The sequence below is a fragment of the Strix uralensis genome, chromosome 29, assembly GCF_047716275.1.
Source record: "Strix uralensis isolate ZFMK-TIS-50842 chromosome 29, bStrUra1, whole genome shotgun sequence".
In the NCBI taxonomy this organism is placed as follows: Eukaryota; Metazoa; Chordata; class Aves; order Strigiformes; family Strigidae; genus Strix; species Strix uralensis.
In genome coordinates this window covers 2,862,336-3,004,874 of record NC_134000.1, presented here as the reverse complement: position 1 = coordinate 3,004,874, position 142,539 = coordinate 2,862,336, and the positions used below count along the sequence as shown (strand labels likewise).

Sequence of the window (142,539 nt, the reverse complement as noted above, 5' to 3'; positions counted from 1 at the left end):
TCCTGTTCGGGTTACGAGCTGAACAGGCCAGTTTTTTCGTGGGATCCCCCTGTGCTGCCGCCCAGGCCTAACGCTCTTACGCATTTACCTCAGGCCAGGCAGAGGGATCAGCCCAAACGCATGGCTCTGGGGCACACATCCTGTGCTGCCAGGGCCAGCTGCAGACTCCTCACTGCTGCCCCCCAGCACCACCTCTCGAGAGGGGGAACACTCCCCCCCACTGAGATGGCAAAGATATTTTCAGCGCTGTCCCATGTGAGCAGAGGATCGCTCTGTGGGAGTGACGGCAGAAGCCCTTGGGCTGGGTTTGGCTGGCCACACACCCCTGTCCTCCGCTCCCACAGCTCAGCAGCCCTCATGACTCCTCGCTTCCCTGCCGCAGGGCTGCGGCTACGAGGCCACTTCCAGCCCTTTCCACCCTCACTCAGGACCCCCATCCCCGCTCTCCCTCTTCTGCCATCTCAACGCGCACAGCTAAACCCTTCACCATCCTCAAAGCCTGGGGTGTGGGTGGGTGGTGTTTATTTATCTTTTGGTTCATAATCTCTCTGAACTGTTCACCCTCCTGTGTTCCCCCACCCCCGCTCCCCTTCCCGAGGAGCTGCGTGCGCACCCCGGGAGGGGCTCCCCTCAGGCCCCCCACCCGCAGAGGTTAACACAACATGGCGGGGCTCTGCTTAATCGCGCCTCGTGTCACAGCTCCCCTGAGTCAGGCATCTCTCCTGGCCTCTGCGAGCTTTGCATCTGTGGCAGCCTTCCCTTATTGAAGGGGACGTATAGACCAATTAGCTGTTATACAATAGCTCTGGATGACCAGGCAATGGGACCAAGGGCACTTGCTCACATTAATAGAGTCTGGAATTGATTTAACTGCAGGCAGAAAAAGTTAATTCAAGCTTTACTATCTCTCTGGTATCTCCTCAGACAAAACAGGACAGGTTTTTTTTTAGTGCCCGTATTGAATGAAGCCATATACATCAATACACACCGGTAAAAGCCCTCATCACAGAAGACTGTGACTCTGAAATGACAAAAATGTGTATTTTCCCTTGTGTTTAGCCCATCCGTACAAGAAAAAGCCCTTGCTTTCAGAAAAAAAAGTGCTCAGCATAGGAGGCACTTTTCCACAAATAAGGAGTTTATGAATGTAAGGAGTAGGCCCAGGAGCAAGAGGTAGCACAGAAGAAGTTTGGTTCTGGAGAAGCAAAGGCTGAAGAGCACGTGAGCGCATCTGTGGCCACCGAAATGTGTAGCCCAAAGAGGTCGGGGGCAGTCACATGCCCTAGGAAGAACAGAGCCAGGCATAACAAGTCTCAGCTGAAGAGGAGGAGAATGCTACCTGCCTGGAAGAGGAGGGAAGGTCCACAGGGAGCCACCGGTTGGGCCCAGGGCACAACTGGGACATGCCAGCCCAGTGCCCCCCTGGCTGGGGAAGGCCCCCACAGCTTCACTGGGGTGGCATCAGCTCATGTCTCTCTGAAGCCATCTGCTTCCCCCCTGAATATGTGCTGCAGACGTCGTGCTCCTTTAATCTATTAATGAGCTCTTCATAGGGATCTTGACACAATTAGGAAATACAGACAAGAGAGAAGCTGGAATTTTCTTGAGTGGCTAATTTCTTATAAAAGAAACCAGGGCTGGAAGATGGCAGAGACACATTTCCTACAGTACATGATGTTCATATAAAATGTGTTCTTGGCTCCTCTTACATGTCGTTTATCCCGTCTATGAGCAGGAGGCAGAGGAACGTCACATAAAACTGTCCGCACAAGCTGGCAGCACTGGAGGCCTTACATCCTGCTAGCTTGGCTCTTGTGGCTACCACGCTGCGCGTCTGTAACCCTTGCTGTTCGCTGCTTGTGCGCTACCCTCAGCCTTACAGAAGCTGTCTATCCAGAGGGTAAAGCTGAGATCCAGGAGTCAGAGCTCCTCCGTAGTGCCATCGATGGCTGTATGAAAAAAACAAACCACTTAACTTTTGTATTGAGTAGAAATAGGATTAATATTCATGCTGGGTTGTTTCTTTAACTAACGGAGCTGGTCACAAATACTAGGACTGGTTTGTAAGTAATTTTGCAAATTAAAGTGTTGATTTTCTCTGTTATGATTCACGTTGTATTGCTCACTTGTTGGGAAAGTTCAGATTAGGATGAGATACACAAAGAAACACGCAAGTTTCCAGCATTTCACGGATTTTAACAGCATACATGGAACACTGAAAAATTAGTACCAGAAGTAGTTTCATTTTTTGGCTAGTGACTACCCTCTTGCTACAAAGGGAAGCTCTCCAGCCAGGGAACAGCAGCTCTGCCCCCGGCCTTGATCTGTCACTCAGTGCAGAGGATGATGGTATGCATTATGCTTCCTATAGATAGAAAACTGTTCCTCACTATTTGGAAAGATAGCCTGCTGAGCAGCTCTTACTGCATCAGTCAGTGAACATGACATCATCCAAGACGGGGTAAAATGCTGATTATCACAATCACACATATCGCAAATGTTTAAAGAACTTCTGGTGGGAAGCGTGAGAAGATCTGGAGACTATTGACAGATTCATTGTTGTGGAAGGCTTTGGCAGGGCTGTGAATTGACAACATTAAAAAAGAAAAGCTTTTTTAAAAGAAGAAAAGAAATCAAAACAAGAGTTATATTATTCAAGTATGTGACCCAAGTAACAGAATGATGGGAGCGAGGCTTGTCTTCAGTACGCCATGATTCCCTTAGACAAGCCTGCCCGGGGAAATAGTTGATTAGAAGAGTAAAAATAACCCACCTTCTGCTGCTTGCTCACTCCCCCATACCTCTCTCGTCCCAAACCCACTTTGCCTTTTTAAAGGGGAGAAGTAACACTGGGCTTTTGCTGCCCCTGAGCCCCAGCCAAATCCCAGAGAGGAGCAGCGGGATGTAGCTCTCACGTGGCTCTTTTTCATCTCAGCAGCTTGGTACTTCTGACACAACGCAGAAGAGAGGGTGCATCCTTTCTGCGTTCCCTCTCTATCTTGGCACTGCAGACGGTAGGCACGTGCCCAAAAGCACGCATACAGCTTTCTATGAAGTGAAGCCATAGGAAATATATCAAGCCAAATAAAGTTACACTGTTTGATTTGCTGCCTCTATTCAAATAATTCCATGATCTGCTCCTCCGATGCTGGAGTCAGTCAGTCATTTATCTCTGACCATTCCCATTAATCATAAGGGCATGTCTGGTGGGCTGTGGGGCAGATGGGGGAGCCGAGAGGGAAGCAGCTCAGCTTGCTGGAGAGCAGGATGGAAACACTCGGCTCCCCAGTCTTACCGCTGCTGGTGCCGCTGCTACACCACAGCAGCCCTCAGACTGGGCTGGAGGATTAGGAGATTGGGGAGAAGCGTTTGGGGAAAGTGCTGTCTGTGGGAAAGCAGAGAGCTGGCAGTCAAAGCTAGCACATGGGCTGCAAAATGTCATCCTAACTCTTCTCTCTCCCTCCTTCCACATACCAGCTTCCCAGAGCACTTCACAAGGGGCTGGGACCAAGTCAAAGGAGCCAAATCAGAAAGGAAACAGGGCATCTGGCACCCGCTAGCTCTGCTAAGGGCTCCCTTGTCCTTTGTCTCTGAAGAAGAGCTGTCACACCTGCAGGAGCCAAGCATGACACTGGACTGCATTCAAGAGTCTTAAGTATCTGATTTTACAAGATGTCATCTTTTTCTGCATGTAAAATAATGTGCAGCAGTTTAGCCAAACACTCTCAAGGCGGTCAGCCTGCAAGCTGAGGTCCTGCAGGATGTCTTGCTACTGTCAAGCAAGAGGCATGGCCCATTGCTGCACCACTTCCAGAAGGTCCTAGTCCCTCCTGCAAATCCCCCACCACCTGCCTGGCTCAGGTTCCTTCCCTCCGTGTATCTGCTCTGGAGGACAGGTTCTCCTTCTGTGGACAGGGAGTTTCAGAGGGTTCCTGTACTTTGGATCTCCAGAGCTTCCCAAATTTCAAAAGCTGAGCAAAGTCCCTTCACAGGGCCAGTTTTTCAAGCAACTGGCATCTGTAAGCACATGTATAAAACCCTGCATACAGTTCTTGAAATTAGCAAAGAGCTTCTCAAGCTAGTGGACAACAATAAACCCCCCCCCACCAAACACCCTAAAAAAGAGAGAAGAGGAAACGACAATTGATTAAAAAAAATCCCTTCAAACCAGTGACATGGAAAGGAAACAGTAACTTTACCAAAGTCCCTTGACTACAGTGGTATTTTCATTCTGGTTTGCACACAAGCCTACTGTTGAAATACCAGGTCAGAAGTCATATATTTCTCTCACTTTGTAGCATTGAACTCTGAATGGATTTAATATTAGAATTGAGCTTTTTTTTTTTTTTTTTTTTTTGGCAAATGGTAAATTCGCTTAGACAGCTTTAGGAGAATGAAAGGACTGACAAATATGAGTCAAGTTTTGAGTATACGCTCCAGCTTAAGAGCTAGAAGCTAAAATACTGACTTTTCATAAAAATTTCAGAGTTTTCTCTTTGAAATATTTTCAAAATTTCTTTTAATGGTAAATTTTTGAAGTTTAAAAAAAGAAGGGAGATAAAAAGAGAAGACTGCATTTCAGTTTGTCTGAAGCAGAGACAGACATCACCCAACTGCAGGCACCCGCACCTGGAGATGACTTTTCTGAGGGTCCCTCCTGGAAGATCAGAGGAAAGAGAGAAACTCCTCTGAGGTGGAGTCAGTACCTGAGCAGGACGTGTAGTGAAGGTACAAAGTGCAGTTGCTTTATAAGCTTCCCTCCATTAAAGGCCACAGGTACGCAGATTTTTTTTAGATTTTTTCTAATGTTGTTAAGACAGAAAACACAGAAAAGCAGGATCTTCTAAAAACCAGTAGAAAGATAGATCGTAGGGATAGCTAGTATGTGATTTGCAGGGCTGATGTCTATATATATATGTAAGATGGGATTGGGATCAGGAAGGGGTTTAGGGCAACAAAGTGGATTATACATTGATGCTATTTCTGAGACCCTAACTTGGAAATAAGCTTCTCCATTTATATCCTTGGGGCATGAGCTATCTACATGTTTAAGGAGGTGAATTTATATGGCAGGAAAATGAGCCTCATGAACAGGACGGGTTGACAGGGCAGTCTGTTACAGATAGGTTTTAACGTGGTCAAATCCAAGGTGACACAACCCTGCAGGAGCCCAGATCTGGTGGTAGGCACACCAAGATGTTGGAAAGGCGGTGGACAGCGAGCATTCAAAGGGGGTCTTCCATGAAGTGCTCACGTCGCTGATGTTGGATGTGTCTGGGCTGTTGCCAGTCATTTCCAGCCTGGCTCTCTTCCTGAACCTGCAGGACCCCTTCCTGGCAAAGACCTGATTAATCCTGAGCTTCTGGGGAAAGTTCTGGCCCCGACTGCTGGCCATATTTCTGGGGAGAGATGTCCCACAGGCTGGGTTCCAGCACGTTCATCCTCGAAGCAATCACTGCCCCCGGCACACAGCCCACCGCTGTGGCCCATGGAGGCACTGCCGGCGCAGGCTAAGCTCCAGGTTCCCCGCGAAGGTTTCACTCCAGCTGTGAGACCAGCCTTATCACGGCCGTGCTTTCCCACGTCGTGTTTACCCTCTCGGGTTTCGTGTGTTTTCCTTGGGCTCCCTTTGGTAAACCTTTGGCTTCAACGTATTATTAGGGAAACAAGAGCTTGGTATTAAGTGATGATTATGCAATTTATTCTGACAGCAAAAAACGCGAAAAGGGGAAATTGACATTTGTGATTTTAGTAATGCGCTGACAACTATAATTAATCTTAATTCCAGCAAGAAGCAGATAAGTGAAAGTGATGGGAAAGCTTGCACTTTCATTGCTGCTGCCTAGGGACAGATACTTAATCATGGCAATAAAATGGCGCAAGCTAAGGAATTAAAGACGGCAGAAACTTTAAACTAGTTTAAATACAAATAGAAAAGACAAACATGAAAATGCAATGAAATTAAGATATGTAAAAGTCACAAATTAACTACATAGAAAAATACCACTGTACGGGGATAAAATAGGAAGAATGCGTTTATAAAAGAAAAAGATAAATCTTTCTGAAAACCCAGCTAGGGGCAATTGTAAACAGAAACAGGAAAGGGCTGAACTTAGATCAAATATACAGAAAAAGGCAGAGTAACTATTTTTCACTTTATAGATTAAAATCTTTTAATGAAAGTGAATGAAGATTGATCTTTTTAATTTGACTTTTGAGAATGAAAAATTGTTTTCTGATATGCCATTATTTTAAAATGAAAATGACTGTTGATTTTGATCAACAAAATATATTAACCATTTGCAATGAAGAAGCCTAAGTCATTTTTAAATCACATGAAGTGAAAACCAATATTTTTTAAGTCCTGGTGAGAAAAAAAAAAAATCTTTCAGCCCATTTCCCTTCTGTTCATTATCTATCAAATTAAGAGATGGTACCCCCTGCCTTTGGGGTGCCTAGATGACTTCTTAGAGTTTTTACTTCTGCTTTCTCCTGGCTGTACTCAAATGGAATAGGATTCTTAGTGTTCCCTTTCCCTCTTCCCACAGAGCTTTTTTTTTGGGTTTATTTAAAGGATTTGCCGAGTGCAGGAAGAGCTCCTGCTTCACAAATACAGCATTGACTGGGGTCTCTAGCCCTGGCATAACGGAGGTAAGAAGAGAAGGAAATCAACTACTGCGGAACATTTGAGTGGTGTTAACATCACTCTGCAATTACACCCAAGGCCATGGGCTCTTCCACCGATGCGGATCTACCTATGGTTTTGGGTACTCTCTGGGGTGTCTTGAGGGAATGAGGTAGCTTCTCCTGCCAACCAAATATACCTTAATTTTGTGGAATTCAGTTTGTTGCAAGTTAGAGTGAGACTGTATTTTTCCCAGCAGGTCCTGTTTGGGTGTATCCCTGTTCTTGGCTTGCGGCTCCTGCAGCCAGTGGAGAGGAACCCATGGGGCCAGTGTTTTTGGATGTGTCTCTCACAGAATGTGCACTGCTGTGTGGAGCACTGCTGGCTCAGAAGGGAGTCCAAGGTTGGACCCACTCTTTTTCCAGATTTGAAATTTGAAAAATTTTCCTCTGTCCCATTTTAAAAAAAGTAAATCCACACACATATGTGCACCAACTCTGCAACCTATTGTGCTTCTAAATGTCTAATATTAACTCTGTCTGACAACTTAGGCACACATAAATGTCAGGGTTGTTTGAAGTCAGCTTGAAATTGTAGACCAGGGTCTGAAACCCTGCCATTCTGATCATATTTTGTAAATGCATTACACATCTTGTCTTTTTTTCACAACAGCTCTCTCTTCTCTGATGAACTGGAGTCAGAGGGAAAACAAGCTTGTCTTCTGTGAACACGGGCTGACCTTGATGGTCACCACACCTGTCTGGCACTTGCTCTGTGCCAATTACTGGCATGTCCTGATTCCTCTCCTAGAAAATATGACCATCCATGGTGCTGTGAAGAGAATGAAGGTGAGCACAAGCACATCTGAGGTGGAGCTGAACAAGCTGTTCAACGCAAAATCATCCTGTTCATGTTTTTCAACTCCTTGTGCTAGGGCAGGGGCATATTTACAGGGGAGGGGAAGGGAACTAGGGAAGTTTCAGCTCACACCTACCCATTCCCCCTTCCAGAGTGCTATCAAGTATTCCCAGCACAGCAGCATCATGGTTTCTTTGTGGGCCAAAAAGCCATGTGCTAGACGCAACCAGTCAGCCTGATGGTGGTCCACAGGCACACGGCTGCCACATGATGCTGCGTTCGGCTTGCAGCTGGCCAGATCACAACCTTCTTTGGACCATCATGTGCACAGACATCTTCAGAAAATATGGTCCAGACTCTGATGATATTACAATTCTTTCTATGCTTTTTTTAGAGAAAATTGGTATTTTTTAGCCAAAATGTAACTTGGTTCTTTGAGCCAACTCACTTAAAGAAATGTTCAGACAAGTACTCATATGGAATATCTTGATGAAAATTTCTCTTACACTCAGCATTTTTCTTTACTTTCCACTGCCAAGCATGATTCCCATCCCAAATCATCTTTAGCTGATAAATTCTATATCCAAACTGAAGTTTACAAAAACCTCCATTTACAGTCAGACTGTGGAAATGCCAACCACAGAAAGTTACAAGTCAAATGTGGTAAATGTTTTTTTAACAAATACTAAATAAATATATAACTAGCATTTGGTTATATTTAGGATAAGCAAATCAGATGCTCCGTGGCATAAAGCCAACCATGTGAGGGTCAGGAAGAAATTTCCACCACAGATCATTTCTGTACGTTACTTCACAATTAGACAGGTGCTTTGTGTGATGTTTAAGCTTCCTTTGGAATGAAAAGGTAGTGGTTGTCGCTGAATCTGGTAATGAACACCAGCGGTCTAATCTGGCATTTTATTCATTCCTTCTCTCCTGCAACTGTCTGCTAAGAAAGGCCAGTGAAAGAATTGCTGTTTTTTTTCCTCAGGAGTTTCTCTCTGTAAGGCAAAAGACTTTAAAAGAACATGAATAAGAAACAGAATCCCTCCCCCCTTGCATCCATCCACTGTGCCACGTGTGTCACTGCTAATGAAAATGAAGGCCATGTGTTAGTTCATTCAAAGAGGTGGGAATGGTCATCTCAGAGCAGCAAAACAGACTTTACAGCTGTTCTTCTTAAAGAAAACTAATTTTTAAAAGGTCACCTACTCCATCCTGCAAGCCAATCTGGTGGATAAATCAGAATACAAGAAGACATACAAGTGTTTTGATCAAAAACTCTGGTCTCTGTGACATGGCTGGAAGTCAGGCTACCAGTGCTACTAAGCACCTCCTTGTACAGATCAACAAGGGGTTTTTGCAGGGTTGGAGCTGACAGCCTAGAGAGCACAGTACCCTGTCTAAGCCATGGCACAAAACGCCTTTCATGTCATTCGCTTCTACCTCTGGTGCAAGACAACTCTTCACTAGAAAGAATTTAAAAATTGCAACAGAGATAATTGCGTAGCAACACTGACATTCAGACAGTGAGATGCTTTAATAACAGGTACCAGAATAACAGCTCGATTGTGAAATCTGGTGTTTCGAGACAGATTTAGTCGGAGATACAGTGTGATGTGTTAGATCATAGTTAACCAGGTTCATTAGTTCATTTAGGACCACTAACTCCACACTTTCTAGCCAATTACATGCCCACAAGAAAACACATTAACTTCCAGTAACTTGACCATTATGGCGTCTCAGGAACCCCTTGAAGGAAACCGTATGGTGAGGGAAGGAAGGACCTTGCTGTATCTCAGTAAATAGCTACAAGATGGATCATGTTGCCCAACCCCTTAGGACTGATGGGGTGCCAGACAATTTGCCTTTTTCACAGTGGGAACCACTGAGTAGACAAAGAGAAACTATGTCACTGATCTTGCAAATAGGTGTGAATTCAAGGACATGAATTGATTTTAGCAGTCTTATACTATGGCTGAGCTCGGCTTATGCCTTAAAGGGAAGGGCTGCAGTAGGTATGAAGGAAAGTTATTGACAAAAACATTTTCCATGTGAATCAAAGCCTGTTTTGTTTTTAGCTCTGTCAAGGCTGACAGCCCCTGTTTCTTCTGCAACAACCTTGCATAAGGATGGTGTTAGAAGGCAGCATTCAAATCTACTGGAGCAGCTTATGATTCCACCAGTAGATCCAGGAGAAAAATTAAAAACTCCAAAGCATGAGTTAGAGCTTGACAGGTAACTGAAAACAGAACCATTTCCCACTGCAGCACAATCTTAAATAACTGTTCATATTGCCAAGAACAAAATAGAAAAATCCACCCAACCACATGACTTTGGAGCAATTTCTAGGCTGTACAGAGTGGAGTGGGTGCATTTATTTATAAGGTAATTTCTTAGTCTTGTAATTCACAAACAGGTCTGAAAATGAGAACATTATTGTTTTGTTCTGGGCTTTGCCATGTACTAACCATCAGGCCTTGGGATGATCTGATAAAGTATTGGCAAGACAGAGATAATGATGATCATCCACCTGGTAGGGGACAGAGCTGAATACTGAAATTCAGAACAGTGATAATAAGGAGCTGTGTGTAGAGCCTTCATAAGACCGGCTTAAAAAGAACGTCTTCAAGTCAAGATAAACCTCCCCACCAAAAAAAAAAAAAAGTTAGAAACTTTAATGCTGTAAGAACGGTTTGGGATTCCCTGGTAATTACATCTGTTCAGGATATGCAAAATTTGTGATACTTGGCAATGCTACCTTGCAAAGGTTTCGGTGTTCTTTGACAGTTGGAGAACTTACCTGGTCCAATACACTTCTTGATCTCAGAAAACATTTATTTCTTTCTCAGCCCAAGTTTTACGTCAGAAGCAGCTTCTTTAGGGAAAGGCTGGCTGTCAGCCCTGGGCATGGTGTGTCCGCACTGATGAACAGACATTTGGATCTGCAATTTCAGCAGGCCTTGGAGAAAACACTCCAAGCTAAATGGTTAAATGTTTCCATCAACATACATAGCGCAGACACATGCAGTTAAAAGAGAGTTTGAGCTGATTCAGAGGTCGTGTATATTTCCAAATAAATTCAATTTACTAAGACTGACTCCTAGTCTAGTGTCTAGTGTCAGTAAGCCCTCTAATGGAAAACTTGCAGTCTTTGTATTTTCCGCGCTGAGTAAGTACCAAACCAGATGGCACTGGCTTTGGGATGCAACAACCAGGTCTCCTTTCCCTGCAGGGACAAATGTGCTGACACTACATAATGCTTACAGGTGTTGTTCAATATTGCAAACACTAATAATAGACTTTCATCTACAGGAGTCTCTTGCCCAAAGGCCTCCAAGCTCCTGAACACAAATAAACTCCAAACATAATTTACATTAAACAGGCAGTATGCCCGACTGAATCACATAGTAGGAACAAAGTCTGGGAGAAAACTTGGCATGCTGTGATCACCCATCTGAGATGCTTAGCGGCAACATCAAGAGTCAGGAAGATACAGCAGCTTTGTCTCTTGTTCCCTCTGCTCGTGGTAGGAATGAATTCTCCTGGCAGTGGGGACTTGGGCAGCAAGGAGCATGGCGCAAGGAGGCTCTTCGCTATGTGGGCAATCCCTTACAGAGGCTCTTGGCCTGTTACTCATTCCCTCTAAGATATATATATGCTGGCCCCAAGGATTTTTCAGGTTTGGGTGTGATCCCAGCCCCATAAAATGTCTGGGAAGGAGGTTCTGCAAAGGAGACCTGGCAATCCCTGAGCCTTGTTCTTTGGGTTTCCCGCTGGCCGGCACATTTCAAGCAGAATTGACCCTCCTCCCAGCACAAGCAGTTTCCTCTCTCCTTGCGGAGATCTGTGGTGAGCCTGTAACTACAGGCATTGATGCTGCCCACTGTGAGCAGCAGCTGAGATTTGTTACTGTGGGGTTACGCAGGAACCCTTCTTATCCACAGACTCAACCATGGCTCCTTACTGGTGGCAGACAAGGCATAGAGGGCTAATGCCCATCTTGTAGAAGATACAAAGAGCTGGATCAGAACTACTAATGACCCCTGTCTATTCCAGATGGGTGAGTTTGCAAGTAGTTTGCTGGCATAAACCCAGAGACACATAAAGCATCAAGTCCTCAGTCTTTACTGGAGGAAATGAATTACAAAGAAGATATTAAAGCAATGTGTCTGCACTCATTTTGCATCAGAAAGATGGAAAGAGTTCATTTCAATCCTCCCTCCCCCCTGTCATCAAGTGTCCTAACACCAGTGAAATCCCTTTCACATCAGGTCAGGCAGATCGCCTTTCAGCGGCTGCTTCCCGCAGCCAACAGGGAGAGCAGGGCTGGCCAGGCAGCAGCTGGGAGCCGGGGCAGGCGGCAGGTGCCGAACACTTGTGGAGCCCCGGAGCTCCCCATCCCTGTCCCCGGGCAGGCAGCAGTGGGGAGAGGGCTTTCCTCAGCCCATGCTCCGGATGGGGCTGGAGGAACGCTGCCTCACATCGACATGCGTGCCCTGGGGCAAGCGGGACAGTTGGATGTGAGGGGTTGCTGGGGCATCTGGGGCAGAAGGTACTGCCAGTGCCAAGCCATTTGGGGCTGCAGGAGAAGTAACTCTTGGTTGGGTGAGCAAGTATGGGCTAGACAGGATACAAGGTGAAGAGTGTGCCCCTCTGCACCGTCACCTCGTGTTAGGTCTGGCTGGTGCATGCCCTCTGCAGCACAGGGTATGTGGGGCAGGACAGGAAACGTGCAGCAGAGGTTGTGGTGGACGGGAAAGGGGAGAAATAACACTGCTGAGTGTGGTTGAGAAGGGGTGGTGAACGCGTGAGTGGGCAAAGCGCCTGCCGTGTGTCCAACTGCACATTCTCTGCCATGGTTATTAGGATGTGTTTCTGTGCTGTGCATCTACCTAAACACACATTCACAAACTCACCAGCCTGTTTAAACCAGATGTGTGGACCAAAAGGCTTCTTTCGTGTGCCTGGGAACCACTGGCATGGAGCAATATGAGGTGTAAGAGACCATGAGAGACAGACTGTGGGAGCTGGGCCGCCCTGCACCTGTGGCAGTGAGAGGAGACGTGGCCTTGTAGCCCACAGGCAGCTCCTCTGGAAACCTGCAGGAAAAGGTGCCCAATTACCCCCATCACAGAAAAGGTTACAGCAAGATGAGGTGCAAGATGAAGGTGCAGCAAGATGAAGTGACTGATAGATAATATGGATCCCAAGCACATCTTGCCATTGGTGATAAAGATGAATGCCTTGTAAAATACAGCAGACCAAACACTCGGGGGAGATAGTTGTGTGTTCCTGGCATGAAACGTTCAGCAGAGATTTGGGAAGATGGCATGCTTTTGTGTGCCCAAATCGCAGAGGGACAAGAGACGAGGTGCAGCCAGTCACAGGAATCTGGTGCCCTCAGACACACTCATGTGATCACGCCTTAGTAATTGCAATGTCCAGGTGCCTCACAGTATTTATGCAGCCCAGTTTCTAGCAAGTTTTAAAAAACAAAAAAGCATCCCTGAGTAAATTAAAAAGGCAGCTCCTCTGTCCTGGGCAGTCCTTGTTGGAGAGTGCCCTCCTGCAGTACTGCTGTGGGTTGGTCCTTGCTCTACATGCATTTGGGGCACTGTCAGGTATCAGATACTGGCTAGACCATGAAGGACTGTTTTAATGTTCGTTGAAGCTGGGTAAATTCAATTTCCAATACGGGCCGTCTGCCCATAACAGAGCTGAAGAAGCCATGCCACTGAGCAGGTTTCCGGTGAGTATTATCTAACATCTAGTGAGTGTGAGGACCCATTTTTAAATTTTTAACCCAAGTCTCAATCCTAATCAACACTGAGAACTTGGAATAAAAAAAAGTAATTGAAACTCTAAAGGTGCATAGGCATTGCTATCATCTCAGTTGTTACTTACTAAGGCTGGGGTAGAGGGAGTCCTATGCGCGTCCAGAAGGAGCTACGCTTGCCTTGCATGACCTGCCTGTCTAACAGTAGCTATAGGACTTCCCTAATTTAATTCTCAGTAGAACATAGCTGGATGTAAGAGTCATGATTAAGAGGGGCAGTAGATCTTTAACCTTGACTCATGTCCCATGCATCATGGGACTGCGGGACAATGCATCATTGTCCCATGATCTCTTTCTTGGGTGGCACTGACTTCATAACTCAGATGTTCCTTGGACCTAGCATTTTTTCCCTTCATTTTCCCCACCTTAAATTCACAATGACTGCAATCATTTGCACTGCTGCAGCTTCAAGTTCTCCTCGGCCTGATTTCTCAGCTTGACAACACTTAAGGCTGTGAGTCTCAGGCAGGGCCAGAGGCAGTGAAGTCAGGACAGCAGAGCAGCAACGAGGAACTGTGAATGCTTTTGTTCAGATGGGCTCTACTGTATCCCAAACTTCTGGCAGAGGTGGAGGAGAATAACAATATTAAATAGCAGAGTCCTATGAAATGTAACAGTGCAAATGGGACATAATATTTTAAAATGGCAATGCTATGTGTGGAGAGAAAAACAAGAATCATTGGTACTCAGGCTCCAATTCAAGTTGTCCTTTAGTGCAATAATTCAATTAGAATAACATGAATTGTTTGTTCGCTTTGGAAAAAATGAGATTTCCCTTTAGTTCCTCTTGTTCTTATACCACGGGTATCACTCATGCATCCAAACAGTTTCCTTATTACCTGAGAGGAGTATTCCTAATTTCACCTTCATCCTTTGGCCTTCCCTGGGATACATAACAAAATGAAGAGAATGTTCTTGGCATATTGCAAAGCCTAGCAACCAGTAACGCTCATCTTATTGAACACAAGCAGAAAATGAAACTTTCAACCTTGGCTTTTCCAGGTTCTGAGGCAGGATTGCCCACTTCTCTGCAGCTGGTCATCTCCAAGGGCTTAACAAGAACTTCTCTGGCTTGCAGCCTGTGAGGAAATGTCCCTTGATATCACATATCAAACTAGACTCCTTTCACCCATTCCAGAGGTCTTTTCACTTTTTTTTTTTTTTTTTTTTTTTTAATGGTGATACAATCCAGGTCCAAGGATTCCCTTACTACCTAATTTTTCCATTGCAGAGGATGAAAGTTCCTACCAGTCATTTTCCACAGGAGTTTACCTTCAAAGCACAGCTACTTCTTGGTTACACATGGAAAACCATGAAAGGTGTTGCTGAAAAAAGGAAGAGGCTTGGACTTCTGGTCTTACATTTTCTCATTTGTGGTGGGTTCTCTTGTTCTTTTACAGCCTTGTTTAGACTGATCAGTTTGAAAGTGAGGAAAAGAGAGCACACACTGATGTTTACCAGATACACTCACCCCCAGATTTTTCAATTTGTATGTGTAGAAGCGTCACCAGGAGTCACTGGGGAACTCCTGCTCTGCTTCTGCCAGGTAGCTACAAGGATACCTTGCCACCACAAATGGAAGTTTTTCCTGTGTAGGCTGTAACCTTGCTGTTACGTCAGAGCAAGGCACAGGCACTGCAGAGCTGAGACCTCTCATCAAGCCACCTTGCTTGAAAAGCCATGGCGATACTATTTCTTCAAGCCTTTCTCATTCTGAAAGGATGAAAGATCTTCACGGCTCCTCTGAAGAGATGTAACACACTAGTGAGTGTGACACAGTCCCAGATGGACTGACATTGTTGAGAGAAGGGGAAGAAAACATAAACTAAGAGGTGAACCCTTGGTGGCAGCAGTTTGCATGTGGTCACTGCAAGCTTGATGGGTTGGTTTGCAGCCTGTAAATCAAGAATGCAAGCGAACCTCAACTCTCCACATGGAAATACATCTGCTTGCCCAGTCACTGGGGAGCTGCTGCTCAGCGGAGCGGGTGGGCTGTGCTGTTGTTAAAGCTGTGTCTGCAGGCAGGGTCTGCTCGCCCCAGTGGTGCAGGTTTGAGTGAAGCGTTGCTCAGTTGTTGCTCAAGTGGGTTGAGCGAGCTTGTCCTTGTGACTCCGTGGAGCACAACAGAGGTCCCACACTGAGGTTCCCCCAGGAACAGAAGTAGTCCAGGAGTCCTGGTGTGCTCTGCCTGAGAGAAGAAGGGTTATAAATGCAAGCACATCCCCTCCCAAACAAGGCTGGGATGCTTTCAATGTCTGTGTTGCAAACATCCCCTCAGTGCTGCGTGGATGTAGAGACATGAAAGCTCTGGACAACACCAGCTCAGACACCTCTGCAGTTCATTCTCTTGCAGGGCAGGAATATCCATAGTCATCAACACAAGCTTGGGAATATTTTTTTGTATACTAAAAGATGCACAACTGATATGAAAGAGGAGAAGGAATTATAGCTGAAGTTTTGACTGAAAAGATGTCTTTGATGAAGACTTATCTGGGGAAATAGTAGAAGGGTATAAGATTCTTTTCATTCGTGCTTTATTACTTGGTCTGGTTTTTAAAATGTCTAGGCCAATTTAGCTGTGAGAAGTCAACCCCCTGCTGGAGGGGCACAAGTGAGAAACCTCAGAATGAGAGCACCCGAAGTGGATAGTGATTTACAAAGCCTTGGACAGAAACCACTCTTTCAAAACAACAACCCTTCCTTAAGACAGGTGCCTCCTTAAACACTGATGCAGGTCTTTTCATTGCTTTCCATTAAAACTTGAAGTGATACTAGCAAATTAAGGGCTCTTCTTTTTTTTTTTTTTTCTAATCTAGGAATGCAGAGATAATGTTATTTTTATAGAGATCGGAGGACAATCCTACTAGACTTCTGTAAATTTACTTGTTTCTTAAGTGACAATGACATTTCTTCTGTGCAGAGCACTCAGATGAATTGCAACAGAGTGTGATTTAGGAATTCAAGTTTATCAGTATGGTGACACCAGAATGCAATGTTCTTCCAAATTAAAAACTTTAATAGTTTGTGTTTCTTGTTTTAATGTTATAAGGAAAAAAAAAAAAGCTTAGCCTTTTAAATTTGGTATTTTTTGGTTTTGACTCTTCAGTTGCAGTCAGTGATGTTGAAGATTTGCTCCCAGAATTGGTAATGTTGATCCGATCTTCTGACCTCCAAGCTACAGTGCTGAATATACTCTGGAAACTGTCATAAGAGCTACCTTCTGATCAGTACAGCTAATAAAGAGTCCTTTTGTTGCAGGAATCCTTTTGTGCAAGCTGTACGCTCTTCTCCGTTTTTCCTTTCCCTTGTGGGTGGTCAGGGCTGGAAGTAAAACATAAAAAAAAATCAAACCATTTCAAATGCAAGGAATTTTAAGTTCACAGTCTGTAGCTCATTGTCACTAACAATTTCCTCTGGAATGGTGAAGAGAGTTTTTTTTCTTTCTTACAAAAAGCGCCTTTTCTCTATCTATTTTTTGGCTTGCAATGCTAGAGAGATGTACCCCATTCAACAGTTCAGAAAAGCAAATCTTTTTTAAAAAGCTGGTTAAAATCTGTAGCTTAAGGGAATATTGCCTTCCTCCCTCTCCCTCCTAATACCAACATTTTTCCCATAATAACTTCTTCCTTTTGCTGAAAGAGAAGCCCAAAAATTGTTCCATTAAAAAATATTACATTTTTTAAAATTCAGTGCTAGGACACATTTTGTCTTGTAAACAGAGATTAAGAGAGTTCCTGTAAGCAGAACATCTGGAACAAGAGCACTGTGTTCAAAATTCTGTTTAGAAAAAATGTAAAACCCAACCAGTCATTTTCCACTGTTAAATGGAGTAAGAGCTGCCACCTGCTTCCCAAACCCAGTACTATTTGTATTTCACAATAATTCCTGAGAGGATGACACACGTGGTAGTGGGGCCGCTGGAGCAGCTGCCAGTCCTGTGGTTCCCTGCATGCTGTCACCCCCACTCCTGCGCTTGCTGGGTGCGAGCAGGGCCCTGGCACTGACTGGGTCAGAAGATGGTCCTGAGGCTCTTCTGTGCTGTATCCACAATATTAAAGAGTTGTTTAGTGGGGTCCTGTGCATTCTTTTTACTGAGACACATTATGACACTACTTCTGCTAACCCAAAGAAAGTCACTCAGTGGATGTATATTTTTGGTTAGCTTCTTCAGATTCCTGACTGACTCCAGTTAAATCAAAATAACAATGATTTAAAGCAGGATGAGAGTTGCACTTTCTCTACTCTGCTTAAATCACACCTGCACATTTGCTCCTTTCTGCCTAAGATGTGCACAACAAATGTCAGAGTCCCTGACACTCCCAGTAAGGTACAAAACTAGCATCCCTTTCTGAAGTCCACTTTCTGTTACGTTGAAAAATAGTGTCTCATCCTTACAACACCATCTAGCAACAGGACTCGGACAGGTTACCAAAATGAAAATTGTTTGGGTTTTGTACAGTTTCTGATGTCTTGACACGATCTTGGGTGCAGAGGGGACAGCAAGAAGCATGTAAATCAGAAGGAATGCGCTGGTTAGGGAACACAGCAAGGCTGTTAACTTGGAGAAGCAGAGAAAGCTGGTTAATTATATGTTGTTTATATATTTTAACTCCAAGGAAAAAGGAGGATGGGAATTTGATCCAGTCAGACTCGAGGAAAAGTCTTTCATTCCTAAAACAAACAAAACGCATTGAAATATTTATCTATTGGTCTCTGAAAACCGCAGTGGACAAAAGCTCCCTGATGATGCTCAGCATCCCGACTGCATCAGAACAGAGTCCAGCTCTCCCTGTCACGGGACAGAGAAGGGGCCGTTAATAGCACCTGATCTCAGAGACCTACCTGGGTCAAGCCAGCCCTGTAATGTGAAAGAACCCATCTTCCAAGCAGAAATACATGAGTATCTCAGCTAGCAAAGACACTTCTCCTGTGGTGCAAGCTGGGAACCAGACCCCAAACAAACTCCAGCTAATCTTGTACTGAGGAGCAATGTTTTAGGGCTAGAGAGGCTGATTTTCTTAAGCAGCTCCTCCGCACCATGCCAAACAGACCTTTCCTGTTCAAGGGAGTGTATACAAATATTGGGGGTGTGATGCTTGATCTGGCCTTGAGCGTCAAGCCCTCAGTCCTGCCCACCGCAGGCAGGCCCTGAAAGAAGCAGCTGCAAAGGAGCTGGAGTCTTCCCTCTCTTCAGCTGAAAGAGAAAAATCCTGAGGAAGTAGAAAACTAAATTTCAATAAACTTAGAAAAGTAAACCCCAGACATTATTTCCTTGTTTCTGTACATTGTCATCTTTGCCTTGCCCTTGACAGAAGAAAGTAGATTTGTAATTCATCTTTTGATTACAATTTATTGAATTATATGGAATTTATTGTGTTCTCTGCAGGAAGCTGACATGCCCAATGTATATTGTTCTTTCAAGTGTGGTGAATCAATATACACGTTCAATTAAACACCCTGAAAATATGCCTATTAAGTATATTTAACTTGGGGGTGGCACTTCTACTTGAAAAATCCAATCCTATTCCTACTCTCCCTCCTTCCACAAATATGACCCAGAAGTTATTATTGTTATTATCTTTTCTTTAATCAGAGGAAACATGGCCCAAATTAACCAATGCGACTGAACATGCAGATATGTTTCCTGTTTCCTTCCTCCTTGTTATCTCACTTTTATGAGCTCAGGAATATGCCCACCAGAAATAAACAGGTCTCAGCTGCAAGCAGCTGGCTCTCTACTGCTGCAAGAAGTCCCAGGCCAGGGCTGAGAAACTTTGTGTGAGAGTGGGCCAACTGCCTCTCCTTTTGCCTTTGCAACATGCTACCATTCTGTGTGTGGGCTTTGATTCATGCACCCTACTGGAGGCAGTCCTAGGAATTTTTCAGCAGCTTCAGATAATTAAAAATGAATAATGCCTTCAGCACAATAACCCTTGTGCTAATTGCTTGGATATTAAGCTACATTCCTTTTACTTTGCCCTTACACTTACAGATTCTTGCATTAACATTGCAGTGGTACTGTGGAAGCGGTTAGGGTGAGAAATGGAAAAGTTAAGGCATCTGGCTACATGAAACCAGAGCATCTGATATTGGGTGACATGTGGAAGGCAGTGTGGGACACCGATAAACAGATTGCTTGACTTTTTCTAGTAAAATGATGGCATCATGTCAATTAACAATGATAACTGGAAGCCTACTGACAGGAGTTAATATCCCTTTCTCACCGGAATGAACAGGGCAAGCTGCACCCCTCAGCTCTGGTCTCCCACCAAGGTGTATGTGCATATCAGGGCCCTCCTGTGCAGCCCTCCATGGGACAGCCAAGACAAGCTCAAATGGGAGGAAGGCCTTCTGCTATGAAGTGAAAACCACAGATTTTAGGTCCCAGTTTCAAAGCCAGGGGTGGATTTTAAAGCCTTTCCTTTGGCATGCCATCAAGAGAGCTGGTGAAGCATGCTCAAAACTCAGAGTGGTGGGGGCCTGGGGAATTGCTTATGATACATGATAAAGTTTCAATATCAAATTCATGCAAACCATAAAAATATTCTAAAATTCACGCTATTTGATATTATTGTCAGAAACATGTCAAGGAGAGCTCTGAAGGGAACAAGAGAATAATTTTGTTTGCACAAGAAGCAAAGGATGATTTCAATCGTCAGCAACACATGGCAGGAGAAGGGTATGGAGAGGGTGTCTCGGCAGAAGTGGAAAGAAGAAAGGCCTCAAAGTACATGGACAGAGACGCATTGAGGGAAGCTGCTCTCAGCAACAAGGGAAATTTTGTACCTTATGACAACAGGGATGGTAAGAAGAAACTAAGACTATTTGTATTAACATGTTGCACAAAGATTGGAGGGAAACAGAAAGGTCAAAAAGAAGAGTAGTTGCAGTAAAGGGTTTTGTTTACTAGTGTAGGAAGTATTCTGAGTTTTCATAGACTGGGCCCTACCTGAAAACATGTATTTCCTCTGAAGGGAAGCTCTACTCCAGTACATCTGGAATTGATTTCTAAGAGAAGCCAGAGGCGGTTTGCTGCACTCCTATATGAGATGCACCTGTGAGAGGCCCACGAACCACCTTAATAAAAGCGATCATAAAAAGGGTCATGGGCTTATGCAGTGGGGAACCCACGTGGAGGGCTCAGATGCATGCTGGTGTTACCGTACATCAGCTGAGCCCTCCTGGTCCAGCATGTGCCCTCAGACACCGCTCAGATGAGGTGGTGTGTGCTTGCTCACACTCCCTGACTGAGGTTCCAGCCCTGGGGACCTCCCCAGGTGTGTTGCAGCTTTGAGGCAGCCAGGCGGCTTGGCTGGTGTGCAGCAAGTTGCTCGATTGCGTGCCTTGCAGTGTGGCCAAGAGAAGCCACAACTATTCATCAGCAGCGAAGTTTGTTTAGTGTTATGGACCGCTGTCTTCTTCTGCACCCTACACAAGATGGAGAGGGAGAGAGACCTTGCAGGCAGGGGGAGTTTGGATGCCTCACGTTCATCCTCCACGAGCCCAGGCGAGTGCTGAGCTGGGGACTGCAGCCAGAGCCACTAGAGGTCTCACGAATTATTTTAAACCTTGTGAAGGACAGCTGCTGCCAACATCCATTCACAGTGCCCTTTGTCTACTGGATTTTGAATCAGGCTCTGATTTCCTTCCCCCTTACTGTCTGGTCTTGTCCATGCCACCAAAGTTGTCTTCCTTCCAAGCTTCTTAGGTATTTCCCTTCCTGCCCTGTGCCACGGCTGCAGCCTAGCAGATGAGTGCCTGAGGTGGGGAGGATGCTGACTAGCTGCAGAGGAGCGACCCCCGACAGGAGCTTGGAGCGGGGGAGTGGGGAGCAGCCTGTGCCCCAAAGCTTGTGCTGCAGAGCTGCAAAGGGGAACAAGCAATTAGCAAAACAGATTGAGAAAGGAATGAGAAGGAGGGGGAGATTAAGCCACTTTTTTTTTTTTTTTTTTCAGTGCATTAGCTGGACAGCGTGAATAGTAGGTAGATGAAGTATCAGTTATCTATAGAGACATGAGAATGAACTGAAAAAGATGCAGGGAGACTCATTTTCTCACTGGCTTTGATTGCCACTGCATATTATCACTGGAGGATATTTTCATCTGTTTCAGTTCTTCTCAGGAGATGCTACATAACTTGAACAGATACAAGGAGACTTCACTTCCACATCCCTTCTGATCTTTACTGTAAAATGGTACTCATCTCCCTGTGCTTCCCCTTACCCTAATATCCTATCACTGAATGGGTCCCATTTGGGGCTCCTAGCCAGGGAAGGGAGCAGGGCAGCCAGGAGGCCCAGTCCCAGCAACTCTCCAGAAAGTTTTTCGGATAAGATCTCACTCACTGAGCACCTTACAGCACTTGCTGGCAGCCAGTGTGGCTGCAGCCGGGTGGTTGCTCCGGTGCCCGAGAGCAGAGGGTCAGTCCTTGGGAATGTGGATTCCCTGGAAGATGTGCCCATATTAAGTGACAGCAAAGACATGGTGTTGCATCTTGTAACCAGAGGCCCTTTCTAGTCATTCTGGGGAAGCCACTCAGTCCAGGAAATACGCAGGGAGAGCTGAGCTCAGAAACCAGGACTGGCCACTTGGTCTAACACGGAGGTGTTATGAAGGTGTTGTATGCAGAAATTTCACTCAGAGGCAGAGTTTGGACAAAAGGAAGACAAATTCCTAAGATTACGCATTCAAAAACGTTCGTCATTGCAGCAACCACAGGCCACGTGTCTGTTCATGCTACATCAGACTGAAAATACATGCAGTGAGCAAGAGCCCTGGCCCAAAGACGAGAGAGACAAATAACCTCAGAGATTTGGTACTAGGGCAGACACAGCAATAATGTGAACAAGGAAAGATCGTGATGCTATGTCGCGGCCCCTGTGCTGCATTAGTGGGACACAAGCACGGTGTCGAGAGGCACTAATGGCAATGCTCATGTCCCCTGGCCCCCAGATAAATGCTCCAGGGAGACAGGGTTGGGGCACAACCAGGAGCAGAGCTCAGGTCGTCTTCATCCCAGCCCTCTGCTCTGGCCTGCTATTTGTCAAACCTGTTTTGATTGTCTGAAAAATGTCCCTGTACAGATTACCCTGTACCATATTGCTACACTAACAGACAAAAATGTTTTATTACTTTAGTTTTTCCCTGTGCTTCACGCTTACATGCACACGGGTGTTTTGCAGTCATTTCACAGACTAACTCCTGGGGTTTTGTGGGGCACAGGCTGCAGAGCACCACTCCAGCCTACATTTCATGTAGGCAATTCATGCTGCCTACAAGGAACTTGGGTGAACATTTCCAGCCTTCCTCATGTAAGTGTTAGCTAACACGTGCTTGTAGCTATACCTGCTTCACGAGTGGGTACAGCTCCTTTGCACACACATCTCACAAAAGACAAACTGGCCTCCTCTTGCCCTGTCACACACTCACAGGCCCCCAGTGCTTTCGCACCCACAGACAGTTTTCCAGACAAAACCTCATCCAAGTCCTTCTGAGAGCCTGTATGCACCTCAGTTTTTCCTTGGCTGAAAATAAATCTGCCGCGTTTGGAGCGTTTCCTCCCCACTCCATGTGATTCTGATTTCACTAATTAAAGTTAATCTGATAAAGGAAGGAACTGCAGAGAAGAATAAGAGCAAAAAGGCAGGCGAGCAAGGGTCACCCGGCACGCCACAGAGAGCCGGCTTTGTGGCCGGGGAGCCGTGCCGCTGCAGGGCATGAAGGGAAGCAGCGGGTTGAGCCACTTCATCTGTTTGGCCCATGGGCTGGGGCTGAACTGCCGGCCACCCTGACTGCCCGTCCTGACCTCCTCACTGCCCTGCAGCAGAACCAACACTTGCAAGGTGGGATCTAATGAAAGGCATCAGGGAACAGAAGGAGTGCTTCTGCCTCCTGATCATATTTATCCAGAACAAAACATGATGTAGGTTGGCTCAGGGGATGAGTAATGGATAACAGAGCAGCTTCTCATGTCCAGGCCCCTAGTCCGACCGGTGCCTGGAGGGTAGCACTGATTGAAATTCATTGCCACCTGATGGTGGTTGAAGGGTTTCTGTAGGAAATGAATTCTTGGATTTCAGGATAAAATGTCCTCTCTGTGGACAAAATGGTTCCTGGGGTAAAGGGAGTACAGAGTGGGAGCAGTGTGTGGTGATTAGTATCCCAAAGAGAACAAAACTGCAGTTCATGGCTTTTTGCCGTACACAGAGCTATTTCCTTCCAACTGCCCTGGCAACGCTGCACGTTGGCACATAACAATCCAGCTCAATGTGAAAGACACCTCACAAGGTGTCGTGTCTCTACCATTCGGAGCAGGCAAGGCCATGACATTCAACTTCATTGTTCAATACCTTCTCCAAAGAGCATCCCAGGACCCTTGTGCCCAGCGGATTTACAGCTTAGGAGATCTTCAGAGAGAAATGGCTGCTCCAGCCACACACACACATGCATGGAATATCAGAGACTAATAACTGGAAAGCTAGGAAATGAGGTGAGCTCACCTTTTTTTGAAATTATCTTGATGGCGTTTAGGTGCTGGAACTAATTTGGCTGAGCACAGCGCAGTAAATCAATCTAAAGGCACCAGGGATTAACTTGATCCAGCTTCTGCCTGGGCAGCAAGCGGCTGTAGGTAAGGTAGAGCAGGGAGCAGGATGGCCTCTTGCTCCAAACATGCCAACAGAGATGTTTGCAGAGCCTCTCTGCTAAGGCATGATATTCACATGCAGCTAGAGATTTACCACTTCTCTGCTTTCTTTAAATGGCTGGTACATACATCGATTTCGACAGCACCCCTGCCCCTCCTCTGAAAACTCCATTCACTCTTAACTTGTTTAAATTAAACACAAGCACGGACAGGATCAGCAAGCAGCCGTCTGTTTTATTAGTGCTTCTACTTCAAATGTCAGTCTTAGTGCCTCCTTGCTGGGCTCTGATCTCTCATGACAATTTGATTAACTTTACATTTCCTTTTATAGTTGGAGAAACATTTGGAAAATCTTAACATATCTTACTGGCTGGTTCTGAGACCAAGATGGTGATTATGTCCATGTTTAGCATCATCCATCAAAATCAGGCATCTGACAGTCAGACCACCTGAAAAACGTGTCATTCCTAGGAAGTTCATGGGCCATAAAATGTTTCCTACTTGTGAACAATCAGAAGACACTCCTTTTTCTCCTTACAGCAACGCTTTCATTAGGAACTGCTTAAACACCTTCGCTAGAAGGAAAGAGTTTCCACTTTGTATCAGTCCATCCCGATAAGAGCACCTTCTCAGCTCCCACCAGCTAGAACCTGGTATCTGGGTTTTTCCAAGAGCCACATTGCTGCTGTGAGCCCCTGATGAGAACATATTATTAACAAGGGACTGTCAGAACGTGACAGATCCCAGGAAAAAGGATGCTCCATTTCACTTTGACAGAACAGCTCAGAACTTTTTCCCCTTTCCTCATGCTCAGGCTAATCTAATATAGTCTCAAACCTCTGGCACATACTCATCACTACATTTCTGCTGGCCTCTGAGCTTCTGGATCTTGGCTCAACCCCAGAGTGTAAAGGCACCAGTGGAAAAGTCTGGAAGTTAGCCTGGTTTTGTCTTTACGTTTCAAGACCTGGATCAGAAATAGAAGTGGTAAGAACCTCATGGAAAAAAACCCCGCTGGTTTCCTGGTGGTTTTGATGGAGTAGATGTTTAAATTCCTTCCTTGGCATCATTTTAATTGATTTGAAGGTATAGATACTTGGTCATTCTGAAAAGCCACATCATTTGCCACTGTTTCTGAGGGCATTAAGATGATTTCTTCAGGAAATACTTAAATGAGACTGTTCAGCTGATGCCATTAAGCCGTGATAACTCTATCCCATGCCTAAGCCACCCGTTCACCTGTTCAGTAAAAGCCCAGTGCTAACATATTATGGTCATCATAGAACACAGCTGGGAGACTTGGTCTCAGGTCCCAGTCCATGAGAGAAACTGTCAGGGTCTCAAGCAGTACAAAGTACTGAGGGTCTTATGATAGCTTCTGTACAAAGTTAAGCCTCATGTCAAACTTTGGGATACACCGGTCATACAGCTTACCAACTCCCATTGCTTCTCATGTGATTTGCAGCTACTGCTGAACACCACAAGTAATTAATGATGGTACCAGGATCCCCCAAGGGATATCTCTAGTAACCTTCTTCTGTCATTTTCAGAACCTAGTGAAGTCCTGCTGCAATTCTCAGATATTTCTAATCTTTCTCTCCTGAGAAAAGCTATTCTTTCAGGCTCTGGAAGTGAGCAGTTCTGTTCCCACTCAGGCTACAGAAGGAGAGCGGCCAGCATCTCAAGAAATAGACTTTCCTTAAAGAAATCTCATTTCAACCTACCGAAAACCCCCAAAACAACAACAAACAGTTTTATCTCCCATTCTCAGGCAAAGTACTGCTTATATCTTCTGAGAAATGTGTGGCTTTTATACTAAAGAAGAGAAAGTAAAGAAAAAGAAAAGGAGATAGAGGAGAATTATGAGTAGCCATAAAAGAAGAGTCGCTGGAATTTATAATAAACAGACTGAGACTCTTCCTAGTACTTCTACAGTGCAAACCCCTGCAATAGAGATGCCTAGACCCTTAAGCAGTACTTAGGCTCCTTATAGTTTCAAATATCCATACCTTTACCCTCCCACACAGTACTAAACCTCTCTTCCCAACCTTCAAGAAGGAAGAAAGCTATTTATGCCAGATTGATACCATAACCATGGTAGAGAGAAAAAAAAACCCAAAAACTTCTCTGACCCAAAAGAACATGTAATGAAAGCTGGAATCCAGCCCCATATCACCAGCTCTCCCTGCCTGAGTGCCCATAAACCACAGGCCTAATCCAGGATCGTGCTTTCAGTGCTATGGGTGCTGGAAAGAGTCCAGCCCCTGCTATCCCAGGGAAGTGATAAAACCCCATGTGCTAGTTAATGCACTGCCTCTTACAGGCCCATGCAGCAGGTGAGCAATTATCACTTGCAATCTAGCTTAATGCTTTACAGGGGCTAAGAGCTGTTTCCAATTAGCCTCAGTATACCATGGAAATTAACTCATTTGTGTCACCTTGGCTTGCAAGTGGGCTGTGAGGAACTGATGAAACAACTGGAATTGAGTACAGGTGGCACTTCCACTCTCCTCCTTGGCACTCCTTGCACTGGATCTAGAGGGGTTATATTTCATGGAAGAAAATAAGGATGGAAAAACCAGTTTGATGCACAACCAGGACCTGCGGGAGGGTTGATCCATCCCCAGAGTCTCATCTCCATGGCATTTTTCCAGACCGGTTCCCTATGACCCAAGAAACAGGCTTCCAAGCACTTCCCTCTGGATTATTTAGTAATCTCATGAGGCTCCTTAGCATTTGGCCTATAAAGGCCTCTCTTTTTATAAAAGGAACTGTGTCATATGTGTGTTTTATCTGTGAGCCTTGTTTAATGAATGCTTGCAGACTATGAGCCCATTTGGAGCCTGTTGTAAAGCCAGCACCATTCCATCAAGCTCGCTGCAGTGTCACTGCTGCCAGGCGTTTTCTCTTAAAAGGATGTTCTGAAAGTTGATGTCGGGGCTAAAATTAGGCTAAATACTTGCAGGGATCCTTCTGTGATCTCCTAATACAACTTCAGTGACTATGAATGGTGTGCATATCAAAGGAAGTATGATCTCATGGACAAAGACCAAGAGGATTGAGGAGCTCTCAACTGTTTTCTGAGCTTTGCTATAAAAAGTCCTGTGTCATTTTGAGCACATCACTTCATCTCTCTGTGCTTCAGTTTTCTCCCTTCAGAGATTGCAGTAATCGCCTCTTGGTTGGATTATGGAGATAAACATACTGTGATTGTATTTAACTTCAATGTTGAAGAGATCTCTTGCTTTGATAGCTTGATTGTGAGCTTGGTGAACTCTGCTTACATGAGCTCCTTCTATCACCTCACTCTTGATGAAAGAAGATGAGCTGTAAACTGAGTGTATCTGTCTAAAATTATCTGTAAAACAACTGATTAAACTTCAGGGATAGTGTGTCTGTGTGTTATATTTGGACCAAATATAAATTAAAAAGCCGAATTCAGCCCTCTTATGGAAAGATCCAGTTCTACTGGTGACCTGCTTGTAAAACAACTGAAGAAGAGACTCTGAGCTGTTTGAGAAAAAAAGCAGAATTGAATAATCCAGTAACTGAAAATTCACATCCCAAATGCACTCCGCAAAACAAACGTCAGGCGCTGAGTGACAGCTTGCTCAGCCAGGGGAAAGGTCGGTCAGAAGCACAATATTCTCTGAGGAAACACACTTCAGTTCATCAAAATGTGAACTACAGCTCAGGTCATTATTTCCAGCAGCTAATGAAAGTAATTACACTGAATTTAAGAGTTCGTTGTAGCAGTGGAGATCAGCGCTGCATTGTATTAACACAGCAGGAGACATCGCCTGCCCTGGAGAAACGGCCAATACCTAGTAGATGGTGTAGTTTTCCCCACCTTGGAGACATGTGGCTGTTGAGTAACATGCTTGAGGCCATTTACTAAATTTTTAGTACAGGTGGGAGCTTTGAACCCCAGGATCCTGCTTCTGTGTCCTGTACTCTGAACACAGTGTCACCACCACATGTAAGGAAGATAGTGGGGTCTGAGCTGCAGGCAGCTGGCCGGAGATTTAACCTGAATTCCCAAGAATTTTTACCATTTGATCACCTTTTTTTTTTTTTCCCACACTTCGCTGCAGAGAGCCCAGTCCGTCTAGGTTTTAGCACTTGCAGGAACCAAAATGCCACAGCGGCACCATGGAAGGCGTGCGCCCATCGCTGCAGCAATTGAAATAGCTGCAGTAATGACAGGCGGGGGCTTCTGAAAAACCCGGACCAGCGGGAGAGCTTTCGGCAGCGAAGGGCCAGACCCTGGGGGTGGCTCTGCACCGGGGAGCGGCTGTGCGCCCGGGGAGGGGAGCTTCCCAGAACTGGAAATGTCAAACTGCTTCGTAAGGAGACTCAGGCCTGGGCCCAAACCCAAAATGTCAGGCCAAATCTGAACTGCCCCAAATTTGGATCTGGATGTGAAATCTGTGGCTTGGGACCATTTCTGGTTTATATTTAAAAAGCTAATTGTTTCTTGCCACGGGTAGCTTAAGTATCACAAGAATGGACGTGGAAGCAACAGATTGAAATCTGTCAGGATCCCATTTTGCAGTAGTCAAAAAAACCCTTCTTTCCTGGATGCAGGGAACAAGCTTTGCCACATCTGCGAGCCAGGGAAAATCACTGGAAACTCTGGAGTGAATAATTATACACAAATGTTTACAAAAAATAAATAAGAAGAATGTATGCATAAGTCAAGAATAACAAATGACATGTGGCCAAACCCCTGAATAGCTACTAAGGCTCAGGACTGGGATATGCAATTTTCACATCATTTGCAGCCTTGGGCAGCTAGAAAGGGCGGTTAGGAGATATTAGTATACAACGGCTGCTCAGTACCTGGTATTTATAGTAAATTTCCAGTGGCCAAGGAAAGAGATCACAAAAAACCAGCCTGGGAAAGGATGGAAAAAGGCCAGGTTAGCCAGTTTTCTGGGTATTCTTGGCCAAGAGAGAGCACTTGGGCAATATGCATGCCTCCTTCAGGTCTGTGTACGCACAGACCCAGACGCCTGGTTTTGTTGCTGCCCCTGGTTTGTGTCATATTCAGTTTTGCTGTCCCTTGGCTTGCCCTTCATTCAGTTCTCATTTCAGACACATCTCTTGTGTCTTTTTCTTCCAAGGACTGACAGGTCTTATCTCCCAGTAGATAACACCCCCTTTCATGCATTTGCTCTCAACCTACTTATGCATGCCTGTTCTTCAGAGCCTGCAGGACTTTTTCTCTGCTTGTAATATTTTGCAGAAAGCAGCTAAAGCCTGAGCTCAGGGTGCCCTGGCCAGCTTGGGTTCCTTGGGGTTCCCACCCACCTACAGGATCACTGTCCTCTCTAGAGGCTTGCTTCTCTCGTGCAGACCATTGCACTTGCCTGATTCTAATCCTGAGCAAGAAAGAAGTACAAAAGCTGCACGTGAGCAGAAGAGATCTCATTTCTCCCTCTCCCAAAGGGAGGTCAGCTGCATGGTGCCATCAACATCATCCTTCTTTGGAAGTGGCCTGTTCCTGGGAGAAGGAGTCCCTCAGTGGTTTGCTCTTCCCGAGGCTGAAGTCATGGGTACCCAGCAGTGATCAGAGCAGGCTGGAAGCTCTACCATCCCTCAAGGAGTGTGAGAAAAGCTGTTCTGGCTCATTTTTTTGAGTTACAGGGGGGTGATAGCTCTGCAGGCCCCTGTTCATGCTCAGTAGCAGATAGCTGAGCTTCTGGAATAAGACAATATTCCTGAACACCTCTTGGCTCCTCCTTCCAGTAGATTACTGGGGACCAATTTACCATTTACTGGTCCTATGAAAAATAAAAGAGAGAGAGAAAAGCAATTTGGGAGCTATCAAAGTGAGTAGCTGTAGCTTTTACAGAGGTGGTTTTATGAGAAGTTGTTTCCAGGTGACTCCTGGCTGGTGCAAGGTTTTGCCTGACACAGAGCAAGTCAGTCTGTGGAGGGGGCTTGAGGCAATCAGATCACTTTCCCCTTGTCCTGGGCAAGCACTGGCCATCAGACGGAGCAGCTTGGTGAGAATCTCCTGGGTGATTTGAAGTGATTACCTCTCCTCTTATAAAAAATATATTATGTAGGTATATGGGGAAGGGCTGTTGACAGCAAGTCAGAAAGGAAAGCAGAACCATATTTGCCTGTGGAACTGGACTGCAGAAGATGATGCATTAAGATGTACATTGCAGGGATTTCCTCCTTGTAATTGCACAGTAACAGGGCCCATTGCACACATAATTTACAGTATCTAGGTAGGAAAGCACGCAGGATGTGGCAGCCATGTAATACCCTTCACCTCCTGCAAACTCATAGCTGACTGCAAGAGGACAAAATCGTTACAAGCTGCATCTGAAAGTAAACAGAGTGTTTTTAATTGAGATGTGACGGCAAGGCTGTTGGGTAAGAATTCAGTTTTAGCTAGAGGTGGTCATGATTTAAAGTAAGGTCTTGACTGGATTATCTCCAAAATTAAAGGCTATTTTGATCTGGGGTTTTCAGCCAGGCCATTTGAAAGACTTTGCTGACATTCAGACCCAGGGTGAGATACAAACACCTTCTCTTTCCCACCTCTTCTGGTCACCAAGTCCAGCAGACATGCACACATACATATGCCCAAAGTAAAAATCCACGCGGAGCAGCAGCACGGTGACTCCCCCCCATCGCTGTAAGACGGCAGAATACAATTGCCATCTCTGTGATGTCTTGCCAAGCCACCAGAGCTAGCAGGGCTTCTCTGGCAACCACACTGTGAAACACGGGAGCTTCTGCTGGAAAACCCACCCCAGCACAGTATCAGGGGTTGGGCTGGAATGGTTGGGATCCAGTGTACACATTCAGGGCTGATGTTGCTGAGGCACGGGGGCTGGAAGGGAAGCCACCCAGATGTCACTCCATTACCGTGACACACGGTTCAATGCATGCAAGGCTGGGTGCTGCAGAGGAGCAGGGGCTCACAGGGTTCCTCTCTCCCTCCCTCTGAGACAACAGAGCTCTAATGAAGGCGCGGTGGCAAGGAGCATCATTGCTCATCAAAAAAATACTTTGAGAAAGAGAGGCAGTTTTGAGGTCATGCCTGTTCTGCAAGTTTGAAAAGTTTTGTGGGCTTTTTCATTTTTTATTTGCACTTTTTCATTTTCTTACTTTCCATTCCATCCTTTCTTTCCCTTCTTTTTTCACCTCCTTTAAATCTCTCATTTCTATTTAGGGAAAGGCAGAAGGAAGAGGTAGTTTTTCAGAGCCAAAAAAGGGCAGAATTGACAGCCAAAAGGGAAAAAGTACAATATGCTTCCAAACCCATACCTTGTGATTTCTCGGTTTTGTTCAAATAAAACCCAAAACAATTGCCTATTATTACTACAAGTAATCCTTGGCTTTCCAATAAAAGAAGGCCCTAAACTACACCATTTTCACCAAAAAGAAAAAAAAACCCACAATAAACCAAAAAAACCCTCAAGATGAAAGAAAGACCCTTTTTTTAATGGAAGAAACCTCTAAAAAATTTCAGCTACTTCTAGGAATAATGATTGACTGCTGCTTTTATCTGAAACCTGGACCTGATTTTTAGTTTGGCAGCTTTAAAACAGACAGCAGAACATACTGATCTACAATATGGGGCATGTGAGAGCGCAGCGGGCAGGATGCAACAGCCAGGTTTCCCAGTCCTGGTGTTTAGAAATGCCTGGATGATAAGGAACCTGCTAATTACTGGCAGTGGCAAGATGGTGCTTCTTCTACCTGCTTCATCAGACTGCGTGGGCATGGAAGCCTTCTGTTTTCTGTGGAAGTCCCAAAGGACAGGAAAAGAGGATGAAATAACATTTTTATCCCAACAGAGGATGCTGAGGCCAGCTCAGCAGCTGCTCCTGCATCACTCTCCAGGCTACAGTGTTGTCCCGTCATCACGGCTTGCTTGCGTCCATGTTTGTTAATTGGCATCTCTTGACAGAATCAACCCATCCCCAGAAAAGCTCTTTTCATGATGTTCTTAAATCTAAGCGGTAAGATCCAGTTCTCTTGGAAATCATTAGGAGCATTGTCACTTGGGCTGAGATTCAGCACATAGCCCTGGACCTCACTGCCTTTGAGATGGTCCCCTGCTCCACAGAGAAACTGGCTGGATTTACTTCCTTTCAAACAGAAAGACCTCTGTGATAGATATCTTCTCTTGCTGTTGTGGTTTTCTGGTATTCTATAATTTTGCAGTTTGTGCCAATACCAAGTGTAAAGTGGCCCTTTTATTTCTAAACCCTCCAACACTCAGTTGTTTATCTTGACTTTACTTTTTTGTTTCCTGCTGATGCTTTCGGCCCCTCCTGTTGCAGCAGCACTTCACTTTGCTGTCCTGGAGTGCATAAGCTCATTCGGACAGGGTCCCTGCCACCCAGGATCAGTAAATTGCTGTATTTATCTATCACTAGATGCAGGGCCAAACCCACTGTTTGTCCCTAGCTGCTGAATCAGTGTTGCTGCTGGGTTGGCATGGGAAAAGAATTCAGCATTGTCTGCTTTCACCTTTTGCTGCTTGCCTCTGCGTCGTGCCTGCCCACACGGCTGAGGCTGGGAGTGCTGTGCCAGGTTTTGCACTGTAGTGGGTCCAGGGACTACATCTCATCCCCTGCAGACAAAGAGTTAACTCCCTTCCCAACTCTCCTGCAAGAAGAGGATTTAGAAGGGATTGCAGCATCATTCCTTAGGCATACCCAGATGCTCAACATTAATGTAGGCAGCTCTGTGAAGATTGTTTCCTGCTACTCGTCGGACGGGAAGAATATTTGGATGAAGTAGCGGTTTGGGTATCACTTTGCAGGTCTGGAATATAACTCAAGTGGAAAGAGCTTTAGCTCCAATTACTTGATGTAATTCAGAATACAGAAGAGCCCTCTGTTGCTAAGACAGTAGTTAGTTTTTGGTTAGCTTTTACTTCACTGGCAAAAGCCACAGCAAGCTTCACTCTCATGCTTTTTTTGAGTGTATGTATGTGTGTGTGTGTGTGTGTGAGGCCAAACCCTCAGTCTGAACATCCTGAGCATCAGAGCAGGCACTGAGATATGACTCAAAGGTGCGTATTTAGCTACAGTCTCTAATGAAAGAAAAAAAAAAACAAGACAAGACCAAACTGGAAGCAAACAAAACTCATTCTGAGCTGAGGCTAATTTAAAAAAAAAACCAAACCAGACAAAAACCCAACAAAAACCAAACAATAACAAACCTCCATTCTTTTCAGTATTTTTCTGTAAGTTTATTTTATTCCTTTTGCTTTGTCTGGGTTGTGAAACTTTACTCCTCTCCTGGCAGTTTAATGCAGTTCTTATGCCATAGGCAGGTATTGTTTAGTTTGGGTCTCCAACACCACTAAATGTGTTTGGGTCCAAACCTGATTTCATCTATGTTGAGAGCAAAAGCAACATCAACAAAATAAAAAGTAAAAAAAAAAAAAAAAAAAAAAAAAAGGGCTTTCTTTAGTGCTTCTATTCTCCCTTTTATGATAAAGATTTATTCTGAGCCTAAACTAAGCTGATGATGTTTAAAATTTGATTACAAACAGACAAGAATCTATTCGTTAAAGTAGAGGAGGGGAGTGGGTGACTTGTGTGACCTGAAAAGCCCCACTGACAAAGTAGGGGATTTAGTTATCTCTCAAACCAAGAGGAAACCTAAACTACACACCTCCCACCCCCAAGAGTACTCAGGGGCCAGAAAGATCGGTCAATAAGGAACAAAATGCTGCAGAAACTTTGAAAAAATACAATGCTGCCTGGCTGAATAGCAACTCTTGCTGTGAACATGTGTAAGAGGATCACTAAAGTTGAGATTTTCCAGAAAAGTAAACCTTGCTCTCCCATTTGTTTAGAACCAAGTTTAATTTCAGCATAGTATTTGTTCCAGCAACTCAATTTAATGATGCAGCTTGAAGAAATCTGAAATATACTGGGGAAGATACAAGAATAGACGCTTTTTCCAGTACAAAAACCTGCAACCCTTGATAAATAACAGAGCATGATCCCAAGCTGTCCCCTGGATTGTCTGAGCAGAAGGTATTTCCCCACAAACCTCCAAGGTTTGTTTTCTGTTTCCAATCACTGCGACTGCAGGCTCCTTGAGGCAGGGACTGCTCTTTGTCATCCTTAGCGCCTCGATGAACCACAGTCCAGCTCTGCCCTCTCCCAGGTGACAAGGGAGGTCAGTCATTTCAGACCTACAGTTATTTCTATTCCTCATTGTTTCTCTATTGCATTACTGGTATCTATATATGGCTAAAGGAAAGAAATGGAGGTTATAAGGAGGGGTAAGAAAGCGTTGCCTGTCACAGTAAAGCTGCCCGTCTGCACAACCTCTGCCTATACTTTGCACCTCTGAACTATTTTGAGTCTGAGGTTTTGGCTTCATTCTTTTCCAGGATCCCCCCCTTGTTCAACCTTCAGCGAATTCACCTCGAGACCTGGGCAAATTAAAAGATCTTGTGCCAGATTCATCAATACCTTTACTAAAAACAAAACCAAAAAAGCAAGACCAGAGGGTTGAGCTGAATATGTTTGACAGGCTGTGCTTTTCCTGCTGAGCTTTAAAGTCCAGCCAGTACTGACTATGCACAAAAACGGGGTGGTACTCTCCCCACCCTTCCAAAATGATTTAAGCTAAAAGAAGGATGCCTGATTCCTAACCTGATGCAAACTCCAGAAAAGCGAGAGGCTGATTTTGCTGTGTCACAAGTTGATCTTTCGCAGATGCTGAAAAGCTAGGAAGTGCAATTATGCGAAAATTGCACTAGGGCAAACAAGTACATGCCAAGTTCTGCCACTCTCCATTACCCACCTGAGCCCTTTGATTGTGGCAGACAACTCACCATCTGTATGTGCTTTGTCAGAGGGGAAAAAAAATAATTCCAAAAGCAGTGCCTGAATGGGGGAGTGGGAGAAGAGGGGGAGGCTCCCGGAAGGAGCAGGCACCCAAGAGCCACTGCAAAGCTGTGGCAGGGTCCAGGAGCCATGCGAGCTCAGGAGTCGTGGTTAGCGGAGACCTTCTCCAAGGTGACCTCAGTACTGCCACATGGTAGTTCCTATTGTGTTTGGCCATCAGGGGTTTCTCCAAATCTCTGAACTCCGGCCCTTGTGAGTGTGGTGTGAAGCTCAGTTCTCATGAGAACAAGCTTTCCGGGCACTCGGAGATGTCAGATACTTTCAGCTCCTGCTTGGGCCAGAAATAACTCACAATCTTCTTTTCTCAGGATATTCTGGCAATGTTGTTTCCTAACCCGGCTGGATCCCACTATTCCTGAGGTACCAAAACATAAAAAAGAAGAAAACAAATGAGCAAATAACACAGGAGGGCAGGGAAATGAAAGAGTTACCCACGCTCATTGAACCTCAGAGATAGCTCAGTTTTGTTTTCAGCTGAACCCTGGGTTAAGATGCTGTCCTTTGTTGAACCTAAATGGTGCAGTGATTCTCTGGGGTGTACCCCACATTTCAGAGGCAGGATGGCTCACAGGTCAGATCGCTGCTCTGTCCCTTGTCCTGCTACACATTTCCTGGGTGATCGTGTTCAAGCCACTCGTTGCCCCCTGTTGCAGGTCCCCATTTTAGGAAGGGGCTGAATAGCATCCCCTCCCTTGACAGGCATGTTGTGGGATAAATGCTCCAAGAGGCCCCACATCACAGGAACGGGAGCTGCACTGATGAGATGGAGAAACCCCTGCACTGGCCCCTGAAGGCTCGTCTATACTAGGGGGTTCCCAGGGAAGACTGTCCCTGCAGAAAAGCACAGCTAAGTCACAGTGGGGGCAGAAAGGTCACTGCCCCCATGAGGTTACACTGAGGGGCAGCTGTAGCATTGCAAAGGGGTCATCTGCAGGGAAACCTGCTCTTCTTGAGGCTACTCCCACTCCACAGGACTAAAAAGAGAGGTAGGCTTGTCTCCTTTCAGAGAGTTTCAGACAGTTACAATATTTTGTTAATGTTGTCAATTTTGTCAGTACATTATCATTGCAGTGTTTTTCATTTATCAAAGTCTGAGTATCCCAGAGGGGAAAACTGAGGACCAGGGAACAGGTTTTTATCATTATTACTATTTTTATTAGTGGTATTTGGAGTAATGATCGCAATAAAAACCTGAAGGGAAATACTGTTGCTTTGGTGAAAATTTCCCTAAAACCAGGAGCGGGCGTTTCATGGCCGGCACAACACCCTCCCTCTGTTGTGCTGAGCAACTATGATGTAACATGGAGCATTTTCAGTGCAAAAACCCCAGTTTTGGGAGAGGGCAGGTTCTCCTCCTCTCCTTCGCCCCATGGGCTGTGGGGTGGTAGGAGCGTGGCGGTGCTGTAGGGAGATCCCCGGTTCCTTCTGTCGGTGCCTGCCTGGCGGGGAGCACCCACCCTGGACCTGCCTCACCAGGAGCTGCCCTGCTCACCCATCACTTCCCCTTTGTGAGGTGGTCCACGCTGGGAGGTTCTGCGAGGTGCTCCACATTGAGTGAGCAGGCCAGGCATCATCCCGGGCATCCTCCCGTTTGGGGCTGCCTCATCGGCCTCTGCTTGCAGCCTGCTCCCTGCTACAGGTGACTCTTGCCTGTTTGGGTGATCAAGAGCCCTATGGGCAAGGATGGCAACAGGGGCTGAGAAAACACAAGCTCTGCCTGAAAACAAGCAATTTCTCTTTGGCTTTGTCTGCCTCCTTTCATGCTGGCTTTTCACAAGTATTCTAGCAAAATGCATTTGCTAGCAGGAATGTTGGCAGGATCAGCATCATTTAGAGAATATCCAGGGCTGGACCCAGCTGTGTTGTGAACTGGGGAGGTGCCAGGCTAGGGGAAAAGAGGCTGTGTCATATGCCTCAAAACATTTGGGTGGTGCATGTGGAGCAGAGGGCAGCGGGGGAGACCAATCCCCTTCGGTCCCTGCATAAATCCACTCATCACATTGACAGAAAGTGAATTCTGGACCTGTGAGCACCAGAAATCACCGAGCAGAAACACCACTGCTGGGGAGCTGTGCTCACCAAGTTGGGAAACAGGAGCTCCTCGAACACCAGTGTGGGACAGAGAGTGGCTGGGTGCAGTTGGCAGCACTGCTCATGGTGGAGCCACGGAGCGGGGGATGCTCTATCCAAACTCAAAAAGGGTCATGCCAAATGCATCCCATGCCAAATGTATGTGAAAGGAAGACTTTGGCAAACAAGCAATTCTTTTCTGATGAAAACTCTAGAAAAAATGAACAATTTTGTCTGTAGCATTCCTGAGATCAGCACAGCAGTGCTTAAGGGTCGTGGCTATGGAGAAAGCCTCCCTGTGCTCTGCACTGCGCTCGTGCTGTTAGCTGGAGGGGGCTCTCAAACACATCTGAAGTCCTCTCTGTAACTATGGCTTTGTTCTGACTCTGATCAGGACTTGGAGAATGGAAACGAGAATAAAGCAGGAAACAAAACTCACACTAGTCCCCTTGTTTTGGAACGAGACTTTTACACTCAGCTGTTCCTTTTGGGACAGTGCGGTAATCAGGGAAACAGAAAGTAGTTTGCAACCTTGGAGGAAACAAAAAATCCATGATTACTGTATTTGCCTAGTAATCATCCTTTAACACCCCTCTACTCAATACATGGGGCACAAAAATGGTTGGGTGGTAGAGGTTGAGGATTAGAAAAAAGCAAGAAGGCAACTCATAGTGATGCTTTGAGGGTTTTTACTGCTTTGGGACGTGGAGAAAACACTCTGGCTATCTCCCACCCTAGGTGAATCTTGCAATAACTGCAAAGGCATGTGAAAAGTAGCTGAGGAGGAGTTAGGGACTTCTGCATGTGTAATTGGAAGCTGGAGCAGATTAGCTCCTCAGAAGTATCCATCTTGTTATACAGCATGTCCAGAATGGTGCAGAGAGCTGAACACATCACACTTCGAGGTTGAATTGGTTTTGATGGCATGTGCTGAGGAGGCTCGAGAAAGCCTCCTAAATAATGTATCTGAGCAGGTGGGCGTGTTTGGGTGAGAAATCATCTAGATGAATTTATAAAGGCTGTTGCTGGCAGCTCAAGATGTGCCTGAACAGCTCCAGACTCAGCTTTGGATGAAGACTGGGATTTTTGCTCTCTTTGGCTGACTGTCCAGTTCTGGCGTATGGCTACCTGAAGGCCGAAGGGACACATTAGGTCCCTACTTCCCCTCACATCACTTCAGACTCAGCTACTGGGCAGGATTGCTCCTGGACAATAAAAATCGGTGGGGTTGCTCCTGGATAATAAAAACCTGTGGGTTTCCAGCTGCAGTGTGGTAGGAGAGGGGGCAAATCTTGTGTGCTGCAAGTGCTCAGACACACTGTCTTCTATCTTCACTAGTTTTAATAATGCCCCTGGTGTTTTTCCAACCAGATTGCTTTCAGGACTGCCAGGGCCGTTCTCAGGCATGGCAGAGCTATCCCAGCACCCGCAGCCCTTGGCAGCCACACCACTCACTGGGGTGCCAGGTGGCGGGAGCAGGGACAGAAGTGTGGTGCGGAAGTTTGGCCCAGAAGCCCTGTTGGAAGAGAGGGCAGGGTTCCCAGTTTGTGATCGTACAATGCAGCCTCATAGAAGGTCACAGTATAAACTTTTGCCAAGGTTAAGCTACTGTGCTCCTGTGCACTGCAAATACCTCTTTGTAAGGGGAGGAGCACAATTTCTTACACTGAGCTGAAACTGCATGGGGGTCTAGGAAATCGGGCTGGAGGTGTTTGAGCTGGGTTGTCTCAGATCTTATGGCAACCCTTTACAACTGTGAATAGTTGGCACGGCACCTGTGGAGTGCTGTTTCAAATAGCCCAGGAGGTGTTGGTCCGGTCTCAATGCCAGCTCCTGAAGGCACAGCACCTCTTCTTCCATCACATGGCTTTTGTTGGAAGGTAGTTTTATCTAAGACAAGGGTAGGTCCTACCATCCTCCACTGCAGAGAACCCTGGGCTGAGCCTGGTGCCTCAGTGTATCACTTGAAGAAGGGAGATCTGGCCAGAAGGGTGAAAACTGCTGCTGTGATACACTTTCTCTCCAACCCAACATCCACTCTGAGAAGCGGTTGAAAATTTGAGGCTATATATTTTATTTTGAGTGCCTTTACCAGCAGTAGCTGCACTTTTCTGCTCTATCTTCAGGCAGCTACACTGGAGGCATTTGAGACTCTTCTTGTAATCAGTGGGGGAAAAGAAGCACTTCCAGAGCACAATCGGTTTCACTGATTTTAAATTTCTGTCTCTGGATGAGATGCGTTACACACTGGAAACATCTGTTTCTCTCCAGTTAGGGTCGTCTTAGGGAGGACACCCAGCTAGTGCCAGCCTAAACATCAACATTGCAAGAGTCTAAATCCAGGCAAGGGAATCCACACTTGGCATTTCATGTCCAGCACTTGGCTGGGCCATGCCCTGGTACCTCGCCTGAGCCATTCCCCCACACGGGGACAGCTGCCTGGTGAACAGGGCTCTAGCAGGGGATCTTTCGCCCTGTAGTCTTGCAGACTGCAGCTTCTTGATTAGAGGTATAGCCATGGGTTAGAAGCGGGGTTAAAAGGGAGGGAAATAGGAGAATAATGGACTAGCCACAAGGAATCGTGCTGCTTTAATGTTCCCTTTATTGCTTCCAAAGGAGCATGAGATAATGCTCTGATTTGCTGCAGTGAAGGCTAAATAACATTGTGGTTTTTAATAGCTGTCTAGAAAGGGGATTCCTCCTCAGATGGGTGCAGGCAGCAAACTTTGTGCCTCTGAGCAGAGAAACCATCTTCTTCTGCTTGCTATGCTCAGCCAGAGCATGGGCATGTCACCGTATAGAAATATGGACCAGTCTGCTGGTCCTCAGTGGCTGGCTCCAGCGGCTGCAGGACTGTGCCATTTTTCACCAGAGCAGGGAAATGACAGCTCCCTCCAGCACCTCCTCCCTCTAAAGGTTTGCCTTTCTTCAATTCCACTCAGGCGTGAAGTGTGTCATTACTGGGCATTTCTGTGGCAAGTGGGGCATTTTTTTGCCACAGAAGAGGTTTTAGAGAAAGAACAATTAACATGGGTACCCTGAATACAGTTGCTGTTCATTTCAACTGCTTAAATTTCACGTTTCTAAATATCCTGTAACTCTTACTTGTTCACCTGTGGCTATGAGTGTTACCACAAAAGCATTTGGATGCTAGAAATCAGGTACGAGACAAAAACTTTAACCGCCTTTGTCAAATTTCTGAATTTATGGATTATTGGGTGAAATCTGAGTTCTTGAACTGATTGGAATTTCTATTATCAGCTAGATGTTTACCTCTTTGAGTAATGCCTACAGAGTGAGTAAAAACTCTTAGATGTTAACGCGGCCTCTGGCTTGAGCCCCCACGCAGGGTGGCTGCAGTGCCCCCATTCCGGGGCAACACTCCAACATCCTGAACTCAAAAGACATAATTACTCTTTCTGAAGTCCATGGTTATTGCTAGGCTGTCCTCTGAGGGATGTCTCTATGGCAAGGAAGGGAAGCTGAACGTGCGTGGCTTTGGGTGAAGCCAGAGCGCATGGAGCCTGGGGTGCCTGTGCTTGCCCAGGCAGCCCGAAGCGTGGCTTGGCGAGGTGTGGTCCAGCCTCAGTCATGCCAGGAGACACGTGGGTCATCCCCGTGGACAGGAGGTGGGAGATCACATGCCCTGCTCACCACTGTTCCCTTCGCAGTCCATCAAAGGCTGGACAAGCATAGGCAATAGGACCATGCATGTTTAAGTGTGTTTTAGATGAAGAACTGCCTGTGATCAAGTCCTTTTTGATCAAGGTTGAGCGTGTTTGTTGAGTTGATTTGCATGCACACCATAAATGTAGAAAATAAGCCTCCACTACCAAAAGGCATTTTTGCCTGAAACCTGACACTGAGTGAAAGGGAAGAGAAAAAAAGTGAGCATATATGTAATTTCCTCCCTCCAGTCTAAAAATTGCACTGGCAAGCTTACAGTTGGCAAGAGACAGCAACGGATGCGACTATTTTTTTTCATTCCCATAAATTTAGTAGGATCGGTCTAATTCAGGAGTTTACAAGCAGTTCCCTCGTTTGCATCAGATCTCAATATAGCACCTCATGCTTCTTTCCATTCCTGACTGCACTCCTTCGGTGCATGGACTATCTCCCTTCTCTCCCGCTCTCCTCCACCATCCTGAAGTCATTCAACTGGCAAGCTAACATGAGAAAAAGCAGTTATAGCGGCTTTTTCATGCAAGCTAATATGTAGAAAGAATGAAGAGATCTGGCCAAGTGTACCCTCCATGGAGCACTAGTAAATGAATCATGAACCACTGGCATCATCAGTCCAGAACCCAGTCCTGGTCATTTGTGAATTTATGAGTATTAGGTAAAAGATACTTTGCCACTAGTTTTAGACTCAGAGAGGTGAGAAGTAAGGTGCTCTAAGACTGTACGTACCCTTGGCAGTTTCGGGGATGACATCTGACGGTTGTACTTTCCAGACTGGTTGGATATGTGTCCTTTCAAACAGAAAGACCTCTGTGATGGAGGTTCCCAAGGCTACTGTGGGTGTAGCCCACCACACGCTAGGAGCCATTAACATGTGGGCCTACGTCCTGCGACTGCCCATGGCGTTGTGCTGACAGGAGGGCTGCTGGGGAGTCCGAATTGCAGAAGCAAGAGGAAACAAACCAGCATGGGATGCTGGGACCAACCCCACTGCATTGTCCTGGATCCCGTGTCGCTCCGAGCCCAGGCCAGCTGCCATCTTTGTGGAACAATGGGAGCCCCGAGGACAATGTCATCTCCTGTCTGGAAGCTGTTCCTGGAGATCTGCCCCCTTGGCACTACCAGGGCTGTTGTGGTTTCCAGACAAATGGACATTTTCATATGGGGCTTGTGGAAGTGTGGTCACTCTGGGCCAGATGACCATTGAGATTAACCCACTTATTTACCTCTCTCTCTGAAACAAAAATAAATTGTGGTTGCACCTTCCTTCAAGACATGTACAGCTTTCCATTTTGTTTTGAGCTGTTGATGGGATTTTGGGGGGAAATTTCTAAAAATAGATTAGAATTCAGTCTTCACATAATAGGGGGCTTGGAAGATCTCCCGTTGCACAGAGCACAATTCCCTTCTTCACTCTTCATCCCATGAGCATCCCATTGACTGTGTTGAGAAATTAAGTCCAGATTGTCCGATCTCACCCAGTCCAGTTCTGGAGCCACACCAGGCTCCTGCTAAGTGGGCTTGAGAGACCCACCAGTGCTGGCACAGCTGCGCACGGACACATCCAGGCATCTTCAGGACTGGCACTGTGTCACACTGCATCAGCTTGAAATGCGTGTGGTGATCGGCACCTGACAGCATTGACAGGCCCTCTATCTTCTGCCAAACTATCTGCGGGCATAATGCTTGTTATTCTCTAGTTCTAACAAAGCAAGCAGAAAATAATTCCTTTCCCTTCTTTCTGACACTGCTGGAGGCTTCAGGGCTAAGTTGCTGCTGCCTTCAAGTCTTTCTTAAAAGAGGCTGCGAGTATGGAGGACATGCTGTGTATGGAAAACTGGAGGTAGGGATAGTTTCATCTTCTCCCAGGATTTTGGGAGACTCTGGAGCTGGGTCCACAACCGGACACTGCAGTTTTCTCTAAAGTGCTGAGCAGCACGTTGACATAGCTGTAAATCTGTGGGGAAACCCAGCTTTGGATCCAGTTCTGGGCCAGAGTGTGGAAGACATAGGCTCGTCTCAGTCTCAGATAGGTACTTCCACTGTTTGCAGCTCCCTGTGAGCAACATGCAGTGAAACTCCTGCTTGCCCCCTTCAGTGCCTGCTCTGTCTCTGGGCTTCCATGCCAAATTTGTCTCTAGTGAATCAGTTATGGGAGCTTGGGAAGGCTTTTGTAGCCAGATAATATGGAGGAATTGGCACAGGCAGCAGGGAGCAAAAGAAGCCAAGGAAACCTATAGATGGGACTTCAGGTGGGATATTAAATCAAATGAGCGGATTTATTTATGAAGGCAAGCATCACAGTCATCACGATATGTAAACTGGGTTTGAATTCCGAAGTCCTTGTAAAGGAAAGGGGTGTTTGCAGCTCTCACTACAGAAAGGAAAGGGGCAGGAGCTCCATGTCACGGTTGGGATTTGAAGGCTCAGTGTAAATCTATTCCTAATTGATATAAACCTTCTGAGGTTGAAGCATCATTGTATTTCTGGGAGATGACAGGCTGCAGCCTCTTGCTTTACTTTCCATGTGCTTCCTAGGGCTTCCTAGAACGTGTTCTGTTATCCCTTGAGCGGGCTTTTGCCCTGCATTTATCAATGTCACTGCAACCTTGGAGTTGCTACAGTCATCTTTGGCAGCAGGTATAGACAGGAACCACCAACTGCTGCTTGCTCCTGCGAGGCGTGGAGACACGGCCGGTGAGGTGTGTGGTGTCAGAGGCATGGGCACACAGGAAAATGAGCTGGCCCCTGAAATTCAGCGGGGCTGAGATTGGGGTGGGGGAGAATGGGGAGAGGCACTAAATTCCGCCGTCGCTGACTGTTCCCGAGCTCACAGAGTTATGTTGGTGTCAGTACTAATTAAGCTTTTTCAAGGCCAGTTTGAGCTTGGATTACCAGCTGACAGGTATGCACAATCTCCCTTCTGGGATCTGTAGTTCACTGCAAATCATCAAACTGTCTTCAGTCATCTTTGGACCAGAGGAGTTTTGCCAGAGGCATCCTGCATCTGTTGCATCATATACAGTACATTAAAACCATCTTTATTGCTCTTTATAAAGAAACCACATTTGTTAGAGAGTCCTGAATGCTCAGCTCTCATGTACTTCCTTGCCTGTGTAGTTATTTGCCCGTGTTACCCCCCATTGCTTTGAGACATGGTAGTACATAAGGCAGCTAATCATTTAAAGCTATATTCATCCTTCCTCTTGGAAAGCAATAGTGGCAGATACATAACGACACACTGGATCGAGGGGGGTTGATTCGGGCCCATCTGTAATTTATCCAGTGGGAAATGCAGGGGGAATGTCTTTGTTCATTTGTCTTATTCAAACATGCCTCTTGATGTCTGTGCGACGATCGGGGAGGGGGGAGGGAAAAGAAATTGAGAGGAACAAATTGATGACAGCCATCGCAAAAGGGACGCAGTCCCCATCAGTGCCCGGCGGAGAGCTGCGGAGCCCGTCCCCTCGGAGAAGGGCCACAGAGCGAGGGCTCGTGGGGAGGGGGGTGACTCGGACCTCACACCCATGGGCGAGACAGGGTGGGAGGTGTGCAGCACGTGCTGGGAAACACGGCTGCTCTGCTTGTGCACTTGCCGGGATGTTTTAAGCGGATGTAAAGGGAAGGTTTCAAACCAGGTAGTCTATGAAACCCTAAGATGGGTATCAGTAGATGTTCATGTCAGCAGCCACTTTCTTTTTCTTAATTTAGGAGTTTTTAAAAACAAATATAGCTATGCTGGTCGGTAGGATTTGCCCTTGTTCAGGTAGTATTATGAGATTAATTAAACCTTGCAGCATCCTGAGGCTCCATCAGGAAACATAGTTGAGACTGCCCCTCTCAGGAGGCAGCAAACTCAACAAAGGGAGTTGGTTTTTAAAAAGGCTGCAGAGAGTCAGTGTCCAATTTCGCAGGCCAGAGCAAGGTTGGGTCTGTTACCATTAGGCTAGTGCTCAGTGAGCAGCATGGTCTCCTGCAGAGAGCAAGACTTTACCGTGACTGGTTGGCAGTTGAAGCAGGAATCGGGACACAGCTGAGGGATCCTTGTCCCGCCTGCCGCCAGCCCGTGGCACAGTGACTCCTGTTCTCATGGCTCCCTATCCCTTGCTTTGCTTTCAAAATTATGTTCAGCGCTGTGGCTAATTTGTTTGTCATTTGCAAAGTCCATGAAATATTCCTGGATAGACCAGGTGTCACATTTAACATGCGGCTTCTTGTTTTGATGCTGTGAAAACAGAGCAGTTCCACACGAGCAGAAGACGATGCATTGACAGCTACGAATTGAAATGTTTCAGTGTTTTATTCCAAGGGAAATTCATGAAGACTGTCTTTTCACTTCCACTCAGTATAACATCTCAGTTTTAAAAGTGAAAATTTCTCACAAAGTGGATTTTTAGCTTTCCATCATCCAGGGCTGCCAGAAGCAGTTCGTAAGCCCCTGTATTTATACAAGTTATGAAAACAGAAAGGTCAGTTCTCTGTGTATCTCTGAAGCTTTAACAAAAACAATAAGGTGCCCAGACATCACTGGAAGAACCGTAAAACTTTGACAGACAGGCAGTGTTTCACTCTTAAACCTGGTCTCATGCCAAATCTTAATGTGAAAGCATGAGAATGGCAAGAAGGAACAGTATTATTAGGTATTTCCTGTGTGGCCGGAAACCTCAGCATCTCCCCAAACTATGAAAGTGAGCACACCATTCTTACTGTCCGAGACAAATAAAATGTTGAAGGGAAACGAATAAAATATGTCATCTTGCAAATCAGATTGTTGAAATTCTATCTATTCTTAAGTTCATATTTTCAACATAGCAAAATCTTAAAACATTTCCTTGTCCTGGCAGTTCCAATTAAACATAGCTTTTAATCAGAATCCATTCCATTTATCTGAAACATGAAAGAAACTAAGCTCAGATTTTAGCCCTTTTGACAGAGAAAACAAAAACTTTTTCCTGACCATATCTGGTGGGTAGGCAGAACAAAAGACTAAACATTGCTACCCGGAGATCCTATGGTCACACAAGTTTTAGAACCAGGCTGCTCTGATACCACAGAAACATCCTTTAGATTTCCTTTTTGAATCTGACTCATACCCATCATTTTAACTGATTCAAGTAGAAAGTGCGTTGCAGCAGCTTGGTTGGGATGAGAGTAGGTTGAAAAGTTTTTCTGCACAACCGGAATTTCTTATTTCTATTGATTTGTCCTGAGCCTCCTCCAGAAAGAGACTTTTTCCCCATAAGTCCCAATATCTCCTTCTTCCACCTGGTCAGTAAAATCATGTGAGAAGCCACTTTCCAAAGCATGGACACTGTATTCCAGCATACAAGGTTCAGAGCCGTATTCGAGACTCTTGAAAGACCAGCAGCATTTGCATACAGAGGGAGCAGAGATTCAGGGACTGAGTTCATCTCCATTGCTGGTCCCGAGTCTTGTACATCAGTTTTCATGAGCTTAATTTTAATGACTTTCTTGCAGTTATTCCTGATTTACGACAATAGGAGATTAAAATGAGGCTCAGGGAGGATAGCTTCTCGCTGGAATCCCCAAAGAGGCCAGATCTTGCATTATTTCACATCAGAGTAAATGATTCCTTTGGACAAAAGAAACCCATGAAAGAGATAAATATCCATCCAAATGCTAAGACAGATGGGTTCCTTCAGAGTTTCCTTACTAATGAAATACATCAGTGCCCTCTTCAGTAATGTGACAGGCGATTTAACGTGGGATATATTTCACAGGGATTGGGGGAGAGGGTACAGGACCAGACCCCCATGGATGGGGGTGCCCATCCTGATGACTGGAAGGCTGCTCCATGCAGGTATTCTGTACCAGGAGTTTTCCTTCCTCCCCATCATGCCCGACTGTACAGACAGACCAGGAGAGTGCAAGCAGCCGCTGTAGAAAGACCAAGTTAGCAGGAGAGAAGTTGTCAGGAGTCAGACGTTTGTGGTTAAGACACAGGGAGGGTGGAAAGCTGGTACGTGCCATTTACAGAGATGCTTTATTTCTGAGAACAAATAGAAAAAAGGCATTTCAGGCCTTTGCAGAAAAAGCCAGAACAAGTGAACAGACCTTGGCAGTACAGTTCCCCCCAGAAATGAACAATGGAAAGTAACAAAAGCCTCAGGGCATTACTAAGAATTAAAAATAACAGTTAGCAGATCTGAACCTGGCACTCTCCTGGCATTTGGCATATGCAGCTCCGCAGCAGGCAGAGGTGCCACGCTGCCCTGCAGATCTCCACAGGGCCCCGGGGCCAGTCAGAGCCTGCCGCTGCGGAGGTGAGCCACGGGAGGTGAGTGACATGGGGCAGAAATTGTGTGAGCAAGTACAAGCCTGGGATAATAATTCATACTGATGGGCAAGAAGTGCGTTTCCCATCCTGCGCTTCCAAGATTGTTCTTCTGTTTCTCTTCAGGATGGATTAGAGCTTGTTTGAAGCTTTTCAGTGAAAAACAATGCAAATGCAACTACTCGTTCAACCAGGTTGGAAGAGAGGTGGGGAATTCTCAGACCTACTCTAAGCAAGCGCTTTGAGTCTGGATCACCTATGGCCCGAGAGAGGGACTTAGCTGCTGGCTGCCCTTGAGAAAGGGCACCCACCTTGATTTTGACCTTCTGAAGCATTTTATTAAGATTTTTGCTTAATAAAGGATCTGGTAAAAGCTAATTAAGCTTTTACAAAAACCTTCAGAAGGTTTAGGATATGGCAAACAATTTTTTGCTGGCAGAAAAAGACTATGCAAAAAAATTCCTGCCCCACTCTCATGGCCTGATGAACTGCTAGAGCTGGCTAAAGCTGGTGCTGCCTCTGAAGCTGCTCATCCACACTGCCCCCCACATTCCCACACTGCCGCCGGGCTGACGGGGTCTATATGCGCCCTGACAAATCTGACAGTCACCAATGAGGTCTTCTTCTGTACCTCCATAGCATCTTCTGCACCTTCAGGCTCTCTAACTCTCATCAACTTTACCACAGTCCTTGTTGCCTTCAGGCCTGGCAGTTTGGGACTTGTGGCCAAAAACGCCCTGCCTCCTCCATCCTGTCACTGGGGAACACCCTGCTTGGGCTCGGGGTGCTGCCTGCCAGCCTTGCTGTGCCCTCCCGCGACGCCTCCGCGGGTACCCACCCGCTGAACAATGGGGCCGTCATGCGACAGGCACCGAGATGCTGCAGCCGACAGACTGTCTGTCATCTGGATTTACTTTGTTCAGGAAAACCACTTAGTTTACAAATATTTGTATTTAAATGCTTCTCTGCCCACTTAATTCAAGCCTGTGCTGCAAAAAGAAAAGGAAACCTTCCTTAGAGAAAAGCAAAACACAAAGCCGAGGCGGAGGGAACTGCTCGTTCGCTAATGCCACATTTTCCACAATGGAAATAATTGTCTCTCTTCATGTTTGACAGTAATCTGCAGTCCCAAAATAAACAGGGCTCCTCTTAATTTTGCTTTAGGGTGTTTCCCATCTGTCAAAGGCGAGCAGGAGATCGCAGCCATCTGCGGTGGAGGTGCAGCATGATCAGTTTTGTGCTCCCCGCTTTCACCTCAGAGGATCCTAGTGGCAAAGGGTTAAAACCTTTTGTTGGCCATCAGAGCAGACACACGTGTACCTGTTGCTCCCTCATTAGTCAGAGGAAAGACAGGTGAGGGAAGGAAATAGGCTCGTTAGAAGTGGGGTAATATGTTGTCTGTTTATGGGTCTCAGAGCCAGGAGAGGGAATGTTTCACACCAGAGCTGAGGCATGTTCGTGGCATCTCAGAGAATCAAGGTATGCAACACAAGATTCACCAATTCTTTGCTTAATTTTGTCTTCTTTACTGAGGCATTTATTTGCGAATTCGTGCCAGTGTTTTGAATTATTTTTTGTGCAAGCTGAAATCAGAATTCTATGTTTAATAAAATATCTGCACCTGGAATACTTCATACAGAGAGTAATGCTGGGAAAATCCTGAAGAAATGCCAAGTGGCTTTGAGCAAGGGGTTACTGAGCAGCTCCAATACAACCCGGCAGTCAACACAGTTGGGGTAACCCAGCCCTTCTTCTGCAGGACAGGCTGAGAGGGTCTGGGATCTCATTGAAGAGTTCAAAAGAAAGTGTACCTTGCTTGGTTGATTTTACTTTCACAAGCATGAGTGCAGTTCTCTTAACTCTTGTCCAGATTTAAGTATTATATGACTGTGGGCGCAATGCAAAGGGAGGCAGAAGCAGCATGAGATGGAGTATTACTTTCTGGTTACAGCAGAGGCCCAAACCTTGGGAGAGATGATCCTTCTGCCTTTTGTAAGAAAACATGTTTGGGCATCCCATAACCCTAAGAATCTCCGCAGTACACAAACTGCAGCTTGTTTGTCTCCCTCTTGAGTTGTGGTTGTGTGTTAGAAAAGAGAAAATGCAGTAAGCTTTTGATAGAAGCAAGGTCCTCTGAAAGAGCAATATAGGCTGTGACACAACGTGATCTAAACATACGAAGGACTGTGTGGTCCTTCAACACAGCAGCTGACTGAAGGTTCAGCTACTCTGGCACCCTCTGACAGCTGCATAACGGGTGCCTAGGGAACAGCGAACAAGGCAGATTTTAAGCCCATGTTCCCAGACATCCACCAATTTAATACCCTTGTGTTTAACAGCTCTGGATGATATTTTCCCTCAATTTACCCTTCTAGTAAGTACATTATTTACATCCAAACATCCTGTGACAAGGAATTCCGTGGCTTAACTCTAGGCTGGATGACAAAGTATCTCTTGGTGTTTCAAGCCTGTCACTAGCTGGTTTTTTTCTAAGTCTCTTCCATTCTAGGAATAGAAGATTTGGTGACTAACCCAGGTCAAGCATTATTGTGTAGGCCCTTGTCCTATGTTCTCTCAGGCTTCTCTTTACAGGCAATGAAGGATGAAACATTTCACAGCTGGGTCTGTAGCTGACTCACCCGGTGGGAAGCCAGGGGACCCTGACTTAGTACATACACACACCTTACTGGCCTACATGCACTCTAATTTTGTTTTTCCTCATTGCTGGTTTTCTCATTCTGAATTAAAAGTCATTTTGAGCAGAAAGTAAATGATTGTACTTGCTATGATGTGAAGAAGTTCAAAAGTTACCATCTCTTTCCCTGTTTTTTGATGGTTTTTTTGAGGCTGGTAACAAGATCTGTTTGGTGAAAGGACTGCAAGTCCATGTAATGGTACCTCTCTCCTCAAGACAAACCAGTTCTAAGACTGATATTTGCCTGTGGTCAAAGCTTGACTTTTGCCGGATGAGCTGTCAGGGCATACACAGCAGGCAGAAGGAAATAATCATGTTGTCCCAAAGGGATCCTTAACACATGGAGGCTCAGACAAGGAGATCAGGTTTTGGGAATAATGACTGGGAGAATGCTTGCAGGGAAGGGGATGCAGACATCTGCACCATGTGGCTGACAGACCAGAGACAATTCGGGTCCAGAAAAGAGCAAAAAGCTCACTGTAAAACTTTAAATAAAATCTGTGAAGGCAGGGACGGGATTCCACTCTCAGGCTCTCTGGGGCTCTTTTCAAGTGAGCACTCAAGACTTTTCCAGATTTTGAGCTGCTCTTTGATATCTGGTGTAAAACTAAAGCCACCCAACTCTTTCAGCGAACATTAGGAAAAGCAGTCCAAAGAGCTGGCATTTATTGCCAGATGCATCAGGACTGCGTCAACTGGAAAGCAACCTTGTGCCTTCTAAGAAGGCAAAACCTCCTCTAAGAGTCTGGTTTTGTGACTGCCTTGCACACTTGAACTTCTGGGGAGAGGCAGGAGCAGCCAGAAGCTGCCGAGGGGCCTTTTAGTATCAGTGAGAGTCTGAGAAAATGGTCAGCTTCCTGCAGGCTTAGTGCTTCCTTTCTTCTAGAGAAAGAAGAAATCACCCAAGACAGAAAGGATCTTCGGGTCAAAAAAGGGAGACCTGCAGAGAAGTAGCATCCCAGAGACCTGCTGGAGGGTGCACGTTTCTGAATCCAAGCAGGAAACTGGTAATTTTGTGCCACTTTTAACTGCCTCTGTCTCCGTGGGCTTCAGAAGCGCTGGACTGTGAAGGCTACGGAGTGGTATGACCCCAGGACGAGGCACTCAGCAGTAAGGGGGGAGTCCAGAGGAGTCTTGTGGCTTCGGTTGCAACTTCTCCCTAGACAATTTGGCTCGATTCAGAGTCAAAGTCAGAAGAAGGAGGTGGGCTGGAGACAGCAAATGAATGAGATAAGGTTTCTGGATCACAATTTACCCACCCTTAGGGACAGCTATTAGTTAACACTAGCGATAACCCCAGCGTTGTAATAAATACTGAAGCAGCTTCCCGCAGGGGGAACAGACTGCCTGTGGTTACGACAGGAGCCTTAATAGTGCCCTCACAGAGCTGCAATTACAGCCTATCTGAAAACATGCCGGGCGTTTAACATTAAAAATGTAAACATTTCATCTGAATTATTTTTAACATTGAAAATGTTTATCTTTTTCTGTTTTATGTATATGTCATTGCTTTAGCTGATGGGAGATGCCGTGAGAGTTCTTCATGCCCGCACCCAACTCTACAGATGAGATGCTGGGTAGGACTACAGATCCCATGATGCCCATACAGCAATATGTGATGATGAGTAACAGAAGACATTGGCTCTTAAAAGTGAAGAGTGACTTATGATAGCTGGGTAAAGCTCCTACTGCAATTTTTTTGGAGACAAAATACTTTTTTTTTGGCTGAAAATCCCAAACTTCATTTTTTCAGGCATTTTCCTTTCTAAAGAAAATTTGAAAGTGTCCAGAGAAGCACAGGCAAGATTTTTAAAGGCAGCTAGTATCTGCTAGGAAATAAATCAATATAAGGAAGAAAGAAATACTTACAGACACAGAAGCCCTTCTGCAGGCAAGCACATATTTTCTGCACAAAAAAAAAAAATACTTTATAAAATATTTCCCAATTTGAGCAATGTTATATTTTGACAGTTGTAATTATAATGGCCTGCAGCCTTTGACTTTCCCTTCATGGAGCCTTAGCTGTTAATGCTGAACTGATTTAGGGACTGGGGTCCCTAACAGCAGCTGACTCTTATTAGGTCTTGTTTCCGGCAGTAGGAGAGCGAGGTAAATAACCAGGTAGCCCAAGACAAGCAGGAGGAAGCCCCTCAACCCATGGCTAGAGCATGGAGGAGAAGGGTAACTCAGGTCAGCTCAAAGGGAAACAAGAACACAGATATAGCCTAGGTTTTCCAAAGTCCAATGGATGCAGATGACCTGGGCTTTATAAGACAGGACTGATAGAAGCGACTGGTGTCCCTCTGACTTTGGAGCCTTCTGAGATCAGTTTGCTCCTTGGTGCTGGGTAAGGTCATGATCATGAGGGTCCTGCCTCACCCACTACGTTGCTAGTGCAGGCAGCAGGGAATGACCGTTGCCCCATGCCTCCTGTGGTACTTGATTTACCTTTCCTTCCTCTGCTTTAGCTTTGTCCATCCCTCCCCCGCACTGTGAGCCCTCTTTGGGTAGCACGGGAGTTTCTGGTGCCACGCAGCAGGCAGAGGAAGGAAGATGAACTCAGTATGCCTCGGGGTCTGTCATTCCCATCCCTCTCAGATAACCTGGTTGCTGACATTTTCTCACTGGGGCTCAGGAAAAGGAGGTTTCCGTACCCTCCTGGGCTGAAGTATTTCAGACTTTAATGACTCAAGTCTGTGGAACAGAAGCAATAAAGATGTGGGAGAGAAGGAGGGGAAGCAAACTCTCTCTCAAAGGTACCAAAGTGTGTAACACCTCGTAAAGCAGTGGGAACTGGAGCTCGGAAAGTTATTGGAATCAAGACTTTCATCTCCTGTCAATAAAGCGTTATCAGCACCGAGCCCAATTTTCGGCTCTTAATTCCAGATGTGCACACTGGAACTTCATGCCTCTTCTCATGCCGAAACCTGCAGCTAAGTTCAGGCCCCGGGGCAGATGGAAGGCAAACTAGAATACAGACAAGCTCCTTCCACTTGTGTCCACATACAGGAGTGTTGGAGTATGCGCGAGATTCAATCCCCACTTTCCTGGGTTCCGGTCAGGAGGAAAGGCTGTGACCTTGCAGTGTTCCCTTGGTGAGACTGAAGCACACGACTGAAATAATAGGAAAGGCCACGAGCTGTGGCTTCTCTGGGATCTAGAAAAGGAGGATCCATTCAATTTCCTGAATAATCTGAAGATATTCACTTGGAAAAATTATTTGGACAAAGGTGTCTGGCTACATCTTTTCTCCAAAGGGATCGTAGTATGGACAGAAATGAAACCATACTTTTACATAACACTGTGCCATAGTCCAGAAGAGATGGAAATGACAGTTTACAGTCTTCATTGTTTCTTATTCATCCCCCATTGCCTGTTGGTGGGAACACAGCTATGCCAGCTAGAAGCGTGTCCTGCACTTCCCTGCCAATCTCAGACTGCATCTCAGTCCTGAGAAGCCAAATGTAATAAACCTTAATGAGTGAGTTGAAAGCTTTATACCAGAAGAAGGTGAATATTGCCACTGTGGGAGTACAGGTGAGGACCATGAGGCCGAGAATGGTCTGGTGTTGCTCAGTCGGGGTGCTGGAGGTAATATCTGATCCCCATTGCCTTTGAAAGGAGGCAATTGACTTAACTGACTGCCTTTATTCACCAGTACTTGCCTATGTTGTTCCATGAGGGTTAGCTCAGAGGTCCTCTCACAGCAGCAAGGACACCTCACCTGCTCATGTCCTGCCTTACTTTAGAGAGAAGGTGTTGAGAGATGTGCAAGTAAGGTGGAAGCCACATGATTGTTGAGTCCATTGACAATGACAAGAACATGCAACTTGGCTCTCTTCACAAGGCAGTACAAAACATCCGCATTGCCTGGGCCTTGGGAGACTTTAGGGCACACTTTGGCTCTCCGTTGATTACACTTTGAGATCTGTGTTTCAAGTCACAAAAACAGCAAACAAAATCACAGCAGGCCAAGGATAAGTTGCACCAGGCACTTCTGGCAGCCACTTTACATGGTAAAATAATTAAATATAGTGGCTTTTGGGGTAGATGAAAGAGTAGTATTCTTTTTTTTTTTTTTTTTTTTTTTTTTAATCTCAACTATGTATTTGCCAAGGAACAATCAGAGAACAGGCAGCTCCTTTCAGTGGCAGACAGATGCACTTTTTGGAAGCAAGCACACAGGAGTTGGAGATATTCCCGTACAAAATCCATGGTAAATTCTCTGGGAATAGGGAATACAGAAGAAAAAAGGCAAAGGAAGAAAGGGTAAGGAAGAGAAAAAGACAGAGAAATCCCTCTTGTGAGTTGCAGTAAGTCTCCGTGTTCGAAGTGAAAGCGATAGAAACACTAAACATTTTATAGTGCAGCTTCATTTGTTTAGGCTTCCCTATTGAGCATTAAATTTAATGGCACTTTAAAGAGTGCTTGATAGTTTTGTAAAGCCCTGCATTAAACACACATGTACACACGCACATGTGCATGCGCACATGCACACACACACGCGCACACAGAGCTTTAACAACCTCAGCATCTTGTAGTGGCCCAATACATTCTAATTTTACACGGTGAACTTAATGCAAAGCATCAGAAAACACCTTGCTAGGAGAGAAGTGTTTGATGTTGAAGAGAAGAGCAGGGGGAGAGAGTTCAGGAGGAGGCAAACAAGGGCCAACAGAGCCCGCTCCAGTCCTGTCCCCAGGCAGTCTCATGAGAGCCAGGTCTCATCAGTGAAGCAGCCAGCTCTGTGTGTGGTGCCCACAGGGGATATTTGTCTTCTCCAGAGGAGTTGTCACCACATGGGATGTGCCTCCTAGTCAGCTCTCCCCACCCAAACAGACGTTTGTGCTGGTTTGCAGCGAGCAGGGTGGAAGGTGCGGTTGCACAGCAACGTATGGGGCACACAGAGGGCACCAAGTGGGGAGCATGCTCTGTTGACAGGCTATCGGATGGGTGAACATATGATCTGGGCACCAAGGAGACTCCCAGGAGCTGGCCTGGCTTCCCCTGCACCCAGATGTATTTGGATTTGGTGGGAGGAACTGGCACCTTTCAAAAGATTTCCTTTCGTGTCCCCCACACCACGCACTGCCCATACCTTCTGCCAAAACCGTGATGGACTTTTCATGTGATGAGACAGAATAATGAAGTAGGTCTTAAGCAGGTCTGGGACTCCAAAAGCTTCAAGGAAATGCTGGAGGCACTGAAGCTCTGTGCTTCCTTGGAAACACCTAATCCCCTTCAGATGAGAATCTTTAACCCATATGACCCCAGAGCCGTGAATCACCCACCAAAGGCCTGACCCTCAGCGTGCTTCGCTGTCAGTTTAGCAATGGAAGAAGGGCTTGCTTTATGGTTTTCACTCAGACACACTCTGTCTGCTTAGGACTTCAGAGAGAGACAATTTATCAACAACGTTTTCTACCCCAGCCTCTCTCTGTGACACCCTGAGCTCCTCACTGTGACAAGAAGGTGAATGCCAAGCTGTAGATATGGGTGATGCCGTGTTGCCAAACACGAGGTGTTTCTGGAACTCCTCTGGTTCACCCAGCAAGCTCTAGCAGATGGGAAGCTGTTGGTCAAAGCAAGCAGAGCTGCTCTTCTCACACTCGCTGGGCTGCAGCACTATGTTAGGGCAACAGAGGGGGTTGCTAATGGCACGTGAGGGACATCTCCATCAGCATGTCAGGAAGGGCTGAGTGGCAGGAGCAAGAGCTGAGAGCATACGGGAGCACATGGCTTTGAACTATTTGAGAAAGTAGTGCTGCACCACCAAATGACTGTCTGACACCAAGCCTTCCCTTGGGGGTTTTGAGGGAGCATTTTGATGCTACTGAGGTTGCAAGCACAGAGCTTGCTGAGTCTCCCTCTCAGAGTGGCATAACGCTTCTTGATTTTCTTGGGCTGCTGGCATAATTCTGCTTCCGTCTGGTCTACTTCTAAGCCTGTCTAAACCCCTTGATTGCTCCATGCTACCTCTACTTAGGTAGCTGGGAAATACAGCCCGATCTGAGACAAACTTCATGTGGGAAAGGCATTTCTGAGACTTGTCTTGCAGAGCTGAAAATAATTGAGAGAGAATATATACGTTATCCCATCAGGACGTGGATTTTGGTTGCTTTTTTTCTGCTTTTTTTCTTTTTGGGTTATTTTAAAAGCAGCTCTTTATTAAAATGAGTATCCACAGGCTATTGTAGAGATTCCTGTGACATTCTGAGGGGCTTTGATCTTACAAACACAAGGAATCCAATGTAAGAAGACTTCATGCAATTATATCTAGCCAAGGTCTGCAATCTAAAAAAAGAAAAGACTTGCTGCTCTTACCAGAACCAGCTTTTCATTCATTGATGGTGGTGTTGTGAAAACACTGAATGCCATTGTGGACTGTTTGGGTTCTCTGCTTTATCTGCTGCTGTACATGTTTTTAAGAAGAAAAAGACCATGAAGGCTTGTCTGCTGTGAGAGCCAAGGTGATTTTCCTGGCTCTAGCTGCAGGTTAGAGTTGCAGCTTAAAAACTGGCACTTCACAAGACTTAACTTTGTGTCCTGCAGTGGCTACACAGCAGTTCAAGGACCATCATGCACACACACGGCTGTTGTCTTCAGTGTAGCTATCCCAGCCCCAGTGAGAGAAAAGAATCAACAGTAGAGCCTTATACACCTGCTGTGCAAGGCCGTGGAGGACTCCGGTCACCTACCTGGCCAGGTGATAGCCTGCCCTGAAGCTAAGACCTGGGAGGTAACTGTATGTGTAGAAAGCTACACTAGAGCTGTAGCAGATATGCTGCAAACGTGCTCCATGCACTGCCATAGAGACATCTAGTGATGTAGCAAGAGGTGGGACAGAGGAGGGCAGAACAGAATTAACTTGGGAGTAGGATTTTCTTTCTTATTTTACTTCCCAAGTAATATAACCACCCTGCTGGGATCATAGATTGGCCCTCTAACATAGATCGATGTTCAGCTGCATTATAGCTTTTTGCTACTTCATTCCTCAATTGCAACACCTGCCACCAAGCACCTTGCCTGGTCAAGCCAAGCCAGGAGGCCGGGCTCTTTGTCCCTCATGTACTCAAGGGACAGAGATGGGCTCCTCTGAAGGGCGACCAAAGCATATTAGTGAAGTTTCATCTCTGCATCATGTCCAGCCGAGACACCAGCTGCCCTTCAAATCTGTCACCAGAAATCGCTTGGGTTTTTAACAAAGCTGTCAACAAGACAGTGAATTCACTGAGGGTTTTTTTTTCTGTCCCAAACATGTCTTAAGGAGAAGATCCCCAAAACTCTGTGATGGTCAGGTCCCCTAGAAGCCATGTCCTTTAAGCAAGGACAGTCAAGGGACTTGCAGATTAAGTCCCTTGATTGTCCTTGCAATTTGAGAAGGTAAAGATCGGATTTAAATAGTGGAGAAGATGAGTTATATAGATTTGGAACATGCCTGTGCTGTACTTTGTAAGTATTTGCTATATTTAGGGGAGGTTTCCAACAGCACAGTATGAGTACTTAGTACCTCCTTTCTTCTAGCGAGTCGGTTACCTTTGTTTTCAGTTGCGTAGGTTAGACATAAGTATGCCTGAATTTTCCATTAAAAGTTGTATTTTGAGCATCCTGAGAGACACGGATCTTGTGCAGAGGTAGCGCATGAGATGTCATGCTGCTGTGTGGGAATGTGTCTTATCACCCTTGCCTCTTGCAGTAAGAGTTGGGCCTGAACTGGTGCTTGCTCCTAACCCTGGGGCAGAGCAGATTTTGAAACCGGGGATGAGAAAGCCAGGAAAGCCTAACTCCAGTGTAAGACATAGTGTGACTGTACCCACAGTCATGAATTGATTCCGCCTCGCCAAGCAAGCTGCCTGAGCCCATGTCCGTGCTGCAGCGCGAAGGAAAAGCACATATCCTGGCTCAGTCCTGGCTCCCACAGCAAGCCAACAGCAAAGCCAGGAGCAGAATCACGGTTCTCAAAAATCCCACTCGGCTGCTCCCTTCCCAGACCAGTCCTTTATTATCTTTGGGAACCCACCAGCAGGCAGACAACAAATTATGCAGATAGGGAAGCTTTTAAAAACATGTTTCTAATTATTCAGGTGCCTGGTCAAAAGCCCCACACTTTTACTTGTGGTAAAAATGACTCGTCTTTTTCTTGGGGCCCTCTCCCTTTCTCCTTCCTCTATTTTTATTTCTAAGTTTTTCTGTCTTTCCTGAGAAAGAGAACTGGCTGTTTAAACATCATTAAAGCCAACTACTTTTCACAAAATATATGCTTGCAGGCATAACCCCATTGCACCGGGGACAAATACATCCTGGCCCCAGAGCTGTCATCACAACCATATGCTTTGTACTGTGTCTCTGAATGGATTCGTCCCAAGGTGAATACGGTAATGCTTTAAAGTAGTGTATTTGTTAAGTATTCTGTCAGAAGCGTAAATCAGAACAGGACAGCGTCATTTCTGCTGGGCAGGCAGGAGTCTAGAGCCTCATGAATGGCAGTCATGGGGTCCTAACATCACACCACATCCCCTCCTTGGCGGTGAGGAGATGCTCAGGATCAGCTCATGGGAAGATGTTCCCAAACTAATGCTCACGAGTCCCACCAGGGCCGTGAATCCAGACATGCAAACAGAAGTAAGGGCTGCAATCCCACTAGTGAGGGCAGAATTGAAAAAAAAGCCTGGGGATCCCCAGCATAATGTGTTTTCTAGATAGGTTGCTCAAGGCAGCCTTGCACCAATTTAGTCATCTCTCGGAGGACAGTATCTACTTCTTGTGAGCTTGTACTGCTTCTGGGAACCGTGACAGCATAGGCACCCAAATATTTCATGTCTGGCAAAGCGAGTCTGTACCTAAACTTCACCACATCATTTAAAGTTTGGGATGTGGCAGTTGGGCACGTACCAGAAAGAAGCAGCCACAAAGTCTGAACTCTCCCCAAGTTTGGGAGTACTCAGATCCCTGCGTTCGCTTCAGTTTCCTCTCTGGCTTCGGCTGGGAATGTTTGTGCCAGCAACCTAGAGAAGAAAATGAAGTCCATTGCACACAGATGCTTGGCCAGCTCTCAGTAATGAAACACGTCTTTATCGTCCACAATTTTTGATTTAAGGAAAGGGGCAAAACTGCCCACAGTTTGCAGAGAAAATAAAATATATAAAAAAAGAAGCAAGCCTCAATGCTTAGGTTGTGAAACGCAGCTTCCTCGGGACAATAAAGACGTGTTTCATTATGGAAAGTGGCCGACCATCTGTGCGCGTTTGACTCGTATCCCTCAGATCTGGGAAGTAACAAGGCCAGTTTTACACTCACTTCGCTGACTGTAACTGTGCTGACGTGTCTGACTTTGTAAACATTGCCAGCATTTTCGGAGCGAAGACCACATGCCTCCCTCTCGTCTGGGCACGCTCCTCCCGTGGGGTGCGGGGGAGCCCTCCCGCTTCCCCTCCGGCGGGCAGAGACGTTCGGCATGCCGCCTGTCTGCTATGTATTGCTCTGAAGGGCTCTTTCCCGTGTGACTGGCAGCCTCTAGCATGGCTGAAATTATCTCAGAGGAGCAACACTCATGCTGTTTAAAGGGCATAGCCTGACATGCTACCTTGGGCTGAATTAATACTGGGCAGACAATGCTTTGCTGGTAAAACCCAGCCAGTGGGCAGCCCTGTGCTGGTCTGCTTGTGCTGAGGAATAGAAAGAAAAGGAGATCCAACACGGGCAAAGACAGTGCTACACTCTTGGAGGCTGCTTTTTCATATGTGCCTGACCCTTGGGGACTTGCTGGAGAGGACATAGTGGGGGAACTACTGCCCCCACCATGATCTTCAGCCAGCGCCATGGGTGGTTGTGCCGCCCCTTGCACCTTCCTCCCAACTAACACAGGCTTTGTCCACCTCTGGCAACCAGCCCTCAACCTGGCCGTTGTTAGCCAGGCAGTACTGGTGTGTGCGGTTGCAGAAATGGGCAAGGAGGTGCTAGGGGAGGCTGCTGTGGGAAAGGTGGGAAGGGTGTTCTGTGCGTGGGGAGTGGGAGGGTGCAGAAGGTGATGTGTCCTGGGGGTGGGTCCATTTTGGGGTCAGATTCTTCATGACATGGAAGGTTTCACCTCTCACATCTCACCTGTTGAAGGCCAAACCTTCACACAGATCTTTGGCTTTTACCCTTTAAACATATCCTTTTATGTTTCTGGCTCACTGTGCAGTCTATCTGTCCATCTATCTGTGATGTTTCCTATGACTATCCAAGTACCACGGTTGCCACTGGTTAGCAAAAAAACCCTCCAGTTTCAGGAGAGACAGAGCTCTGTGAAGAGTAACAGTTGATACCTACCCAACATGATTGAAGATGTACCAAAATCTGCTCAGGCTGCTCCAAAACCCATCAAAGACAGCATAAAGACTCCAGCTGTGACCACCAGCCCTTGGATCAGGTCCTAAATGAAGCCATGTGAACTATCTGTGGACAGAAGAAACACAGCCCTAAGTGCACGATGTGGCAAAGATATGACATTTCCCAAACAGCAGGCAAATTGATTTAAAAAAAAAAAAAAAGAAAAACAACCAAACAAAGAAAAAAGAAAAAAATGTCCAGAAGAGCAGAACAGCGCAAGCTTCCTCCGTCTCTGTTCTGTACAGCTCAGAAAGGGTAATACAGTACCAGGAGCCCTCATTTCTAAACATGACACAAGGAGCTGGAATTGGTGTTTACACAGTCATTTTAGGGAAGGAAGAGAGTTTAATTTCAACAGCACCCCACCTACACGTGTGCCTGGATATCATTATTGGCAGGTGCATGTAATCACAAAAACACCAATCAAATAATAAAAACATTAAGTTTCAGCTGAAGATCAAAAGAGTGAACCAAAACCTCTACCCTGGCTCAGCCTGATGTGTCAGCCACATGCCTCACTACCTATAGATTCAAGATTACTCCTTCCTCCAAAGCACATATGTTCGGCTCTCTGGGAAGGCTGAGGAGTTTCTCATCCTGGGCCCCCACCTGTAAAATCCGTCGGCAGCAGCGGTCCTGGGAGTAATGCAATGAAACCAAGCTAGGGGAAATTTCTGAATGGTGAGGTCTTGTAAAGGGCTATAGGCAAAAGCCCAAGGAGCAGCAGAGCTCGGGTAACCTATACCAGTGAGCAGATGTCCAGCCGTGCCTGCTGAGGGTTTGCATTACCCCTCTGGGGACAGAGGTGGCTGAGCAGGCTGGTCAGGGACAGATGGGTGACAACGCAGCATTATTAAAAGTGGGAGTATGGCACTGATGAAAAATAAATATTTTTCTAAGGCTGGGGTCACATGGCCATCATTTAAGTAGTTTTAAAACTAGATTAGATAAGGAGTTGAAGAAGACATGGCCCGGATCAGTCCTGCACTGGGTTCCCAGGGGAAAGCTTGAGATAGGGTTTAATAGCTTTTTCCTCCAGTTCTAATTTCCATTAAGTGGAAGGCTTTGTGCCTGCCAAAACTAGAATGCAAGCATTCTTTGAAATGCTTGGCTAAACGCTCCTCTTGCTTACACCAGGAGAAGCATGGATTTAATTCCACAGCAATCACTGGAGCTCACCCAGGGCCTCTGGTGTTGGGGGCAGGAGCCTGCCTGATGTCCCTGCCGTGTCCCCTGCTCCAGCCTTCACACAGATGCTGCTCGTGTCTGCCCAACATACAGAGCAGCTGCCCTGTCACCCTGGGAAAGTCGGGCCCTGTCTCTGTCAGGCTATGGTGCAATGTGGCTTTCTTGGGGTTTTAGTCTTTCTAAACTAACTAGCTGCTGGCCAAGGAAACTGGCATTTTAGAGTCACTAAATTGCAGCTGCTTGGCACAGCGTTCCAGACAAGCAAGGAAAAAAGGAAAGGGAGCAAGAGATTTGTGCACACAGAGTCCAGGTCAACAGTGGTTTATTAAGTCCCATTAACCATATGGTCACGATTATAATAAAAGTCTGAGTTATGGCCAGTGACATGTGTAAACCACCCTCCCCTCCTCAAAACCCGATATATATATGATGGGTGTAGATTCAATGTGAACACAGACCTATATCACAAGGATTTTTTTAACTCTTTCTGTTCCCCAGGGGAAAGGAAGAAAGACATGAACGCAACCCGGGTATGTCTGATAACTCTCTATCTCAGCAAACCTCTCAACACATGCAGCCTCTCCCGTTATGGCTCTCCTTTCCTTCAAGGGCTTGCTGCAACTGCTCAGGTTGGGAGACTGCTCTTAAACCACCAGACCCCATTAATTAGCAGACTTTTCCATGTACCAGCAGCAGGCCCGGCTCCTGCTCCCTCTCCATCTGCCTTGTGAAGAACCTGCATAGCTCCCATGGGATCCCCCCCGAGCTGGCTGGGTGTAATTCAGAACAGAATTAGGCTCTGCATATTTCTGAGCAGTTTTGTAATGGTTTAGTTCTGGACTGAAACACCTGCAGGCTGACCCTTATGGGTGAGAAAATATTCTTGATGCTGTGAAGACATCACATTTCTTCAGTACCACTCGCAGAAAGTGCTCACAGTACTTAGCTGGCACGTAACGATTTCACATGTGAGATGCAAAGGCTCTTCAGCTATTTTATGGGTCAAAGAGCCAAGGTAAAAAGAGGCACTGGCTAACATAAGTGATGACATCAGTGACAGAGCTAGAAAGAAAACTCAGACAGCATGAGTGGGAAGAAGCAGCAAACATTTCTGAGGTATTGTCCTGTCCCGGCCAGCGAAGGCAACAAACAGTAAAAAGAAATATGTAATTTAAAAAATTCTTTCCATTTTAATCATTGCAGGAGGTATTAACCCCTGGAAGGAAATTTAAATGTGGGAACTTTTGCTTTGGCAAAGTTCCTTTGAAACAGAAAGACAGAACTGGCTGTGAAGGGCAGCGACTTCTCTGGGGCTGCCTCCTCTGCTGTGCAACGTGGCTGCAAGCAGCAGGGCTGTGGCTCCTCCAGATCCTTTGCCAGCAGCTGCGGGAGGCTGGGGTGAGCCCAGCTTGTCCCCAGCCTCCCACGGCCACAGGCAAGGGGCCAGAGGAGCTATGCGGCAGGCAGGAGTCCTGCACAGAGCCTGCGGCCAGCCCAGTGCCGGTCCCTCCGGCCACAGCTGCCTCGCCACCACCTCTCCCTGGCTACAACCGAGCCCTCTGGAGAGGCCATGGTACTGGCAGCTCTGCCGTGTTGACTCTGGCTGCTTGCCTCGAGGCCTCTGAGTTTGTGAGATAACTGCAACACAATTCACACTTTGTCCTGTCTTTCCAAGTGATTAATTTGCTGGAAAGGTTCTCTTCGTTCAGTGCTCCTTCCTTAGACTATGTTCTAGCATCATCTCCTCCTCCCATGTGAACACACACCGGGCAGCTCTCCAGCTCTTGTAAATTGGGGCATGTCTGGTGACACCTTGCCCCAATAGAGGTTTTGGCCTGTTGGTCATTGGCTATAAACAATGATATTATATGAGATATTTCTATTTCTTGTCTCTGAGGAGAATCAAAACCCAGCTCTTCACGGTTTGGATACACCACCACTAAGGCGTGAAAATCCTCCCCTATCCTCATGACTGTTGCAGGTTGATCTGATAAGCTGCAGAATTTGTGCCCTGCTCTATGCTAGGAGTGAGGCTGGTGGCAGAGAGCAGACGGGCACAGTGAGGCACGGGCCAGCATCGTAGGCAGGGGAGCACTGGCTGGGGTCACTTTTGAGGAAGACCTGGAATTTGGGAAAGATTATATTTGCACACAGCAGTGGTCAACATGCAAAGCCCACTGGGGACGATACCTGGGTCTGTTCTCCCCTTGGGTGTCTCAGCAGCCTGCAAAACAAATGCCATTGCCAAGCAATTCCCAACAGGCCTTCATTGTGCCTAAACCATGTACCTGTCCATCTTCTCTCCCAACGCCGCTGTACATCCAGCCTCAGCCCAAAACCACGCAAAACAACTGCTAGCACTCACCCGAGCACCCCCCCCTGACACACGACCCCACCCTTCCCCTCCCTGCAGTGGCTTCCTAAATCTCTGTCCTGAGGAGTGATTTGCCTCGGGGACTCCAGTTCTGCTGTAGAAAAGGCTCTGATCGGGAGCTCAACTTGCCTTTCCATCACTGGAAGCTGGAGAGTTTCAGACAGAAAGCCTAGCACATAAATAAAAATTTGGTTGAGACAGCATTGGAAAGTGCTGGACCTGCAAAGAAATGACCTAAAAGGTAAAAGTCAAAGATAAATAAGAACAGTCCGTGTAAACTGTGTGCTCATCTTAACAATAAACAGAGCGGCTGCCGCAGAGAAACTTGAAAGGGCTCCACTCTGCAAAGATGAATGGTTTGCTGAGCCTGCTCCGGGCTCCGTTCGAGGGGCTTCGGCATGAGTAATTGGGTGTGAGAAGCGCTTGCTCACCAGGGCCGGAGCAGGCGAGCTCCAAGGAGGGGGGACGCATAACGATTGCTGGGGTTATTTATTGTTTCGTTTGCTCATTAGCTTGGCATCACCTTAAGTCTCCAGCCGCAGCACGTGACGGCTTTGAACTGGCGCCCCGGGTGTCGCGGACACTGTGACATGCAGTTTTGATGTGTGCCCCGCAGCTCCCGTAGGATTTCCGCTCTCCGCTCTGCTCAGCCCAGCCATCCAGCTGGGGATAAATCACCCTCCCCTCCCCAGAACAGCTCGGGGGTTTATTGGTATTATCTATCATTGTAGAGTCCTCGTCTGGACGCGTGCAAGCTTAGTGTCTCTCAACAGTAAGGGCAGGATTTCAGTGTGCTGGGAGAGCTAAAACACGGCAAGCTAAAGCCTCGTGGGTTTCCCCAGGCTCGCTATTCATCACAGGCAGCGTGCGAAACTGGAGACAGGCCGTGGAATATAGCACGGTTGGCTCTTGCTGAAGGCTCTCGCCTGCGGAGGGGCAAGCTCTGCAGCCAGCCCGTGCCTCGCTTCCCACGAGTAGGGAGCGCAGTGGGGTCAGCCCTGTTCTCTGCGGGTCTTGGCTGAACTTGCACTCCTCGGCAAGTTTATCTCGTCGGCAAGGGGAAATCTTCCTTGTTGGCACCGCCTGTCCTTTAGCAGCGTTGGGGAAGATGCAGTGCTTGAAGACAGGCCCAAGGAGAAAAGAGGAACTTACAGAGGAACTATCAGTCCAGGGACACCAGCACCAGTCCGAAACAGCTGCACAAATGCCAGTTAAATTCTTGCAAATGTAACCTGTAACAGAGGACTTTGTCCAACATGTTATGGACTTCAGCAGGCCATCTGCACAAAGGGGGCCTGTCAGTATCAGCACCTTGTGCCGTTAGCCACCATCATTCCTTTAGTTTGGCACCAGTAGTTCCCTAACCTAAAGAAAACCGGAGTTGCAAGTGACAGACAGAGACCATAGCCTTCCTTAAGCCACCCTGATGGCACTCATGATCATGACAAGGTGTCATGTGACTGACATGATAAAATACAAGATCAGCAAAGCTACACTGGCAGGAGGATGCCAAGAAAACCCCTCTGAGAATTGTGAATAACATCCCAAACTGCACCACAATAACATTTACACTGTCCTTGTTCTTATCCTAGCAGATCTGGTCTGCTTGACTTTCCCTTACTTTTTATTAGGTAGGGTTTGACCATGTTCTGTGTTAAGGGCTTGCTAGAGCGTACCGCTTAGGGTGAGCATTAGGAAAGTACCTACCAGCAGAAATGGACACCTCATCAAACTTGTGGGTAGACAGATCCATTGCTCAACCTTCTATATCCTAATGATGAGTATAAAATAATGTAATGAGAATTCAGCGGTAAAAGAAACATGGGAACTCTTCTCTTCCTCCTCTCAGAAAAAACAGCTAGTTAGTAAAAGCCAATGCAAACAACTAAATGTTTCAACACTCAGTAAAAGGCAGCAGGCTTTGAGTTCTGCTGGGAGGAACCTTGAAAGTCCTCTGCTGAGAAACTCGTGTGCTCAGACATGGAAAACTGGAGACCAGAGGCAAGAGCCTTTTAGAAGCCCCTAGCTGTTGGGAGAGAGCTCATGTCCTTAGCTGGTATCCAGCACAAGAGATCTAACACAGGGAACAGCAATAAGCACTTGCTTGGCTGTAAGGGCAAACACAGTGTCAGTGATGTGTCCAGGGTGATGGATGTGAGGGGCATTGGAAAGCAAAAAGGTGTTTTTAAAGCTGTGGAGCCACTCTCAAATATCAGGTGGGTTTTCTGTGAGTGCCCACCCAGGAGGCATCATCCTAGCTTCTCTGAGAACAGCCAGAATTACAGTGCTCCCAGACGTTATTCTGAGCATCCATCCTGGCGCAACCATCCTGCAAATGCCTCTGTAGTCTCTCCAGCAGTCTGCAAGCTCCAGATAATGCTGACACATAGACTTTTCCCTCAACCTCTTCCCGACTCCCTTTCTACCTTCCCATCCCAGCTCGATGCAACACAAGCAGCAGATCTCCCTTCTCAGAGATGTTTTCCCATGTTTCCTGTGATGCTCTGTTCTGTCATGTGCCCCACGTACATGCCCCCTGGGGGGCTGCAGGCAGGGGGGCAGCTGCATGGCATGGGCGATACCCTCACGAACACAGTTCCTCCCTGAGTTCTGAAACAGGATGTCTCTGAAATGCTCTGGGTAGGAGTCCCAGCTCTCTGCCACCCCTCCTGCACCGGCAGAGAGGATTCCAGGGAAGGGCAAAGCTGGGTTTTGCAAAGGTGACTCCATTCCCTCCTTGTGAGCTGTGAACACACGCAGTGGCTCTGTGTCTGGGTTTCCTCCGCTGCTCCACCTGGAGCCATCCAGGTGAGTGCAGACGCAGTGCCTGGGTAAACGGACCCTGGAGAGGGATGAAGAGGCCCTGGAAGCCTGCAGGAACAGAGTGCTCCAGCTGAAAAACCCAAGTGCACCTCTGTGATGCTGGATGACGGACACATGAAAGGCATCTATTTCAGCTCCTTGGAGCCAGATGCCTCCTCCTTCCTCCGCTGGGCAGAGAGCCGGCTCAGCATGGAGTTTTCTCTCCCATTTCCTAGGGATGTCAGTCAAAGCCAGGCTCTTGGAAGTTCAAGCGTGGCCAAAAGGAAGCAGATTTCAAAACACACCCCTCCCTCCATTCCCCCCTTCCTAGGCCTTTTGTTTCCAGTTCCCCCTCCTCCCATCAAAGAAAGAAACAAGAAAAGATTCTGGAGTCACCAAGCCATGATCTATCATTCTTTCAGGGGAGTTTCTTCTAATATTAATCAACACAAGGCTCTCTCCCCACCCCCGCTGCCCCAAGGGAACAGCGGGCTTGGAAAGCTCAAGCGGGTTTCGGATGGGTCTTGCGGCAAAATTCCTTAGTTCTCAGTTGGAGCGAGATGGTGTCGGGGCAGTTGCCAGGCTTTCTGAGATTCTTGGAAGATAAATGAGATTCACTGCCTATTGCCTAGCACCGTGAAGGCACAGGACACCCAGAAACTCCACCGTTTTCTGCAAAGCGACTGGTGGCTTCATCCTGCAAATTAGGGCCAGAGTCCCCGCTTCGCTGCAATCGTCCCCAGCGAAGAAGGTGAGGCTCCAGCTGGGAGCTGATGACACTTTCTGTATTTTGTTTTTTGACCCTGGACCAGATTGCAGAAGCATAAAGATTATCCTAAATATGTCAGCTGCTGACAGACCTCCGGGGGTGGCCTCCCAGTGACACAGAGTGAGAGTACAATTTCTCAGGCCACTTTTTCCCCTTTGAGTCTCTCCCCTCGGTCTCTCAGGGGGTGCCAGCAGAGTGGCACAGGAGCGAGCTGTTCCCTCCCTGTGCCCAGTGGTGACAGCTTTGCCCTGGGACATAAGACAAGTTTGGGCTGTTTGGAGGGTGCAAAGGGACTGAAGTGAGGTGGAGAGGTTGCCTTGTCCTGCAGTCCCCAGTATGGTGTGAATGTCTCTGGTGTTAAGTTCTGCAGATGAGCCAAAGAATGTTCTCAGTGGCTGCCAAGTGGGACACTCCTGTCCACACCGTTCCAGGATGCTGGTTGACCTCCCCTCAGGCCAGGGCTCCGGTTCCTAGGTGGGAAGAGGCACACAAGGAGCTCCCAGCTCCTCCTTACCCGGAGGTAACGCAGGTGTCCAGTCCGTGTTTAATCTCCTGGGGAAGAAAGGACACTTTCAGGTTTCCAAGTAATATTAGAAGAGGCTCCTCTTCCCTCCTCTGTATCTGGCTCCCATGGCACAGTCTTGGCTGGGGATGAATTAATTTTCTGCTGATTTGGTTGTTTTGCAGAACATAATTTGCAAAATCTTGCACCCATGCCATTAATATAATTTTGCCACTAGGTTTACTCCAGTCCATTAAAACCACAGTGAAGGTGCTCTAATCTTTCCCGAATCCTTGCCGGCTCTGCTGATGTCATGGATCTTGCCATGATCTCTGCCCTCAGTATCCCTTTGACTTTTCCTTTCTTTTGTTATTTAGTTAAAGCATCAACAGCCATCAACAGCCACTAAGCAACTGTTTTACTAATCCTCCTGATAGCCTCAAAAGCACAACAGACAAGAGGGAGAACAGAAGGCAACCTTTCAAAACCCTGCATGAGGACCTGGGTGCTGAAGCATAAGTGGACCACACTAACCCCAAAAGATCTCCTCAAGAGAGTCAAAACAAGCCACAGCAGAAGAATTTGCTGACAAAACAGTGCGACCTCCTGAACACTTTGGCTAAGACAGCTAATTAATCTGACAGATGAAGATGGTGAACCTCCTCCACTACCAAGAGCAGGGACTGCCTCCGAACCATACCCATGTTAGTGCTCAAACTGACTTGCAGAAGTCTCCTTCTGATGGCAGATGATCTTGTAACAAACCCTTCGATAGATGTTACCAGCAATAAAGGTGTCCTCTCTGGATCCTGATCTCCAGAACACTCTTGCCATATTTTATTCACTTTTTATCTCAGTAAGGGAGATGATTTCACACGCCCCAATTTCTGATTTTTACTATCATTATTTTATTATTTAACTCTGCAAGACATTCTTTTTTTTCTTTTTCTTCTTTGCAAATATCAGACTAAAGAGTCATAAATATTGATACGATGTTGAGGACCAGGTTGGAATTTTATGTGGCCCATTTTTCTTCCGAAGACCAGAACTGCCAAGGAAAAAGCATAATAGTCAATGTGCGGTTTTGAATTCCTTTTTAAACTCAGCATCAAGATCTGCTGGCTCTGGGTCAGGCCTCGGCCACTGGTTTTACCATGGGACAGCCTGGTCAGTCAGCACAGAGCTGGGGCCAGGGCAGCACAGCCCTCCCCTGGGCTGACCTGCTCCAACATGTCTCACGCCCTGAGGCTTTGCCAGAGAGAACCTCACTATATACAGTGAACGTACTAGCATTTATAACTTGCCTCATGGTCTCTTCTGTGGCTCAAGGATAATCACTGATACAGAATTAAAAACACAGTCCCCATCTCAAGGATTTTATGGTCTGGCTGCACTAGACCCAAATGCCTTTCAAGTTAAGGTCCAACCCTGATGTAAATTTCCATGAAGACTTTTCTGTTGAGGCTCATCTCAGAAGGTTTTTGGTTGCATGCTTGAAAGACTTTCTAATAACTTTGGAGGAAGGTGCTGAAATTACATTGATTATGGTGAAAATTCCCCCCGAAAAAAACTTTATACTAGATTTTTTTCCACCTACAAAATTTGTGCTGGAGTCTCAAAAATACTACTTGGTTTGTTTTATCTTATTTAATTTCATTTATTTGTATGTTCTTCTTGTTTCCACTATTTTATCGCACATCACCATGAACACATGCTCCAGACACACTTGGAACTGGCATAAAAAGGATAGCAAATATAAAATAGAAAGGAAGGAAGGCAAAATGGTGTTTTGAAATTTGACACATTTCCAAAACTGGAAGCAGTATTTTTCTGAAACAAAAGCTTTTTTAAATGTCTGAGATGATCTTAAAATTCTGCTTCACTGAAAACTATAAACATGCTAGTTTTCATTTTTAGTTTAGAGAGAAAGGAAACTCATCGGTGACGACATCTCCTGTACAAGTGGCGTTGGGAGGCCGAAGCAGCCCTTGGTCTGTGTCTTTAAGAAGGAGGGATGACAAGAGGCTGGCGTGCAGCGGCTGTTAGCATTTCCAAGATGCTTTGTATTATGGCAGGACAGAAGAGTTGACAGTCTCTTCTCAGTTCTGTGGTTAGCTGGCTACAGGCATGCAGTCATTACTTTATATTAATGTGAGATGTGAACATTGTTTTGCTGGTTATAATTATTCTCCAAGTGGTACAACCTTAAAAATTACAGCTTTGGAGAATCTCTTGCTCTGTAGTTCTTCCTGGGAGTCCCTGCCTGGGTCGGTTCCCAATAATGAGATTTTCTAAGGGGGCTGGGAGTGTATTGATTGATTTATTTGCTTTTGGATGCTAATTAACTTTGATGTTCTGCAGCCACGCTCCTGGCTGCCATACTGCATGCAGGGGAACAGCGGGGCTGGGCCTCCGCTTAGGAAAAGGACCACAGTGGGGTTCAGATGGGAGTGAGTGTCGCTGGTTTGTGTTGCATTTTGCTCCTAAGCCAGAAGTAGAAACCTTTCTGAAGAGCCTTTCCTTTCACAGGACACCCCAACGGACAGGAGCAGGGACGTCGCTGTGCACCAGGCGTTTCTAATATGTCCAAGGCAGCTGGAGATGCCCAGTGTGGGGCTGCCCTCCAGCGAACGGGGAGTGGGAACTGCCCATGCCCCCCCAGGGAGCTGTACCTTCTGGCAAAGGTTGTCCTGCAGCCGCTGCAGCCCCCGACTTCCACCCCGACCAGAACAAAAGCAAGACAAAGACATCTGAAACAATTGCTTAAGCAGTGATGAAAGGGATCAGCCTCCCTTTATCTCCACAAAAGACACTGTGTCATCAGTCTTTGCACCATATTTCAGCACTATCCTCTCCACCGAGCCTGCCAGCAAGGGGCTGTGCGGCTGTACAAGCAGATGTGGTGATGGGTTCAGCGCTGTTGAATCTAAGGCTTGGATGCAAACCAAGCCGCTCCTCTCACACAGGCAAGAGCCATCAGCAGTGATGACCTCCGGTAACACTCATCTCTCAATGGGATCTTAACCACAGCCTTCCCCTCCATCACCAGAGCCCCTCAGCGCACATTGAAACGAGGTGCTGGAAAGCCTAGAAGCACACCCAAGCCCTGCTAGGTTTTGGGTTCATGCTGCTGTGGCGCATCAATCCTCGGGTCAGCAGAGGGAATTTAGGAAGGAATGTAGGTGGCTGATGCCACGCACTGATGTTTCCTCCTCAGCCCAACTGACTGGCAGCCATTTGCAAACATACCAGAAGGGGCTGGCCTTCAGCTAGGGTCCAGAGCATCCTTCAAGGTCCGAGTAAGGCTGCAATGTCCAAACTGTTTGAATGTTGGAAGTGCAAACCCATATTTTTCTTCTTTATTACCTCCCTCTTCACTCTCTTTTTGTTTTGTCTTAGTGCACAGCAGGGCAAAGTGAAATAGGAACGGAGGGATGGTACGCATTTTTTCTGGTAATGGAGAAGAGAAATGACCTCTTTTGCAGAGGAAACAACCCTGTGCTTACAGAATTCCATTTTAAGAGCCCTAGTGTTAATGTTTACATGATGCTGCATCTACTAGAGCAACACATGTGATACCCACATTTATGGTAGCAGCCTCCTCAGCCATCATTTTGCCACACACATCATAAGTCAGCAAGACCTCCTGTGTGTTGCTCGTGGAGCTCTGGCTTTGTGCTTCTCCTCCAACCAATTTGTACCATACTTGGAGTATTTAGCAGCTTGCCACAGTGCAGAGCCAAGCCATAAATCCCTCGTGGGGAGCCATGCTATAAATGTCCACTTGGACCTCCACGCTGCCAGGAAGATGCAGGCTGTCCCCTGAGGACACCATAAAGCGGCCCCTTCCCTGCTGCTCGTCACGGAGTCACTCTTAGAGTGGGAAGGGCCATGTGCTTACTGCTGCTGCTTAGAAAGGACCCAATCTGTCCTGAGCATGGTGGTGTGTTCAACCACAGGGCACGACATGCTGCCTTTCCTTTCAGGTGTGCCCAAAACTCTGGGTAGTGGCCTCAGTTACTAACAGGTGACATAAGGGTTTGAGAGCTAGACACAGCTTGGTAGCTGCTTTTTGATCTCAGGTCTAAAAAACCAGTCTATAAATGATGCCACAGGAGAGATGAATGAGGAGAGGCCCAGCTACCCTGGACACTTCACTCCTGAGCAGGGTGCAGAGGGACTCCCTGAACTTAAAGTGAGACAACAGCAACTCTGCCCCGCTACGATGGATCTAGCATAGATAGATGGTCCAACAGAGCAGAGTCAAACAGTTTTGACATTGCAGTGAGAGGTGGAAAGATGAGAAGAGTCAAAAAAAGCCATGGAGACACCCGTTCCTGCTCACGACATGGAAGCATCAGAGAGCTGGTGCTCTGCATCATCAGGGTGGATGTAGGCGAGCAATATGGTGTAAACGTTCATTCACAGTAAACTCAACTTTGGGCTCCTGCTTCCTCTCTCTTTCTAATCCAGGCCCTGATCCCCCGGAATTATTCAGATATCTAATTCCTCTTTAGTTGCCGTGAACTGCGCTAGAGATCCAGCTATTGGCCAACAGTCTGAGCTGTCTGTGACAGATGACTGGGTGCTATGGGATCATTCTCCGAGCTCTCAGACAATGAAAGGACTGGTTTTTTTCCCAAGCCTCCTCACTGACTGCCACATTTAATGAAGATACATATTGGGACAGTCAGCACCTTAGGTGGTGAGACCATCAGTTGTCTTCTGCAATGAAAGGGGCTCTTTTTTCACCCTTCTAGTTGCTGAAGCTTATTGAGAGAGACTGCAAGAGATGAATTATCCCAGCTGAAAAGTCTGGGCCTGCTAAATCTCGTAGGGTGGCTAGCTGGGCAGCTCTATTGCAACATGAAGATGACTCAGCCACATAGCATCTTTGCTGGCATCCCATTAGCTGCTGCGGAGACGATTATTTCTTTATTGCTAAACAGAGTCTGTCAGTGGCTTGGGGCACTTCTGTGAAAAATGTAACAGAGGCGGAATAATAATTCAAAACATGTCAGACCAGAAAGCCAAGGCTCATCATATCAGACTCCTTCTGCTTGAAAATCAACCAGCCCAGATCGTTCAGGGTGGGTGAACCAATGCCACAGATGCTTGTGACTTCACCAGAAGCAGCGCATCCTTCCAGGAAAGCAGGATCCCCTTCTCATAAAAATGGCCTTTCAAATACAGAAGCAGAAGGGAGCAGAGAAATTCTCCAAGTGGAAGCTACATCAGCAGAACTGACTCAGAAGAGAAATTTGCTTTTCAAAGTTTTCCACAAAGCGTCAGCTGCTCTTGGGTGAAGTGATGCTAGCAGGCAGTGTCCCAGTTACTTTCCCACTGTGGGAACCGAACCCTTTTAAAACTGTTTTGACTGTAACCAAGGAATTAGAGAGATGGATGAAGCCAGCCGAAAGTGTGACAATCTCCTAAAGGCGCACAGATGGTGAGCAGACCCTGGAAACTGATTCACTTTGAGCGATCACTTTCCTGAAGCACATTTTGGACAGTTTTCAACCTCTCTGAGGACTTGAGGAAACCCGTAACTTCTCCAAGGCAAAATGAGGAGCAGGAGGGGAGAAGGAAAAAAAAGGCATGATTTTTCCTTGAAACGCACATTCACACATAGTTATTTATTTATTTGCCCTTTGACATCGAAAGAAGCTCATGTCTCAGAGAACGATCACCCGTGGCTCAGTCCAGATGGAGGTGGGATACAAATTTCATTGCCAGTGCTAACCATGAAAAGATTTTCCCGTTTTACCAGAAACCACAATCTCCCATAGTTCCCAGACTGCTCAAGTGATGTATAGCTTGGTAATTGTCCTGAAAGATAAGGGAAAGCCTCCCCTGTGGTTGCATTTGATATTGGCCTGATGTATGGGATCGCTCAGTGCCGGCTCGGTGGAGGGTGTCTAGAAACAGCGTGGAGTATGCCTCTCTGCCTTCTTCTCGCTGGGGAAACTCTGCTGGTGGCAAGCAGGATCCTGAGGGTTGCAAATTGCTTTCCCACATCTAACATCCCTTTCATAGCAGCCTTAGTCAGTTTTTGGCATGAGGAGGAGAATTAAAGAGTTGTTTATAGCTGCTCCGAAGCCTCCTCTGCAGTGCTGCCACCCCTGCGGCACCCCTGCACCGGGGACTGAAAGGAGCTGCTGAGGGCAGCTCAGAAGGGTAGGACTGAAATGGGGCACGGAGGGGGGAAGGTCTTGCACGTGGAAGGGGGAGAAAAGCTTCTGGAGAGGGAAACCTTCACCCACAGCAAGTAGCAGAAGCCCCCGCAAGTGACACTGGACAAACCCTCAATCGATCAACTGTTAGAAGCACTGGCTGTGGCATAGCCAGGTGATACAGACACCTTCCAGCTTGGTGCTGTATAGAAAAGATCGACAACTTAAGATTTTCAGATAAGCCTCTACGATGCTTAATTTTCCACTTTCCAGAGAGAAATGAGTGTCCTGTTAAGAATTTGGGATAAGATTGTCCAAGCAATCAGGACGAGCAGCCGCTAGATGGCACGTCCATCCTCGTCCACACTCCGTATCCCACGGCCATGAAAGTCCAGGATGTCCCGCTTATCCCACGCAGGCACGGCAAAAGGATCTCAGCATCTTCTCTAAGAAAATGCTGGCACACTTTGTAGTTATTTTGCGTGGGGGATCTGCAATCTGATGAATATTCCTCTGTGATTTTGAAAGGATTTAAAAATAAGCTACGCACAGACTTTGCAAACTTGCTCTCGCTGGTTTCAGTGGAGATGTACTAGGACTGCAAAGAGCATTTATGTGCAAAACAGCTCGTAAAAGGAAATATACAGTGCTTTGTTCTCCCACAGGAGGGCTAGTGAATTATTTGGGTAGAACCCACATGAAGTAAGAAGTTATTGGTAGATACTATTTTCCAGATCCTCAGCTGCTGTTATGTGGTATACTTCCCTCATTTATACTAGCTGAGAGTCTAGTCTCTAGGTCTCCAGATCAGAATTAAGCAAGACACCAAGAGGTCTTTGGAGAAAGGAGATTTTATTTGAGGGGACTGCCAAACACATTAGATTTGGACCACTTTCTCTCAGAGATTTAATCTCAGAGGAACTGGCAAAACAGAAAAGGCCCAGAAACAGGAGTGAATTGAGCACATTAAGGCATTTATGTTGTAAGCCACAGTGTTTTCCATGTGTAGCAGCAAATATCTGAAGTCTTTCAAAGCAGAGAGTTCCAGCGTAGCTTTTGTCGTTGAAAAACTGGCTTGCACTATACAGAAATCAAAAAGGAAGCCAAGCGTATGGATCTCCCTATCAAGTCAGTCTTATGTACCATAACGAAGTTGGGTTCTGGTGCAAAAAGGCGTAAAACACCTCCCCCCCCCCCCCCCCCCCCCCCCGAAATTTTTCCACTACAATATGAAGAATCATTAGAAGTATTATACAGGTTTTTTAAAATTCTCTCTCGTCTTCTCTGTTTGTGCACAAGACAGTGCTTTTATTTGATGTTATTCTGAACTGATCCCTTTAAAAAATGCTATTTTGTGAATTCAGTGAAGTAACACTTTGTGTTTCACTTGCATGCCTGTAAACTTCTCTAGCACTTATTAGAGGGTGAGTCAAACCAGCCCTAGCTCTCTGTAACACGAATTAGATCAAGTTGGACAACGAATATGTCACTTTCATGAAAAAAAATTAGAAGTCACCAAAAATAAATATTTGAATTTCCTAAACACATTTAAAACTGATGGGGAGCATACAACAAAGCTATGCAGCTGGAAGGGAGGGGAGGGAAAGGGAGTCTCACATTTTGTGAACTCTCTACGTTGCTCATCACTAAGGAGTCGTGGTGCCCCACTGAAATTTTGGGGTACGTCTAGGACGCAAGTAAGATATAATTATTCCCAGGAGAGCACTACTGGAGAACCAGCCCTGGATTTGAGACTAAAGAGAGACACCAAGTGGAAGAAAAGCACAAGACCAGTTGCAAGCCATCAGCGGACCTCAAGGATTTAATTCCTACACGTGGTTCACTGCAGCTTTACATGCATAAATAGGTGATGCAGGGGTGGATTTGGGCACCTCACTGCCCATGCAGGCATTGAAACATGCATCTGGGTGAGAAAGAGCAGGAAGGCAAAGGTGGGAAAGAGACTTCTTTCGATGTAGGGTTTAAAATTGGCTCTACATAGCAAGGAGGTACTTGGATGCCTTCATAAATTAAATGGAAGGGAACGAAGTCTCTAAATACTTTTGTGGATCTGAGCTTATGTAAGAAGTAGTAATGTCATAGGACTGGTTGTTCCACTCGCCTTGTTCCTTCAAGTAAATCATGCCAGTGTTGCACACATTTCCCTGAGAAAATATCCAGCCTGCCAGTGCCAGCTCCTGAGTGCTTTCATTTACCTTGGCAGACCTTGAGTTGGGTTGTCCTTCCTTGGGTTTTCTAAAGTGTTTATGTTAACTGGACTGAAAGGGATGACTTCTCACCAGTCTCTGGGGCTGTGGGGTGTGGAATTAATACGAAGTGACAGCATCTGTCCCAGCAGACCCCCAGTGCAGATCAATAGGGAAGCTTTCCCCATTGCTGGGTAATGTTCATTCCTCTGGGTCCAAGGTAACAGTTAAAAGAACTGTCAAGAAACAGGTGAGTGTTTAAACACACTTGTTCAGCCTTGTATCACAGACAGAGCTAGTCCCGCTCAACATGGGTGCCAGGAGGGAATCACACGAGGTCTGCACAGATGTCCCCGTGTTCCTCTGGTGTCAATTCCATTCCTCCTCTTTGAAAGACAAGGGCAGATCCGTGCAACTTTGCATTCAAGTTACGATCTTAGGAGGAAAGTAGTCTTATTATCAGCACTCTGGCTCCTTCTTCCTACTATGCAGACAAATGCATATACTCATCCAGACAGCCTAACCTCATAAACACTGTTATGGAAAGATATTAGGCAAAATAGCTCAAATCTTGTGGGAGGCAAGGGACCTTGTGGTACTTTGGCATTTCATCACCTCGCAGTGCAAAGCTGGACATAAAATCCAGGATACCACTTCAATCTGTAAGTACTTGGTCAAATAAGGTTGTAAGTGGAACCTATTGTCCTCCAGCAGGCTGCCTTTAGAAACAAGACCCGACTTGGTTCCAGGAGAAATGGATATTCTTGTTGCCCTCTGAACAGGAGGTTGTGATTCAAGGTAAGGTCTCTCCTGCAAAAGGCACAAACAAGATGCCTTACATCTCCAAGGAGAGAGAGCACACTGGAAGAAGAAGAATGCTTCTGTGTAAGAGGAAGAAGAAGGATTTGGTGTCTGGTATGGAATCCTTGTGAGTAAGGTCAAGTGCTTCAGGTGTTTGTCTGTATCTACATGTGTTTAGAAGGACTGAGCCTGAATGCTGCCTCTTTGGAATTAGTTTCTTGTTGCCAAAGATGACTGCAAAAGGCACAAAAAGGACTGTAAAATCGAGTTAAGCCTTAGTTGCACCAAGTTCCACAAAGTCACACTATGGATGCTGTTAGCCCAGGCGTGCCCAGGTACTGAACAGAGCTCAGCAGCACAAGCAAGAGCTCCTTAACGACCGTCATGCTTTTCTGAAACTCATCTGGCATTTTCTGTCTTATCTGCCTCAAGTGAGCAAGCCCATGGCAACAGTCATGGTCTCTGCTCAATCTAGAGATGTCTGTGACATGCTCACACTCTGTGGAAGTCCTTTTGAGATTTGTTTCTATGAAGATTTTAAAAAAGGGAAAAATTCTGGAAAGCACAGGATGGTAAATCTTGATGATTTTTTCCAGCAAATTTCCCATCCCAAAGGTCAGATTGACATCCAACTCATGGGGGCACATGCTCCCATACTTGCTAACACCTAATGGATCACAAAAGCTTAGAGTTCAGAAGTCCCATAGTTAGTGCCTAGGAAGACACATCCCTGCGTGCCACCTTTTCCCGCACCCATCGATGGGGGAGAAATCTTTTCTTGCAAAATACCGAGTTGGGGAGTGCAGTCACCTCTGTAATAGCTGTGAGAGACCCCTTACCAGGGTCCAAAATGACCAAGCTATAGAGGAATCTGCTTTCCAGTTACGTGGTGCCTCTGGCAGAACGGTTTCCCTTCAGCTTTTCCAAATCTCAACTTCTGGAAATTGTCACTCGCCTGCATTTCTCATTTCAACCAGCGGAGGGCAACTGGTCATCAGGAAAATGAATGCAGTTTACTAAAGCTGACTTGTTCACTTCGAAGTCATAAACTGCAAAAGTAGTAAAAATAATTAGTCCTGAAAAAAGCAGTCTACTTTAAAAACATACCTTTTGATAAACATTTTTTCCCCTAATGTAAATATCGTGGTTTAACCCCAGCCAGAAACTAAGCACTCTATCCCAGCCAAAACCAGGACAGTGAGTTAAAATAGTCTCCCCTTGCCCCACAAGCCCCAGCAACCACTGCACTTTTATTGCTGTTCACTCTAACCATTATTCGTTGTGTATGATTAATCTGCTAGTAAATCACAGCTTTTGGCAAATAAAAGAGGATTCCACTTACAGTGCCATGAAAGCACTTCTGTCAAATTGGAATTGACAAAATCTGCACCCTTAAATCGTGCTTTGCATTCTATCTGTTTTGTACTGCGTTATTAAACAGACACTGTGAACTGTAAGTTGTTTGATCTTTTTTTTCAACTTGGACTTTAAACAGAAAAAAGTACAGCAATTCTTTGCTCTGTTTTTGAAGTCTTTCCTCCTTATTGAAGCAATTTTGAAAGAACCTTTTCTTTTCCATGTTAGGCACTCATCACTGTATCCCCTGAACCCTTCAATGTTTTGGCCCTTTCAGCACAGGAATCTCTCCCTTTTTAGGGTCACAGTAATGTGGGTCCAATTCAAAGACTTTTTAAGGGAAAGAAATATGCAAACATTATAAATCCACGTGTCTTCCTCTTTTCTCTGTTCTCTGTAACGCCAAAGACTAATTTCCTGCTTCTGATATATGTAACACTGGGCAGCAGCCTGTGCCAGCTGAACCTCAGGCCCCTTCTTCTCAGAGGTCCTCTGAGACTAGAGAAAAGCAGTTTGGTCCCTTCTACTCTGCAGCTTGCTGCAGAACGACCCTGAGACCTTCCAACTCTGCTTCCCTGAGAGATGTGAAGCACTGCTTGTATATAAAGTGGTGGGAACTTGCTTGCATCCCACTGTTCCAGGATGGCTCCTACCCAGCCAGGCACAGTTTTACCAACAGAGAACAAGGGGGCTGTAGCTCCCTCCATCATTAGCAGCCACCCATAAATTAGGAGCCGCCCGTGCAGTACCTCTGTTTTTCATCGCAAAGCAGTGGGGCTCTGAGGACTGTGCAGCTTCTCACAACCCAGAGCAAGGTTGTGAATGGCCATAAAGGTGCAGCACAGCCAGCTCTGTGTAGGGCATTAGTACTAGGAGACAGACCTTGGTACAAATGAATCAGGACCTGTACGAGGCTGCATCCCAGGGACTTGGACTCGTGTGCAGACTTCCCATGTTTATCTACAGAATAGGCCATGACTTGACTGGGCAAAGAGATTTAATCCTTCTCAAAAGAAAGCATTCATTTGACAGGGAATGGTTGCTGTGTTTGAAATGAAGATGGCTCAAGGCAAAAGCAGATTGCTTGGCTGAATGACCTCTTGGCTGGTCTCTGGCTGCCTTTGAAATGGTATTTGGTCTTTGGCCTTACACACCACATAATGGTGCGTTTCTCCAGCCTGCGTGTTTTCTTACAAGCACTTTTGTCTAATCACTAGCTGAGAAACCAGCCTACTGTGTATGTTGTAAAACATTCTGTTTATACTTGGGCTTTTAGTTTACCATCTGCGCACAGCTTAGCTGCAACATCTCTGCAGATCTGTTTCTCCTCTGCTGCCAAGTCCCTGTTGCAAGCCCTCGGAGGAGCATGATTCACTTCAGACTTTCTAATAAAACTCAGGCTCTTTGGAAGCTCTCTTTTAATACCTATGCCCCGCTCACAGCAAATGCAGTGGTACAGATTTAATGCTTTTCTACAGACTCAGTGATTCGTATCTGAGTGGCACTGAAGCATAACCAATTCTACATGCAGTCACTGATGCATATATACCTCCACTCTGCCCTTGCTAACATATATCCCATTCTCAAAGCCATTGACACAAATTCATTCAGGCACTGGAGCTGCTGGCACCCACACAAGCCATTTGCACTGCACCTTGTAATCACTTTTTATTTTAAACCCATTTTCTTTAAGAACCGGCCTTTGCACTAATCCTCAGGGGGAATATTTTGAGCCCAGGCTTCCTTCCTTGAAGTAGGACACTTTTCGTAAGAATCAGAAACAAGCTACATGCTCATTACTTGTAGGCTTGGATACTCTGCCAGTGCGCAGATGAGGAAGGCTGAATATAAGAGCAGGCAGACACTACTTCACCTGCCCCACAGAGCCTTGCGTTTTTATAGGTAAGCATTCTGGCTTACAGAGAACAGGCATAAGCCTGACCAGATACTTAAAGAGAGAAAGGGGAAAGAAAAAGTACTTTCAGTATTCTGTTTGAGAATAGGAGTGTTTTACTGAAGGTTAATTCTTCTTGATATGAGGTGCTGGAGTGGATTTCCAGAGGCATTTAGTCCCCAAAACCGGTTGTAAAAGAGTTTTCAGATACTGCCCCAAATAATTCTGATGCAAAATCTGTCCTCATCTTAGACACTAATAACTGACTTTACAACTCTTTTGGTAAGAGAGAGGAGCCTGAGCAAAGTTAGGTTTATGAGACAATTTGCAGGCCATGGATCGCTGCAGAAATAGGAGTGACGAGACCACACCTCCAAAAGCCCCTGTGCAGAGCCAGTCCTTTCACTTCCACCTTACCGTCCCTGTTCTGCTTCTGCACCTGCACTTCAGCCGCCCCTCCCAGGCCCACCCCACATGCCAGCTGCAGCGGACGCAGCCCAGGGCTGCTGGCACTCAGCGAACCTGCCCTCGAGGCGCAGCCCCCTCCCACAGCCCCTCCTGTCTCACCGTATCCAAGACGCACGAAGGAGGACTGGTTATGTGACCTGTGTCTGCCCATTACGCGACCACATGCTCATCCTGCCCATGATGTAAGATGTCTGCGGGATAATACAGAGGCTAGTGGGAAGGCTGCTGAGCACCCTGCAAAACGGGAGAAGGATGCGTTTAATCCTGGTACCGGAGGAAGAGAAGAGGGGAAAGGTTTGGACTTCATGAGGCTCTAAATGCAAGAATGAAAACCAAGTGAAGGCAGTGAATAAGGCACAGCATAGGAAAGGACCTTTAAAAATCTTTTCTTCGATGTCCAGTGGCATAGTGAGGAATCACACTGCAGGCACAGCAAGATGACTGAGAGGCATCTTGTAAGGACAGACCAAGGTGGCCATGGTACACGTGTCTCAGCACAAAGGCCAAACTGGTTTTTGCTGCCTCAGGAATGAGGACCGGGACCTTGAGCTGCGTGAGCTTGCTGTTCCTCCTGCCAGGGCAGTGGAAACCATGAAGCTGCAGAGAGCTGGGGATGAGTCTCTTTAACCAAGTAACAAGCAATAGGACAAGAGGGAATGGCCTCAAGCTGCGCCAGGGCAGGGTCAGACTGGCTCTTAGGAAGGATTTCTTTGCAGAAGGGGTTGTTGGGCGTTGGAATGGGCTGCCCAGGGCAGGGGGGGAGTCCCCATCCCTGGAGGGGTTGAAGAGTCGGGTTGAGCCAGCGCTGAGGGATCTGGTGGAGTTGGGAACGGTCAGGGTGAGGTTCACGGTTGGACTGGAGGAGCTTCAAGGGCTTTTCCAACCTCGATGATTCTGTGGTTCTGTGAATACTGCTCCTCAGAAGGGTGACGGACCTCCTGGCCTTCCCTCGTTCTAGGACTGGCTTGCCTGATTGGGTTTTAGTACCTTTGAAATGAGGATTTGGAGAGGATCGCACTATTGTTACTATTAGATTGCCGTGTCACTATTACTTTTATTTCAGTTCTGCCAGGAGAGGAGAGGCGGGATGCCATCGGGCTACTTATGTCACACGCCGAGAACAAAGAGCCGGCCTGGCGAGCTCGCTGCCTGCTGCGCGCAGCAGATACACGACACAAAACGGGGGAGCCCGGGGAAACAATGCGATGACACTGGTCAGCAGAGCCGGCGGCGGCCGCAGCACGCGAGCCCGCGCCGCCGTCACGCTGCGGTCAGGGCTGGGGCAAAAAAGGGCTTAACGGGGTTTGGACGGGGAACAATGCGGCAGCCCTGCTGATGTTGACAGGGTTCATCGGGGCAGCAAAACTGCCCATTGGAAAAATCTTTGGGTGGGTCATCAGGCCTCGCTTTGGCTGGGCAGAGAGCCACGGCGTGCGCCTGCAGGAGCAGGCAGCGGCCTAGAAACGCCCCGGGGAGTGGAAAAGCGTGTCCCTGGGTGCGAGGAGTGAGTATCAACGGGGCGCGGCGGCCGAGCGAGGGGCTGGGCCCCCCGCAGGCAGCGACGGGGTGCGCTGGGGAGCCGCGGGCGGGCGCGGAGCCGCTCCCGGGCCGGCCGGGCCTGGGCCCCGCAGCGCCGCCCGGCGAGAGGCCGCGGCTCCGCGGCGTCCCCGGCGGGGGCCGGGCGGGGGCGGTGGGCGGGCGGTGGCCCACCTCGGGGCCGGCTCAGCGCAGCCGCCGGCTCCGCCCGCCCCAGCGCAGAGCCGCGGCCACATCGGCGGGGAGCGGGAGCGGGAGCCGAGCCGAGCAGGTAGGTGCCCTGCGCCCGGCGGCAGCGGGCGAGGGGCGGCGCTGCCCGCGCTGGGGCCCCGCGGCCCCGCTCCCCTCAGCCCGGGGGGTCTCGGTGCGGGGTCGGGGGGCCGCAACCGGCGGCGGGGGCTCCCCGGGGGCTGCCGGCGGGGAGCAGCTGCCTCGGGCCCGGCGGGGCGGCAGCGCCCGCGGCGGTTAGTGCAGCCCCTTCCCCGGGTGGAGGGGTGGGAAAACCGCCTCTGCGTATGCCCGGTCAAACTGAAATTGGTGGGTGAGGTTTGAGCCTCTTGTGTAGCTGGTATATGGCCTAAAAATAATAAAAATCAAATAAATCATCAGGTGCAGTGGGCAGGCTGGTGTGCCCCGGCTGTGGGCCGAGCGGCTGGGCAGGGCTCCGGTCCTTGGCGAGTCGCCGCCGGGATTGATTTCTGAGGTGGAGGTTAGATGCCTCTGTAGCAATCTTACCCCCATTTCGACCACAAACAGCTGGTACTGGCCCAGCCTGCTGTATCTTATTTTTTTCCCCCATCCCTCTTAAGATCCCAGTGAAAGAGTTCAGAGCAGTGCTTGTGTTTCAACAGCTGGGCAGATGTTGGCTGTGAATTGTATTGCAGTGTGACTGTTAACAAATCTGTTGATACGGGGATAAGGGCTTGTTACAAGCCAGACATGCCATTTCAGCCCCAGAGCATAAAAGCTCTGCTGTGTATGCTTTAACATAAAATGGAGCACTCGGTACAAAAAAAAAAAAGAGCTGGGCGGGGGGGGGGGGGAACCCAGCCATCCTGGAATCTAAATGTTGGCTTCGGTAATCCGTAAAGCTAGTTCAGGATGAAGTGTTCCTATGTCTTGGACCAGCTTTAGCATTTCCATCTTCTGCATGAGATGAGAGCTTCAAACTTTACTCGCTGTGCGAGGGAGGGATGGAGTGTCCTGCTGCAGTGTCCTCGGCTGGGGAGGAGAGCAGCTCTTGGAGATGTTTGTGCTGCTGCTGGCGACAGAGGTTCACGGGGACGTAGCCCAGCGCTGGTGAGGCCTCTCCATGTGTAGCTTCTGAAAACACCCGTGTGCTTCTGTGCAAGCGAGGGTGTACAAGTTGGAGAGTACTGTTGGAAATCTGCCATCAGTGATACTTCCTTTCCATGAAAGACTTTTTTTTTTTTTAACTTGCTCAGGCACCTTGGGCTTGAGAAAAATCCTCTCCAAAGCTTGAGGTGTGAGCCTGCTGCCGTGAAGCTTGCTCACTGCGTGAGAACTGTTGAGCAGAAACATGTGTCTGGGATCCTTTTTGTGGACCACGAGGTCCCAGTGTGGAAATACTGCTCTGAAAATCTAGATGGAAGAGTCTAGTGAGAGGAGCAGTCTCCGTGGTGTGCTGATGTCAAAATAAGCATATGACAAACAAGCTGTAAAAATGACAAATTACTCAGATCTTACTAAATACTTCACAAGCACTAAGTGGGAAGAAGGTGTTAGTGTGGGAGAAGGGCACTGGTGGTGTGGTCAGTGACCTGGTCTGCAGTGTCACTGCATGGGCGGTGGCAGTCCTGCCAGTGTCCCACCACAGGACCCCTTTGTGGTTGCTGCAGTGGGGTCGTCTTTAACATTCATGTTTGTTTCTGGTCCTTTGGCTGGAGCAAGAACTCCCACACCTACAGCTGTGCTTAAAAAAACCCCAACTAATCTACGGGCACTTGCTCCATGTTGGGCTGCCACATGGGTGAAAAGGACCTTTGCCAACTGCCCTGCAAGCCAACGTGTGGCTTTGGAGTGGCTCAGGGAATTGAGTAGTCTCTCTTCACTCCTAGCATCCTTTCATTTAACACCTTTCATAGAAGGATCTTTCTTCCAAAATAGCTTCACTCTGTGGAGCCTCTCTGGGCCTGAACCTCTCTTGGTCTGGGCTTCTCTGTCCTTGCTGAGAGCTCTGGGGACCGCTGGGCCAACATCCTTGTCCCTGTGCAGCACAACAGGGGTGGCTGAATGAAGTCTTGCAGCGATCACTCAGCTTCTTCTTACCCGCATGCGACAGAAATAGAGCAAGACACAAGCTCAGTGCCTGGAGAAAGCTCTCCCCGCGGGTGATCTCTGTCCTGATGCATGGAAGCTTCTCCCTTAAGAGCATTTAGCAGCTTTAATGATGTGGCTCATCAGGACTCTTCATTCCTGTTATTGTCTCTATTTTAGTTCTCGGGGGACAGGCAGGTGTTGTGTGACCCACAACTGTAAGGTGATGCTCTAACGAGGCTTTCCCACAGCTTCATGGATGTTTCCTGCCTCTGCTACCCCAGCCACTCCCTGCTTTAAACTCCATGAAGTGCAGGGGGCAGTTAGTATGAAATTCCTCATCTGACTGTAGCTGAGGAAAGGTTTTATCCCTCTCGTGTCTATCCGGGTCCTTGTGTCACAGCTGTAAGGCAGCAGGAGATGGTCCAGGACTGTAGGCATTCATCCAGTACATGTTTAAATTGGAGAGGTGCTGGTTGGAGTTTTGCAGACCTCTGGTAACCAGAGGCCCTGAGGCACTTTCCAACTCAAACCACGGCCGTGGTTCTCGGTGCCTGCTGGCACTGTTACAGCAGGAAGCATGCACCAGGGGCCAAAGGTGCTGCCACAAGGACCTTCTGCACTGGTGCCACAGGATCTGTTACGGGAAAGCCAGGGTGATGCTGGGAGGTGGACCATGCCCCGTGCTATCTGAAGTGGTAATTATTGCTGCGTGGCAGCCACACTCTTCCTGGTCTGTTTCTGCTCGCTGGTGAGTGGGAGGTGCTGGCGTGGGTCTAGGAGGGCTCAGGCTACGGCTGAGTGGCTTGGAACACCAGGGGAGGTAGCAACGCTTCCAGTGGGCCTGTGTGAGAAGGGATGATCGGAGCCTCAGTTCTTGCACTTCTTCCTCAAGTTTCCTCTTTGGAAAAACGTGTCTTCATCAAAATGAACTTCTTACTGCCAGGAACTCTGGCCCTCGCCCTACAGCACTTTAACTTCCCCTCTCTAAAATAGGAGCACCACATCTGCATCCCCTTCTTCTCCTTCCCTGCCTTCATTTGTCTCTGAACATGGATCATGACGTCCTGGGATCTGGAGTCCTTACGCAAAGCAAAGGATGAGCTGAGCCCAGGAACTTTGCCCCCTGCCCCATGGTTGTCAGCTTTGATGGGCTAAGAAATAAAATGCTCTTGCACTGACACTTCTGTTGGAGGAATGTGGGATCGGAGCTTTCCACGGGCAAATGATTAATGACATGTGCGTGAAGGGGGCTGCCTGAGCCACCTTCCCTTTAGGAGCTGTGTAATGAGCTGCAGTTGTTACCTAACCACCTCTGTCTCTTCCTGGCTTGTCTGTATTCTTCAAGAGGGAATGAAACGGAGGAAAGGCTAAAAATTACAGCCTCTCTCTTGGCGTGGTAAAAGGAATAATGTGGGAGGCACAGCCAGCAGTTCCTTGACGGTTGGTCGGCTGTGGTGGAGCCTGTTTGCTGAAAGCTCTCTGGGCTGTCGGGGCTTGGAAACACTGAAGCAGTTAGTGGCTGACTTGAACCTAGGCAGGGAGATAAGTGAAGCACAAGGAACTGTGTTCTGGAGATAGCTTAAAACATTACTTGCATGCGCTGACAGATTCAGAGCGAGCTAATTTTCTGGAAGATGAGGCGTTACTGTGGGCAGCTCTGCGAAAGGGTCTGCCCGGTAGATGACAGCAGAAAAAGGGAATAAAACAGTAGCCTGTTGGGATGGTGATGGGGATCGGAGAGTGCTGGCTCAGTGCCCAAGCGTGTGTCCTCTCAGACACAGCAGGGCCAGGGAAGCTGGGTGGTTCAGGGCTCATCCAAATTACATACAGGGGAGAAAGGGAAGGACACTAGGCGAAGGCAGGCTTTCTCCTGGGGGAAGAAGCACATGCATGGGCTGTCTGGCTCATTGCTCTAGTTCTTTTGTCTCCTTGGTGGAGCTTCAGAACTGGGACAACACCATTTAAAAGCAAGTCAAATCAAAGTCCGGTGGACGTACTTAATTTCTGTAACTTGCTGAGGTAAGTGGCCTGTCTGTCTTTAAAGAGCTCAGGAGCTGGGAAAGGGCCAGCTCTCCTGTGCCACCAGGAGCCTTGCACATGAGCAAAGGACTGGTGGTATTTGTTAAGGATGCTGCTAGGCTGCTGTTTTAGTTTCTCTGCAGTGCAGCCTTGAGCAAACAGGTGCGTCACGAAAGCACTTTACCCTTTACTGCAAAATTGTTGCTGGGATATAAGCAGATCACTGATCTCTTCCAGTATGATGATAATCCCATGGCCATGTGTACGGGTGAAATGCTCATCTGGGGCGGGATATCCAGCAGCCCAGAGATTTGAAGTTATATAATGGAGAGTTCCCCTTGCAGATAAAAATAATTCTGCTTCAGTCAGAGGGAGGTCTCTCATACACAAGAAGAGGAGGGATGAGCTGTCAGAGCTGCAGCCGTGTACCTTGAGCTGAGCTGACCTTCCCACAGCTGGAGTCAGGGACTCCCCCTGGTCCCTTCTGCTGCTGCCCCCCATCTTTTGCCATGGAGGCAGTTTGGGAAAGGGGAGGGTGAGGAACTAGCTTACAGGGATTTGCATAGTGGGGCCCAAAATTGCTGTGAAGTAGTTTTACCTGTTGGGAATGAAGGAGGCTGTTCCGCAGAGCTGCCCTGGAGAAGGGGTTCCGGTCACTGGAACCAGCACCTCCCTTTGGCCTCTGCCTCTGCGATCCGTGAGGTTTCTGTGCACTGGCCAGGATGGGGTCAAGGAACCACACGGGAGCTCGATGCCCTCAGCTCCTGCCTCTACAGGAAGGGCTTCATGCAGCAAATTGTCTGTCTAGTTTTAAAAAGCAACCCACTCCAGGACCCTGATTTTGCTTGGGCCAGTGTACCGGACTGGCACAGGTTCCAGTGAGCTGCCGGTCGGTGTTTTCTGCGTCGGGGTGCTGTGGGATCGTGCTGTGCTGCATTGGTGCAGGGCTTCAGGAGCGGCACGCGAGGCAGGTGGGAGGTGACATCTCAGCACCTGGCTGGGACTGCAAGGCCTGCGGCCCTCATCCCATAATATAAGAATGTGCAAATCCTAAACGCCTGGAGCTGGCATGTCTCCTGTGATAGATGATGAGCAGTTGGGTTGGGAATGAATTGTGAAGCCCAAATTAACTAGAGGAGCTCTGCTGTTGCCCAGAATGACTCAGTGCTCCAGTTAGACCTTTCCAGGGAAGTTTCTGTACCTTTCATGGCATTTCAGTTTCTAGGTGCTTCAGTCTTAGAGGCAAAAATATCTGTGTTGGGAATGTCTTATTCTCTTCCTACCTGATTTTCTTCTGATTTCTTCTTGGTCCTGCAAGTGGTTTGCTTAACATTACTTGGAGTACGTGTGGACAGAAATTGAGGAGAAGCTCTATATTCAGTGATGTCAGTATCAAGTGTTTTTTTGGACTTTGCTCCCCAGAGCTGACATACCTGCTTTTGAAAGACACCATGAAGTCTGCTCTGCTCCTCTCCATTCTGCTTGTTGTATCTGAATAATTTGTAGAGTATCTTTGCATAAAAGGGTGCTGTTCTGGCTGGCGTGGTAGGACACCGTCTCTAGTACTGCAGTTATAATTGTGCGTTGGTTCCGGGGCTTGTTTCATGCTGGTGGTGTGGCGCAATCAAAGCGTCCCCTTGACCGCTGTGGAGCCGGTCATGTGTTTGCCGTGTGTGTCAGCGGGGACTGAAGCTGCCGGTGATGAGTCAGTCTTGAGTGGCTTTGCTGGAATGTCCTCAACTTCCCAGTGTGCTTTACTAAGTAAACTCCGTCTCCTGTCCCCTCGCTCCCATTCTTCCGTGTCTTGTGATCGTGGAGCTAGGCTCCCTGCTCGTACAAAAGCGTGAATCCAGAATACTGTGCTGACCGGGATTGTGGAGGCTGCTGACCTGCAGGTTAGCAAGGCTGTTTCCCCCCTGCTGCTACCTTGAATTTTGTACTGGCCAAGCAGAGATGGGAACTATTTTGCAGCATCTATGCTGGATGCTTGAAGAAACTGGGGCTTAAAAGGCAGGCAGCTGTTCTAATTATGCTCATCTCTGAAGTCTTTTTGGGTGGGTGGAGGGGGGAAACCCAACCAGAGAGAACCCAGCTGCCTGGATGTACTTTCCCAACAGCCTGAGAAGCTGCTGGGCTCTTCTTTGCATTCAGGTCCCTTTCTAATGCAGGTTTGCAGAGACACTGCACATGGAATAACTAAAGAGCCCTCAGAATTGTGCAGTAAATCTGCCTATTCCCAAAGGAAGCTCTTTTAATTAAAGATGACTTCTGCTCAGTAGCTGCTGTGCAGGACAGTGCTAGACCACTGTGGTGTGGAGAAGCCCTGGTGAGCCATGTGAAACGTGGTAAAGGCACAGCCCTTCTCCTACACTCAAAGGGTTCACTGCACCTCCCTGGGGATGCTGCACAGGAGTCGGGGGGTGGGAGGGGACGGGTGAGACCCTGTGGGTACAACGGAGGTCCCTGGGGGCTGGTGGTGATGGGGAGTGGAGCCCTGTGGGGCAGGTCAGCCTTGTGAGCAAACCCTAGCCCCTCTGTGGGACTTACTGCAGGAGGTGGCTTCTCCCTCTGCTCAGGGCTTGGCGGGTCCCTCCCCTCCAAGGGGGATAATGCCTTGTCTGAGTGCAGCTGAGATGGAAGTAGTTGTGCCTGCTGCCAAGGGGTGGGAAGTGACGCCTGTGGCTGCTGCTGCCTCCCCTGCCTGATGTAAGGGGACCTGACAGGTAAGAGTTTCCTCTCGCCCCCGCTTCCTGGGGAGGTGTTGTGACTCGTGATTTCCCGCGATGAAACTGAGGTGACCACAATGCTGCTGCCAAAACTGCGTGGAAATTCCTTAGCGTCAAAAGCAGCATCGAACTGGCTGCTGCCTCGGCAGAAGAGGCTATTTCAAGGGAGCGCTATTTGAGGAACAGCAAGCTGCTTTAATGCCTGAGTCCAAGACCTCAAAGGCTCCTTTGATTTGATGCTGCAGTGGTGGTCTCAGAGCCTGGGTGTTTCTGCATTCATTCCCAGTCTATCGTGTTGCGGCTGTCGTGGCGGTGGTTTAGACTTGATCCTGTAGTAAAACAGTAAGTTCCTGCTTTGCGTAGCTTCAGGCAGATGGGACACCTCTTCCTAGCTCAAGCTGTAAGCTACGAGCAAGACCTACCAGTGTGTATACAAGTAGATGGCTGTGCACCTGGTGTTGTCCCATGGGAACCTAAACAGTCACCTCTTGTTTGCCCAGAAGAGAGACAGCCCCGGCCACAGGGTGTTTGCTGTCAGGAGGAGCGGCCTGTGCAGCGGTGTGTGAGCTGAGCCAGGTCAGCGGCCGTGTCACTGCGGTGCTGGTCTGAAGGTTACTCCCCTCTTCAGGGTCTCGGTGGAGAGCCCTGGAGCCCTGCAGCGGGTGGCTGTGCTGCTGGCAGCCTCCCGTAGGAGGATGAGCGGGCAGTGGGGCTTTGCTGGGCTGGGTTTTAAGCTGCTGTGCTAGTGAGGGGTGGGCACCTATCCTGAGGGCAGAGGGAGCTTTGTGTCCCAGCCATAACCTGCCCAGGTAGTATGCGTGAGACCCCTTGCTGTAATTTGATGTCATTAGTAAGTCTGGCTTGATTTAGAAATTGTAGAACTGGTGTGAAGTAGAAATGGTCTCTGGGGAGCGGGCTGTGGGGGAAAGAACACAACATGGTGGGACAGAGGCAAGTATGAAAAAAATGTGTCTGCAGCCCTGTTAAAAAGTAATCTTAGCCTCAGTTGTGATACTGATTAAAGATGAAATAGCCCTGCTTTTTTTCCCCCTCTGAAATGGGAGCATTTATCTCTGCATTGAGGCTTCTCTGATATTTGTAAATCAGTTATTCTGGATAAAAGTTCTTTCTTTTTAAAATAAATACCTCTGAACTACCCTTTTTCCATCTCATTCTTCTAGCATTGCTCCATCAGTCTCCTGAAATATTTGTGCTCTAAATTTAGAAAAGGAGACCCTTTCAAGAAAGTAGAAAAGGCCACCCAGCCTCCCTTGGTCCAGGTTCAGCTGAACCCGTTTTCCAGACCACTGTGCGTAGGTCTGCAGACTCCAAGGAGGCCCCTCCTTTTCCCAAAACAGACCCAGCTTTTCGAAGTCTTGCTGTCTATTTTAACTGCCAAATTCCTGGGGAACTTATCCCATATGTCTGTTCCTCTTGGCTTGAAGCAGCCCTGTCCATAACCTACGCATGTGGCGCTTGGAAGGATGGATTGATTATTTTTTTTTTGGATGGTGTTTGATGGAGGTGTGATCTTAACTGCAGGTGACAGGTCTATAATTGAGTTATGTTCTCACATTGCTCCAATTAAGTTGCTCCAATTAAGTCTGCTGGGTTTACCTGCCTGGTAATGTGGCAGTCAGCAGGGTAGCAAAACACCTGTATGTATTGCAGTCTGCCTTGGCCTCCAGGACCATCTTCAGAGAAGGGAGACAAAAAGTTTTTGAGCATCTCTTCCAGCTGGCTAAGTGTTTTCTAGAGGCCCCCTTGTTTCCCAGGTTTGTCTGCTGAGATTTCTTATTGTGGCATTTCACTTCCTAAAATGCTTAGGTGGGGAACGAAGCGGCTTCACTGCGGCTTCTGTAACAGCTTGTGCTGTGTTATTCTTGCTCCTCACAGCTCTGTGCTTTACTGCTGTACAGTGCAGCTTTCTTTTCCACTTCCTTACTCCTGTAGGAAGAGCTTGGGGTGAGGAGACTGCTCTGCGAAGGTGGAAGAAAAAAGTGCTAGACGATGCTGCCGTACATCTCGGAGACTGTACAGCAGCCCCTGTGGGGACCAACTCTTCCAGCGTAAAGCGTGAAATTGCTTCTGAGCTGCATCCTCAGAGTGATCAGACCAGCGAGGCTGTTGTGGCCAGGTGCTGCCAGTTACAAATGTGAAACTATTTGTATTATTCACATTGATATTTGAGGGGGAAAGTGTGGTTGATATGTTGGAGTCACTGAAAACATCTGTGCTGTAAACTCTTGTACTTCAGGCTTTTCTTGCTGCCCCTGCCCTCTCTAAATCATTATTTTGGAAAGAAGGGCTGCTTGAGACAGACTCCCTTCCTCTGCAGCTTTTTATAGTTCTGGCTTTGTCTTTTCATTCATGCCCGCTGGTAGTGTCAAGTGGTATCTGTGGCGTGAAACTCAGGATGTTGTGAAATGTTCCTCCTCAGACTGTGACAGTGCCATCTCGCCAGCAGGCAGATCAGGCTGCGGTGGGGCGTGGGGCCTTGTGACCCTGGGATGGTGTGATGGGAAGGAAAGCTCTTCCTTGAGCAGCGGGCAGTGAGTGCAGAGGTTGGGGCTGGCAGTAATCTTTTCGTGGCTGCCGCACCACTGTGGTGTGAATGGCTCCGCACCATTGAGTCTGTTGAGTTTGGAGACTCCTGGCTCAGCCGTCCTTGTCTACTTGTAGCAAATAGGTTTGCTGAGTTGCTTTCCTTGTCCTCCCCGATATGTGTGTCTGGGAGAGACTGTGAGATACTCTGTGTGAGAATCTCGCAGGAATCCTGTACTTCTGACTCTGGGTACTGGCAGCCCTGCAATGGGGTCCTTCAGATTGTAGAGTAGAGGGCCCTTCGTCATGGTAGGGCAGACCTTCTTGAAGAGGGATGATTATTACAGCTGCTGATCTGTGGTCTTATGCTCTAGAATCACACGTCACGGTGCCAACATACTGGCAGAGTAACAGGAGTGGTTCAGTAGCCACAGGTATACGGACAGCTGGTAAATGGTGAGGGTGCTGCCATTAGCAAATGGTATATTTGGCAAAAACAAGATTCCTGACTATCACAAATAGTAAAGGGACTGTTTCTGTAAACAGGCCAAAAGACACATCTTTTTGTGAGCTGAGACTCTCTCCTGTGCCAGTAGGACTTCTGTGATTTTTCTGGTCATGCTGGGTCCGCAGTAGTGTTCTAGCTCTGCTTGATCTGTGGGGCTAAATGGTTAAAACCTCTGCTTCTTGAGATCAGGGCCTTGCTATCAGCAAAGGATCTGGTACAAAGCATGTGATATGATTAAAGCAGACTAATAGCCTGTCTTCTGTCGTTCGAGAAAGCTGGCTGGATTCTAAAGCTTCACAGTCATTCAGAGTGACAAGCCAGAGGTCTTGTCTCTGTTTGCTTTGTGGTGGGTTTTGTTGTGTTTTTTTTTCTTCTTCCTTTCTGCCACTTAAGATCATGTGGATGGACCCAGGGAGGAGAGATCTTGGGGAGAATCCTGGTGCCAGAAGACACTTGCATTCTCCAGTGGGCTGGTCCCCCCCAGCCATGTGGGACTTCAGTGCACTGGTGAGCCCTCAGCTAGCTTGGCAGGGTGTCCGAGCTCCTCCAAGGCTTAGCCTGAGAAGCATGGGGGAGTGCTCGTCCTCCTACGCTCTGCTGGGTAGGCAAGCTCTAGCTCTTGGCTTCTAGCAGCGTCTGGCTTCAGCTATGGAGCGAACTACTGGAGAGCCTGCTATTTCTGGGAATGGCGGGGGATAAGCTTAAGTTGGGCTTGGCTTCCTTCCCACGCTGGGTGCCGGTGTCCGAGCTCTGCTCAGCCCCATCCACCAGTCTGTGGAAAAGAGGGGTGCAGTCCCAAGGTTCGACAGGTAGAGGTGGAGAGAGAGGGTGTTTGTTTAATTGCTGTTCAAGTTGCTAATCTGGGGAAAACTTCCTGCCTTAAGTAAAGCTACTCCCTCTGCACCTTTACTACATACTTGCTAATTCCTGGAAAGAACCAAAAAGAATAGGAAACCTCATTTCCCAGTTCAGGCAGATGCTGTAATTTCTCAGAAACATGTTTGGTTTGGGTGTGCTGAATCTAAACACCCGCTAGTTATCTGCCCTAGCATCTGAGAAAGTGGATGTAACTGAAAACCAGTTTGTTTTGAAAGGGAACTTTACAGTAGAAAGTCCTTGACCTTGACCTCTTGCATCTTATGGGAGGAGGAGGCGGAAAAGATAAAAATTAGTTATAGTACCTGGCTTCTACTTCAGTCTGGCAATCTCTCGGGCTGTCTCATAAGAAAAAAATCTTTTGTTCAGGCTTTCTTCCTGCTTGGGCTGTGGTAGCCTTTGGGTGCTTTGGCAGGGAGGGAAGGCTGCTGGGTCTCAGGAAGGTATCTCCAAGCCAAGTGGCATTGGGAGGGATATTGTGCAACTCCTTGGAGGAGATTTGTTGACCTCCAAGGTATTGCTTGCCTGAGAAGAGAGGCTCGGGAGCCTGTCCTGTGCACGTGCTTGCACTGGGGATTTCCAGACTGATGAGTCTGATGGCAACAGCAAATGCTTAGTAGCATCCTCTGCCCGCTGCGGAGCCATGCTGGGGAGAAGCTTACCTGAGCACAAGCGGGGTGCTGCTCGTCTGTGCCGGCCACCCTGCTGCAGTTTGAGGTGCAGGTCCTGCCCACGGGCTTTGCTCCTTCGTGGGTGGCTGTGGGGCAAGCCAGCGTGCCTTTGACACGCAGGTGCTGCTCACCCACCGAGGAGCTGGCGGGGGCATCTGTTTCTGAGATTAAGTTTACAGCCTAACAGCTCCAAGTGCAGAAAACAAAGCTGAGCTGGTCTCGGTTTTGGAGCCATTAAAGGGCCAATGTAGTCAAGTGACAGAGTTGCCCAACCAGTTTTGTGAAAACTATGCGATTTTACTGCACCCTGTGCTGGTTTTAGTCAGCGTGGAAACCTCTTTCTGGACCCTACCTGTGGCGTGTGTTGCACGAATAACAATCTAGTACGTGGTAATAAAAAAGAGAAAAAGTCCACTAAACTGTACTTTTGGCTTTTTCTTCTGTCTGCTATTTCTGGTAAGTTGGGTTTTGGGTTTTTTTTTTTTTTGGTGGGTTTTTTTGTTTTGGTTTTTTTTTAGGGGGAGAGGAGAACGAAATGACTTCTGGGACAGGTTGTGGGTTTTTTGTTGTGTTGTTTTTTTTTTTTTTCCCCTCTTTTTTTTGGCAGAGTTCTATCTCTGGTCTTGCTGAATGGAAAGATTTGCTTAAATAGGAGAAATACTGTCCTGCAAATACTGTCATGCTGTGCAAGCATGAGTGTATAGACTGAAAATAGCAAAGAACTTTCTCAATTTGCCAGTTCCAGGGACTGAAGACCTACTTAAATGTTGGCTTTCAAACTGAAGTGTGAAGTCCAGATGTTCTTAAAATCTGATTGCACCCCTTGTAAATATAGAGAGATGGTAACAGGCGCTTCTAAAACCTGTGCTGCTTTTTGATACTGAACTGTGAGTTGGTTTCTTTTTAACAGTATGATAGTGGTTTATAAATATCTAATCACTTCCCCTCGAGCATCAGAAGTACAGTTCTAAAATACGCATTTCCTTTTTGCAGAATGCACAACATGTGCTTGCTGTGGCAAAACATGCTGAAAAACCTTTGTCATTGTAGGCAGTCCGACGAGTGCTTTCTAATCTTGGGTCTCGCTCGATGACACTGTTGCTTGTCAGATTATTCACACAAGAATATACTAACTACAGAAGTCAAACGGAAAACCTTAATGTCTCACCAGGTGCACCAGGAGCAAATCTACCTTTGCAGTGTGAGCTGATGAGTTTCCTCAAACTCATCTAGTTTCCTGAGAAATCTACTTCTTTCCAGTGGTATTTCTGCAGTATTTGCAGCCAAGTGTTGCCTTGCTTTAGTCTGCTCCCCTTACTCCAGGGATAGCAAATGTGCAGGGGCTGCATGCACACGGGAGCCTCTGGCTTGTGAATGTCTCGCAGAGGCTTGTGTTAGGTTGTCCCTGTGCATGTCTGTACTCCTAAGGGATAGATCAGAGTTTGCTGACAGTTAAGTATCATGCTGCAGTTTGCTGATGGGGCTACGCTGCTATCTGACTTTGTGCTTAGCCCTGAAACCATCTCCTCTACTTATCGTAAGAAGCAACTGTCTCTAGAGTGCATGGAATTAGAGAGTCAGTTCCACGTACCTTCTTTTCTTCCCTTCTGTTTCCAAAGTCTGTATTATGCAGAAATACAGTTTTCTACCTTGCTCTGAGACTTTCCTTCAAAAAGAAACTGTATCTGAAGCAGTGACATATTCACACACATATATATATATAAAAAAATAATTTCTGCATCCACAAGTGTGGCCTGTTTGAGAGGATAACCCTAATTAGCAGCTGTAATTTTTAGGATCCAGCTTCTCCCTCAATCCCTCCATTGTAACTTTTGAAGAGATGCTGTTTGGTAAATCTCCATGACAAACATGATCTTGTTTATTTTTTCAAGGTTGTTACACAGCTGGTATTATCTCAGTGGAGCTTGAAGAAAAGTTCAATGAATTCAGACCTGAGTCTTTCATTGGCTCTGCAGTTATTTGTTTGCCAGAGACAAGATGTACTTCCCAGGTGTACTAAAAGTCCAAGGCCTGTGAATATTAACGTCAACAAGATGAACTCCTTGGGATATTCTTTGTGTGTTAATGTGGCAGTAACTTGCAGTCTCTGCCCGGAGGGCAGTGCTGTACCTGGTTAACAGGAGACTTAGTAACTCTGTCATTGTTCATTAACTGGTACTGTTGTGTGAAGCTGTCCTGTCTCATCACTGATGATCTTCTGATTGCCAAGTGCTTGTTCTTCACGTGCATGGATAGAGAAGCATTCCCAGCAGCTGGGTGTCATGGTGCAAGGGCTCAAAATCCTGTCAAAGATGATGTTTCCTCCCCAGCTGTTAAGATAGTGGCTTTCTGGGCTGCCCCTTCCCCAGCCTCTCCTGTGGGCAGGTGTCGGGCTTGGAGCTGGAAGTGGAAGTGGCCATTTAGTGAGCAACCTCAGATCCCCAGCTGGCTTCTGTGGGTCTCTAGCCTGGTGTACAGCTGATCTGGTTCTGCTTTCTGGATTGGGATAATACTGCAAAGTAACTGCACTAACCTTCAAAATGGCCTTAACCTCATGCAAATTGCTGTGCAGATAAACATCTTTATGGAACCAGTGCCTTGCTGATCCCTTCCTAGGGACAGGTGCTAGTTGCTTTGGTCAGAGGGAGCCAGTTCTGCAACTTGAGTACATCAGTGGGAGCCCTTCCTTCTCTGGGCCTTCTTGGTCAATCTGTCCACAAAGGAGCCCAGCTAACCCCGGTCACTGTTGTGGTGTGAAAAGAAGGCAGGGAGGTGAGACCAGAGCAGGGAGAGCTTTAGAGGTTTTCAAAGTCCAGCCTGGTAATAGTATCTTGAGGGAAACAGCCTGTTGCAATGTATAAGGCTTGGGTAGACCTGGGGAAGGTGGTGCTTGCCTGCTGTGTCAGGAGACACTTGCAGTGCTCGTGATCAGCTGAGGCTGCTTTGGAGGTTGCTTCAGTGGACTAGCTGAACTTTAATCCAAAGATCCACCTACCACATCAGCTGCAAGGTGTGAAGGATCAGAGGCCTCAGGGTATGCTGCAGAACCTTAGTTCACAGCGCTGGCTGCTGCATCTCTCAAGTTAGAAGTTGGGAGGGATAGCAGGACGGAGCCGGCATGCCAGCCATACAGGGCATTCAAGGTGTTTGTGGGGGCCAGGGGAATAGCAACTCAAAAACAATTCTGTTGCTGGCTTGACCTCATCCTAGCCTGGTAAAAACTAGTAGCAGCACATCCTATGGGGTCTGTCTTTGTTTTACATCCCCTGGGGTTGGAGCCTGAGGGGTGGTAGTGGGGAGCAACTCCCCAACGTACTAGAGACAACCTGCAGCTTCTCTGTAACCCATCGTTTCCTTTCGTTAAGGAACAGGACCTCGGGGAGAGGGGACAGCATCTTCCAGGCTATGTAGATGCATTCAAATATGAACCCTTTTCTACTTGACTTGGAGTATTGGGGCTGGCCTTCAGAGCTCCTTGCTCTTGGGAGGGTTTGCAGGAACTTTGCAATTGCCTGTAAACGTACCGAGATGGTGATTTCCCCAACTGATCTACTCTGGTTTGTGTTGAGGTTGTTCCTGCTTGTCTCCTTCTCTTTCTCCGTGCTCCTAAATGAGCCCCTTATTTGTGCTGTACAATAACTTGGCAGCTGAGGTGCTTCAGCTGCCAGAGCTCATCAGGAAGAAACCTGTGCTGCAAGGGCCGTGCTGCAGAGGAAGGCTGAGCTCTTACGGCAGAGCTGCATGGCCCAGGCATGTATAGCACCAGCCTGAGCCAAATGTCATAACCTTCAGCGAGCACCAAACATGCAGCGCTTGCTAGGTGGAGGCAGTGCAGGACCTAATTCCAGAGAGCAGAGTTGCAATTAAAAATTAGCTTAGCTTTGGCCCTTATAACATCTGTGCATGAGTGTTCCTCCTCCTGCCTCGCCAGCCGGTGGCGGGGCTGGGTCGCAGAGGTGTTCGGCTCTCCCGGTATCGCCTGTCCTTTGCTGTGGTCACCTTGGGGGGGGGGGGGGGGGGGGGGAGTATCGCAGACTCCTGTGACAAAAATAAATTAATCTCCGAGCTGTGATGGGACTTGCTAACAAAGCAGGCCTCTGTCTGCCTCCCCTCAGACACACATGTCCTGGATTTTGTGCTCTGCACACCAGTCTTGCTGTCATCACTGTTGCTGGGAGAACGACAGGCCTGAGAGCTGGGGGTGGTGGAGGGGGCAGGGAGCCATCCCATGGTGCCAGTTCAGCCTGTGTGGACTTGTCCCATTCCCTCCCCCATGGGGAACCCCAGGCTCCTGGATCAGCTGGTGCCTTCCTGGAGTTAGTTTTCCCTTCAGGTCCTGGGGCTGAAGCTGAGCTAAGAAAGACCCAGAATCAACTACACAGAAGCTGACCTGGCCGTGTTGGCAACCAAACCTTTATGTCAGTAGTGCCTCAAAGCAGCAAACGGATAGATGTGCATAAATAATCCTGTATATCTTTACAGGATGGGAAATGAGAGGCTGGAAGAAATGCCACTCTGAAAGTTGACAGTATGGTCTCATGAAATCCTCTGCAGAGCTGGCAGCAATCTGGAGAATAACAGGGAAAATTTGGAGGCATATGGGCAGGATTGTTAAAAAGAGTGGGTGTGGCTGCTTGGGGAGGAAAATTCAAATAGTCAAAGCTGGGGTGGAGAGGAAAAGGAGGAAACAAACAATTGTGGACAATCAGTGGAATTTAAAAGTTGCAAACTTCATGTATTAAACCTTTGTGTGCGTTGCTGCAGGATGTTAAGGCTCAAAAGTTGACCAGCTTCAAAAGGCAGATGGTCAGCTCTGGCTGCCACAAGCAGCACTGGCTGGCAAAACTCAGTACTTAAGCCAGCCCTTTACTGTTGAGTGTCCTGTGGATAGGGCCGAGTTGTAATAACTCCAAGCTTGTCTGCTTCCAAACCTGTTGAGATTTTGTTGAGCTGCTGCTTCTTCTGTATGGCAGTGTTGCTAGTTTTCAGAAGGTAGGGTTTTGAGGAGTTGCATTAATGTAGTGAACAAAAGTAATTTCTTAAGGAGAGCAGAAGAATTGGAAAATCTGTAATGTTTCAGTATCTGGAGCCCTAAAGTATCTTAAAAGCTGAAAGCAAAATCCTAAAAACCTGGGTTTTTTTCTGGCTTCAAAACTGTGCTTTGAATTATTTTATGGCTAGGAGCTATGAAAGAGGTGTATCTCCCTGTGGCAAGAGGAGAACGGTGTGTAATGCTGTAATGCACAGTTGGGTTTGGGGGGTTTTTAATACCCATTGAAGATGGTATGCCTTGAACAAACAGGTAGAAGAGCCCCGAAAGCAATCTTTTACTCTTGTCACCTCAGGCATGTCTTCTTCCACACTAGCTCCTCTCAACTTGTTTGAATCCTTAATTATCTTAGATAACTATTGTAAAGATTCTAACAGCTCTGCAAATCTCTGTTTTCCCAACTGATCAAAGCAGTGTGAGCAGTTGGAAATAGGCAGCACGTGGCTACTTAGTGCTAGGAAGCAAATCAGCAAGTACTGGGAGTTGCCCCACCAGCTTGAAAATAAGGGGAGTTGCACCTGGGACCGGACATCTTGAGGTAAGAAGTCCAGTGCCTTATGCAGAAGGCTATTATTTACCTTAGTTCTTGGCTAGGTGGAAGAGTAGAAAAACACTTGTATCCCCCACAACAGACATTCATCATGGCCTAGGGACCTGGCTGCCTCAGTGTTCTGGTTAGACTGCCAGGCTCCGGTTGTGATGCTATTAAGAGGAGATGTGTTCATGGTGAAGCCAGTAAGCAAGCCAGCTGGATGGGAAAACTTATGTCTTAGTTATCCTCTCCAAGTGCAGTCTTAGGTGTTGGTGCTTGCCAGGATTAATGGCCTGAGAGAACGTTTCTCCTGCAGGGGAAAGGAGGGGAACACACAGTTTGAAGGAAGCGATAGTTGTGCTCTCCCTGCTCAAACACCCCTTTTTCTGAGATACCATTAAAGGGCACGGTGGTCTTTGGGTTACAGCCGTTCTGTGACAGCAAGCTGGCGTGTGATTTGTAGTAGGTGAGCTGCTCTAACATAAACAAGGCTTGTTGAATAAACTTGCTGTCACTAACCAAGGGTAAAAATCTGCTAACAGTGAGCCTTGGCTCGCTTTTCATAGGTTGGTAGTGATGCAGGTGTTACATAGCGCATCCGCGCTGGAACAGACCCAGCTCATAGCCAACAGCTGCTCCTGGGGGGGACTGGGAAGGGGAACGCTGTGGATTTGGTACTTGGTGTAAGTATGGACCAGAAACTATTACAGGAGATTTCCCTGGCTAATTTGAAGGACCTACTTTTGGGTGCTGCTGGCTTTATGGGCTCTGACCTGAGGAGTTAACTGCATGAAAAGTAACTGAGATGGTTCTAACCTGGCTGTGCAGTAAGAGGTCCTTAGGTGCAGTGACTGCTATAGAGATGGGATTTTTAAGATCAGCCTGTAGCACAGCTGGCTAAGATTGCATTTCTGTGCTGCTTTCCCATCTCAATAGCATTTTGCTAGGTGCTGTGCAGCGATGGGCTTACCCCAGCCTCTCTCTGTGGCACCCCTTGAAGTTAGAGGAGTAGTGTTGTCTTCAACCACAGAGTTCAGATTTCTGCTCTCTCCTGGTAGTTGGAGGGTGACCATTGCTTGGTGGGAAGACTAGCCAGTTATAGCAAGGCCCACATACCAGTTTAGCTCCAGAGTTAACCTAAATATTTAATAGGATTAAGCAAAAGCCTTTGACTGAAACAAAAGAATGCACTGGGCTCCAGTGACCCTTGGTACACCCAGGCTGGTGGCAGGGAGCCCTGCTGACCTTGCTCTGGGGCTGACTCTTCCCAGGCCAGACTGGTGACCCCAGCCTAGTATTGCTCTTCCTCAGGCTGTTGCTTCTTGAAGCAGCACGGTCTATTTTGAGCAAGGAGCTTGCTAAGGCAAATTTTAAGGAACTTAAAAGTCCTCTCTAGCCTATGGAGGAAATGTAACTGAGCATGAGGACGGAAGGAGAAGCAGGAAAGCTGACCTCTGAGACGTTCCCCCACCAGTCCTCATGTGTTACTCAGCTGTGCTGCTTCCCCAGGCTTACTGGAGGCTTACTCCAGTAGCGGGGATGGTCTGTGGGACTTTTTCTAGCTTCTGAGCTCTTTGCTGTCGGACAAGTGAGAATTGAAGTAGCTTGCAGGAACACAGATCTATTCAATCCCTGGATCCTGTAGTGCGAAGACCTGATGAGGACCCATAGCTGATAAGCTTCCTAATTTGCAGTGCTAAGAGCAACCTTGTCATCTCTTCTCATGCTTTATATAGGCTTCAGCCATGGTAATTGAGCAGAGTTAACTTCAGATACAGTGAAGTACCTTCTCTCTGTGGTGAAGACCTGCCTTGGAGTTTTTCTCTCGCCCTCTCTATTACTTGCTGGCCACCTCATGGATGTGTGTAGTTTGTGTGGCTGGTACCAGCAAACTAAAACCAGTATCCTGTTTTATCAGTGCTCCCACACCGCCTTGAACTTCTGAGGTTGGCTTTGGCAACTGCAGCTTGTTGAAATCTTGCCTGTCTTGATCTTGCAGCAGAATGGGTAGATGTAACCATGGAGGAGACTCACTGGTCCTCATGCATTGTCAAAGCACCAGGTGCCGAGCTGTGCACAGGAAGTTTGATTTAATGTTGCCTTTTAAATTGACCCCTTGGCCTTGCTCTTCAGTGTTCCTTCAGCTGCTTAGGGGTCATGAGGAGATGAGATTCTTCTGGGGAAGGGAGGTGGCCTTGTGAATTCCTTTTTCAGTTGAAGTGCATCCCTTTTCTGTGCTGGGAATGGTAGCTAGAGTTGGTGTTTTGGTTGATGCTATTATGATTAAACCATCATAGGATGGTTTGGGTTGAAAGGGACCTTAAAGATCATCTAGATCCAACTCCCCTGACATGGACAGGGACACCTTCCACTAGACCAGGTTGCTCCAAGCCCCGTCCAACCTGGCCTTGGACCCTTCCAGGGATGGGTCATCCACAACCTCCCTGGGCAGCCTGTGTCAGGGCCTCCCCACCCTCACAGTGAAGAATTTCTTCCTTATATCTAATCTAAATCTTCCCTCTTTCAGTTTAAAGCCATTATCCCTACACCCCCTGATCAAGAGTCCCTTCCCACCTTTCCTGTAGCCCCTTTAAGTACTGGAAGGCCACTATAAGGTCTCCCCGGAGCCTTCTCTTCTCCAGGCTGAACACCCCAACTCTCTCAGCCTGTCCTCACAGGGGGGTGCTCCAGCCCCCCAAGCATCTTCGTGGCCTCCTCTGGACCTGCTCAAGCAGGTCCATGTCCTTCTGATGTTGGTGCCCCCAGATCTGGACACAGCACTGCAGGGGGGGTCTCATGAGAGTGGAGTAGAGGAGGAGAATCCCCTCCCTCGCCCTGCTGCCCACACTGCTCTGGATGCAGCCCAGCACACGGTTGGCTTTCTGGGCTGAGAGCACACATTGCTGGCCAGAATCAGTTTTCCATCCACCAATACCCCCAAGTCCTTCTCCCCAGGGCTGCTCTCAATCCACTCATCACCCAGCCTGTGTTTGTGCTTGGGATTGCCCCAACCCATGTGCAGGACCTTGCACTTAGCCTTGTTGAACTTCATGAGGTTTGCACGTTCCCACCTCTCCAGCCTGTCCAGGTCCCTCTGGATGGCACATCCCTTCCCTCCAGAGTGACAACTGCACCACACAGCTTGGTGTTGTCAGAAAACTTGCTGAGGGTGCCTCAATCCCACTGTCCTTGTCTCCAGCAACGTTAAACAGCACCGGTCCCAACACTGACCCCTGGGGAACGGCACTCATCACTGCTCTCCACTTGCACATCAAGCCACGGACTGCAACTCTGAGTGCAACCATCCAGCCAATTCCTTACCCACTGAGTGGTCCGTCCATCAGACCAATGTGTCTCCAATTTAGAGACAAGGATGACATATGGGACAGTGTCAAATGCTTTGCATAAGTCCAGGTGGATGATGTCAGTTGCTCTTCCTTTATCCACCAACACTGTAACTCTGTTGTAGAAGGCCACTGGATTTGTCAGGCACAGTTTGCCCTTAGTGAAGCCATGTTGGCTGTCACCAATCACCTCCTTATTTTCCATGTGCCCTAGCACAGTTTCCAGGAGGATCCACTACATGATCTTGATGGGCACAGAGATGAGACTGACTGGCCTGTAGTTCCCTGGGTCCTCTCTATTTCCCTTTTAAAAAATGGGGGTTATGTTTCCTCTTTTCCAGTCAGCAGGAACTTCACCAGACTGCCACAACTTTTCAAATATGATGTATAGTGGCTTAGCTGCTTCATCTACCAGTTCCCTCAGGACCTGCGGATGCATCTCATCAGGTCCCGTGCACTTCAGATTCCTCAGGTGGTCTCAAACCTGAGCTTCTCCTACAGTGGGTGGTTCTTCATTCTCCCAGTCCCTGCGTTTGCCTTCTGCATCTTGGGTGGTGTGGCTGGAGCCCTTGCTGGTGAAGACTGAGGCAAAAAAGTCATTGAGTGCCTCAGTCTTCTCTATGTCCCAGGTAACCAGGTCTCCTATTTCCTTCCAGAGAGGGCCCACATTTTTCCATCTTCCTTTTATTACTGACATACCTATACAAACTTTCGTGTTGCCCTTGATGTCCCTGGCCAGATTTAATTCTATCAGAGCTTTAGCTTTCCTAACCTGATGCCTGGCTGCTCGGACAATTTCTCTGTATTCCCCCCAGGCTACCTGTCCTTGCTTCCACCCTCTGTAGGCTTCCTTCTTGTGTTTGAGCTTGTCCAGGAGCTCCCTGTTCATCCACGCAGGCATCCTGGCATTTTTGCCTGACTTCCTCTTTGTTGGATTGCATCGCTCTTGAGCTTGGAGGAGATGATCCTTGAATATCAACCAACTTTCCTGGGCCCCTCTTCCCTCCAGGACATTATCCCATGTTACTCTGCCAAGCAGATCCCTGAAGAGGCCAAAGTCTGCTCTCCTGAAGTCCAGGGTAGTGAGCTTGCTGTGCCCCCTCCTCGCTCCCCTAAGGATCTTGAACTCCACCACTTCATGGTCTCTGCAGCCAAGGCCACCTTTGACTCCACATTCCCCACCAGACCCTCCTTGTTGGTGAGAACAAGGTCCAGCACAGTACCTCTCCTCATTGGCTCCTCCATCACTTGGAGAAGGAAGTGATCATCAACACATCCCAGGAACCTCCTGGATGGCTTATGCCCTGCTGTGTTGTCCCTCCAAAAGATATCAGGGTGGTTGAAGTCCCCCATGAGGACCAGGGCTTGTGAACGTGAGGCTGCTCCTGTCTGTCCATGGAGGGCCTCATCCACTTGGTCCTCCTGGTCAGGTGGCCTGTAGCAGACCCCACAATAACATCTCCTGTCCCTGCCCTCCCTTTAAACCTGACCCATAGCTCTGGGTCGGCTCCTCACCCATCCCCAGGCAGAGCTCCGTGCACTCCAGCTGGTTGCTGACATAGAGGGTGACACCTTATCCTTGTCTCCCCTGCCTGTCCTTCCTAAAGAGCCCGTATCCTTCCATTCCAACACTCCAGTCATCAGAGCCATCCCACCACGTCCCTGCGATGCCAGTAAGATCGTAGCCCTGCAGGCGTGCGCAATCTCTAGCTCCTCTTGTTTATTCCCCATGCTACGTGCTATGCTGTTGAGGCAAGGTCTGTATAAACGGTGGAATTAGCAGTGTGTTTGTGATTAAATGCCTTCTGTAACTGCTGATAGCCTTCTGTCACTCTCCAGATCTTGGCAGCAGTGGCTGTTTGTATTTGTGATGATGGTAGTGTCCTGTTTTGCTGCCCTGAAAAGGCAGCTCGGGTAATCTATGGAGCACATGCTTTCTGTGTGTTTGCTCTGAGACCCACCAGCTGATCCAGAGCTCTGCACAGGGTAAGGGTGTTGCTCTGAAACTGCCTGGAGAGCCTGTCACTAACATAAGTGGTTCTCTCTGCTTTCCCTTTAGGTCCTGTAAGTGAGAGAAGATGGGGTCTGGCTGCCTAAAAGTCACCAAGTACTTCCTCTTCCTCTTCAATCTCCTGTTCCTTGTAAGTATTGTGAGCATCTGCAGAGTAGGAAGGAAGACCTGGACTAAAATTAGCTGGAAAGATGTTTTTTCTGGATGTTGTCATAGTGTGGTCATTAACTAAAATGGCGAAAGTTTTGGAAGGAGAGATGGAGGGAATCCCTGAAGCTGAGGGACATGAGAGCTGCTGTGCAGCTCCCAGGTGTGTTGACGAGCTCTGCTCCCAGTACCCACCTGCTGTCTCCAATGCACACAGCTCCCTTCCTGCAGTGGGAAGGGAAAACGGGAGTTATGGGCCCTTTCTGGAAGGGAGAGTAGTTGTAACTACTTTCTCTGCCACATCTGGAGCAGCAGCTGAGCTGCCCCTGAGCGGCAAAGCTACAAAACCTGCCAAGTAACGGCAGTGCCCTCCTAAATAGGCCAGGCGGGCTTCAAAGAACAACTCTAATTTTGTTCGAGTCCCAACGGCTGGTTTTGATTTTTAACAAGATGAATTAGTCTGAGTCCCCTATTTGAAAGGGATTTGGGAGGTGGGGGAGACTGGGGCAGGCTTGCCTGGGGAAATGAGGCAGCCCACTGGATACAGTTATTTTCAAGTGTGAGTCTCAGCAAAAGATGAGCTGCTTTTGGATCAGAGCGGGTCTGGGAGGGCCACACGCATTTTTGCATGCATCCTTTTGTGAAGCTTCGATATTGTGTGTCATGTGGACGGTGATGGTACTGTTCGTGCTGCCCTCCTGCAGTGGGATGGTGTTGTGGGGAAGCATAAGGTTTCAGCTTTCCACATATTGGCAAGAAAATAGCCTGGCTGATCTTGTTACCCTTTGTGCAGCGTGTAAGGGGAAGGAGGGGCCAGGCTGGGAGGGCAGGGAGGGAAATGGATCACAATAAGGTGAGCACTGCTTTCTGGTCTCAGTCCCTGCACACAGCTTCACTCGTGCTTCCTGCATGGCTGCGCTGTGCTGCCGGCACACGGGCTGGAGCTTGAGGCACATCTGGATCTGGTTTCCCTTGGTTTGCTGGCTCTTTCCTCTCTGCAGTTTTCTTTCATCCTAAGAGTAGTTATCTCTGGTCTAAGGGCCAAAAGTCAGGGGTGCTCAAAGCATCCATGGGGAAGATGCTTGGGAGGGAGGGGAGAGGATAGGTTTTTCAAGTGCCACTAGATCTTTCTGAGTATGATTTGGTCCACTTTAAGGATAGGAAAAATCCAGCTGAGTCCAGGCCTGTCTTCCTACTAGGGCAGGACTCTGAAGACATTAGCGTCTAGGCTGTCTTTTCTCTAGAAGAGGCAATACTTTTAAAGCAGCATATAACTTAACCAGTCAATCCTGGGAGGCAGAACTGCCTTTGTTAAGGCAGTGTTTGAGTCTTGCTGAAGCCCAGTCCTTGAGCACTGTCTAGTCTTCCTTTATCCCCCAGGGTTAGGTCCGAGTTCATCAGCAAACCTCTGTATAGAGAAAGTTCTTAAGAAAGCCAGCCTAGCATGGGAGGAAAGGGGAAGGACGACAGCCTGAAATATTACAGTGCCTCACAACACTGTCGCTGTTTTTGCTGCGTGCTAGCAATGGTTACTGTGGCATCCCTATTCCATGTTGCCCTCCTCTCCCCTCTCTGCTGAGCCGGGCATGGTTGCGGGCAGCCTGTGGGGATAGTTGTGCTGTCAGGAGGCAGCGTTGAACCGCTTTTGTCAGGCTGACCTATGCCTGCACTAACAAGCATTTTCCTATATTTTGCAAGACTGGGAGGATGGCAGATGCTGAATCCCTCTGCAGGTCTTGGGGAGTCTTGAGCACTCCTGTCTGGGTTGCAAAGTGAGGGGAAGCAGCTGTTCTTTATCCTGTGCACACCCCGCTCCAAACCAACTCCCCTGGTGTACCAGCCAGCCCCTCTCCTGCTTGGGGAAAGCTGATCTGATGCTCTGAGCTGGGCCTGGAGAAGTAAGAGTTTTAAGATGGGATGTGAGGAGGTCTCTGCTGACCAAAGGGAAAAGCTGCTCTAATGAGCTCTTTGCTAAGCTGGCCGTGCAGCATGGGCACTGTCTTCCCATGAGGCTGGTTCATGGAAGTGAGGTCTCTGAAGCCACTGGGTTCTGGTGGGGAGCTTGGTACTTCTCTAGAGTGAAGATTTTGAGCGTGCTTCTGTCTTGACTGAATGCAGGCTTTTTGCACGTGCCAGATGTTGAGGAAGGTGGTATCCATTACTCTCTTGCTGTCATAGGAAGTACTTGACATGAGCAGCTTTTTCCGGTATGGTTGTTCAAGGTTTGAATAGTGGGGCAGGACGCTTGAGCTTAAACAATGTGGTAAATCAATATTAATCTAGCAGAGAAACTGCTTCTGTTGAGTTGCTGTGAGCTCCCAGCACAGACAGGTTTTGCATACCTCGTGCTGGTTTCCCAGAGGTGCTGGGTTTTATTGGGGAGAGTGCTTGGGCAAATGTGAATGTTAATGCTGGTGATGGAGCTCTGTGCCTGCTCTGGACCTTGAGCTGAGCCTCTGTGATTGCACCCTGTGCAGGCCAGCCTTTGCTGTCTGAAGTGTGTTCTCCAGCCTTGCTTGGAGCTGATGAATTAAGCCTTTAGAGACATGCTAGTAACTCTTTTAGAAGTTAATCATTGAAATAGCACTTCTCAACAGCTTGAGGTCTGTGAGAAGGTCCCTTGCTATAGCTGAAGTAGTTCAGGGACTTGGTGGTATTTTTCAGTCTTGGAGCCTTACTTCAGGGAGGGGTTTGACCTGCTCTGATTAAAGGGAGGAAGGTTATTTGGACTGCTTGCCTACTTGCTAAAGAAGATACCAAAAACATAAGCTTGGAGCATAGGCTTAGTTTCTGTAATCAAAACTTAACACATCTCTGCCTTCTTGGGTAGCGCAGACAGGCCACAACAGATGCTTCTCCTTAAAGGGAAAACAGTTCCATGAGACAAGCTCAACAGTCTCTGGAAACTATTCGTTTAGAATATATAACTGTCTGTCCTACTTCTAACCCTTCTGTAAATGGAGCAGAAGGCTACAACCTAAAACAAAGACTGGAGTTTAAGAGCTTTTGTGTTGGCCCCTGCGCCAGGCTCAATGTGCAATCTGAGTGTGAAGGAAGGCGGTGCTGGGGAAGGACAGCCGGAACCCCCCGGCTGCTGTCTCCAGAAAGGTGAGTCAGCTCCATCACAGCTTAGTTCTTCCGTGCCCCTCTTCACTGGGCTCTGCTGTGGGAGACCACTGGTTCTGACTTGAGGGACCTGCATCCTTCTGGCTTGGGTGTGGAAGGGGATCTTGCTGAAATCAGGGGTGAAATCTCCACCCCAAGGGTGGACGGGAGACATCTGTCCCCCACTTCAGAAGTTTAGAGCAGCGGAGCAGAGGAATTAACCTCCATGGAAGGCAAATGTGATTTCTTCTGTGGAGGGCCTGAAGCCAAGCCAGTGGCAGAGGCAGCCTCACTATGCTGTGCAAACTCCTGAAGACGCTGGGCAGAGATCCTATCCTGCTAGGAGGTAAATACACTGCTGTTAATAGGACAGTGTTTTCTCCCTGTGGTTTATTTTCTCCCTGCCTTCTTCTTTTAGTGTTTTCCACAGCAGCTTCTGACAAACACACGAGTTGTGGACTAGGGCAAAGATCAGAGTAAAACCAGGCCTTGGATAGTCTCAGTACCTCATAACAAATAACTTCCCAGGAACTGGGCTCAGCAGCCGTGCTGTGTTTTGTCAGCAACAGCAAAACTTAGGTGACATTTCAGGGTCAGCGAGCCAAGAGAGATGTTACATACAGCCTGGTTTGCATCTTTGTTAAGATAAATATTTTAATAAGACTATAGTTTAAGTGTGAGACTGCCTCAAACTGTAAATTCAGCAGTTCTTGGCAATACCAAGTTTGAGAGGAATTTTTCAGGCTCCACAGCTGTTGCATGTTCAAGGGGCCTTTCTAGTTTGATCAGCAGATTGAGTGCTGTGGTACAGCATGTTGGGACATAAGGCAAGGGGGAATTCTTGTTACTGCCATTTATTATTTTTTTTTTCTCCTTCTTCTTTTCTCGGATACAACAGCTACATGCTTTCTGCTGCTGAGTCAGTCTTCATCTGTCTTCACAGATGAGAACCTGCTTGGTGACTTTCTAATCCTGTCCCCAGAGCTAACTGCATGTGGTGCCCTCTGCCAGGCCAGGAAAGCTTGCAAGCAGGCTTTTTGAGACTGTTGCTCTATCTTTGCTCAGAAAAGCTTCTTTGTATGAGGAGCTGAAGGATAGTGTAAACTTTCAAAATGTTGATCCAATGCCTGTCCATACAACCCTCTTTGCCAGCTTGCTTCAGGTGGTGGCTTGGCATTTCCCTTGTCTCCCAAATATCAGAACATTCTCTAGTGAAGCGCAGAACTGCAATCTCTCTTCAGCCCTGTTGGTTTATTTAGTATTTCACTTCATCCTGTCTTGAAATCCTGTTGGTGTAAGAACTGCTGCTTGCAGTTCATGTCCTCTGGAAGCATCTCGCTTGTGCTCCTTGTTCTGCCCTTTGTTTTAGATCTTCTCCCTTTGTTTTAGATCTTTGCAACAAGTGGTTTCCAGCCTTTACCACTTCTAGTTGGCTGAACAGCACAAATGCCAGCTTCTTACCAAACCTGCAGACCTACAAGCTTCTCAGCATAGTTACTTTATTACAGGTATAATGGTGCTCTCATCCGAATGTGGGAGCTGGGGTCATCTACATGCAAACACCTCACAGTGTAGTATAAACTATGGCGGTACCTGGAAGCTAAAACAGAGCATGCTTGCTTCCCCCCCCGCCCCACTCCACCCCCTTCTTCAGAATGAGATGGGAAAACTGTGTGTCCTGCCTTCTCAATTCAGTGTCTGGATTCAGCCGAGTCCTCACAGGGACGTATTGCTCTACTACTCCTTGCCCTAGATAAGACTGTGTAGGGAGCGAGGCAGAGGCCATGGCTGGTGTTTCATAATGCCTGGCGCTCTGTTGGAGGGAAGATGTGTTGGCTTGAGGGGCTGGGGTATTCTGGCATAAAGTAGTGGCCAAGCCAACATGCCTAAGCTTGGCTTTGGAAGGGGCAAAGCACTTCACTCAAGGGAACCTGTTTGCAAAAATGAATGCTGCTGGTTTTTTGCATTTGTGGGTTGAAGCCATAAAATTATAACAGAGCCTGACAAGCTGAAGATTTCCTTCCTGGGAAGGTTCCAGCTGCCACATATCTAATCCTTTGGCAGCTGGCTCCCAGCCTGGTCCCATAGGGTCAGAGATTTCTCTATTAAAAAAAAAAAAATCTTTAAAATCCTATGCTAGATGTGTTTGTCCTTCCTCGGTTCTTCACAGAAGCAGTATGTTTACCTTTTGCTTCTGACAACAAGGTTCTAGCAGCAGGGTGTCTCTTCCTCAGACTGTTTTGAACAGTCCTTCTACACAACATCATGTACTACTGAAATAGCGTGTGAAGGACTGCCAGGGAGAACCTGGGGCTCCTGTGCACTTGGCTGAGGCGCTCTTCCTGGAGTCTTGCTAATGCTGTTTACTCTGGGAGGAGTACCATGGGAAGGTGGGTGCGAACAGCAAAAGAATGGTTGTTTTCACTCTTGAAATATGGAGAATGGTGACTGCCTCTTCTTATTTGTCTAAACTAATAAGCCAGCTGTATGTGTCTTGTTCTTACTCTTTCAGATCCTGGGCGCTGTGATCCTGGGTTTTGGAATATGGATTCTCGCCGACAAAACCAGTTTCATTGCAGTTCTACGTAAGACCATGTTTCTTCATCTTCTTTCTCCTTCTGAATTGACTCTAGTCCGGGGCTGTGCTTGACCGTGGTGTACTCTAGGGAAGGCAATACTTTTATGCCTGGTCTGTGACCTGAGCAGCAACATGGTATGTAGCAAGATGGGACTCTCTCAGGGACAGGGTGAAAGGGAGCAACCCTGGAGACGCAGCATTCCTCCTGGTCTTGTGGACTGCAACACCAGGGTCAGCCTGAGACCACTGCCTCTTGACTCTACAATCCAAATACTTCATCTTAAATATAGGGACTAGGATTTAATTCTATTTTCACAGCATGTTCTGTATTTCCATGACAGCTTCCTTATTACCATCGTGTCCAAAAGCCCCCAATACCTTAATGTAGTTTTGCTGTGTGAGTCCCCTATGCTCCCACTGCTTTCTGTAATGATCTATTTCAGTTTGACTGTTTTAAATGCCAAAGAAAGTAAGTACCTGGTTTTATTGATGCTTCATGTACATTGAAAGTAGCCAGTATGTTTGTTCCTAAGCAGTAGAGGATGTAGATCTGAGAGGGGATGGAACGTATGGTTCTGTGAAAGCTTCAGTGCTCTGACTTCTAAAACATACTTGATTATACACGTTTCACAAGACTTAGCCTGGCAATCAGAGGTATTTTGTGTTGCTGCACATGTGAGGGGCTAGCTTCCTTCCCCTTTAAGTCAGCCAAGAACATCGACTTGAGTCTTAACAGAGGGTCTGCTTTCTGCAACAACCAAAAGACTGAGCTGGCTTAGCAGAGCCTTTGCAGGGCTGTATGTGGGCTCTTACCAAATGAGTAGCTCAGCTCCATCTTTCACAAGCTCTGCTTCCTTTGTGCTTTTTCCTAGAGGGGGCTTCAAATAACTTGTTTGGTTACGCATTGCTGCTACCTCCAGAATTGCTGAGGCTGGCACCAGCGTTAGGTACTTCAGGAGGGCTGACTGCTGCTTGCTGCCCCAGGGAGTGAACAGTAATGGCATTCAGAGCCCTGTTTAAACTACACTGATCCTGCAAAGGGCTTTATCTCCCAAGCTCTGCTGAGCCACCGTGGCCTGGCTTTGGTAGGTGCTGCGTGGAGGTAACACCCCCACGAATGCCGTAGGCACAGATACTGCCACTTGCTCTGTTGTGCTGTGGCACCTGGCTTGCTGCTGCAGTACTAGAAGGGCAAGAAGCACAACAAGGGCTGTTGGTTAATAAAGTGGGGGCTTGAGCAGAAATGTGCGTTTAATACAGGCAGCCAAAAAAGAGCTTGTCAGGGCCTGGGTGTTTGCAGCACCCCTCAGGGTCTGAGACATGACCAGTGGGCCTGCAGCTGCTCCCCCAGGCTGAGGGGTGTTACTGCCACTTGACCTCTCTGAGCTTGGCTCTGCTTCTTCCCATTTTACCCAGAATCTCTGCTAACAGAGCACTTAAGGATTTAGCTTTCCTTCCTGGAGATCTCCAGCATCAGCTCTTTCTCCCTGCCCCCTCACTTCCTTTCCCATGCCTTGCCCCTCTGCTTTAGTAACCCAGGCATGGGGAGGGAGCTGGGCACAGCAGGGCACTCCAGCCCCTGCCAAAGGAGCCTGTTGTACTTGCTTGGCCGCCTGCCCAGCACAGGGGAAAACACGGAGCAATAGCAAACAGGGCAGGAGTCCTGTCCCCGTGCCACTGTCGCCTCTCTGAAGCGCTTTTGCATTGGAAATACATTTTCTTACTTCTGATGAAAAGTTGACAGAGCAACTGCTTTCTAGCACTGTGGAGGCACTTGAACACTTGTGTGATGGCTGAGCAGATTTTGGGGGAGAGAATAGTGTAGTCTTGTGAAGGCCACTCCTGTAAGGCTGCTACCTCGGTAAATGCTGTGCAGTATCAGCACCTAATCTGCACAGCAAGCGTCCCAGGACTGATGAGGAAGGCAGAGCAGGATCCTGGTTTCTGTGGTGTATGTCCAAGCCAGGGAGAATCTAGCCTGGAAATGAATCAAGGCTGAAGTGTCTGAAGTGACCTGTGTGGCAAAACCAACTCTGGTTCATTTTTTGATAAACCAGACCTCCTTCCTCTCTTTGGCGTGTTCTAGGGAAAAAGTTTGGAAGCTGGTGACTTCCAGCAGGTATCAGAAGTGGGGGGACGTATTTATTAGAGGGGTGAGTATTAGTTTTGGATTCAGTTACTCTCTCTTAACCTATTTCAGTAGGAGCTCAGAGGAAGCTTGCCTCCTGGGACTTCTGTCCAGGAAACTAAATGCTGAGCTCTAGGAACATTATTTTCATTAATCACTGGACATCCAGAATTCCCCCTGCACCGTGCAGCTTGCAGGTTTAAGAATGTCTCTTAATGATAAAGGAGGTTTCTGGTTACTACGTCTAGTCAAAGTATCTCTTCAAGTTTTATGCCATCATGCTTGCTCACTTCAGTCCTATTCTGCAAGAAATAGTCCTGTGACCAACCCAAATGTAAGAGCTGTTTCTTCTGTTGCTCACAGTACTAAATTGAGGGAAGAGGACTGACAGCACCAGCATGTCTGAAATACTGCTTCCTAAACTTGGTTCAAAACCTGTCGAGTGTTCAAGAGCATAGTCGTTCCAGGCACAATAGCAGGGCATAGCTAGGGGTATATGTAGAAGTAGGTAATTTGGGCATATCTGTTTTGATCCTGACATAGCATGTATTTTCAGGGGATCATACACAGGCGATGCAACATCCTGCAGCAAGTGCCCGGCCACAAACCATTCAACCCTGACTTGTCAAGTACCCTGTCACATTTGCTCAACACTGGTGGTAGCTCTTGCGTCATGTTTCGCTCCACAGAGTTTGTGTGTCCCATTGTTGACTGCAAGTGAATAAGTAAAAACAGAATGGCTGGAACAAGGAATAATGCATTTAAAGTGAAAAGTCAAACCAAAAGGGGTTTTTAGGACTTGAAAAAAACTTCCTGAAGGTAGCAAAGGGAATTGAAGCAAATAGGCAGTAGTTGCGGAGTAGAACATACTTTATCTTACTCTCACTGAGAGTGCATTCATGAGGGAGTTAAAAATCCAGTAAGCAGCTAACTTTCTCCAAGAAAAGTTCATTTGTTTGGAGGGACCTTGAGTCTTCCAGTCTCTGAGATACTGGAGACCTTTAAAAGTCTTCCTTCATCAGAAGACACCCAGAATCAGCCTTCTGTCTCCATGTTCAACATGCCTCTATGCAGTCCCTTTGTAGAAGACAAGAGACCATTATAAATAGATATAGAGGCAGTTCTCTAAATGGTGATGGCAGATGTAGTTTTTGTCAGTAGCTAATTTTGTTCCCTCTCCTGGCCCCTACAGAGATGTCATCTCCCTCCCTGAAGACTGGTGCATACATCCTCATCAGTGTTGGGGCTCTGACCATGCTGATGGGGTTCCTGGGCTGTCTTGGAGCAGTCAATGAAATCCGATGTCTCTTGGGTCTGGTGAGAGAATTCATACTGTGTTTTAGATCCAGCCTTTAATACCTCTCCTGCAGAATATCTGTTGGATTGTAGCTGGGGCTCAGGTCTCCTGGGGATGGTACTTCTGCTAGGTCAACTTAGATCCAGTTCTTAATTTGCACACGTTAAATTTCCTGCAGTCAACCAGCTGCAGTGGCAGTTCCTCAGACATTACTGATGGTGAACTAATAACTGTGTGAAATGAGAGAGGATGTCACTGGCACTTTCTGCAAACAGTGGGTTGAGGACTGCCAGCTGAGGAGGCATGTCCCAGGTGACCCTGTACCTCATCCCCCCCAACTCCCCAGTTGGCACTGAGCTCCCAATGGTACGAGGACAACTTTCAAGAGCAGTGAGAGAGAAGAGGGAATGACGGTGTCCTACTCTGCTGCAAAGTTCACCTTCTGCAGGAAGAGCAAGAGTCGAGAGAGACTCAACTAGAATGTCCTCTATGTCAGGACCTCTCTTTAAACGGTTCATCTACAGGAAATTTTCTGTCTGTGATGGATGAGGTGACAGTAGCTTCATACACCCCAGCCTGCTGCTTGGCTCCTGCTTATTCAGAGCACACATGTATAGGAAACCAAGTATGGCCACATTGTCCTGGTTTTGTTTTAGGAACATCTCCTAATGTAATGGTAGTAGTTGCCACCATTTAAAAGTAACCTTAGATCTCAAACTCTCCTTAAAAGCAGTTTGCTGGTGAATCTTGAATTTAGATTCTCAAATTAAATAGCTTTTTTTTTTAAAAAAAGGTAATTGACTTTAAAAATACTAATTAAAAAAAATAGGTTTGTAAAATTGACTTTTGCTGTGGAGGCTTGGGTTAACCAGAGTCCAGCTGATTGAGGTCAAAGTGGCCTGGGAACGGAGCTGGAGATGGGAGAGGGAGCCCCAGCTGGAATGACACATGCACAGGGTGCTTGTAAACCCTCTCCCTCCTGAAGTCTTCCTGTTGTCCTGCTGGGAGAAGTGCTGAAGTGCGCTGGTCTGATGTAGATGCTTGTACTTAAGCCTTTTACTGGAGAGAGCATTTGTTGATAGCAGAGCTTGTCTGCAGGCAGAGGTGTTGGCTCAATGTTGTGACTTCTCTTGTATATGAAATCTTACTAAAACTTGTGCTGTTATGTACAGGCCTTTCTAAAGGCTGATAGCAGTTGTCTCCTTTGTTTCCAGTACTTCACATGCCTGATGGTAATCCTCATAACTCAGGTTGCTGCTGGACTGGTCATCTACTTCCAGAAAGAAACGGTAAGTGTTTCTTACTGTGCATGTTTTCCTCGGTCTTGGTTTGGGGGAACAGGAGACACCTGGAAATTCTTTCTTCCAAACTGAACTATACCATTAGCAGGCATAACTGGCTTCTCCTTTCCTCTACCCCAGCTCAGCAGCTTTGCTGTGCAGTTTGCTGCTTCTCTATCTACTAGCCTCAGCAGTGCTACTTTCTCAAGGATTATGAAGCTCTGTTTGGTATGCAGGCTTTATTTTTGGGTAGTGGGAACAGCAACAATAGTTTCTGAAGGGCTTTTGACCACACCTCCTCTTGATCCTGCTGCAGACTACTCTTTGGGCATGTAGTAGCAGTGATTACTACCATGTTGCCATCGTTGGTGCCTTGAGGGGTTACCAGCCTGGGTGACTGCTTTTCTGACTGCCCTCCCTCCTTGTGTTATCTTGTTCAGTCCTTTCAGTCCCTTCTGCATCTGTATGTAAAACTCCTTGGAAGAGCTGTCCTCTTTCCCCAAGGGCAAACTCAAGTATCTGACAGTTCCTGTACTACAGTTTGAGCTTAAAGCCAAGTGGTTTAACATTTTGAAGTGGATCTCTTTGTCAGGAATGCAGTTTCACAGTGTGTGCTTCTAGAGCTCCAGTAGGCTTGGTAGTGTAGAGGGAATAACTTTTGAGCCACTTAAGTGCATCACAGCAGCCCATCCTGGCTATATGTTCCCTATGCAGGGCAGTGCCCAGTCAGGATTCCAGCTGTTTGACAGCTAAACTGGGAGCCACATTCATGCAGTGGGAGCGAATTATAACTGTGGCGTCCCTGCTGGCTTCTGTCCTGGGATGCAGGTTTCTGGTACCAGCTGTGGGGAACCCTGTCCTTTGCCACATAACTGTGTATCTATACCACTGTGCTTGCTTCTCTGAAGCCAACCCTCCTGCTAGGTGGTTCCAGAAAGCAGGTGGCTGAGGATGGGGCCTGGTGGTGAGGTTTGGGGATGGGGGGAAGGTGCCTGCCCCCAGCGTAGCTGATATGAGCTTTGTACAAGCGGCTGTGGTGACTGCGAGCAGCTGTTGGCTGGGTTCCTTGCCAAATGGTGTGTGAATGTAGCTTGCTCTCAGGGCTGGCTGGAGTTAAAGGAGAAACTGAAACGTTGGCTAGCTGGTGTGTAAAGTTATAGCTTTAAACAAGCTGCTGATTCTCAGCAAACAGCTCTGACTAATGCAGAGGAGGAGGTGTGGAGCCGGGCATTCCCCTGCAATGGGGAAATGTGACTTTTCAGACCATGAAATTCCGTACCTCTGTTGAGATTTCTCCTCCAGCTGTCACTTGACTCTAGAAAACTCCAGCTTTTGAGCTGTAGCTCTTCATTTGAACCTCGGTCAGCCCAGGGAGAGAATAAAAGGGCTGGGGGTTATTCTGCACAGCCATTGGAGCTGGTGTGGCTGCGGTCATCACTTGTACGGATCCAGCGGAACGGTAGGGGAAGCTGGGCTTTGAACAGATGCTCCTCTTCAGTCCTCAGTGAACAAAACTTACGGAAAAGCTCTTCTAGAGCCCTTCTGTTTCAGGGATCCTCTGAAGTACCTGCCTAGACCACGAAGAAAAACTGTTTCAGGAAGGTCTTGGCTGAAACCCGCCCCCCCCACCACTGGTTTGTGGCTGCGCTTCAGTGATGCTGTGCGTGTCGCTCTGCTTCACTTGATGTACGTCATCCCAGGGCAGCTTGGAGCACAGGGAAGCAAACTGCTCGAGATCCAGTCCCTAGATCTATTGTGTTCTCTGTGTTTGTTTCTTTCTGACTTCAGGAACTTGGTTAGATACAAAACAAGGAAAGGATCTTGAATCCAGAATGTAGCAAGGTGATACTTGCTCCTCCACTTGTAACTGAGGTATTTATTTCTGCACTGCAGGAGAGCAGACAGGATTATTGTTGTACTCCTCTCTACCTGCCCTTTTCTTGATTAGTAGCTACTGCACAGATTCACTTGATGGTTTTTTTTGTTGGAATATCTGTTCCTTTTCAGTGTCAAAATCCTTCCCCAGCCCTGACATACAAAAGTGTGCTGAGAGTTAGTGTAACTGTAAAAGGCTGTCTCTGACAGGAAGGCTGCTGCTTGGCCTCTCCCATGGGCATTGCTAGAGGAATGTCCCTTCAGACTGGAATTGCCCAGTACTACTGGGAGGATGTTGATGCAACATCCATTTCCCTACATCTGTTGGCAGCTGAAACTGGGTGGTGCGTTGGGGTTTTTTTAGGGAGGACAAAATAGTAATGTCACAAATGTTGCAAATGGCATTCTGCTTTATGAGCTGAATGTTGCTACTTTCTTACATCTAGTGCATCGCAAGCCCCTTGACATGCGAGAGCCTGGGCAGGGTCTCTCTTGGCCCAGTTCACGCAGTTCTCTGCAGCTTGGCTCTAAAAGCCTTGAGCGAAGGAGAGCAGTGGTCTTCTGGGAATTGCCCCACTTGCTAGCTATTGTTTGCAGCAAGCAGGCCTGGGTGATGGCGTGCAGCGACTTGTCTGGGCCATGCACTATGCATTAGTTTCAGAATCTGAAGTGACTGGGGGGATGAGAGCCCGCTCCTGTTTTTTTGAGTCTATATTTGTGTGCAGGCTAGATGCTAATAAGTGCTGGGGGAAGGATCTAGCTTGAGTCTCAGACAGAGGGACAGGATAGGTGACGGTGGTGTCTGACAGTGGAAGAAGCCTGCATGATTCCTTCTGTGATCAAGACTGGAATCAAAGACCTGTGCTCTTGCCTCTGGTGTTCACCTTTCTACAGCTTCCTCTTCAGTAAGTCCATGTGAAGGGGAGACTGCTGCTTTCTGGCAGGGGGCAGTGGCTTTGTGCCTAGGCTTTGAGTGCCCCAGCTGTGGGGTGGCAGGGTCGTGCCTTCTGACAGCAGGCTAGCTAGAGCTGGGAAGTGGCAGGAGCCTGGAAAGCAGGAGTAGCCATTTCTGGGGGCAGCACCGAGTCTCCTGACAGGCCTTAAATGGGTGAAGGTGGTGAGGATGTTGAAGCCTGTCTGAGTGTTCAATATGCCTTTCTAGCTTGTTGTCCTTTCGGTTTTCCTCTACCAAGCGCGGAAGGGTGATGAGCTGCAGGTGCCTGTGTTTCCCCTTCAGGCTGCTCTGCCGGTTAAACCCATGAACAAGCTGCCTCTGTGCTCTCCAGAGCTGTGCTATTGTTTGCGTAATATTCCCCCTTTCTCCAATTACTTTCTGAAACACATGAGAATGCCTCAGTTTTTCTTTAACTGAAATGCGTCACCTTTTGAAACCAGAGCTGTTTGTAAGACTTCTTGTCTGTTCTTGTGTAAGAGTAGAGGAAGAGCAGAGATACAGCTTCCCTATGCAGCTGTGACTGGGGACGTCTAGCTCAGGCCCTGTCTCTGCTTGTGGTGGGATCCTGGGATGGAGAGCAGAGGCACTGCCTGGGACTCTTGCAGAAGTGACACTAGGATCCATCTGGCCCAATAGCTAAGGGGCTCGGTGGGCCCAGGGCAGGACAACAAACCCAGCTCGCCTTGCCTCCCTCAGCAGTGCGTGGGGGGGCTGAGGGTGGGAGCTCAGAGGTTCAGTAACTGATAAGGCTTATGGCAGCAACCAAGGCCAATCTCATTAGTGAGAACCAGATCAGGTTGCCTTGATTTGAAGGGGAGGAAAAGGGGAAGCAAAGTAATTAAAAGGGGAAAAGCTAGGCGTCATGAGAAGAAGGGTCATGCAGCTCTTATCTGTCTGGCCTGACACAGCTGATCCCAGTGAGCTGAGCTGCAGTTTTCCTAGGAAGAGGAGCTGCTGATGTACAGAAGGCTCTCTCTAACAGTAGCCACTGCTTCCTCTTGCTGGGTGTCCCTGGGTTTGCCATGGTCATTTGCAATGCTTAACAGTCAAAGGAAAGGGAAGAACCATTTCCACTGATCTGAAATATGCTGTAGCACCATAGACAAAAAGGTAACACGTGGGATGGGAGCATTCGAGTGCTTGGGCTGATTAACTCTATCCCATCCCTCCAACAGTCTAATGACACTTCTCTCCAACCTCTTGTGATCTGGGTCTGGCCTTAGCAGTAACACCTGCCCTCATGCACAGGCTGGCTGAGAAGAGCTTCAGAAGGAGGTGGGAGGAAGAAGATGGAGTCTGCTGGGTGGTGGCTTGTACCTTGCAGCAAACTGGAAGGTGTTGTAAATGTCTCTGGATAAGAAATGGGGGTGAAGGGATGATTTGATACACCTGGCCTTTGCGATAAGACTGTTACTGAGCAGTTTAGATAGTTGTAGTACTTAATTTCTTAATATAGAAGCAGCAGTTGTAGGAGTTTGGGGAAAGGCAGATTAACGCCTTGTGAAAAAAGGAAGTTTCCACCAGCTGTATGTCAGAAAACCCAGCTGCGTACAGGAGCGGTGATTCACACCTTCCCTGAGCAGTGGAGATGAACTGCAGTGACTGAGACCAGAGTCTCACTTGCAGTGCAGAGTTAGGGACACATTACCTGTGAGTACTTAAGGCAATGTTGTCCTTCAGCTTGCACTTATCTTTCACTTCTATCTCGTCTGGGGCAGGCAGCAGTTGTTCAGCCTATGTCTTACCAGGATAACCATACCCAGTTCTGTTTCTTTATTGTCTTGCAGGTTTGTAGCCCTTCTTTTGTAGCCCAAGGACTTGCTGGGAAGTACCTGTGCTTTGGCTGTTGCATTGCATAGCAAAGCTGCTGTCTTACCTTCCCTTCAAGACTGAGGCTCTATATATCACCTTATCTGTACTTGTTACTTTTTTGAGTGACCCAAGCTGCATATATATATCCTAAGTCCTGAAGAAAACGCTACAAGGAACTGACTAATCTAACTCTCCTGCCTTTTTTCCCTTGCCAGCTGAAAGAAGAGTTGTCTCACATAGTTGAAAGTCTGATTAAAGATTATGACCCTTCGAATGATGATAAGAGGAACTTACAAGGTGCATGGGACTATGTGCAAGCACAGGTGAGTCACGGGGGGCAGCAAGAGGCAGATGATGCTATTTGTCAGTGCAGTCAGTGGCCTTTAAAACTAGGCTGAGGACAGGGAAACGGGTATTGTGAGAGGCACGTTGATCTGGCTGATCTCCAAAGTTGCCTGTGAGGTTTGGTGCCTGCAGACTAGAAAACTGTCTTATTTGCTATTACTGTGTAATAGCTGAACCACTCCTGCATGCTGGCTGTGAGGACTAGCTAGGTATTGGTTGCATAGCCTAATGTGTCTGGCCTATCAAATGGCACCCCAACACTTCGCTTAGTCTGCAGGGCCTCCAGAATACTAGCCTGTGTGAAAGCCACAGTGCATACTATTTCTGTAGCAAGTAAAATCCCTAGTTTAGTGCCAGGCAAGTCAGTAGTGCTGCCTGCCTTACTACTTGGTGCATGTTACTTGCTCATTGTGATGGCTCCTCTGCAAGTGTCAGCATTCTTGGGAGCCATCCAAGTGCCCACGGTTTCTGTTTTAGCATCAGGGTCAGCGCTTGAGCAGCTAGATCGGTGCTCAGGTCCACTGGAGTCATGATAGCTGTTTACTGCCAAACCACAAGCTTGAGGGCTGGCTGGCTGTGGTGGTTAAATACATGCCCAGCAGGGGACTGATGTGTAGTAAGTACAAATAAGAGCATTTTTTCTTCTGTCTGTTCTCCGGTCTGCAAAACACTGACCTGCAGTATTTCTCCTCCTTGGGGGCAGAACGTTTTATTTATGTTTTAGCACTGTAGTTGCATCTCCTCGCTAGAGAACTCAAGAGAAGACAGTCTGCTGTGGAGAGAGGATCCTGCTTGAGCCCTTCTTTTATGTAGGAACAGAAGAACAAGGTTTTGTGGAGGTGGAGAAGTCAGTTTTAGGAGTCTTAATTCCTCTCATACTCTACAGTTTGCATTTGAAAGGGGGTGGGTGTTCTGTAGATGAGTCTTGGAGTTAAAGTCCAAACCTCTGTGAGGCAGAGGTAGTTCCTTCTGGAGGCTGGATCTTCAACGCTTGTTTGGAAACCAAATGCTTGTCCTGGTGTGGATGTTCAGCTGTTTGTACCTCTGCTCTCGTGTCTGTTCTGTCAGACTGAAACATTACTTTTCCTTTCTGAGCAGAGGGGGATTTTCCCTAAACTTCCACTTCAGGTTTGATAGCCTTTCTGCTCTGTACCACCGTGCAAGCACTGGGATCCATGCTTAAGATAAGATCTTAGTCTTTGCTGGACTTCCCCATGTGCTTTCCCCTCCAGCAACTGCAGTTTTATCACGTGGCTATATAGGAATGTAAATGTTTCTTCGGATGGAAAATTTTCCTCATCCCATCTTCCAGCCAGTCCCAACTGCAGCCAGGCGGGTGCAAACTCATGGCGATTAGGTGGGACTCGGTGGCATGTCAACGCCATCGTGCGGCGGGTGCTGGTGTCCCCCGGGGGCCACAGTTAGATCAGTGATACCTTGCGTTTGGGAACCAGAAAATGGGAAGTTCCTGCTTCATGTCTGCTCAAAAAACGTGTGCTACTCAAAGAAAAATAAAGTCCCAGCATTTAAACCTACGGAAGCGGCATTGCTAGTGGGAGAAGAGGTAGTAATCCTTTTAGGATGTCTTTGAATACACGTGATGTCTTGTCAACACGTGAATCTCTTGCCTGCCTTGCTTCTCCCTCACCAAATCAATCTGCTGATGATGAACGGGAGGGACTGAAAAAAATCTCTCAAACGTGTCACACAGGACAACTGCCCTCCTCCAGCTGACTCACCAGCAACATCTGTTTTGTACTTTTACCTCTGTTTAGCATTGCCACCTGGATATAAGATGAGGTTTGCTAGTATTTAGTCTGCAAAAACTAATCAAAATTCCACTCTGTAGGATTGATGTCAAGCTGTATGGCCTGCTGAAATCTGAGTATCTAGGCCTCATGCAGTAAGGCTTGTGAAGGATTCATATTCTAGCATGTCTGGTGTGCTAGAATTTATGGATGACCTGTGCAGATTATAGTCTGCTGTGCTCAAAGTCTGCTAGAAGTGGCCCTGTAACTCTTGTCTTGCTAGCGGAGTGATTCTCTGGTAGGAAATAATGCCCCTGTCTTCTGGATGGCCCTGTGCATAGGTTATCGTCTGGTAACCAGGGCGATGTTCTGATGTAACTAATTGATGCAAACAGTACGACCTGACTGTTGTTACGTGGCGAGCTCCTGAGTCCTTCTACCTCCACTACCTGTTTGTCTTCACATGCAGTATGTTACCATGCGAAGTGTAAGACCGTGATGATCTCTCTCTGCTTATTAGATCACCTGCTGTGGTTGGACTGGAGCAAAGGACTGGGAAAATAATAAGATTCTTATCAACCAAAGCATGAGTGCATATCCCTGCTCCTGCTCCAATAGCTCCAAGGACTTCCAGGTCGATAGCGGTTTCTGCGATCTGGATGTCCCTGTCAACGGCACTGCGACGTATGCTGACTGGCCTGTTCATGAGCAGGTGAGTGGGGATGTCTGGGCCCCGTGACGCTTCCGCTGAAGTTGCCTTGTCTTTGTTCCTCTGGGAATTATTTAGAGCAATTTTTTAACGTCGCTATTGCTTGAATTATCTGTGGATATTGGGGCGAGGAGGGACAGGGATCCTGCCCTTTTCTGCTAAAGCTACTGTGAAACTTGGTATAGCATGTAAGTGGGATAACCCCTGCATGCACAAGGGGATGTGTTATGGATTTTCAGTCTTGAGATACTTAGATTCATGCTTCTTTCTATTGTGCCTGTGTTTTCTCCATAGGGATGCATGGATGGTGTAGAGAAGTGGTTGAAAGACAACCTTGGTGTCATTCTTGGTGTCTGCACTGGTGTTGCTGTTATAGAGGTAGGTCGCTCCCTGATGTGAACCTCCACTGTCTTACCATGGAGACTCTTGAAAGCAAAGCTGTTTTTTCAAGTAATAGACACCTGGTTTAATGGCAGTGCAGTTCTAGCTCTTGGTTGTGTCTGTGTGGAGCTTTGAACTGCTGATTTCCATTGGTTGGATGAAAAATTGAACAAAGCCCTGTCAACCTGTGGTTCCTGCTGCTGTGTCTGATGCTTGGCAATTCACTGCATGCATAACCAGGAAGAGCAAGACAAAAAACATCCCGCTAGTGAGATCCCACTTGTTGCCTTGAAAAGCCCATAACACGGGTTCCAGCTGAAGGCACGTCTTTTTGCAGCAAAATATTTTTGTCATCCCGATTATTGCATTTTCCTTGCATTGGGAACCAACTCTGTTCACCTGTGTGGTGTCACCTTATTACCTGTCTGGTTGCTGATTTTGTTCCCATTCTTCATTACTTATTCCAGCTGCTGGGGATGATACTGTCCATTTCGCTCTGCAAGAACATACACAGCGAAGACTACACCAAAGTGCCCAAGTCTTGAGCTGGCTGACTCCAGAGCTACGGCACCACAGAGAAAGGAGCAAACAGAACATTCCTGCCTCATATCCAGACTGTCCAACCATTGACCATTATTCCTGTGACATCCCATTTCTGATACCACTCTGCTAAAAACTGTTAGAGCTGCAATACAGCCTGATCTTCTGGCAATAGGGCCCTTGGGCCACCTGCATCCTGCCTCTGGATTATTTCTACTACAAGAAGCAGAACTTAACTGTCTCGTATCACGTGAGACACCGATTAACCTGAGGGGACAATGCTTTTGCTGCCTGCTCCATGTTAAACATTACTATTCATATCTCCATTCTACAACCCCCTGGGCCTAACATACAATAACTCCTCTCCCCCCTCGTTCTCCTCACACACACCTTTCCCCCTACCCCCAGAAGTCCCATCTCTTTGTCCCATTAGCCAGGATTGCTGTTGAGATTCCAAGTGCTTTGGTAGCTTCACCTACTTCACTGACTTGTGGTGGTAACTAGTTGTGCTTTATAGGCCTTCTCCCTTGCAGTTAACCTGATTCGGCTCCTACTATGCATCTTCCAGCCTAGGCTCTCATGGGAAATATTGAGCACTACCCTCATACTCGCTTCTCCTGCTTCTGGAGTCAGCTATGCCTTGCCTTCAGTGGAGCTTTTCCGTTTGAGCGTGATGAGAAGCGGCTGGGAGGGAGCCAAGCCTACCTATTCCTAGTGTGGCCTGGCAGATTGTGGTGGTGGTGCTCAGCTGCTTCCAGAATGTGTCCCTTGGGCTCTGGATTTGACACACGTTTCTCCCACTTGCCTCTTTACCTTTCCTCTCCCCCTAGCACTGCTTTGCTGGCTCCTGTCAGCTTGGAGGCACTTCAGAGACTGCTGCGTGGTGCGGGCTCAGCCCCAGGCTGGCTCTGCTGGTTGCATTCTTGGGTTGCCAACTTTTATAGAGGTTACGATTAACTTGGTTCTTCCCCTGCCCCTTTTATGAACATAAAATCTGTTAGCTGTGGTTTTTAGTTACGAATATGGAGGGATCTGACTGGATTGCTGACGCTGTAGATTGGAGATATCACTGCTACCAGTGCCCAGTTTAGGTTCTATAGTTTGGATGCAAGGATAAGTTGCTTTTATTTCAGTTGTCCAGTCTTCTGACTCCAGTGTGGTCTGGAGCCGTGTCCTGAGCTCTGTCTCGAGTGTAAGCACTGCAGCAGAGAAGTAACTGGTTGTGCAGGCTGGGTGGTTTCTGTACTTAATGGCTGGGCTGTTTGCTCTGTTCAGCCAGCTCTGTTCAGCCAATGGCCAGCAGCAAGGAGTGGTGTAGAGCAGAAGAAAGTAGGAAATGTATGTGACAAACTGCCCCAACTTCTTAGATAAGGGAGCTGGGTACAAATGCTGTCTTGGAGGTGGCTTGGGCAGAACGGATTTCCTGCGGTTGCACCTGGGTGCAAGCATCCTGACAGCAGGAAGCTGTACGAGAGAGAAGTGGCTGGTCCTTGCCTGAGACCTGATGCGAGGTACTTGGTGAGAGAGTCTTTGCCTTACGGAGGTGGTCCCAGGACTGTCTCATCAGGGGTGGGGTTGGTAGAAATAACCCCAATAGCAGTTCCAAGGCATGGCTTCACTACCTACTTGGTTTTCCTTCTGGGAAGAAAGGCTCACGCAGGGCATCAGGGCCCCAGCGGTGGGTCCCTGCTCTGTCCTTAACTCTGGACGTAGCAGTGATTGGGGAGAGTAGATATGGCAACTGGTTTTTATGAAGGTCTGATAAGGCTTTTCTGTTTTGAGACACCTGCCCCCTCCTGCACAGATCCTTCAAGCTGACCTTTGCTATAGCAGAAGGCACCCTTCTTAACAGTAAAGCTTGCTAGCTTTTGTAGCACAAAGTCTATTCTCTAATGTGTTCTTATTTGTTAAGATTCTTGTTCAGTTACAGATGCCAATGCCAAGCAGCAAGTAAAAAGGAGCCCATGCTGGCTTTCCTTTTCTTTTTTTGTCTGTTTTTAGTAACATCTTCCTACTGGAAGAAATGCATGTACAGATATAAAAGTCTAGAGGGTGAATATTTCTGTAATAAAGACTTTGCTAAAAAAAAATATATCTCTGCCTACAACTTGTGCATTGCAGTGGTTTCCCCTTGCTTCCTCTCTCCACCCAATTCTGCTTTACAGGCAAATCACTGACACCTTGTTTGTGCGAGGTAGCACAGAGCCTGTCAAAAGCTGTTCTGAGGCCCGTGTGTGAGATCCGTGTGGACTGTGAAGACACTGCCCAGCAGAGGGAGGTGATGATTTTCCTAGGCTGTATTCTAGAGTAAACTTTGCCTTGTTTTATGAAGTATGTCTGTCCTAGGGTGAGCTGACAAGCGTGGTAGTTCCTCTGAATTACCTGCTATCTCCGAAGCTAAGCGATCTCTGTATTTGAAGGTGTTTCTTCAAATCTGTACGGTTTGCACTGTATGAAGTCATAAGCCTCAGGGGCTAACTGACAAAATATAAGCTTGCTGCTATGCCCACAGTGTATACAGCTCTTGCTAGCTTAGCTTTATAATTTTTTCCTCTTCCTACTCACCTTTGGTAGGCTCCTGCCTCCAAGCTGCTATTTAAAAAAAACCCAAAGATTTCTCAGCCTCTGCCCTGCCACTGTGGGGAGGAAGAAAGCTGCATTTTTTTAGGTTATTCCACCACACACTGGGCTTGACTGAAAAGCTCTTGAAGTAGATGGAGCAACTGTATGAATCTTCTCGCTTCCCTCAGCTAAGCAGTTGAGAAGTGGTTATGAGCTGGATCTTGGAATTCCTTCAGGTCCTGCTCCAAGGACCTACCTTAGTGCGCTAACGGAGTCTGGAGCTGTTGCTTTCAGAAGTAACAAGCATGACTTAAGTTCTCATACATGCTTGAAGAAACAGAATGAAGTTTGCAGAGAAGGTCCTGGGGTACTACCACTGGTGGCAACTGTGTTAAGACTCCAGTTAGCCCGACCAGCCAGGTACAGAGCGAGAGGCGCTTAAATGGATCCCGAACCCACAGTAGGGTGCAACGATTTGTGAGTACAACTTGTTCCTTTAGGCTGTCCTGGGCTGTGTTTGAGGAGAGCTTGGTTCTTGGTCGTATGGTATCTCCCTTCTTTCTGGTTGGTTTCCCAGAGCACCCTGCTTTAATCAGGTGGCAATGCTTTCCCAGGGCCTCAAGATTTTGAGGTGCGGGAGCGAGTGCAGAGGAGGGCAACGAAGCTGGTGAAGGGCCTGGAGAATAAATCCTATGAGGAGCGATGGAAGGAGCTGGGACTGTTCAGTGTGAGGAGGAGAAGGTGAGGGGAGACCTCATCACTCTCTACAACTACCTGAAAGGACGTTGTGGAGAGGTTGGTGCTGGTCTCTTCTCACAGGGAATTAGTGACAGAACAAGAGGGAACGGCTTTAAGCTCCAACAGGGGAGGTTCAGACTGGACAGGAGGAAAAAAATTTTCCCAGAAAGAGTGGCCAGACAGTGGAATAGGCTGCCCAGGGAGGGGGTGGAGTCACCATCCCTGGGTGTGTTTAAGGGTCGTTTGGATGAGCTGGGGGGGGATGTGGGGTAGGGGAGAACTTTGTAGAGTCGGGCTGAGAGTTGGACTCGGTGATCCCAAGGGTCTTTTCCAACCTGAATGATTCTGGGATTTAGAGGGTTATGCTTCATGGCAAAGCTGCCAAACCTGACCAGATGGCTGCTAGGTGGGGAAGGGCGCTGCTGGTTTTCCTTCAGCCTAATGTGGAGCTGGAAGGCGAAAGGAGGGAAGGTGAGGACTGCTGCTTGGCCCCAGCTTGGGTCCCCAACTGCCCGAGCTCTGTGGAAACCACTTGCCTTTGGCCACTGGAGGGAGGTGTTCCACCAGGAAAACTCAGCCCGGGTGCTGCAGTATCAGCAGCATCGGCTGGTCCCTGGGGGACAAGATGATGACACTGATCGCTTCCTTCTGCTCCTAGTTACTCCTGGCAGCAGGGTAGCTAAAATAACTTGTAATTACAAATGTAAACGATTTGTGCTGCATGCTTGGCATTTTTAGGGATAATTTTCCCTTCCATTTCTCAGAGCAGCACACAGTTGGATATTTTGTTGCATGTCTTCCACTACTGTATATGGGTTGCTGCTTGGGTTTCTGCCCTAAGCAGCTCTGGACGTTGAAGATAGCATGAGGAGCTTCTCCTGCTGCTTCTTTCATTGTCCCCATCTTCTTCCTTTTTCCCTCCATCCTCAGTTCCTTTGTGTTGTCGGTCTGGGGGGAAAGGGGGGCATTTGATGCTTATAAATCTCATCTAAAAAAGGATTCCAGGAAGAAAGCCCTCAGACCTTCAGAGAGCAAGAAACCTGCTGCTGCTCCTTGGGCCAGGCTCATCTCCAGAGGTAAAGGTGTGCTGCTGGAACTAGGCATGAGAATAGCACTCGGACTTCTTGGGAACTGCAGTGCTTGTCTAGCAAAACCCACAGCACCAGCCTCTGCAGTAGCTCAGCACATGGAAGCATTTTGTGCATAACCAATAAGCTGCTATATAGCTGTCCCGGGCCAGTAATTAATATTGCAGGAGTATAGTTGTGATCTCCCTGTGGCCTTAAGCAAGGCCTCTAGTAATGAACTGGTGACATTCCTCATTCTGTGTGATCATGAGGAACTCAGAAGCTGCTATAATTCTTCCCATGAGGTTTTCTTCCTTCTGGAAAAGGAAGAGGAATTGGTTTAGGCTTGCCCACACCCAATCTGTAGGTCGCAATGCATCTTGTTTTCTGTGGTGGTTTCTGTGTGACATGTACTCAAACGTAACATGTGGCAGCTCTTCTTTTCTCTGTAACTCTCCCATGTGTGGTGGTGTGGCTGATCCCTGCTGGCTTTGCTCAGGAATTGAGGCTGAATTTGGTAGACTTCAGAAAAGGTCTGATTTCTGGCTGCTGAAGGGCAGACTGCGAGTGGTGCTGTTCCTCACCTTCCCCAGCCGTGACTTGGTTGGGGATGGTGAGGAACAGCAGCCATAGGGGCTCACGGCTGAAAGGCCTGAGGACCCTGGGATTCCCACAAATGCTTTTTCACAGCCAGTTGCTGCCACTCAGTGCCATAAATGGAGAACATGTCCTCAATTATTCATGGCCTGGCTCTAACCCATTAGCCTCTGAGACTCTTGGTTCTAGCCTGGGCCTTTTATTACAAAGAATAAACCTCAGTTAGAAGCCAGGATTTCTGAATGACATCTTAAGCCAGGTTGACACTAAAAACTTGTCAGTGTAAAATCTACTAACGTGGAAGTCTGCAAATACTTGCAAGCTGGCAAAAGGTCCTTAGCAAAAACTATGGTATTAGTGAACCAAAGCTATTTAGTAGAATATTGCTAATAAAGCTACTAAGTGTGCTTTAGCCATTATAAGCAGTTTCTAGCAGGTGTGTGCTGGTAGAGCACATGCAATTTCTTGCCTTCTGGCAAGAATTTCTTCTGCCAAACATGGGAAATTGCCTTCTCCTAAGTAGGCTGTGTAACCCTAGCCATACATTCTTACTTCTCATAAGTATGAATTTTCTGGTTTCTCCCTTCTAAGCTCCTAATAATACAGTTGTCTGGGGTGTGTGCGTACTGTTTGGCTTTTGTGGGGAGGGATTAGGGGACTATTGGATGCTCTGTATCTGGAGAAAAGGTATTCTCGGTTCTCCAGGCAAAAATATTACACCCCTTTAAAATAGGGATTTAAGAGAAGGATAAGGCTCCAAGTAGTATGTGGATATTCTAAGAGATGTGGAATCTGAGAGGGGAAAATCCTGCTTTAGCCCACAAGGATGGTGTTTGCACACACTTGAACTAAATTTCTCTCTGGTGTCTTCTTTCCTATACCTCTCTCATTAACGAATGCCATCATGAGGTACCTTGTCTGTCCACAACAACCCCGAGTTAAGCAGAAAATATAGAAACCTACTTCTGTAACCACAACAGGCCCCGTCTCTAGGAAACTACAGATCATTTCCCTTCCCTCCTATAGGCTCCACATGTGAGTAGCTCCCATTCCTTCACAATGTTGCTTTGAACAATGGCAGCAGCTCAGGGGTTATCTTGATATTGCTCTTTGTTCTGTGAGTGTTCACCAGGTTAGGAACTATTGGTTTACACTTAGGTGAGGCCATCATGCTGCTGCTCCAGACCTGCATCAGATCTAGAACTGCCCAAGGACCCCAGATCCTCACTGTGTCACCGTAGTGGCAGACCTTGTCCGTTGTGTGACTCTTGGAGCATTATCTGCTGTTCAGAACCGTGAGCCTTCTCCGTGGTGTCTATTCTTGCCCGCATAAGTTCCCTGGAAGTTCTCGGTCTGCGGTGTTGGATCTGGCTGCGCTGGCATCAGGTAACTAACTCCAAACCAGCGGTTGTGACAGTGCTGGAGATCAGAGGAATGTGCATCAGACTAACTTTTTCTTCTTTTTGACCTGCTTAGAGTTACAGACTGGACATATGGAAGTTCTTCAGAGACAGCAAGAATCCCAGAGCATGTGACTGTCTGAATTGCTTACCCAGCATGCTTCCTGGGTATTTTCTACATAGCACTTCTGGAAACTATTTAGGATTTACTAGGGTGGAAATGTGAGGTCCTGTCAAGACCATGTTATAGTACAGGCATGTGCTTTGGGCACTGAACTTGCAAAATGATGTCAGAATAGTATAACTCATGCAGTGATGTCTGCAGACAGCCTGGAACAATAACCCAGCAGAGAGCAGACCTTTCATTTTGGCAGAGGTTGTTTCACAATGCTCTTAAGTATTTGAAAAGAAGTTGTCCTTTTAATACCATGTTGTAATTAACTCTGGTTAGCACTGGCTGGGAATTCTTTTGGCAAAAGAGTTTTTCCCTAGAGGGTGTAGGTTCCTATAAAACAAAGTGTGTTTTGTTGATGAGGTTTTTTTTCTTCTGCTTAAACAGGACTGAAAATAGTTGGATAACTTCTGATGGAGGGGTTTCTTCTGCTTTCTTAGTGGTTGCCTCATAGTAAACATTATGAAAAAGACCTGGAATTGGACAAAATAGGATTATAAAACCATATTCTATATATGTGACCTAACAACAGTGTGTATTGGGCTTCTGAGGTGGGATAGACTGGGGAGATGAGTACATTTTTTTCCATGTGAATAGTCAAGAATGTTGGCTGCATCTGAGAGGAAGAAGTATTTTTTTTTTGCCTTTAAATCTGCATTTCTTAAGATCTGGGGCCTGAAGAAATAAAAAAAAAAGGGAAGGACACACCAAAACCAAATTAACCAAAAAGAATAAACTATACAAGATACCACTGTTGCCCCTAGGCTGAGTAGAATTAGACTAGGGGGTGCCTGCTACTTCCCCTCCAATCAAGGTGTCTGTAACAAATGTGCAAAGCAGGTCCACTCTGACACGCCCCTTAGAATCATAGAATCATTTAGGTTGGAGAAGACCTTTAAGATCAAGTCCAACCCTTAACCTAACACTGCGAAGTCCACCACTAAACCATGTCCCCTTAACCTAACACTGCGAAGTCCACCACTAAACCATGTCCCTAAGTGCCACATCTACACATCTTTTAAATACCTCCAGGGCTGATGACTCAACCACTTCCCTGGGCAGCCTGTTCCAGTGCTTGAAAACCCTTTCAGTAAAGAAATTTTTCCTAATATCTGGTCTAAATCTCCCCTGGTGCAACTTGAGTCTGTTTCTTCTTGTCCTATCGCTTGTCACTTGGGAAAAGAGCCTGACTCCTGAGCACTCTGTATTTTGGAGCGGTTCCTCTAGACCCCCGTGGGCAATTCTTTAGAGCTGCAGATCTCAGCGAGGTTTCAGCAGGGCAGAGCAGCAGTGAGGTGGGCTCCCCATGTGTGTGAGAGAAGCTACCTGGAGAAACCAGTGGGTGCCCTTTCCTGAAAACTAATGCTTCTCTGTAGTCACCTGGGAACAGTGTACAGTTTAGCAGGGCCTTCGACTTCAGTGCCTGCATGGCAGCAGGTATGTCACCAATTTCACATTGTTGCAAACTAATTGGATGTTTTCTTAGCTGGGGAGGGGGAGAGGAAAGGGAACTCCATGGTGAAATCAAACCTAAAAGAGGTGATACTTCAGTATTATGGTGGAAATGTAAATGCACAAAAATCATGTCTTGCTGCTGTTTTGTGGTGGTTTTTGGTTTTTTGTTGGTTTTGTTTTTTTTTTTTCTAAATGCCCCTAGAGGTAACTTCTTTAAGCAGTGTATAAAATTAGTAAATGGTACAACTGTATCATAAGCCAACAGTGTGACTGTACTTCAGTGATTCTGAAAAGCAGGAGGGACAAGCTGATGTCAGCCCTGGAGGGGACATAGGAGGCAGATTTCTCTGGAGCAGCTGCTGTTGGGAAACTGGGACCACGACACGGGCAGGGCGGCATGCAGCTGTGTTTCAGCTGCCGGGGTTTGCCACCTCAGCTCTCACCGGCGGTGGGAGAGGGACAAACACAACTCCCATGCCTGAGCAGGAGCACGCTGGTGTGTGGCTGCTGGTGTGCAAGCAGTCAGCAGGGAACATAGAAACCACAGCACCTTTATCCTTAAGCAGCTCTGCTGCCTTTCCCATTAATTTCAGGATCAGTTCGAAACCAGTTGTTTACAAAACAATCTACTAGGTTGCCAGAGTTGCCTTTTGAGCACTTCCAAGTATTGGCAGTCTGACTATTGCTTTATACAATCTCACCACAGATGTTATGAAAACAATCTTCTGCCTCCTGTAACACCCTGGGTTGAATGTTCTTTCTCACGCTTGCTGGCTCTTCCTGAAGTCCCCAACAATTCCTGCTTTGGCTATTAAAGTCCTAAAACTTGATGACAAAGTTTAGCTGCAGAATGCTGTGGGTTGCAGACTCCTGGTTGCAAAGCATCCCCTTGCGCTGGTGAGCTCTGAACAGAATTGGGAAGATGTCCAAAAAAGGACCAAGGCTGCAGAGCAGAGGTGTGTCTGGGATTTGGGAACCTCCTCTTGTTTTCTCTTAGATGTCCCTCAGTATCCCAGTGGTCATTAATGAGGAGCTTGCGCTTTGTTAGAGTAGTGAAGCAGCTCGTTACACCAGCTTTTATGTGATGGAAAGATGCAGAGAGCACATCGCTGCTCAGATGGCTATCATAAAGTTGGCAATTTCATGCCTGGCTATAGTGGAAACTAATTAGCTCAAGGCCGCCTCTCATCTGAGCAAGGCAACAGCAGGATTACATTGTCTTTGTATTAGGCAATAGTCTTGCCTGACATAAAATGAGATGTCTGGCGATTCTCATAATTGTGTACAGCTATTTATTTTTTACCACAGCTAGATTGTCTCGCTCTTTAATAGGCAGCAAAATGGTAATGAGATCTTCTCGCCTCCTCTCCTCTTGAATTCACAAGCCATGCTGAGGACTCCTATGCTCCAACAGCAAAGAGGGGAATGCCGAAGTAGAGGAGGCAGCAGTCTCTTTGTCTCTACCCTGAAATCAGCTCGGTAGGAAAGGGTAGTCTGCTAGGTCCTGTCTTAACGGTGAAATCTCTAGGATAACTGCTTCCCACTCAACCCTCTATTCTCTCGAACGAAGAGAACTTCTGTCACATGCTCCTGTTAGTGCCATCAGAACCTTGTGAGGACAGTTCCAGCAGTTCTGCGCCATGAAAAGGCAGTCCCAACTCTCCTTAATGCACCAGTCTCTACCTGCCTGTCCTCCTGCGTGTGTGGTCACGCTAGAATTCATCATTAAAACTAGCTAACTGTTGTTTGCAAGGAGAGGACTACAGCTGAGGATGTAATTGCTTTATAAGATGGAGAGATGTTTCACATAAGGATGGGAGCCCAGGACCAGAAGGGTTGGCAGTATGACATGTTTCAGGATCCTGGAAAGCTTGTAGTGCTTACGGTTGCTGTTGTCAGATTTCATCAGTAAATGGAAAGCCTGCCTCACTGGAAATAAAAGATTATGGTTAGGATCCATGCAGGAACAAATAAAGGCTTGTTAAAACTGTAAATCCCACCTGTTTATAATGGACTAACAGGTGACAGAAGCAGAGGAATGTCTTGACAATCTGGTTAAGGGGTGAGGGGGAGTATATTTCATAGATCATCACAGAATAGTTTGGGTTGGAAGGGACCTTTAAAGCTCACCTAGTCCAACCCTCCTGCAATGAGCAGGGACGTCTTCAACCAGACCAGGTTGCTCAGAGCCCCCTCCAACCTGACCTTGAATGTTTCCAATCAAGGATTGAAACATTCCATTCGAGATGGGGCACCTACCACCTCTCTGGGCAACCTGTTCCAGTGTGTCACCACCCTCATCGTAAAAAATGCCTTCCTTATATCTAGTCTGAACCTACCCTCTTTTAGTTTAAAACCATTACCCCTTGTGCTATCGCAACAGGCCCTATTAAAAGTCTGTCCCCATCTTTCTTATAAGCCCCCTTATTTGTGTCATTGAGTCTAAGCTTGCCCACATAACACTGCTGCTGTGAGATGCTGAGAGGAGCAGCCTGTCATGCTGTGTCAGGTTTAGGGTTATCCAGAAATTAGGAAATGTTTGAAGAGCACAGTGTACAGTAACGAATGAAAAGTGTGGATGCAAAGTCTAACAGCATTTTTTTCTTTTAGTAGAGTTAGTGATAAGTACAGTGAGGTCAGGGCAAGAAATGCTGAAGCTGGGGTTTGCCCAGTCCTCAGGAATGGGTGAAGGCTCATGTTGATAGGATTCTTTAGATTCAGTAACATCTTGTGCATGGGAATGAAGTGAGACGTGAGTTAAAAATGAAGGATGAGTAGCTGTGCAAGGAGGTTCTACTTTAGGAAAACTTCTGGCACTGAAAATTCTTATCAATATATTGCTAAGATTAGGGTTAGCTTTGGGATGGGATAGATTTAAAACCACCTCTTACTGCTGAATTCTAAACAAAATGTAACACTGGAAAAAGAAACAATATTTTAGTTTGGGGTGAAATGGATTGAGAAGGTCAAGCTATTGATTGCCTTAGGTTTAGACAGTAAGTATAAAACATTCTGGTGCCAGTTAGGTCCTAGAACAACCTTTGACTGTGATCTCAGCGCCCATGGTACAGCAACGCTTCAGGACGGTGCCCAGAATAAACAGCACCTGTGGTCAACCCGCTACCAGTACTTTGTTATTTGGTCAGCGGAGACAAAAGTTCAGTCTGATTCTTTCCTGGGCCTGGACTTTGTCACAGCACGGTGTCAGTAACTGCAAGCTACAGGATCCTACCGAACGTAGTTCTTCAAACTGTCCATGGAAGTCTTTTAGAATGAAAAAACAACTCACACGTTCCTCATTTTTCTTGCAAACCCTGACACTACATCATAACTTCTCAGACCCTGTGTCTTCTAAATAACACCCTTGAATGTTGCTGTTTTCTTGTTCTACTTCTGCAAGCCTTGAGGGCATAATAAGAACTGGTCATGGCCTTTGCTTCTTTTCTAAAAGCAAAGGCTAACCCTAGCTATACCTCCAGCATTCAAGATAGTTTGATGTTGCAGGCTCAGCCACAACTAAAGCATGAGCCCAGGACCCATAGCTGCAACAGTTCTTGCCCTTTTTTACAAATTTCTGGGATTCATCAACAAGAGGAGTTCCCCGTTACTTCCTATCTGTAATCCTAATTTTAATTGAAGGCTGCTGAGGCACTGTGTCCCTCAAAGGCTTGGAAGAGCCTTCTGGTACGCGGTTACAGCTTATGTTTGGAAACCTACATGTAGGAGACAGACTCAAACTCTTTGATGCTTATATTTTGGAAAAAGAAGTATAAATCCAATCTGAACCCTGGAGTTCACTTAAGTGCTGAAATAGGCCTCCCGGCAATCTCAGCAGGAGCCACCGGGTCTTTGCCACAACAGCCTCGTTATGTCTGTAAGCCTGCTGGTATTGCAGTAAAAGCTGTTTATTACTACCTCCTAATGCTAGTCTAAACTGTTGTCTGCTAAAGCCCAATGGTCTCAAAGTGGTGGTAGTTTCTAGGACGTTACTGATGTCTACCCTTTGGGATGCGTCTGTGAATGCAACTTAGCGTTGAGTAGTTTTATTCCTAACTATCTTTTAGTGAGAGCACAGAGTCATAAGGCTGTTTTGAAGTTCAGCACAGGCAATGGGACCCTAAACAGAACTGCTTGGTGTCTTGTCACCAGAGCCAAGGCCAGGATTTGGGCTGGGATTAAAGTTTATTGTTCTGTTCTGCCTTGCCTTGCCTACAGGACAAGAATAAAGACTGGTTCCAAGAAGGGCCAAAGGATGCTTAAGTCCCAGTCAGGACAGCTTGAGGTGAGGCTAGAGTTGGGCAGCACTCAGGAGAGCTGGGGACTAAGAGGGGTTTTGGTGATCCATTCAGGGTTTGTAGTATTAAGAGAAAGGCTGGTGAAGGTTTTGGCAAAAGCATGGGGCTTAATGTGGGAAGTAGTTGCTGGACTGGGTTTAAAACTAAGATCAGGAAAGAGTGATTATTAGGAATGGACTTATCAGTGAGCTCTGTAGGATATGCAGTGTTCAGGTGAAGATTGGACCAGTAGCTACCCTTGAGAGAAGAGACAGCAGGCAATCTAGAGTCCTCCGGAGATCTTCAGTATACTCTCTGTGTTGATGTGACTCTGAATGTCTGGAAAATTCTCTTTCAACAAACTTCATAGTATTCAATTCCAGAAGGACCAAGATCCCAACTGAGTACTGCACTCTTAGCACCTCATCCTAGAATCCCACTTAACCACTAAAGAGCCCTTCCTGCCTGCTCCTACCCGATTCTCATGAAATACTCATCAGAGCAATGTTTGTCGTGATCTAAGGTTTCACCTCAGCCACAAGCTGATCTGGTCTTTGTGTGGAAATTGCACCAGAATAGCTTAGATGAGGTGCTGCGGAGTCATCAGCTGCTGATCTTGCTGTCACCGTTGTCCTGGTTGGGACCTGAAACTGTTCTTTTATGAGTCACACAACGTTATCAAAGTGCTGATTCTACTCCTTGGAAATCAGGGGTCGTGCTAGATGATAACTCACAGATGTATTTGATCTTGCCTCATTCCAATGATATTTTGGGATAAATCAGTTTTCCATTTTTAAGAATGTTATTGCGTTGTCTTTTAGCAGTTTTTCTCCTTTCAGAAATTTTTCTCCCTTCCTTTCCTCCCCCTGCCCTAAATCTTCTCTAACTAGGGACTTGAAGAAAAAGGAGTGTGAAGGCAGGTTTGTTATATGGGATAAAACATCCCATTTTATCCCATATTTAGTTGTGGAACTAGCGGCTTGAAATGTTCTGATCTCTTAAAAATCCAGGGAGTAGGGCGCTTTGGCAGGAGTCTATCATTTCTCATCCCTTGAAGGTCTCCAACTTCATTAGGCCTTGGAAAGGAGAATGATTTTCGAAGGCCTTTGAGGAAGTTGCTTTGATATGAAAGAGGCTTGAGTTCCTGCGATGCTGTGTGTATGAGGATTTCTTTCTTGGAACTAGTTCCTCAGACCCATGTGGCAGACCGCCTTGTCATCTTAGTGCACTAATACTCCTTTCCAAAATCCTCAAAAGGGGGTTGTTTTGGTAAAAGGAAAAGAGGAGGAGGATGGAGTTTCCCTTGTGCTTGCCAAGGTAAGAGGCAAGACTCTTCTGAAGCTCCTGCCAGCCCCTATTACCCTTGAGTGCTTCTTGTCGTCACCTGCTATTACCACAGAGTTTATGAACTTCCTCAACGGCTCATTTCAAATTAAAGTATCCATGTTCCTTCTAGAGCCTGCTGCTCAACGGCTCCATCCCAAATGCAAGGGCATGGGATTGATTCTCAGAGCTTCAAGTTTTACTCTAGCCATAAGCTCCCAGCATACTACATTAAACGCTGCCACCAGCTTCAATCAGAAATGCAGGGTGCCTCTCAGCAAGAGAAGATGAGAAGCTGGTTTTATTGGGACATCCAAAGATGTGGACTTAATTAGGCAATTTTGTTCACCTCACCCGGGGATAGGAGGAATCACTGCAAATGGCCAATGGAAACTTTTATGAGAACAGTTAAATATCTGCTGCCACGCAGATATTTAAATATCGTACTTTCCCACGCAGGTTGGAGCTCTTCAGACTACTTTCAACTGATGCCAGGCTTTTTTATCATTTACAAGTGCTGCTCCCATCACCCCTTCAGCAGCCTTGTGCCGCATATTGTTCTACTTGGCTGTTTCCCCATTGGGACCGTGCATTTCCCACGTGTGATCCACAGCGGAGAGTGGCAAACAGCTGTTTGGGTCAGATACCTCATCTAAAGGTGCGGCGATTCCCAAATTCTTCTCCCAGAATTCCCAAATTCATCCCAGAAAAACTCAAAGGTTATGTCATCTTCCGAGGAGATAAACAGACTTGCGTTCTTTTGCCATTTCTTCTTTCTGGCAATAATCTGCAATCACTTTTTTGTTTAAAAGAAACAATGTTTTTGTTTCTTGTTGAAATGCCTACAACTTTTTTGTGAAAATTAATAAAATCTGGAATTAATAGAAGGAAGGGCATGTGCACTGCAGATTTTTTTCTATTTTTCAGTAACCAAAAAATCTTCAAAAGAAATCTGTCACACATTGCCCTTCAAAAAACCCTATTTCTTGTCTAGCCCCTCTGTGTATGTAAAACACCTTACCCTTTCCCCTTCTCTAATGTTAAGATTTATAGGCTTCCTTCCTGGCTGCTAGCTTTTTCTCCGCTGAAGAAAAATAAAAACAGCAATAAATAGATTCACAGTACTAAAGCTATAAATTTCTAAATTCAGTTGCCAAAACTAATTCATCATTTGAACATAGGCAGAAACTCTGATAAGATATGGACCTGCAGCATTCAGCCCATTCCACAAATTTTTATTTAGTTACTACACTTACTCCGTTGGGAAAAACTTCTACTTAAGCCAAAAATGGGTGGGTTATTTCCCAGCCAACATTTCCCTAGTGATATCAGAGGTGTTACCTACCAGGCCCCCATGTGCCAGAGCCGTGGCTGACTGGGAGCACTGGTCTGTTGCTCTGTATTTAGTTCAAGCCTCAGTACTGGGTAGATAAATTTGAAGTGTGTTTCTCCTGTCTTTCTGCTCCCTCCTCATTTACAGCACTGTAAAAATCCCCAGCCTACATCCCAGGTCCTGGTAAATATTTAGCTGTCTTTTAAATCTAGTACACAAACGTTTGTGATAAATAAACCAACATATTTATACAAACGATCTCATTCTCCTAATAGGTGCTCCCTAAATTAATTTATATTACCAGAGTAAATATATATTAATAATATATTCCTGGTTTTCTGTAATATCTTTTCAGGAATTTTAAAGAAATTCTAAGTCTCCAAGTCTGTCAAACTTACCAAATTATTTTTGCAAAATCTCTCCATTAAAATTATACATATAAGTTCAATTTTTAGCAGAACTGTATGAGATACAGTATGAACGCTCTGTGACCCACAATAAGCCTCTTGCTGCATTTAACTTTTTTTGCTAATAACATTTAGCTTCCTTACTTCTGACCTGACCTGACCTGATGTGGTATTCACTCTTCAGCAACCATTTATCCTGGCATACTTTGGATTTAGCTAAAGGAAGAGGCATTTTCTTTTACGCTCAGGGAGTTTCTGTGAAAACTGGAAAACCCAAATAGCTCTCTTGGGGTCTGACTTCAGTGCTAGTGGGGAGAGGCAGAGGTAGGGGCAAGAAAGGAAGGAGCCATAAAGTTCAAAGAACGATTTAAGAACCTTTTCAAAAGCCAAGAGTTCCCCAAAGTAAGCTTCATCTCTCTAATTTTGGGAACATGCCTGAGGTGCCTAAATTGATAGCCTAGTCACATTGCAAACCTAATCTAAACTGGGATCTGAGCCCTTCAGCAGCTGCTGAAGAGAGACTCAGATTATAGATTAGAGGCACTGCTACAGGGCCGTTCGTATCTCCCTATCCATTGCCTGAGGAATCTGAACATGGGCAACTCCATTACACTTAGCACACATGGTTACCCTGCCCTTTGATTAATCTCAAACTTAGCTGATTCTTTCAAATTTCAACTCCTGAGAAAGATCTGGAACATGTCTTGGGCTATACTCATTGCAAACTTATGTTGGGGTGTAGACCACATCTGTGGTGGTGATGGGGGAGAAAAAATGGTCTGTGGAAACTTCTCTCTCCACTCCACCCTCTTTGTCACCAATCCATCTCCATGGTTTAACATTTGTGATCTGAAGAATATGTTCCCCAGGCCCTATTTCTGGCTCACTCTGCAAGTTATTCCATTTAACAGGCCTTGCCAAAAGTGGTTGATGCTAGCATGAGGGAAAAGTCTAATGGCTTTCAGCTACAGTATTCACATTAAACCTCTGCCATAGAGCTGACATTAAGTGAAATGACTGCTGAACTGGAATGTTCTCATGACCTTCAGCAGAACCTGCTCTTACTGAGGTGTCATATCCTTCCCACAGTGGCAATGCATGCCATGAAACTGTTGAAGATCTGCAGATCTTCCCTACTTACAGGATTATCTGGCAAATGTTTTTGCTTTGCTGACGATGCTAGAGATGTGCTGTTTCCACTTCACTGAAACTAACAGATCTCAGACTACTAGGGGTTTTTTTGTTTTATTTTGCACTATAGTTGACGTGGATCTAGGAACTGCACCTCGATGACCGTGTTCGGTTTTGGGCCCCTCACTCCAAAAAGGCCATTGAATGACTCGAGCGTGTCCAGAGAAGGGCAACGGAGCTGGTGCAGGGTCTGGAGCACAGGTCTGATGGGGAGCGGCTGAGGGAACTGGGGGGGTTTAGTCTGGAGAAGAGGTGGCTGAGGGGAGACCTCCTGGCCCTCTCCAACTCCCTGAAAGGAGGGTGCAGAGAGGGGGGAGGAGTCTCTTGAGCCAAGGACCCAGCGCCAGGCCAAGAGGGAATGACCTCAAGCTGCGCCAGGGCAGGGTCAGACTGGCTCTTAGGAAGGATTTCTTTGCAGAAGGGGCTGTTGGGCGTTGGAATGGGCTGCCCAGGGCAGGGGGGGAGTCCCCATCCCTGGAGGGGTTGAAGAGTCGGGTTGACCCAGCGCTGAGGGATCTGGTGAAGTTGAGAACGGTCAGGGTGAGGTTCATGGTTGGACTGGAGGAGCTTCAAGGTCTTTTCCAACCAAGGTGATTCTGTGATTCTGTGAACCTCAGGTAGAGTATCAATCATGTTGTCTGTGATGCCTGACACCAGGTAAGAAAGGCTATTTCAAGCACTATCAGGTAAAGATCGTGAGAAGACTCCAGCATTCCTTGCTGAAAGCAGGCTGTTGGCCATGTTGGTTAAAACTGGAGAAATCTGTTAGAAAGCCATGCGAATTTGTTGCTGGGAAGCAGAAAGATAGGGATGGGGACAAGGCCACATAAGCACTGCTAATGTCTCTGTTCCCTAACTCTCAAAAGCTTAGGCACTAGTAGTGGAAACCAAGGGGCAGTTTCAGTGATAATATGTCAGGTGGGAGTGATGGGTGGCTCTGCCATGACACTGCACTCAGCACGTGATGGTGAAAGAGGGGTGAATACTACAGCTTTTGTACATTCTATATATGTAACTAGTTCACAAGTGCTTCATAAGCACGTGGTTAGTTCCCACCTAAATCAACAACTAATCACATTTGTTCAGCTCCTTCCCCACTGTGCATTACAGTAGCTTTCTGAGCATCTGAGTTCTGGAAACTGCAATTTTCTGGCAATCCCATGACCAAGGAGAGCAGTTCTGCTGCTCTGGTAGAGTCTAGATCTATTCTCCTAGCTGCTGGCCCATGAAAGGGCAGAAAAGTCAAGCTTTCCTTCTGCGATCCTTAGCAGACTGCAATTCTGATTAGTTGTGGCTGGACAAGAATGCCAGACTTCATTAGAAATTTCATCCTTTCAAAATTCCCCAGGAGCCAAGCAAGGATAAAAAGAGCATCTACCAAACAGGGACAATAATCAACATGTAGGCTGCTGGCAACAACATGCAAAATGAGGTACATCCTGGTGCTGCTCCCTAATATTCTCCATTAACAGCCCACAGGCATCCTGGGGAAGGAAATACAGCAGACCAAAGGCCAGGGAACAGACAAAACAGGAAAGGGACAAGCACTCAAGACCCCTTGCAAATGAATCTGATTTATTAAAATGCATCCCACCTTCAGACAGAAGCTTTATCAAGTGCCCTCCTGACCCTCTGTCCCTCTGCCTCTGTGCTTTAAGCCCATTTGCCCTAGCTGTGAGTGCTGCCTCAGCATTTGTAACTATCCCATTTTATCAAAACTGCTGTTCTTTAACCAAATCTTTTTCTTATGCCCCTTCAATTGGGCCAGCTGAATTTTGCTTGTTCTCCTGTAACTATTTCTTTTTTCTTCTCTCAGTGAGTTGCGGAATGGAGGAGTTTGCCTTCTTTTTGTCATTTCTCTAACTCCTTCCAAGCAGCTGGAATTTATTTTAATAAAGTTCATTTCAATAGAGCCTGGAGCCATAATACATGAGGCTGTGATCTCAGAAGAGCTCATAAATTAAGTAGGGTCAGCTCTGGTCAATGCATGCATAGGAGACCTCCAAGGACACCCTGTGTGCTGATCCGCCTGTGCCAAGGATAGAGCAACTGCCAGACTGCGTCTGCCCAGGAGGCTGTCCCTTTTAGTATGCTAGCTCTAGCCACTGCCAAAGACTTCAGAGGAAGATACATGATCCCTGCGATGGGCAAGTTATTCTTAACTGATCCTAATATCCTTCTAGACCTTTGCGGCATGACGCTGTTGGTCTAATGTCTCACGTGTGCAAGGATAGTTGGGGGGCACTGGACCCTGGCTGCGTACACAATGCTTGGACCACCCTCCGACACTCGAACCACAGGTGCTCTTGTAGGCTGCTCTACAATCAGCCCCATTTCAAACTTCACCGCCTGTCCTGAAGGATGAATGCACCACAGAGGTGTCGTAACTTCACCAGGGAAGTAACCAGCTTGAACAGACCCTTTGCAATTTTTCCCCTGAAGCTAGATAGTAAGTGTGTTTTTACAAGACATATAGTCTTGTCATAAAGGCTCCAAAGGATGGT

At 47.2% G+C, this 142,539-nt stretch overlaps 1 protein-coding gene and 1 long non-coding RNA gene across 4 annotated transcripts; both read left to right on the top strand.

The window, feature by feature from the left end:
• Nucleotides 1-81,960: 81,960 nt before the first annotated feature.
• CD82 (CD82 molecule) lies at nucleotides 81,961-125,608 on the top strand. Of its 3 annotated transcripts, none has more exons than XM_074852519.1 (9): nucleotides 81,961-82,023; nucleotides 104,665-104,746; nucleotides 110,381-110,453; nucleotides 113,767-113,891; nucleotides 115,086-115,160; nucleotides 120,009-120,116; nucleotides 122,407-122,598; nucleotides 122,890-122,973; nucleotides 123,444-125,608. In XM_074852519.1, exons 2-9 carry the CDS (start codon nucleotides 104,684-104,686, stop codon nucleotides 123,519-123,521), a joined length of 798 nt encoding a protein of 265 aa, XP_074708620.1. In that variant the 5' UTR covers nucleotides 81,961-82,023; nucleotides 104,665-104,683; the 3' UTR covers nucleotides 123,522-125,608. The 3 variants fall into 3 exon arrangements, with proteins under 3 accessions (XP_074708620.1, XP_074708619.1, XP_074708622.1); XM_074852518.1 differs by lacking the exon at nucleotides 81,961-82,023 and adding an exon at nucleotides 82,207-82,326; XM_074852521.1 differs by lacking the exon at nucleotides 81,961-82,023 and adding an exon at nucleotides 89,059-89,077.
• A 1,521-nt stretch (nucleotides 125,609-127,129) lies between these two features.
• Nucleotides 127,130-131,172, top strand: LOC141935868 (uncharacterized). Its single transcript, XR_012626649.1, has 2 exons — nucleotides 127,130-127,892; nucleotides 129,639-131,172. It is a non-coding gene; the product is annotated as an uncharacterized LOC141935868 (long non-coding RNA).
• The last annotated feature ends 11,367 nt before the right edge of the window (nucleotides 131,173-142,539 follow it).

What these genes read in the sequence shown, in the direction of transcription:
- CD82 (XM_074852519.1), top strand. Translation starts at nt 104,684, where the DNA reads ATGGGGTCTGGCTGCCTAAAAGTCACCAAGTACTTCCTCTTCCTCTTC. An exon ending in TCTACTTCCAGAAAGAAACG is followed by an intron (nt 115,161 to 120,008) that starts GTAAGTGTTTCT and finishes TTCCCTTGCCAG; the next exon opens with CTGAAAGAAGAGTTGTCTCA. An exon ending in ACTGGCCTGTTCATGAGCAG is followed by an intron (nt 122,599 to 122,889) that starts GTGAGTGGGGAT and finishes TTTTCTCCATAG; the next exon opens with GGATGCATGGATGGTGTAGA.